Source organism: Eretmochelys imbricata, chromosome 7 (assembly GCF_965152235.1).
Source record: "Eretmochelys imbricata isolate rEreImb1 chromosome 7, rEreImb1.hap1, whole genome shotgun sequence".
NCBI classification, from domain to species: Eukaryota; Metazoa; Chordata; order Testudines; family Cheloniidae; genus Eretmochelys; species Eretmochelys imbricata.
In genome coordinates this window covers 72879594-73023772 of record NC_135578.1, presented here as the reverse complement: position 1 = coordinate 73023772, position 144179 = coordinate 72879594, and the positions used below count along the sequence as shown (strand labels likewise).

General features: G+C 41.3%; 1 protein-coding gene across 1 annotated transcript; it reads left to right on the top strand.

Moving 5' to 3' along the window:
• Positions 1-24331: 24331 nt before the first annotated feature.
• LOC144267456 (LIM domain-binding protein 3-like) lies at positions 24332-136931 on the top strand. Its single transcript, XM_077821437.1, has 8 exons — positions 24332-24424; positions 66942-67093; positions 98236-98311; positions 115074-115096; positions 119644-119847; positions 131048-131217; positions 132671-132707; positions 136835-136931. Exons 1-8 carry the CDS (start codon positions 24332-24334, stop codon positions 136929-136931), a joined length of 852 nt encoding a protein of 283 aa, XP_077677563.1.
• The last annotated feature ends 7248 nt before the right edge of the window (positions 136932-144179 follow it).

Sequence of the window (144179 nt, the reverse complement as noted above, 5' to 3'; positions counted from 1 at the left end):
GCCCAATTTGCTTGGGGTGGGTTTTTTGCTCATGGGGTTGTGTTATAAATCCTTTTGATGGTGTTTCCCCAACATAATGACACATTGTTTCTCTCTGTTATTAAAAGACTTTTGCTACACTCAGACTCTGTGCTTGCGAGAGGGGAGGTATTGCCTCTTAGAGGCGCCCAGCGGGGGTGGTATATAATTGTCCCAGGTCACTGGGTGGGGGCTCAAGCCAGTTTTGCATTGTGTTATTGGAATGGAACCCCTAGATACTGAACCCGGCCTTTGTTGCTGCCAACTCTGATGGGCAGAAGGGTTACATCATCTAAGCAGCAATATATTGCTGATCTTCTTTCCTCTCTGCTGCAGAGAAGGAAAAACAATGTTTCTGCGTACCTTTTGAATTGGAAAAGTTTACTACTTGGAAGAACAAAGCTAACTGAAGTGTTAAAGATGTCAATATTTTAGGCGTCAAGGGCTAGAGAAAATTGTATGGTTCCTGTATTTGATGGGCCAGAGGTTTTAGTCACTTAAGTTTGTCTCACCTGAGCTATAGGATTTTTTTTCTCCCTTTTATATAGTGATGGGGCTGAGCCACAAAACTTGGACCAGATTTTGAATATCCTAAAATTGAGATTGGGTTTTGAGCTGGGATTTTGCTTTTGTTCCATGGCATAGAAAGGATAAGTGATATGCCCAGTTACACAGTATGTTAGCATCTCATCCAGGATTAACATGCTGACTCAAAAGTCCACATCTTACCTAGGAGGCACATTGCCATAATGGATTAGTTACTCAACTCTGAGCCTCAATTTCCCCCAGAGTTGTCTGATTTAAATACAAAACAATTTAAATAACTGATTTTAATCTTGATTTAAAGCAGGAAGCATGAAATCTTGATTTAAATAATTGATTTTAATCTTGTTTTGCATTTGTACTTTTTAGTTATTTACCTAACGAAAAGTTTAGTCCTGTTGGTTGGTAACCATTAAAACATATTGATTTGCAACTTAAGTATAAAGAAAAGGAGTACTTGTGGCACCTTAGAGACTAACCAATTTATTTGAGCAGGAGCTTTCGTGCGCTACAGCTCACTTCATCAGATGCATACTGTGGAAACTGCAGAAGACATTATATACACAGAGACCATGAAACAATACCTCCCCCCACCCCACTCTCCTGCTGGTAATAGCTTATCTAAAGTGATCATCAAGTTGGGCCATTTCCAGCACAAATCCAGGTTTTCTCACCCTCCGCCCCACCCCACACAAACTCACTCTCCTGCTGGTAATAGCCCATCCAATTTTAAATCCTATTTTACATTTGGGGACAATGTATACCTTCAGATCAGCAGCACTGCTATGGGTACTCGCATGGCCCCACAGTATGCCAATATTTTTATGGCTGACTTAGAACAACGCTTCCTCAGCTCTCGTCCCCTAACGCCCCTACTCTATTTGCGCTATATTGATGACATTTTCATCATCTGGACCCATGGAAAAGAAGCCCTTGAGGAATTCCACCATGATTTCAACAATTTCTATCCCACCATCAACCTCAGCCTGGTCCAGTCCACACAAGAGATCCACTTCCTGGACACTACAGTGCTAATAAACAATGGTCACATAAACACCACCCTATACCGGAAACCTACTGACCGCTATTCCTACCTACATGCCTCCAGCTTTCACCCTGACCACACCATACGATCCATCGTCTACAGCCAAGCTCTGCGATACAACCGCATTTGCTCCAACCCCTCAGACAGAGACAAACACCTACAAGATCTCTATCAAGCAACTACAATACCCACCTGCGGAAGTGAAGAAACAGATTGATAGAGCCAGAAAAGTTCCCAGAAGTCACCTACTACAGGACAGGCCTAACAAAGAAAATAACAGAACGCCACTAGCCATCACCTTCAGCCCCCAACTAAAACCCCTCCAACGCATTGTTAAGGATCTACAACCTATCCTGAAGGATGACCCAACACTCTCACAAATCTTGGGAGACAGGCCAGTCCTTGCCTACAGACAGCCCCCCAACCTGAAGCAAATACTCACCAACAACCACATACCACATAACAGAACCACTAACCCAGGAACCTATCCTTGCAACAAAGCCCGTTGCCAACTGTGCCCACATATCTATTCAGGGGACACCATCACAGGGCCTAATAACATCAGCCACACTATCAGAGGCTCGTTCACCTGCACATCCACCAATGTGATATATGCCATCATGTGCCAGCAATGCCCCTCTGCCATGTACATTGGTCAAACTGGACAGTCTCTACGTAAAAGAATAAATGGACACAAATCAGATGTCAAGAATTATAACATTCATAAACCAGTCGGAGAACACTTCAATCTCTCTGGTCACGCAATCACAGACATGAAGGTCGCTATCTTACAACAAAAAAACTTCAAATCTAGACTCCAGCGAGAAACTGCTGAATTGGAATTCATTTGCAAATTGGATACTATTAATTTAGGCTTAAATAGAGCCTGGGAGTGGCTAAGTCATTATGCAAGGTAGCCTATTTCCCCTTGTTTTTTTCTACCCCCGACTTTCTGGTTAAACTTGGATTTATGCTGGAAATGGCCCACCTTGATTATCATGCACATTGTAAGGAGAGTGGTCAGTTTGGATGAGCTATTGCCAGCAGGAGAGTGAGTTTGTGGGGCGGGGGGGAGGGTGAGAAAACCTGGATTTGTGCTGGAAATAGCCCAACTTGATGATCACTTTAGATAAGCTATTACGAGCAGGAGAGTGGGGTGGGGGGAGGTATTGTTTCTGGTCTCTGTGTATATAATGTCTTCTGCAGTTTCCACAGTATGCATCCGATGAAATGAGCTGTAGCTCACGAAAGCTCCTGCTCAATTAAATCGGTTAGTCTCTAAGGTGCCACAAGTACTCCTTTTCTTTTTGCGAATAGACTAACATTGCTGTTACTCTGAAACTTAAGTATAGTTTTTACACTCTATTTGAAACATATTTTTGCTAACTAGGAAGATATAACATATTTATGTATTTATTTAAGCAGTTATGTAGCTTAAATATTCACGTTCTTAGTTTTTAGATTTTGTATTATGTTAGAAAATGGTTCATGATACATTTCTTATTTGCTAGATTAATTTTTTATTTATGATTTGGGTCATGCAATGTATGAATGGAAATTGGAATTCAATTAAAAAAGCACTAAAACATAAATTAATAATGTTTCATTTGTTAAATAAAACTACCTTAAAACATAAGGAAAAAAAAGATCAAACACAGTTTTGCATTTAAAACTAACTGCAAAGCAAAGGAACTATTTTGTGTAGTCACTGAATTGACGTGATTGTTTCTGATCACCACGCCCTTCAGGGTTTTAGAACTGGTAGATCTCATCCTCTGAGACCTACTTTTTATTCATAGAATTAAAAAGGAAAAGAAGCTTTCCTTCTTTTCCAACTCCCAATTAGTTTCTTAACTTTAAACGAACTAGACATTGAACTGAACTAGTTGAATAAACAGAAACGAAGAAATATTCTTTCTGCACTGGCAGAAGAGACTACTGCCATCAAAAGCTGCTTTAGCACTTAAACAATCTTTGGTTCCAGGTGCTAAGCGAGTGATTGACACCAGTCCAGTGGTTTAACTTTCTTTAAAAGTTTTGCAGCAAACATGTACTGCTTAATTATTTTATTTTATTTTGGTATTTAATTTAAATGATTTTAATAGATTATAAAAATTTAGGCCTTAACACAGGTTTTCATAATTTCAAATTTAATTGGTTTATTTTTAAAAAGAAAAATGTCTTTAATTTAAATTTAAAAAAATGATTTAAATAAATCTGATTTTTAATTTTTTTTTTTTACATCAATTTTTATCCACCATGGTCTCCCCATATGTAAAATGGAGCTAATAATAGCTATGTAGTAGACGGGAGTTACGTGAGACATAATTGGATAATGTTTGGAAAATACTGTACAAACTTGGGAGCAGATTTTAGGACGCTAGGCTTCTGGCCTGCACTCATTCTTTACCACATACTTGTATGTTTAGATCAGCTCAGTTGAATAGGCAGTTAAATACCATGTACGCGTGTTTCACAGTACACACTTTTGCTTGAAAGTTAATGCTGTTTCTTACTACATGTTGCCATGGCATGCTTTCAAAGTTCATAGATTTCATATTCAAAACCATTCCCCCCCCCCCGCCCCAACTTCTGTGAGCATATATAGGTCAGGGACTATGCATGTGTGACATTTAAAGTTTGAAGGTTCTGCTGTTTTTTGACTTGGGAAGAATTAATAATTTAGTTTTTATATTGGTGAAAATTGGTTGCTTGGCGTTTTCTTATTATTTTGCTCTTTCTCATAACTAAACACTCTAGTTGAAGCAGTTTATCATGAAATGTGACGGATTGTATGTCACTGAAGGTTTAAAATCAAGACTGGGTGCCTTTCTAATAGATATACTATAGTTTATGGACAAGTTATTGGGCTAAATGCAGGAATTACTGAGTGAAATCCAATGGCTTGTATTATGCAGGAGGTCAGACTAGCTGATCACAATGGTCCCTTCTAGTCTTTAAATGAATGAAAAATGGAAGATTTTTGCCAAATTATAATAGAAATCAGCAGCAGGCAGAGACATATCATGGAAAATTTCAGTACCAAAGATAAAGGTTTTAGAAAGTGATGAAGCCGTGAAAATGGTTAACAATGGAAACTGTTCTGCAACATTAACTGAAGTGGGCACAATCAGCAAGTCCTATCATACACTCACATTTCTACTAGCCCTTCTTTGACAAATCAGTGTCATGTCACCATTATTTCAAACCTCTGTGAATTATTTCAGTTTGATTTGTCATATTGTTCATAAAAATCAGTTTGCAGCATGTTCATTAGGGCTCATGCTAGATTGTGACAGTCTGCCTGTACACTGTACTGTGACCTTTAATCTAGCCGTAAGCATCCAGGAACCGTTCCAAAAGGATTTATTACAACACATCTCCTCTATCTATAAATTGTTCAGGCAGCTCTATCTCAAACTGTTGGATTGCCCTCGGGTTTAATTCAGTGCCACATTCTGAGGCTTAAATTCCCATAGCTAGAGCTGAGGAGCCTATATGAACTATAAAGATTTGAACCACAGCTAAAAATTGTTCCCAGTACTGTATAGTCATATGCCAAAGCTAAAGAATACAAAGAGGGTAGGGAAGATTGGCTCACAGTGCTTACAGATTCATCCCTGGTGTATAATATAACTCCACTGAAGTGATGGTGAGATTAGCCCTTTGTCTAGAACTGGGTGAAGTTTTTAGACTGAAATTTTTTCAACAAAAATGCAGATTCAGTGACTGAAATTAATGTGTGTCAATTTTTACTGAATTGTATGGGTCGAAAAAAAACTTTAAAAATCAAAAAATGTTTGGTTTAGACAATTTTTAAAAACTAGACCCATCTGATTTTTCAATTAAAAACAACTTTTTGTTTCAAAATTTCCTTACATTTATTAAAAAATGTAAGACATTAAGAAACCTCAGAATTTAAATGCAACATTTTGTTTGCCCTGAAACTTTTTCTTTTCTTTTTTTTTTTTTTTTTTTTACTTTTACTGAAAACTTTGAAAAATATCATTTTTGGTTTGACACAAAGTGATTTTTTCAGAATTACTAGCAAACTAAAAAAGCTGTGATCCATCCAGCTCTATTTCTGTCTATTGCACTGTAGCTAGTTGATGGTAGGTTAATTTCTGTCCTCTGCCACAGCACAGTAGGTATAATAAAAACAGAATGAAAGAATCCATCCAAGTGATGAGGAGAGTGAAAGAATTAGGCTGAATCATCATTAAGTGGCTCAGTCTTATCCTGAAAGCACCTTACTCACTGAACGTCTCTGCTAGAGTCTTCTAACTGATGCTGGGTGCCAGATGTTACCTTGTATATATTCTCTGCTCAATTCTGGTTGATGAGGCACATTAAGACCACAGCTGTATTAGATCTAAATTGTCAGGCATATATTTTGGTCTAATCATGAAAATCTGTCCCCTGCCCTGTTTAATAGTAAAATTAATCAAAATATAACAGACTTGCAGTTATTGGCCCATCTGGTGGCAATAAGAGGGAGAAGGACAGGATGCTATCCTACAAATATCCAATGAGAGGTAGCACATGGCAGCGGCCATTTTCCAGAGTTTGCCATTATTATTTTTAAATCATTATCTCCATCCCTGACTATCGCATACCAAAAGTGTTACTTTGCAGGCACTGTGAGAAAGGCAGTTTATGTGTCACATCTAAAATAAGAGATCCAAAATTCTTGGAAAAGTCTGGGTAATTCTTCCCATCCCTGGAAAATGTTTTCTGCAGATTATCGCACTGGTGAAAGAGCAAAATATTTCTCAGCTCTGGATTCTTAAAGTAAGGGCCTGTCTATACAGAGACTTAGTGTGTGGCAAGCGGGGGTATAAATCTACAGCACACTAACTTGCAGTGCACTAAGTGGTCTCATGGATCGTGCTGCCACACAGTTAAAGTTCCATTGTGTGCTTTGATATACAGCTGTTTAAGCTAGTGCACTGTAGATTCACACTTGACTTGCCACATGCCGCACTCTGTATAGATGAGCCTTCAATGTGCTGAGTGTTATGGTCCTTTAAGGTATTATATAGAGGTCACATCCAGTTTGTAATGCATGTTTTAAAAAGCCTTGGGTATTGTTTTTAATGATCACATGATTTTAGTGTTCATGAAAAGTGCTCATGTCTGAGGTCCTTTCTCCACAGAAGAGGTACGGCATGGGCAGCAGTAATGCAATACTGTCAACATTATATTATACTTGGTCCCTCCAGCTCAGGGCCAAAAGAACAGGAGTACCTGTGGCACCTTAGAGACTAACAAATTTATTAGAGAATAAGCTTTCGTGGACTATAGCCCACTTCATCGGCTGCATAGAATGGAACAAATAGTAGGAAGAGAGATATATAAAGTTGGAAGTTGCAATACTGATTCGTTAAGATGAGCTATTATCAGCAGGAGAAAAAAACTTTTGTAGTGATAATCAAGATGGCCCATTTAGACAGTTGATAAGAAGGTGTGAGGATACTTAACTTTAGGGAAATAGATTCAATATGTGTAATGACCCAGCCACTCCCAGTCCAATTCAAGCTCAGCAGTTTCTCGTTGGAGTCTGTTTTTGAAGCTTTTCTGTTGCAAAATTGCCACCCTTAAATCTTTTACTGAGTGGCCAGAGAGGTTGAAGTGTTCTCCTACCGGTTTTTGAATGTCGTGATTCCTGATGTCAGTTTTGTGTCCACGAAAGCTTATACTCTAATAAATTTGTTAGTCTCTAAGGTGCCACAAGTACTCCTGTTCTTTTTGCGGATACAGACTAACACGGCTGCTACTCTGAAACAGCTCAGGGCCGACCTCTTGGAACTAGAGGATAGTTTACACTTCAGGCCATTCAGTCATTCACCTCCCTGCTGTGTCTGTCAACAAGAGGGGGAGGGGCAATTAGTGCCAGTTGTGATGTGGTTTGCTTGGTAAGTGCTCCTGTCAACAGAGAGCCAGGCTGAGTTCAAGTCATTGCACGGAGGCCACCAAACTATCCCTTGTTAAAACTACAGATGTCTGTCTATTAATATTTGTGCATATATGTTTGGTTACTTTCCTGCACTGAGATAGCACTTGTGAGACAACAGGACACCAGAGAATTTTCTTATGGCTTTTGGGGTGTAATCTAGTGGGATGAGGGCAGTTGTTAAAGCCAGAAATTTCCAGATAGGAAACATGCTCTAGAAAGGAAGGATGATCCACAGGGTAGGGTGCTAATCTCAGACATGGGCGCTTCTGGTTCAGTTCCTTCCTCCACCACAGACTTCTTGGTGTCCTTAAAAAAGTCACTTAGTCTTTCTGTGCTCCAGTTCCCTATCTATAAAATGGGAATAATAGTATTTGCCTACCTCATCTGAGGATAGATACATTAAAGATTATGAGGCCCAAAATAGATAAAAAGTTCTAATCCCAGCTCTGACACTGACTCCCTCTGCGACCTTGGGCAGATCACTTCACCTCTCTGTCCAAGTTTCCTCATCTATAAACAGGCATACTATTGTTTATCTCACAGAGGTATTGTAAGGCTTAATTAGTTATGAAAATGCTAAATATAATTTATATTATTATGGGTACTGATTTCTGGAAAAGGTAAAAATTTAGATGTTTCTTTCCCCTATCCCGACACACATGAATCAGTCTTTGTCTTAATAAAGATAAATGTACAGATTAATCAGCCATGAACTATGATGTGAGAATTGAAAGGTCTCTAGAGAGAGATGAAATGGAAGGGATGGACAATGCCTGTCACTACATAGATGGCAGATGTATGCCACTGATTATTTACTGCCTCTATTTATTGGGGAAGCTGGATATCTAATTTAAACTTCAGTGAATTCCTGTTTTCTGTTTACATCTGCAATTGGAGCATCAGAATTTATTTTGTAGACAACACACTGACATTTAGAGACTGGCCTGAACCCAGGGGGAGTTTGGGTTGTAAACTGCACTTCTGTGCTTGGGTTCATTTCCACTGAGACTCCACCTTGACTTGCACTTAAATAATGGTGTTTTGTCATACCAGGTCTTAGGATGTTATGTGAATGGTGCAGCTCAGTGAATTGACAGAGATTTCCAATGGAGATTACAGTATTTGACTTCCTCGTTTTTCATTTGTGAGGAAAACTAAGGCAGAAGTCAGTAGGTAATAATGTTTTACTTGATTTCTGTATAACAGCTAAGTTGTCATATGGGTAATATTACAAATGCACCTTTTAAAAAAGTGTATGCTGAGCAAAGATTGTTGGTAAAACTGATGCAATCCTATTGTAAAAATGTATAAAGTAATTAATGTAGATGTCCTGGAGTTCTTCATCTCATTTACAGCAAATCTGAATATCCTCTGAGTTTCACTTTGACTTGTTTTGCAAAATAAAATCACTTGTAAAACTCTAAAATATTAGATTCCTTCTTTTATGGGTCAGTTTGGCATTATTCAATAACTATGCCATATCACCTTTGAGCCAGCCTTTGTATTGGACACTTCTGTGGTCCTGTTTTTAAAGAAATTCCTTGCATTCTTGAATCAATAGGGAAGTGAAGATTGCAGGTTGGTTTGAGTCAGTTTATTCATCATTCACAAAGGGAAGAGCAGATCATTGAACCTTATACTTCTGCACTTAGCACTGGGTAGAAGATACTAGGAATCAATGTTGTTATTAAAGTGCTAAGCACTGTACATGATCACATAGTAAAAGCCAAGCTTTTCTGTCCTTTCTAAAAACTGGTCACATTTCAGAATAAGCATTGCATTCAATTGATAGCATTGGAGACTGAAATGCTTCATTTATTAGAACTGGTATAGTATGTGCAAAGTATAGGCAGTGCAAGTTTCAATTGTGCTTCTCTGCCACTGTACCTGATACCTGATCACCGCTGAGAGTGAGTCTAGATCACTATCAGTGCTGCCCATTCAGTCCTTGTTCTTTTAGGCTGCCAGCTGATGCAATTTGTGATCCAAACACCTGACCACTAGGAAGTGGACCAAGTCATTTCACATATTTTAGAATTTTTCAACTTGTCTTTAGTTGAATCAGTGAGCAAGAACCGAAAGACTCCTATGCCATTAAACTAATCCCATGAGCCATCCAAAACATATACCCGTGAGCATTTTCTACAGTCTCAGAGATGAGTTATGGGTAAAGAATATTCAGATGGGTAAGACAGTCCAACCACTTCTCAAAAACGTCTACCTCAAGACTGGCTACCGGGGCAAATTTGCAGCCACCTGTCCTTGCAGAGTGACCAATGACCTCTGCCACAGAACTGCATGTTGCTAAAAGTCTGTTGTAGAATTTTACATTTGGGATCCTACATTTAATCTTTAATACACTCATTGCAAAGGGTCTGCCAGTGAGAATGTCTGGCTGCTGACAGTTTCATCCTCTGCTTCATCATCCATTACGTTCCTGTGGTTACAACTGCTTTGGTGGATCACACAGAGCAAGAGAGAGCTCCACCAACTGAGGACTTTAAAGATTTGGCACCAGTATACCACTGCAGTTGAAGCCAGTGCAGAGCACCAGGGTTATGTGCAACTCATACAGTTGTCAGGATCAGACCCAAATGAAGGGTCAGATTCTGCCCTCATTACTCCCACGCAATCCTACTGAAGGAAATGGAATTGGAATGCCATGGGTGCAAATGAGGATCTAATCTTGCCCAGACTATTTTCACTTCTTCTCTTGGCCAGTGTTGGGAAGCTTGGTGGCACACAAAAGAAATGGGTTAACGTTAACCGAACCTTCTTGAACTCCAAATATAGGTTCATTTGACAGATGTGCAAAAATTTGGATCTATTTTTATTTTATTTCTTGTCCCTCAAAAAAAGAGAAGCAAATCTAAACTAAAACAGTGGAATTTTCAAAAGCACTCAAAAATGGCCTCCTGCTGCTCCCATTAAAGTTAAAATTTTCTATTGACTTCAGTGGGAACAAAATCAGGCCAATGCTGAGCTCTTCTGAAAATCTCACTTAACATGTTCCTAATCATTCAAGTGGTGATGCCAAAATTGTTATAACTTTCCTCTGACAAAGATCTCTGAGAATGACACACTCAAAAATCTTAGTGGAAATTGAAGGATGCCGTCAATAAGATTAACAATGAAAATTAAAGTTAATTTAATAATTGGATTGTGTACATAGGATACATGTTTGCTTACAGCTGGCATGCATTTTCCTCTCACCAAAACTGTTGGAGTGTCAGTCCTGCTCCATTTCTGCATGTGGGAGAGAATGCCTTCTGCTTGTACCTCCCCTTTTCCCCTGAATCTCAAACTCACAGAAATTTCATAGAGTTGGTACATTTTATTTCATCAGCTGGAAGCAACCACTGTTGCAGGTATATGTCTATTCAGCGACCACACATGACAATTCTTACTCATGTGAGTCATTACATTTAAGCCAGTGTGGCTACTCACATGAATAACAGTTGCAATTTGGGTCTAAGGGTAACATGATCAGCACCTGCTGACTATTCAACTGTCCCTATTTATTTTAGGGTTGAATATTTGTTTTGTTCCCCAAAAAGTTCTCCCAATGAAATGGAGTGAAATATGTGTTCCAGTTCCCCCACCCCAAACTGTAGATTCTGAATGTTGGCCGGTATGTGGCCAAAAGGTAAAAACTAACCAAGTTTAAAGCAAACTCTAAAAATATTTTAAAAGAAATGTGGCACTGTGGCTTTAAGAGATCCACCTTAAGCAAGCTCTCCCCCACCCCTTTGGGCCTGAGTTGACTACGTCACTGGGGATGCAGGGATCAGATAAATCTGCAGCTGGAGCAACAGGAGAGCCACAAGAGTACCAGAGGACATCTGCAGAGCTACTCTCAGGTAGAAGTGACCAGCACGACTCTATCTAAGCATTGTCAACTGTCTAGCTACACTAATTCTTTTCCTAGTAACCAAGGCTTTTCCTTACTACTTTGCACTTACTGCATGTTGTTTCTATCTCTTGCTGATAGTTTTCTTCCCTTTCCTCTCAGAATGGAGCATGCTAATTTTATTTACTGAAGTGGCTGTCATGTTGTTTGCATTTCATGCTTGTGCCTGTTGGGGTATTTAATGAGTCTGATGTGCTAGCTGGGATTTACTTCAGACCATTTGTTCACTAATCACATAGGATCAGCTGTTCGTTTTTGTTTTTTTTTTCGCCCCTCTCCAAAGCACACAGGTCACCCAGTATTCAACAGAGGCTGTTAGCAGCCAGCATATCATTCCTCTCTCCCTCCCTCCCCCGCAACAAACCAAAAACTACTTTTAAGCCTCCTTCTACAATTATCATTTTATTTTTCTAATTAGTTGTATGCTAGGGGATGTGTTTGTGATACACTTGGAATAATCCATTTGTATTTGCCAAACTATCTTATTTTTAAAATTTTGAGCCAAAAATTGCTTCTGAGCTAGTCTCAAAAATGTTTTTAAACCTATATTCTACAGCTAACTAGCAAAATATATTCTATTATTTGTTAATATGACCCATCATCAGATTTTGTTCATGAAAGCAATAAGCTGATGAACTTTAATTTTAATTATATTAACAAAAATCTGTAGTCTTTTTTTGTCCCCTTTTTTGGGGTGCCAATCCTAGTTTAAAAGTCAATTTGTTTTAAAGCATCTCTCCAGCAGCAGCATAATTTCTATACATCCCTCTGTGAAGACCTACACTATTTAAATGGTGCAACTTCTATATTGCATGATATTCATAGGTTAAATGCTATACGTATGTGAATTAAAGCTGGATGTACATACTGAGAACCCATGATCCAAACTGATAATACTATTTCAAACCTTTTTCTAATGCTAAAGGATGCAATAATATAAACAGACATGCTGATTATGCATACGTAGTTTCTCTGTGATACACATCTGCTCTTTTCATGTTATTTGAGGCATTAGATCTAACAAAGCTTGTAGCTCCAATTAATAAAGGATTTATGCTGGCATCAAGTAGAAATGCATTACAATGTCATAACACTAACAAAGCTGAAGTTAACAATCCCAAACTGCTGACCATTTAAGCAACAGTGCTGGACATTATTATGAGGAAAGACTTACAGTTTCTAACTGCTTTCCTTCTTCTGCAAAAAACCCCCCTCAGAAATAACTCTGGAATTGGAACAGCATAGAAAAACATAAGGTGAAAACTCCACTTCTGCCCAGAGATTGGGTATGGTACACCCTAGCCAATGGAAGGACATTTCCATATGCACAAGTAGCATATATAATTTGTAAATGAGCTGTGTATAAAGTGGGTTGCTGTGTATTTTTATAAAATATCCTTAGACATTAACATTTTTCCTTATTGGTAGACATTACCAAAAAACAAAAAGCCTTTGGTGTTGGGCGTGTAAAAGCTGTTGAGCAAGTTGTTTGAATGTTGGTCTGACTTGATCATTTTGGGATCCGACCATCAAAATAAAATTCTTTCAGTTTATCCGCCTCTGAAGGTGAAATAGTTTACAGGCCTCATATCACCAAATCATAGAGGACTACATTATGAATGATATATTCATTTGCAATCAATGGATTATACTCGTCCTACATATAAGACCAATCTTGTTATGGCTCAGGTGCCCTTGACTCTTTGTTTTGAAAACCATGGGAGTAGACAGTGCTCTAACTCAGGATTTGGTCCCATATTCTCATTTTATTAGAGTGTTTAGAGTAAATCCTAGTAAAACATTTTATAAAAGACAATTTTTTCGTAGTACTGTAGCATTTGGTAGAGTGAAGATTTTACTGCTTCCTGGTTTTGGACGGAAGGCCAGGTAGTTAGCTCTTCATGTAGCATTTCCACTTCCAGAGTCTCCCAAAATAAGGAAGTATCCAGAGGCATAGAAATTAAAACTAAGAACCATCCAAGGTGTGTTTGAATAAGAAGTAAGCTTTGTGTCCTGGGTCTATTAGTGGATTGCAGTTCACATCACATCACAAATGGCCATCACAGCTGGCACAAATTGTCAAGCTTGATGGCAGTCTCAATACAGAAGTCGAGTGACTTAACTAACCACTCTCACCTATAATAGTGGGTCATCTGGGTAAGGAACAAGGCATATTGGTGGGGCCATGTGGGTAGAATCACATGGCTGCTGCCCACATGGTACACATTTGCTGGATAAGTAAGGGACCCCAGGACTGTCAGTCTGACACGTCTCATGAAATGTTTGTTTGTTTTTGTTTGTTAATTTTTAAAACTCCTCTGGATCTCCAAGGAGGTTCAGATTTTTATCATTGTTCTTCTGATGAAGTTTGAATCAGTTATTTTATCTGGACCAGTTTTCACTTCCCTTAATTTTGAGGCCCTGGTTACAAACACTTTAATCTTGCACATTTGATTATCTAGCATTATGTAGGCAAACATCAGCATTACAGAAGTTCAGGGGACTTTAAGGGTGTCTGAACTCCATAGGCCTAATGCTAAGCTCTATTGAGGTTCCTGAACCCCACATAGGAGCTTAGCCTGAAATACCATTCCTATAGGAGCTTAGCCTGAAATACCATTCCTACAGGATCTGATTTGAACTAACTGCAGCTGCGGGAAACATAACTAACCTTTGCTTAAACCAAAGATTTGGAATATCTGGGATTACCGTAACAGAACATCATACTTAAAATAGCCATATTAGTATATTGGATTGATTTCCCCCAAACAGATGTGTTGGTGAGTGCAACTAACCAAATCACTTGCTTTAATGATTGGATGTGTTAAATATTATTGGCACCTTATTGGCTGTAGCTCATGAAAGCTTATGCTCAAATAAATTTGTTAGTCTCTCTAAGGTGCCACGAGTATTCCTTTTCTTTTTGCGGATACAGACTAACATGGCTGCTACTCTGAAACCTGTTAAATATTATTGTCCTCATTTGACAGATTATACTGAGGCAAAGAGATATTGAAGATTTAATTTGAAGAAGGAAATTTCATTCAGTTTGCCAAGGGGATTGTTATCAAAATAGTCCTTCAGAGAAGCTACTGTTTCTATCTTCTGCATATGCATAGAGCTCATTGCAGGATCAGAGCCTAAGTCAAGTGTCAACCAACCTACCTCTGATGTAAATATCTTGGAGATTCTTAATCTTATAGATCAGTGGTTTTCAAACTTGTTTCTGGCGACCCAGTTGAAGAAAATTATTGATGCCCGCAACCCAACGGAACTGGGGAGGAGGGACTCGGGGTGTGGGAGTGGCTTTGGGGTGGAGCAGGGGGTTGGGATGTGGCAGGAGGTCAGGGCTTGGGGTGGGGGTGAAGGCTCTGGGGTGGGGCCAGGGATGAGGGGTTTGGGATGCAGGAGGGGGCTCTGGGTTGGGGGGGGCTCAGGACTGGGGCAGGGGATTGGGAGACGGAGCTGGGACGTGGGCTTACCTTGCATGGCTCCTGGTCAGCAGTGCAGTAGGGCTGCTAAGCCAGGCTTCCTGCCTGTCCTCGCACCGCGGACAAATGGTCAGCAGCAGGTCTGGCTCCTAGGCCGAGGTGTGCAAGTGGCTCCGTGTGGCTCTTGCCCATAGGCGCCACCCCCCAGCTCCCACTGGCCAGGAACCAGCCAATGGGAGTGTAGAGCCAGTGCTTGGGGAGGGGGCAGTGCATGGAGCCCTGTGGCTCCCCGCCTAGGAGCCGGACCTGCTGTTGGCCGCTTCTGGGGCGCAGCACGGTGTCGGAACAGGTAGGGACTAGCCTGCCTTAGCCAGGCAGCATTGCAGACGTGACTTTTAACGGCCTGGTCGGCGGTGCTGACCAGAGCTGCCACGACCCAGTTCCTTAGATTCCATGACCCAGTACTGGGTTGCGACCAACAGTTTGAAAACCACTGTTATAGGTGTTACAATTTTGTTATCAGTAATGTTCAGGGTACTAATTCACTGCTGCAAATAAAATATACAGGATAAGCAATGTGACAAAATTAATGTAGTCAAAGAAACCTTGTCACTTGGAATTTCTGTGACTTGATTAGTGCTTATTTCCTCAGTCTTAACTCTGCATTGATGCTAGGTTTTTGTCTTTCCATTCAGTTGATAGTAATGTACTTCCAAGCATTCAGTCGTAACTTTCCTCAAGCTCTTTCTTTATAGTACACCAATGTAGTATCCTAGCATTTACGAATTGTTTCCACTACTCTAATGAATCTGCCATTAGTTGTCAAACCATGACCTGGTTCTATTCTGAGACATTACTTTGAGGTAACCATTCTCCCCGTTGCGCACGAGATACATTAGTGTCCATGTTAGAGTATCATTGTTACCTTTACAGTTGCATCTCCTTTGTGACATGAATTCACGGCTGTTTCTATTAATCAACTGCTGGGCAACACTGGTGGGACTTGCTGAACTCTGGATAATCCTTCATTTTGATATTGGAAGAGAAAATTTCATCCTGTTCCCTGAATTTTTTTTTAAATGTTGTTAGTCAAGTCTGTGACCTTCTCGTCTGATTAAACATAATTACTATCTACGTACGTCTCTTGTTTTAAGGGGAAATCTAAGCTGAAGAATGTGGGGGAGGAGGTCACCATTAAAGATAGTAAATGCCACCTGCTTGGGCAAACTAAAAGACTTTGAGAAAGATGCTCTTTAAAGTGCTATAAAGGCATATTAAGAAACTAAAACAAGCTGTAATTAAAAGTCATCAGAAGTTTTTTTGACAAAAACAAGGGTGTTATGTAGAATAGTTTATTACATCATCAGGTTTCCTGAAGTGCTTTACTAAGCTCTGAGTTAATGTGATGGGGTATAAAAACCCCACACTAGGATGGAAGGGGTTCAAGAACAGTACTGGGCTCAGCTAGCCTCGCCCCTCCAACCCTGCAGAGCATGCTCCAATTCATAGGCAGGAGTTGTAGACCAACCTGGATGAGCAGGCATCTCAGAGAGGTGATTAAGAAAAAGCAGAAAGCCTACAAGGAGTGGAAGATGGGAGGGATTAACAAGGAAAACTGCCTTACTGAGGTCAGAACATCTAGGGTTAAAATGAGAAAGGCCAAAAGCCATGTAGAGTTGGACCTTGCAAAGGGAATTAAAAGCAATAGTAAAACGTTCTATAGCCATATAAATAAGAAGAAAACAAAGAAAGAAGAAGTGGGACAACTGAGGATGGAGTGGAGGTTAAGGATAATGTAGGCATGGCCCAATATCTTAACAAATACTTTGCCTCAGTCTTTAACAAGGTTAATGATGAGCTTAGGGATAATGGTAGGACCACAAATGGGAACAAGGATATGGAGGTAGATATTACCACATCAGAGGTAGAAGCCAAACTCGAACAGCTTAATGGGACTAAATCGGGGGGCCCAGATAATCTTCATCCAAGAATATTAAAGGAACTGACACATGAAATTGCAAGCCCGTTAGCAAGAATTTTTAATGAATCTGTAAACTCAGGGGTTGTACCGTATGACTGGAGAATTGCTAACATAGTTCCTATTTTTAAGAAAGATTAAAAAAAAGCGATCCGGGTAACTACAGGCCTGTTAGTTTGACATCTGTAGTATGCAAGGTCTTGGAAAAATTTTTGAAGGAGAAAGTAGTTAAGGACATTGAGGTCAATGGTAATTGGGACAAAATACAACATGGCTTTACAAAAGGTAGATCTTGTCAAACCAACCTGATCTCCTTCTTTGAGAAGGTAACAGATTTTTTTAGACAAAGGGAACACAGTAGATCTAATTTACCTCGATTTCAGAAAGGCATTTGATACGGTTCCACATGGAGAATTATTAGCTAAATTGGAAAAAATGGGGGTCAATATGAAAATTGAAAGGTGGATAAGGAACTGGTTAAAGGGGAGACTACAGCGGGTCACCCTGAAAGGTGAACTATCGGGCTGGAGGGAGGTTACTAGTGGAGTTCCTCAGGGATTGGTTTTTGGGACCAATCTTATTTAATCTTTTTATTACTGACCTTGGCACAAAAGTGGGAATGTACTAATAAAGTTTGTGGATGACACAAAGCTGGGAGGTATTGTCAATACAGAGAAGGCCTAGGATATCATTACAGGCAGATCTGGATGACCTTGTAAGCTGGAGTAATAGTAATAGGATGAAATTTAATAGTGAAAAGTGCAAGGTTATGTATTTAGGGATTAATAACAAGAATTTCTGTTATAAACTGGGGACGCATCATTTAGAAGTAACAGAGGAGGAGAAGGACCTTGGAGTATTGGTCAATCACAGGATGACTATGAGCTGCCAATGTGATGTGGCCATTAAAAAAGCTAATGCGGTCTTGGGGTGCATCAGGTGAGGTATTTCCAGTAGAGATAAGGAGGTGTTAATACCATTATACAAGGCACTGGTGAGACCTCATCTGGAATACTGCGTGCAGTTCTGGTGTCCCATGTTTAAGAAGGATGAATTAAAACTGCAACAGGTGCAGAAAAGGGCTACTAGGATGATCCGAGGAACGGAAAACCTGTCTTATGAAAGGAGACTCAAGGAGCTTGGCTTGTTTAGCCTAACTAAAAGAAGTCTGAGAGGAGATATGATTGCTCTCTATAAATATATCAGAGGGATAAATACCATGGAGGGAGAAGAATTATTTAAGCTCAGTACCAATGTGGACACCAGAACAAATGGATATAAACTGGCCACCAGGAAGTTTAGACTTGAAATTAGGCTAAGGTTTCTAACCATCAGAGGAGTGAAGTTCTGGCACAGCCTTCCAAGGGAAGCGGTGGGGTCAAACGACATATCTGGCTTCAAGACAAAGCTTGATAAGTTTATGGAGGAGATGGCCTAATTTTGGCAATTAATTGATCTTTGACTACTAGTGGTAGGTGTGCCCAATGGCTCATGATGGATGTTAGATGGGGTGGAATCTGAGTTATTACAGAGAATTCTTTCCTGGGTATCTGGCTGGGGAGTCTTGCCCACATGCTCAGGGTTTAGCTGATCGCCATATTTGGGGTAGGGAAGGAATTTTCCCCCAAGGCAGATTGGCAGAGGCCCTGGGGGTTTTTCGCCTTCCTCTGCAGTGTGGGGCACGGGTCACTTGCTGGAGGATTTTCTGCACCTTGAAGTCTTTAAATCACGATTTGAGGACTTCAATAGCTCAGACATAAGTTAGGGGTTTGTTACAGGAGTTGGTGGGTGAGATTCTGTGACCTGCGTTGTGCAGGAGGTCAGACTAGATGATCATAATGGTCTCTTCTGACCTTAAAGTCTATAAATTGGTGACAGGGTTGAAAAGGGAGCAACCAAGCTCTGGAGGCTGCAGAGGAGTACAGACCTATCCTAAAGGCTCTTCCCAAAAGGGGCTAGAGATGCCTCCCTGACATGCCAGGACTATGCAATAAGCCTGGTTGGGGTTGATGGTTTGGTTACCTTTTAATTTGTCTTTTGCCTTATCTGGGACCAGAAGTGGAGGGAAGTAGTGGTAGGAAGTGACCCAGGGAGGGTAACTCAGAGGGTGCCCCCACCCCCCCTCAAAGGTCAAATGCTGCTGACCTTTTTAGGACCTTGGGTAAGAGCCTGGTGAGTAGTGGGCCTGGGCTCCCTTATCATTTCCCCATTGAGTGGATGCTAACCACTAGGCCTCACAGCCCACTGAGGACCCTATTACAGTTACATACTAGTGGCAATGACTTGCTGCTCGATGGTACTACACACTGCAGTAACCTATTTGTCTCTCTTTGCCCCAGATTCCCCCTATGGTCTTAGGGCCTGATTCCCCCACCGATGTGTTGAGCACCTGCATTTCCCATTGACTCCGACGGTCGCTGGGTCTTTGAAAATCAGACACCATATGATCAGCACAGAGGGTGGTGGACTTTATTTCATTTGGAGTGACACTCATGACTGCATATAACTGACTGTCACACCACCAGTCCTCTGCTCCAGATGCATGAATATGCACAAAACTAGCACCGTCTGTGCTGCAGGACTTCACAGCAAACTTGGTGGTATGACAATAGCATGAAGAGCTCTGGGTGCCATAACAGCTCACTATGTGGCACAAGGCTTAAATGGAGGAGTGGCAAGGAGAAGGGAACAAGAAAGAGAGGTAGGTGAGGCAGAGTTAGTGGGGAGGAAAAGGGACACAGTAAAGGGAGAGCAGGGAAATGAGCATTCTAGAATCCCTTCTCTACAAGGGTTGGTAGAGACTGCTGCTGTTGATACAGTGACTGTGTGGGAAAACATGGAAACATAGTTCACACTGCCTTGGGCATTAGATCCTGTTGTACTGAAAGGGAATGTTGGCCAGGACAGAAGAATGTGTTCCCTACATTCTACCTGAAAATGCCAAGCTATCTTGAACTTTCACATGGATATGGAGAACCACCAAAAAAATAGGCACAAGTGACCTCAGTTTAACAGTGTCTGAATAAGTGGTGTCTTTTATTTCTCAAACAGTAAACTGAACAGAGGTAGCCATTCAGGGATTTTACTCAGGTATTTTCCTGTCCCCTACTGCTTTTTAAGCCATTTTTGTAAACATCTTTTGCTTTCCTTTATCTGGTTAAATCGTACAGACTTTACAGCTGTCCTCAGAGTTCTGTTTCATAAACTGTAACATTGATTTAATGATTTTAATTCCTTTTCCACAGCAGTATCTATTGTAGTGAGTCAGTGACTCTGTGGTCCATGAGAGGATCTCTCTCATATAGTGGTCCACAGAATGGAAAATGTTGAAGAACCATAGTAGTGAGACACTAAGTTACTGTGTACTTGGTCTAGTGCTACATTAACATTACTTAGATCTCGTTCACACAAGTAGAATTGTAATAGCTAGAGATGAAAGAGACCTAGTATGTTATCTGCTTCAGACATGGGTGCCAAGTTTGTATAATTTTTGCTGGTGCCCAGAATGGGTCCAAGAAGAGCCGGGACTGACCAGGGCAATTGCCCCGGGCCGCTCACTTTGGGGGGCCCTGCGCTTCAGGGGGACGCAGGGTTTAGGGTGGCCTGAGGGGCCAGTGGGGGGCCTGGCGCAGGCAGCAGCAAGCGACCCGGCCCCAGCCTGCCCCTCTCCACTGGCTCCTGGCATCGCTCAGTGGAGGGTGTGGAAGCTGGAAAGAGCTAAGGCGGGGGTAGAGGCTTGGTGGAATGGGGGCAGAGTGGGGTTGGGGCAGGGCAGGTCAGCACCAGGCCGCCCACTGCTGCCGATGCCAGGACCCCTGCTAACCCCCCAGGCTGCCCTGGACCCCATGTACCCTGAAGCATGGGGCCCCCCAAAGCTCGGAGCCTGGGGCGGTTGGCCCAGTCCATCTTATGGACGGAACGGCTCTGATTAAATATAACCTCAAACATTGGTGGAGCCATGCACCACGGGCCCATATAACTTGTCATCTATGGCTTCAGACCTCTCCACATTACATGAAACACACTGCAGCTGATCTTTCTTTGATGCTCTTCCGCTACATGTTCTGAAACTTGCCACAAATTCACAGGAGGGGAAGGAGGAGAAGACCATAAAGTCTCACTCTTCTTTGTCACTATTCTAATAAATTAGGGCTTTAAAGTATTTGATCATTTTTTCCATAATTTGACAATATTTGGTCAACTGACCAGCCCGGAGTGGAAAACAGGGTTGGATTATTCCATAATTGCCCTAATCTGTACACCTACATGAAACTTTGGTACAGACCACTGTTGGAGAAAGGATACTGGCGAAGATGGACCATAGTCTGACCCAGTATGCAGCTTTTATGATCATATATTACACACAGCAATATATTTTGGGCCCTTTGCAGCATGTTTTGGAGGTATCTATCTTGCATTTGGGTTGGAGTAAATTCTATTATTGGAGTATTATCTATTATCAGTGGTAACCCAGGGCAGCATTTGGACCTTTGGTAGGAAATACAGAGGTGTGATTTAAGCCAACTCCTTGCCAGTACACGATTGTTGTACAAGTTGCTCTTCTGACAAACTGCCAAAATAAGCCTAAACATGAATACTTTCCTTCTTTATTTCCTCCTGGCTTTAAATCTTTACCCAAGAAATACTAAATAGGGCAGTGGTGGTGTTTTGCTCTCTCTAACCTCTCTACTGCATTTAGGATTTCAGTTGTAGCAATAGTGCCACTTACAGACTGACCTCCCATCAACACTTTTAACTGATTCTGGGTCATTATGTACCTTTGATTGTCTCAGGTTTATCTGAGGAAATCTGCTTTTTTGTTTTTCACGAAAACACAAATAGGGATTACTTCATCCATTGATCTGGGATGACAAGAAGGAACTATGTAGCTTCTTAGGAGGTGCAGCAAATGAAGAACATATTGTGCTTATTTGAAATTAAAGGGGAATATAGATAAACAGAATGCAATTACTCAAGTTGGAATGCAGCCAGAATTTTGGAAATAACAACCTTATTCCTGTAGAAAGTGCTATGGGATCTCTCTTCTTCAATGAGGTGGACTAATTAGGTTCTCGATTTTTATGTTTCATTTGAAAGACAGTACCTGTGGCTGCATGGGTTCAGTAGTTTCTCCAAGGGAACACTGCCCCCTCTAACACCATAGTCCCCTATACAGTATTACACTGTATTGTCAACACTGAGTAATTAGCCCAAGTGAGAGAGTAGCTGTTTAAACTTTATGACCTTCTCATCCATAACTGATGGTGTTAACAAATGAATTGTTTTAGCATCAACAAGTGAGCCCTGCAGTGAGGTGGGGCTTAAATAAGCTGGTGTCGCATTTTACAGATACTTTGGGCATGTCTACACTGCACAGTAAGCCCGAGTCTGTGGGACCTGGGCTTGTAGACAGTGTCTCCAAGCCTGTGCTGGAGTGTCCACACAGCATTGTAAACCTGGGTTTACAGTTGGTGGACCCAGGTCTCACAGCCATGCTAATGTGTCCATACTGGACTATGCAAACCTTCTGACTCTGGTCTGCTGCTTGACCTGCATCCCCACTGCAAAATGACAGTGCTTGGACCCACGTCACAGTGGGATCTACTTCCCCCAGCAGGGTCCTAGGATCTGAGTTCTGGCTGACCCATGTTAGACTGATTTGTGTGTGGATGGAAGTGGGGCGTGGGCTCAAACCTGAGTCAGAACTTGGGTTTCATGTGCAGTGCAGACATACCCTTGGAGTCTAGCCATAGTAATGAATAGGCAGGTACAAACTGTGAGTCTCTCATAAATCTGATCTTCCCTTTGAAGCCATGTCCACTTTGGTGCTGTGTTGATTTTAATTACATGGGTATTGTGAGTTGGTTGTTTTGGGCAACCAACCCAAAAACAGTCCTTCAAAAACAGACTCCAACGATAAACAGCAGAACTGGAATTAATCTGCAAACTGGACAACATTAAATTAGGCTTGAATAAAGACTGGGAGTGGATGAGTCACTACACTAACTAAAAACTATTTCCGCATGCTAATTTTCCCCCAACTGTTACTCACACCTTCTTGTCAACTGTTTGAAATGGGCCATCCTGATTATCACTACAAAAGTTTTTTTTCTCCTGCTTATAAAAGCCCACCTTAATTGGCTGGTCTCATTTAGAGTTGGTATGGCAACCCGCATTTTTTCATGTTATCTATCTATCTATCTATCTATCTATCTACTGTATTTTCTACTGCATGCATCTGATGAAGTCGGCTTTAGCCCACAAAAGCTTATGCTTAAATAAATTTGTTAGTCTCTAAGGTGCCACAAGTACTCCTCATTCTTTCTGCTGATACAGACTAACACGGCTACCACTCTGAAACCTACACGACATGGTGGTTGAGAGATGTAGTTTAATAATGTTTGCACAGTGTCTTAATATCTTCTGACTTGCTAGAGAGCAAAATTTTTTTTCTTTAAAATGTTCAATTTACTAAGAAATGGAGACAAATTATCAAACCTTCCAAAAATAAACTAGAAAACACACTTGGACACAGCACTATTGTCTTTAGATACTCTTTTCTTAATTGACAATTCTTAAATGTCACCTGACAGTAACATGATCAAAATGCTTTAGCTGCAGAGATCTTTTCTAAATCAAAGGTGACTTTATGAAAAACAATAAAAAGCCACTTCTGTTGCATGATAACAGAATAAATTATATTTTTCCCTAGAAGTAAAGGCTGTAGAAACAAGGGGCAAACATCTTTTCATGAATTGGTGGGTGCATGGGGCAGATATTTTTCCAGTACTGCAGCAAATTTTCCAGTTTACCAGGTCAATGCAGAGAGAGGAGCAAATGATTCCCAATTCATATACTTGGGATATAAGGAAAGGGTCAGTATAAAAAGAACTTGATTTGTAGTGCATGAAATCTCAGAATGAAGTAAATATGAATGTATCTCTGTGGAGCAACAGTTATAAGTGGCTTTGGAAAGCAAAAGTCTTGCAGTTGTTACCAGTGTATTAATGTTCGGACTTCTAGTGAATCCTGAATTGGGTACTGGGTTTGCTGTTGGTAGTGGTTTTTTGTTTTTATTTAATATCCCCCCTAAAGTAGTTCTGAGCATGAAGACTGACTTGGGGAGCCTAGAAAGATCTGCTAACCTCCCAGGGGGCTATATTAGATCTGTGAGTCATGGAGTCCTTGCATAGTAAGTGTTTGGTTACAAGCCTTTTATGGGCCACAGCTCAGCTGGGATATCAGTATCTGTATTATAGCTCCTATCTATTCTTAGGTGGCACTTCAGCAGGACTGAGCAGGCAAGGCAAAAAAGAAGCAATTATTGTATTCTCAATATTTGTAAATGTTGTCTTTTTTTCTTTATTTTTAAAACCATTTTCTTTTATCCCTCCACCCCCACCCCTTTTCTGTAGAGCCTTTTTGGTGACCTGTGTAAAAGAGTTACAAAATGTCTTACAACGTGACTCTCAATGGACCTGGACCATGGGGTTTCCGACTGCAAGGGGGAAAGGACTTCAACATGCCCTTGACCATATCCAGAGTAAGTGCTAGTGAACAAAAAGCCTTCTTGCATTTGCTTAGGTTAGAAAGTAGCAGCAAAGGAGTTGCTAAATGCACGCTCTAACCTGGACAAAATTAAGAGATTGATCAGTCTGTTGAAATAGAGGCAGAAGGGACTGAAAACAGAGCATTTTAGAAGAACGAAAAATAATAGCATGTTTTCTTTTAGCACATTTAAACTTCCTGATTCAAGGCATAGCTGATAATGCCAAGAAGCGACATCTTAGATGGACTGTATAAGAAAGATGAAACTGCATCTTTACTCAACAAGAGCAAAAACCTACTTTTAAATTAATGTTTCTGTCATGCTATAAAACAATTTTATTTTCCGTAATGTTGCTTCTTTTCTGTGGCCAAGGGGCCTTATTTACTTTGTAATGGGGTTTGTTGATGGAGGGAAGGAAAAAGAAGTGATCATAATAAATCAAATGAAGTTTCCAAAAAACGAGCATGTAGCTCCCTATAAATGTGTATAGTTTGGGTTTTGTCAGACTTTTTTGTTTTGACATTTTTTCCCCCCCAAGGCTTTTCGTCTGTAGTCCATCAAGCTTTCGGACCTGTGACTATTTCTTTTTCTTACTTGGCACAGAATAGTGTAGCCACATCGGCTAATAAGACCAATGTCAAAGATGATTTCATCTGTTTTTGAGAAGAACATGGTGGTAGGTTTGGGGATTTTGTTGCCTTTTTTTTTTTAATCTTAGATTTAAATAAAACTTGCTGAGGTTTGTAATGGGCTTAAAAGTACACAGAATGAAGCAGAAGGCTCAATAGTGCTGAAAATATTGTCTTAAATTGTACAGGGACCTTCTATTTGCTGATGAAAAACAGTGAATGATGTAATAATTAATTACTCAGTGCAGTTATTAAGTATAAATCAGTCCATTGCTTGCAGTTCCACCTCTTTATTTTTTTCTAAGAGTAGTTTTTAAAGGCAATCCAGGGGCATGCTCTAGTTATTACCCGACCTATTTTACTAGTTTCCTAAAAGGAGAGAGGTGTTACAAAACCTCTCAACACTGAATGCTTTTGAATTTGTAGATGGGAAAGATTTTCTCTCTAATCAGCAACTAAGCAGTTATTTAACAGTTCTAATTTGGCAGCTGGAAATTTCGCTCCCTATATGCTTTTTGTTAAGTCAGTTTCAAGTATTATTTCAGACTATTTAGACATAGATACAGAAATGTACAGTCCAACATGTGTTCTGATTCCTTCACAAAATTAGCTGCAGCAGGAGTTCCAGTTTTTGTGGTGGATGCAAGAGAGGTTACTTATTTAACTAAGTGTTAAAAGAATAACAAACTGATCTGCTCAGATAAACAGGTAGATGGCAAATAAAAGAACTGTTTTGGATGCTACATACTATCGACACTCATTTGGAAAGCTAAACTTTATCTGATCCTCCAGCATTTGAAGCTTTTAATACATTTATTATGTTGACTTTTGGAAACAAAACTGATTATCTTTGCGCCAGTCATGAGTCAAAGACTTCAGCAAGCTTTTGAAATCCTGGGAAGCTATCCATTTTAACCTTTACGCTATAAAGCTCTGTCTTATTTGATCTCTCTTGTGTATAGGTATAGTGTGTGTCTCTCTCCGTTCAAGGCTGAGTCTGCATTAATTTCAGGTTGCTAAATTTATATGCTCCTACTCTGATAGGAGGAACCCTTTCTTTATCCTCTCTGCAAAGGTGTCATTGTTCTGTACTGTTATTATAGAAGGCTGCCCTGTTGTCAGCATTACACAAATATTGTCAGAAAAATAAAAATTACTTTTCCAGTTTTAAGCTAATTTTAGTACCGTAGATAGTGCAGGTCTCCCCTTATCCCGCACAAGGTAAGGAAGTAGACTGCTTATGGTAGATTGTCTAATATCATGTAGACATACTTGTGACATTTTAGTGCCCTTTATTGTGAGGTCCTAGTTATTTGTAGTGCCTAGAGGCTACCAATCAAGGATCAAGGGCCCCATTTTGCTGACTGTGTACACACACAAATGAAAAGACAGTTGTTGCCCTAAAGAACTTAAAATGTCAGGCCCGGATCACTGTGAGAGTCCCATTGACTTCAGTGGGACTGCTGAAAGCATATAATTTAAGCATGAGTGTAAATCTTTGCTGGATCAAGGCCCAAAAAACTGCTTCAGCTCCCTCTGAACACCCTCAACTGCCAGTGATCTCAACAACTTTGAGCCCTTCATGAGGCTGACTTTCGGTTGCAGTGATAATGTCAAATACGATGTGAGACTGTTTGAAATCTTGCCCAGTGAAACATTGTTCTTAGTTGGGAATATTACTCTGGAACTGTGTTTTGTATCTAATATAAAATAACAGCGGATCATGGTCTGTTTGTGTACATGAAAATGTACACAGACTTTTCCCTTCTCAGAGAGGGGGATTGGTGGGAATAGGAATGTTTGGAAACTGTGTTATTTTTTAATTGAAACATTGTGTCCTGTACCTTTTGGTGATAATAGTTTAATAAACCCTGTTTTTTATATAAATATCCCAAAACAGATCAAGAGACCCCCCCATTGTCAGCAATTAATTTGCAGTCATAAGCGAGGCAAGTGGTGAACTCAGTCATATAACACGCACAAAAATGTTTTCGCAGGAATAATATTGTACTTTAAAATTATGAGCCAAGTTCTGTTCTGAGGGAACACAATGCTCCATGAATCTCCAAGTGCTGTCAATGGAGATTACACATGCTTATCTGAAAACAGAATTTGACCCATAGAAGCATGTGATGGGACCGGAACCTCCAATTCTTCCCAAAGCAGCATATGCGAGTAGGTAGAGCGCTGGACTGAGACTCAGGAGTCCTGAGTTGTATTCCCAGCTCTGCTGCTGGATGACGTTGGGCGAGTTACTTCACTTGTTTTGTGCCTCCATCTCCCTTCTGTAAAATGGGAGAAACAAAAACCTTTGTTAAAGCCCTTGGAGATCTCACTGATAAAAAATACTATATAAGAGCTTTTATTATGATTTCTCTTCCTAAGACTATCATTTACATTTTAAATCATGGGCAATGAAGGAGAATTGCGCCTTGCCAAAAATAAATGGTCTGATGGCTGGTTTGTTTTTTAATGCGCTCTGAGGCACTATCATTTGTTCTCTTCTGGGAGGTCCAGGTGATCAAATCCCTGCCAAGTGTTCAACAGCTTGAGACACAGGAGTCCCAGTCAATCAGCTGAATGACAGGTGAAGACATATCTTGGTGTTCCTATGAAATGGAGCATTGTGCCTAATACCCTGTTCTTCATCTAAAAATAAGTGTCTCTGTGGTGTCAGCTTTGGGGTAGAGGGAGAAAGCAAGCATGGAAGATTTAAGGTAACCCTGCAGCGTCATACTCCTTGAACTATGGAATGGAGTATTCATTAGCAAATAAAAGAGCAACCTTTGTAGTTTCACGTTTTTTTTCCGTCCCCACCTCACAGCTCCTCACACCCTCTAGGGCTAACCTTGCCATGCAGCAGGATAGGCAAATGTCTAGGGTAGCATTTTGCTCTATTCTAGATTTCAGTAGATCTGAGTACCTGTCACTCCTGTTGAAATGAATGGGAGTTACAGGTGCTCAGCTCAGTTACAGGTGCTCAGCCAATGGCCTGATTGTGTGAGCGACTCTGGTCCTTTCTAAATTGACGAGGCCAGCAAAAATCCTAGTGCTGATGTAATCCATTTTCTTCTAAGCCTGCATGTGCTCTTCATTGACTGGTGGTGAGGAGGAGGAGGATGCTCTGAGACAACAATTGCATTGACACATCTAATTCTCTATTCTTCCCTGTGTAAGAAGGGGGCTGTGTAAATTTAAACCTTTTGCTGCTGGTCTGCCATGTTACCTAATAGGCTATCATCATTCCAGTGCTTAGATACCATGGTTGGTGAACGTTATATTAAAAATCTAAGATAGGTAGATTCTCTTCGTGTTCCAGTGAAATGTAGAATGCCATCAACAGTCCAGAGAGAAACAAGAGGCATGTGAATTGGCTTATATTGAAACCATAGTTTAAATTTGAGTGGAGAGATTTAATCATACTCTGAGATGACCCTAGTGATATACGTACAGTGTCATTACATATGGTTGATCAATCTACAATATGGTATTTCTAATTCATCCACCATTGTATTGGCTGGGCACTATTTATATAATATATAATTTTACTGTTGCCTTCAGTGCCAACTCAGAAGCCAAAACTCTGGGGCTAGAAAAATGGCAAAAGACATATGTGGTTTTTGGTTTTGTTTTTTTTAAATTAGTACAATAGAAGGTGTAACAGGATGGTGAGCATTATGGGTGAACAGTGGGAAGAAGGAAACTGAAGAAATGGAACCTCCTCACCAATTCATATACTTACGCTGGTAATAAACGAAACACTATGGGGCTGCTTATATAAACCATTTTATATGGCACTGGAAGAACACGAAAGTTTATTTTTATCATACTTGCTAGGCTGACTTTTTTTTTTTTTTTTTAACCAAAATCCTTCCCTCCTTACTACCTCTTCCACCCCTACCACCACACACACAGAGGTATACACCATCCTTCATGAGGAGATATTAATGTGACAGCACTTCCCCTTTGAGGGACTATAATGTATATGAGAGAATTCCCCTGTCACTTTTGTTTAACTTGCTGTACATGGAGACTCCTCACCTTGCGTGGTGTACTAGTGATGAATGATGGGAGCCCCCCTTAGTTTTCTTCACGACTGAAGGAGGTGAAGCCTGGAACATCGTTTGAAGCAACATTCCTTCCCCACCATCAAAGTGATTTATCATTTCATCATCTGGACAGCTGAGTGCTACTGCATGTGAACTGCCTTCAAAAGGGCAAAATGTACCTGAGTAAATTGATAACATAGAAGCTCTGTAGAGGAGCACAGAACTCACTGGAGGCATTAAATGGGGAAACGATAGCATAAATGATGAATTTGCCATGGTGCCTTAGCATAAAAACAAAGCATCTTTTGGACAGCAGATATCTGACTTCCTGTTTAGTACACTGACTTCATGCTCTGTCTCTGCCTGGTCTAGTGCAGAGATATAACCTTTGAAAGGGTAAGGGTACCATGGCCTTTTTTGGTATGGAATATGTTAATCCCATTCCAGCAATTCCTGTACTGATTCCATGACACATCAATCTGTTCTTTTCTCCCTCTTCAAAGATGAAGCAATCAAAAATTTCCTCTACTCCTGCTCTTACTTACTCTAGCTAGACCAAGAAACTTTGCTTAAATAGTAATAAATATTTATAAAGTTTAAGAGCATTAAGCTTTGTATGCTAGGCTCTTCCCATCTCCCGCACAGATCATTCTAGCTACCACTCACTGCATAGATATCAGGATGATTTTTTATTGGCAGGTGTACCAGATTTTCCTGTTGTTTAACTGTGGCAGTAGGCAAGCAGGTTTGCGGAAGTGTGTTTGAGTAGTAGCTGTGCATATAACTTTGTAACCTTGGGTTACACTGACTAATGTCCAAATTCATTAAAAATTGTATAATCCTATATGAAGCAGCACATCATATGTAAGTGTGCTGTGTATGCATCCCATATGTGGAGCTGATATTAGTATGACAAATGGATAGAGTGCATTTATTATACACCTTTGACCATCTCTGACCACCTCCCCGGATCTTTACTCATTGATCCATCTCTGCCAAGATTATTTCTAACCTTCTAAAGTCATATTTAAAAATCAGACTTTCAGAGAAAAGATTCCATGCTTCTCCCCCAAATGTGGAATCCTCTGCAATACCTAAACCTACAGCTCAGGAAAGATAATAGCTTGCGCTAGACCACAGAGAAGCTAAAGGTCTGATATCTAGCTATCTGCCAATATTGGAAATGGGACCTTTTTACCACTGGTAAGCAGAGATTTCTCTTTTTTTCCCCCAATTAGACACAAGCAGCCCTTGCTTTAAGCTCTGGAAGGTCCAAGCTATTGGACTTTAATGTCATGTTATTTTCATAGCTAGAAACGCTATTTTAGGTTCTTTTCTATAGAGTTTTAAATTGGTATCTCTCTCTCCTGGCCCTCCACTGTTGAACTCTCAGTTAACAGCTAGTGGAGGAATAAGGGGCATCAGACAGTCCCAGTGCAATTTTTAAGAACACTCAAAGCACGTCTAATTATATAACAACAATTGTATGTGTTTCTGGTTCATGCTATCGGTGGCATGTAATGTGGTGTATACAGGGTTTATCAGCGTTCCTTTGGGATGACCTGCTTAACTCACAGATGACTTAGTGAGTAACAAAGCCATCCCAAACCACTAAAAACCTTTATGCCACACAATCATGTATTTATATGCTGTTTATGTATCATTATTGTGGTCAGCTGGAAACAAAGGTACCATCTAGGATCTCTCAGTACATAAGGACTCATCTTTTTCCACCTTAGCCTTCTCCAATAATTATTCATGCAATGCTGTATGTTCCTCCTCTTAGATCATTAGTTTCCCTACACTGTTCCCTTCTTTGTCTTTTTAATTGTAAGTGATTTTCAACTGCATAATGAACCTAGTATTTGAATCACTGATTTCTTCTCCCCCACCCCCACCCCCCAACTGCATGCTGCAACACTATGGTGTACAAAGGAAATCTTCTGGTTTTCTCCCTTGGGGAAAGCATTCTAAAAAAGGACACGTGCATATTATTTGGTCTTAGACTAGGGCTTTTGGAATCCATGTTGTGCTTTGAATTTCAATCCTTCCAGCATCATTGTGTAATGTACTGGTTTTGTGTGTGGTTTGCATGTGAGCAATGTTACCCTCTGCTGACTGGCCCACAGAGAGGATATGGGACCAACTACAAAGGTTGGCTAAATGGACTCTCCTTGAGATCAGGTTGACTGTGTGTATTTGGAGCCAAAGTACAAGGTATATATTCATTGTAATTCACTTCTATGCTTGTTTGCCATAAGCTAGCAGTATGTAAAAGATGTAGCAACTGTGAATATACAATAGATATCTTGCATCCATCCTTTGTGTGGATCATAGTTTTTGTTTTGTTTTTTATTGAACACCCAATTTCTCGGGTCTGGACATGGTTTTTAATTTCAGGTGACATATTTAGTATTGTTAAAATATAGGCCAAAGCAAATGGCATTCTTTCCAGCACCTGTCACAATAGCTGAGGCCCTGGGCTAACTGATGGTTGTATGGCTGTATATAACAAAACCCTCCATAGCATAGCCCATTTTGGCACAATCATACCAGTTTATGTCCCAGCAGTCTTTCCTTTCTGTTTCAGCTGCAGAATGCAGCTATTCTATTTGTGTACTGAACGAGATGGGCTGTTTATTCATTAATACCTATTCTTGCCTTCTGTTGGATCATCAATCTGTGTGTGACATCATCTGATGCCACAATAAAAACATTGAAATCACAGATCCAACATTATGAAAATGGTTTTCCTGTCCAGTGAGAATTTTTCTAAAAACTTCCATTACTATATCAGATGAAAAGCCAAAATTGCAAAAAAAATTCACAAACCAGCAACACACAAAATAATTCAGTTCGGGTCAATCAAAATATTTTGGTTTGCAATTTTCAAAACTTTCATTTCAATTTGTCTTTTTTAAAAACTTGTTTAAATCTGAATTTATTAACTAATCCACAGTTATTTTTACTCAAACTGAAACTTTCTGGTTGTTTGGGTTTTTTTTCAAAAATTTTTTGTGTCTGGAGATTAATTGAAACTGACCCCATTTCACAAACTGTTTCAGTTTCTGATAGGCATTTTGGGGCAGACAAATGGTTCATTGAAAAATTTCCAGCCAGCTGTAGTTATGATCTCAATGTAGGAGATTGTAAGAAGATAAAATAGAAAGAAATAAACACTGGATTAAATCATTATACTCAAATGGAATTTTATACAGGGATGTTGTACAGTTACTCACCAAAAATACAAACTTATTCTCATGCATTTTCCTATACCAGGCTAGTAATGCATCCAAGGCTCAGTGTTCAGTTGCAGCCTTTGACTCCCATTAAAAGATGCGCAAAGATGATGAGGAAATTGTGTGGGGGAAACCTGGCCTAACATGCTGAAAATAGACTCCTGCAAGTCTTGAGGCACTGAAAAGCTTAATTTGTGACAAAATGTTTGAGATGCCACCTTTTATATCAATTAAAGGAATAATGCTAACTGAAAATGGATGATTTGTACATAAGGAGAGGACAGCGTGTGACAGGACAATTTCTCCTTATTGGATTATAATTAAAGTCTGTATATTAAAAAGGTTACCCTAGGAAATAAGAATTAGATATTGTACAATCTTTTAAATTCTTCAGTTAGAATTTAATGTGGAAAACCTTGGTAATCTTCAATAAAAAGCATTTAGTAAGAAACTGAATTAATGCCTATACACAGATTGTTCGTGGTATGCTATTCAATCACACTATTTGTATTTAAATACACTGAATGATGTAAAGCTCAAGTCAACACAAACACAGTGATATATTCTTCAAAATGTGTTAAAACATGGCTAGCAGATGATAAAACAAAAAAAAAATGTATTCTTCATTGTCACTGTCACAACTTAACAGTTCAAATCAAACGAGAACTTCTTGCAAAACAATAATAGCAAGGTCATATATCCGCTAAACATGGTCCCAAACTCAGTCCACTGCTAGAGACAGGTATTCTTTGGGAACAGCATTCAAACATTATCCAGTTTTAAGGCCCTAGAAGAGATCTTTTTAGCCTTGTCATAGATTCTGAGTCTTGTGGGAAAAGGAAAAACCACTTCTGTGTTCTGTTGGGAGGTTTTTTTTCAGCAGCATAAATAGTCAGCACTTCATCTGTGTTAGTTTCTATAACTGAAAAAAAATCTCCCCCCCCCCATCCCCAAATTCCTTCCATACATGCAACTCTAAAACAATTTCTATCTTTGTGTCTGGGATTGAGTACCATGGAAATAAGTACCCACCAGCATATTAACTAATAGCTCTAAATGGGATCTTGAATTGTTCCATATAAAATTATTCCAGTTTTTTAATGATGGGGTAGTTGGCAGTCATTTTTTCCAGGGCAGCAATGAGATCTTGCCCTTCTTCTCCCTTCAGGAAAACCTTACAGGCCAAACGTTGCTGCTGCCATAACTGTAAATCCATCAGCAAGGATGGAGTTACCTTCTGCACCTCCCACGCACATAGCCGAGACAGGTAGCATCTGCATTAGCGGATGCCTGTACTTGAATACTGTGAATAAATCGGTTTTGTTCTTTGTTCAGAATCATTCCAAACACACTGATTTGTAGCAATGGCAGCTGATGGATTAGGAAGAATTCTGCCTTTCATGATACTGGAACTACGTCATCCAGTCTGCCTTGCTAAGAGTCCAAATACCAGTTGCTGAGCTATTTTGGCTCCCTCGCTGCTGCTGTTGGTTGGCCATCCTTGCTGTTAATACTGACCTAAGCCTTTTCTCTTAAAAGATCATCAGCTCAAGGCTGTAAATTAATTATGAGCTACCTTTTGCTCATTGATGTACAGCCAGTGTTAGTCAGAATTACTATGCAGCGTGAAGAGAAATAATAACTGTAAGGCACTATATAACTGGTACCTGGACCAGGACACAAGTACATCCCTCTAAGTCCACTATGGGGACTGACATTCTATATTTAAAGCATCCTGTAACATAGGAAGCTATTTTGAACTGGAGCTAATGCTCCATTTACTTCACACCTCTGGAATGCTTGCTTGGGACAGGGCATCCAGAACTCCCAAAATACATCTTGTAACCCCAGATTCTTGCACATCATGCCAAATTCAGAATGCTATGGTGTTAGGGTGCATTTGGGCTGCCTTCCCTTCATCCTGGGGGGTGGGGGGGGAGCAGTTGAAGCTGTCCTCTAACTGAGAATGTCAGCATTCCCTTCTAGCCTAGTCACAGCTGGTTCCAGAATGATAGAGAGCAGGTGGTACTGAAGGGGATGATTTTAAAAAAAAGACAGCTAACCCAAGGGAGGATCTTTAATCAGAGCTGGCTGAACTTGGTTGGACTAAGAAACAAACTTAATGTGCTTCTTGCTGAACTTTAGTTAGAAGTTGCAAGAGACAAATACCTTTCTGCTCCCTTGTCCAGTTGCCTTTGTTACAAAAGCCTTTTTGTGACGTGATTGTTTTGTCAGTGTTTGAATGTAGTGGCCCTCTCTGGAAGTATTAATCGGATTTCTCCAGGTCCCTTCTAGTATAAAGAATTATTTGGGATAAAGTCTCTTACCTAACTAAATGTGCTGTTCACAGGGGAGATGGAGGTAGAATATGATCATGTTTATCCTTTTTGTATTCTGATGACAATGTAGGTCTGGTGTGGCTTCCATAAATTTCACTCTATGTATTCCTTTATCTTTTGTACTGGTGTGATTTAGAAAGTGAGGACTTTATATCAGACTGAAAATAGTGGCATCAAGAAGATATGTTTTCCTAAACATTAAAGAAACCATGTGAATGGTGATCTGTTTTCATTGATCGATTGTTCTAAAGTTAACATTTAATTTTTGCATACCACTTACAGAATTAAAATGTATGCCTTGTCAGTGTATTGTATTTATGGCCATAGTTAAAGCTGTGTGTTGATAGCTCAGGGTTAGAGTGAAGACATGTAGGTGGTGGGAAGGAAGTAGTTGACGTTGAGAAGGAGAACTGATGAATGGAGTGAAGAGGGGCATTCGAATGAGTCCGGTGTTTATTTCCTGATGTTTACTTTGTGTCTGGTGAAATACACAGTCTAGCCCCCTTAACTCAAATGTAACAACTTAAGTTTGTGCAGCTTGTTTTTCTGGGTGTATCTGGGAATATCTCATTTTTTAATTGTGTGTATCGATTATTGACAGCCAGCTACATGGATAGATATCAATGTTACTGTGTTTATGTTTTTTTTAGGGGAACTCTGATGTCTCCTATTGGCCTCCTTTCCCACCCCAGCACCCTCCTCCTGGCCCCATGCATAGCTTCACCCCTCTCTTTCGTACACTTTCAGACCTCCACCTATAGAAACCTATTTTTCCACCTGATCCTCACCCACATCCCTATACCCCAGCACATGCAGACAAGGACACACACACACACAGGCACTGTTCTGTTAATTTAGATGGAATGTATGAGCCCCAAGAGTTAAAGGGGTTAATATAACCCAGTCACTGTCCAATATTTAAACAGTGTTAAAGAAGGTTCAGGGTTGTGTATACAGCGACCTCACCCTGCTTACAAACACTATAAAATTCATGCCAAAAGTTAGAAAATTATTGATTGATTGACACACACACAAGGAAAAGAATCAAAACAACGTAAAGAGCATTGGAACTACAATTAATTATTCAAAATAAACTTTATCAAAACCCTATGAAAGTCCCTTTTTTGGAGTCAGTGAATATTGATTAAATTCTCTCTTCAGCCAAACAGTCTTTTTGGTGGGTAAGAAAGGATTTAGTTCTGTAGTTCAGTTCTATGTTGGAATGATAGTCACTTTCCTGCTTAAGATAAAACAGACAGACCCAGAAGGGAGGGGGAAAAAAAGAGGGCAGTAAAGATGAGGGAAATGCAGCTTTTTATTAATAGTCTGAGGATACGGGGAGGCTCATCAGTCAAGGACAGGTGCTTTGGTCTGGCATATAAGCTAGGATAGTTGTTGCTCTAGACCCCGTCTTACCTCTCAGGTCAGGGACATCATCTGGTTGGTCTGGTCAGGTTCCTCTCCTTCACTGCTCCTCAGGTCGGGCAGAGCTGTGTGGGCCATCTCATCTCATCTCACTGTATTGGTGCTGTGCAGTACTGTTGATTTCAGGATCAGGTGAAAAGTTTTGAGAGCGAGGACAAGAGGAAGATGGGGGAGGGGGCAGCCACTACACAAACAGTGGGTTAATGGTTGTGGGTGGGTAGTGTGTATATATAAATTTTATTAGAAATATATTAAAAGGGTGATTTTCATATTCACTTATGAATCAATACAGGCCTGATCCAACCCCCAATGAAGAGACTCCCACTGACTTAAATGAACATTGGATTGGGCCCTAGATGATCATGAATAAATCTAGTGTGTCAAATGTATTTTGCTTTATATAGCTTGCACAAAGAAGCGTTCTGTGTTATGGGAAGCACAGAAGCACAGTAACATGTAAAAATATCAAGGAAGCAAAAGTTAAGCATGCTTTTGAGAGCCTTTAAATTTGGAACTGTTCTTACTCTTTCTGGTCTGGTTCTCACCCCGTTTTTCATAGCTGAAACAGGAAGGCGTTGGGAATGAGTAGTACACTTTCTTGTTCAGTGCATGGGACTACTTTGTGATGACCCCATCAAATTGTGTGGAAGAACATTATGTTAGGATTTGTTATAATGTTTGTATAGTTTTGGGGAAGCAGTGGTTGTTTCTGCTTGAGAGTATTCATAGGGCAGAGCAAAAAGTGATCATTGTTCCCACGGTATTGAATACATATTTCCAATTTGATTGACAGACTGAGATGGTGGGATATCTTCCCTCCACATATCAAGGGGCTGCATTGAATGAAACCAAAACTAGAACTGAGATGCTTTATTTAGCCACTGAACAGGTGCAATGCAGGCAACTGCAGTGTGAGCTTTCATCCCCTCCACCCATAATTCCCTACAGTTAGTGTGTCCAAAAGACTTACTCCGGAAAGGGGCAGGACACTCCCTTGTACAGCATTACATTTTTACGTATAATAATACACACACAGACACACACACAGAGTCTGAGATTATAGTGAGGAAAACCAAAGTCATAACAGAGTCTCATGCTATTTTATGAGATTTGTGGGTATCTTCTCTCTCCACTGACCTGAACTTTTGGTTAAAATACTTAATTTTAGTTTTCTATATTTGTCTGCTTAATAAAACCCTTAAATGTTTGGGCAAATGAGGAATCTGAGGCAAAGAAACCATTTTAAAAATCATTCAGTAAAAAAACCACCTATATGTTGTGTCTGTCTCTTATTAAACAGACAGTCCAATTCGCTTTAATCTGAGGTTATTTAGGCAAGAGAAATTTCAAGAAAAGAATTACTTTTGCCAAAATGAGGCCTGATCCAGCTCTCATTGTCTTTGGCAGGAAGTTGTATTGGGCCCCCAAAATAGGCATTTTTGAACTTAAACATCTACATACATGTTTAGGCACTCAAATTTGGAGATTTTGGCCTTAGGTCTAAAACTTGTCACATGAGAAAGTTATATTAGTGGGCTATAAACCTTCACGCATTAGGATACAAACCAATTTATAAATTAAGGGATAGGAAGAAACTTTCTTTGTGGCCAGGCTATTCTAAATCATCTACTCTGTTTGTGAGACGCAGGGGCAATTCTTTGTTTTTTACCCTCCTCTGAAGCATCTGGTTCTGGCTATTATCAGAAACAGGAAACTGGAGTAGATAGACCATGGGTCTCACCAAGGTTGTCTTATCTTTAAATGAGCCAAGAATGATAAGGTTCCCTTCAGCACAATTTTTTCCATGTAAACTGCTTTTTTTTTTTTTTTTTTTAAACAAATCAGGGACTGGAATAGAAAGCGCTGAATTTGTAGGAATGTATCTGGGCACTTTTAGACAAAAGGCACAACAGCAGGATATGTGTTCTCTTGTGAAATTGTTACTGTACCCTTATCTTGACACACTTGCATACTAAAATGAAATTCAAAATAAGTTAATTTTTTCATGCTTTCATTACTTATTTGTATCTTTCTGACTGCCTGTGGCTTTAAGGGGTTAGGGTGACCACCTTGAAAATGTGAAAGTTGAAATGTATTTGTTTGATAAATTACAACACTGAACCCTCCAAAGCCCCCAGGTTTATTATTTTAGAGGAAAGTGAGGAAATAGGAGCTCAAATAAAAGCACATCTGTTTGGAAAGACCGCAAACCATGAGAATAAATGGATGATGCAGAGGGTGATGTTGACTTTTGGTGTCTTTGGTATATTTTTGTTTTGGTTTTAGTTTCACATTTTTGGTTGGCACCCAAGAAGTGCCCCCTCTCCCCACAAAAAATGAAATGTAAATCATACAGTAACTGCATTTTATCTTGTGATTTACGTGGGTCATAGAAACTTCTCCAGCTTTGCTCTTGTATATCTAGATGAGTCAAGAGAGCCCCTTGATTTAAAATATACATCCTTCTCTCTTATGTCGGGCCACATTGTACGTTACTCTTCATTGCTACTTTCTTTTCTTTCAGTACAAGAATAAGTAAAACATTTGGCCTGCTCCAGTGGGATAGTTTTAGTTAGATAACAGTTCATCTGTCCTGTCAACTGATGGGCTAGTGGATAGGGTGCTTGGCTGGGAGACTAGAGATCTGGGTGCTGATCTCAGCTCTACTACTGACCTACTCTGATCTTGAGCAAGTTGCTTCATCTCTGTGTCTCTTTCCTCATCTCCTGTTTCTTTCTTGTCTGTTTAGATTGTATGTTCTTCAGGGCAGCGATAGTCTCTCACTGCATGCGTACAATGCCTAGTACAATGGGGTCTCAATCTCAGCTGGGACTTTTAGACACTACTATAATGCAAATAATAAATAACTACTAATTTGACTCTCTTGACAGTTTCACGTGTTTTGTGAGAATTCTTCTAGTACGTTGCATGTATTCCAAATGGCTTACACCATGACTTTTCTCAATTTAATGAGACATTTAAAAAAAGTATGCCAGTGCCCCTCTGTTTATGGAGAGCTGTATGTTAACTGCACTTAAAATTTCCTGTATGAGTCTTAACCTCCATTTAGCCTTCTATAATCTCTGATTTATTGAAAATTATCCTCTCTTCCTTTCCCCCATGTCTTCAAACCCCTATGTTCACCCTTTTACAGCCAATTTAATTACAGACTGTGACAAAGTCAAAGCAGACGGCTGTAAGGGAGTAGTGGAGGGCAGGTATATCAGCCCTAGAATGGTAAATGTCCTTTTTCATATGAGCTGAAAAGAGTTTAACTCAGGTAAGCTAGGGACCCCTGAGTCCAATTAAAGGCTGCCCCGACCTTTAACTATCCCTATTCTCCTTCCAGTGAGCAACAGGGAGGAGAGAAGGGAGAAAAGCTGCAGCAGGGAGAAAAGACTTCTCCTGGGTGGAAGGCTGCTCTCCTCTCCATAGAGGAAGCAACCAACCTAACTGCCTGTTTAAGGAAGGACTGGCCCTCAGAAACCAGCATAACAAGACAACAGCCCAGAGAGGGGGCAGGGAAAGGTATTCCCTTTTTGTATTATGAATTTGTTTCTTTGGTTTGGCTGAAGAGAACTCCTTGGGCCTACCCTTACGCCCACCTTGTAAAATATTGAAAAATAAAACCTGAGTGAGGAATAAAAATTCTCCAAAGGGGGACTGGTTTGCTCCAGCTCCCCACCACCGGAGGGGGAAGTGAAGGAGGTGCCCTACCACAAGATTGAATAATCTCTTCCACAAGAAGAGATCTTCTTTCCTTGGGCTAAAGTACATGTTGCCAAATGTATCAAAGGAGTCCATGGTGGATCCATAGGACTGGAAGGGACCTTGAAAGGTCTTCTAGTCCGGTCCCCTGGACTAATACATAGTCTAGACCATCCCAAATATCTGACAGATATTTGTCAAAACTGCTCTTAAAAATCTCAATGATGGAGATTCTACAACTTCCCTAGTCAATTTATTCAAGTGCTTTATCACCCTGACAGTTAGGAAGTTTTTCCTAATGTTCAATCTAAACCATCCTTGTTGCAATTTAAACCCATTGCTTCTTGTCCTATCCTCAGAGGTTAAAGAGAACAAATTTTCTCCCCCCTCCTTGTAACAACCTTTTATGTACTTGAAAACTGTTATCCTGTCCTGTCTCAGTCTTCTCTTCTCCAGACTAAACAAATCATTTTTTTCAATCTTCCCTTGTAGGTCATGTTTTCTAAATCTTTAATAATTTTTGTTGCTCTTCTTTGGACTTTCTCCATAGTTAACTTTCTCATCATAGTTAAGATTACACTGGAACTTTCACTAAAACATTCTGCCAGCCTTCTTCCATTTTCACAAGCTTTTTGAAATTTCTGACTTCTGTCAAGTACTGACACACCTAGGGAGTGTGATCAAGACTAGGCAAATAACACTAACATTTGAAGTGGAATAGGCATTTAGGGAGGGGGTGGTTTTAGCAAGCAAGTTGTCTGCTGCTGGAGACTAGATTTCAGATCCTAGCTTAGATTGTAAATGGAAATGACCTTGATAATTCTTATCCTACATCCTGATGTTCATAAAACTATCAACATTTGGCACAGTCAAAGCATACATTTTCTATTCGGAATGGAATATTTTGTGGAGGCTTAGGTTGGGATTGAGGTATGTTAATAGACATGTGGGAACCCAGGTCTGAAATAGCAGAGAGTACTGCAAGTCAGGATATGTGGCAATAATAGAACCATATGGAGGCCGTTTAAATTCTGCTTCGTTCTAGCTACTAGTAAACATCCCTTTTTAACAGCAAATTCACCTGCTATTTTATTTTAAACAAAGAAGTAGAAAAAGTGAAGAAAAAATAGCCTTCTCTTCCTGTTTACTGCTCACTCACATCATCTGCATAATGACAGAGAGTGAAGTTGATTTTTAAGCACAGCACCAAATATCATTTTACATAGTTAAATAAAAATGAGTAACAGGGAAGGAACACTTTCACATTTTACTCAGGTAAATTGTATATCCATTGAGACTGAGACCAAATTAATCCCTTGTCTTAGGGGTTGCAAAACAATTGGCTTCAGTGAAATTGAATCTGCTTATGGTCCTCTAAGGGCCTGTCCAAAGTGCACCGAAGTCATATGAGTTAAGAACACAATACAAGTGGAACACTCCCATTGGCTTTATAGGGTTTTGGATTGGGCCCTAAATCTTCCTGACATGCCATGTCACAAATGTCACAGCCCTCGCACAGAACTTGATATACTCTCCTCTTTTTCTTTTATCAAGGTACAAAAATATTGACTCCAGTAAGTTAGAGGATGCTGCTATTGTTGGCAAGCCTTCGATGGGGCACTCCTGGAATTTCATTGCAGGAGCTGTGACTTCTGTTTTATTTAACATCTCACTGGCTCTTGATGACAGACAAGATCTGTTTTTAGCATTGCACTGAAGGTCAGGCAAATGTTTCCCAAATAGAGAGCGGTTGAAGATATAGGGCCAAATTCATTCCTGCCATAACTCTACTGGCTCTGTGAAGGTAGCCAAAGAATAAAATTGGTCCATGGAGTTTCATTAACGGGGAGACATCTTAACTGTTCACAGTCACTTCGGAAGAAAGGTAGGGGATGAAGAAAGTCGTATTTCATATAAAGTAAAAATTCCTTTTGTGAAAGGAGGATTACATTATCCAGGAGTAGAGGGCCATATCTTCAGCTGATTCACTCTGCGTAACACCACTGAAGAGGTTTGTACCATTGAACACAATGGAGCTATGCTGACTTAAACCATCTGAGTATCATACTTTCGAAGCAAGAGATGGGAAGGATAGGGCTAGAACTATTAAATGCTATTTTCAACTTTATGTATCCCTTATGGATTACCTTGGGGAATATACCCTGAACTTTGCTCTTTAGGTTGACCACCCCCCCCACAGATGTTCTGGGTTAACTTCACCTTTCACAAATCATTAATTTTCCCCTGACATAAGGTAAATGATAAGCTTTTAAATTGCCTATCAAGTTGGCTGGATGGATGTATCTCTTTACTTCCGCTAGTTACTGATGACCTTAAATTCATATGCATGGTAGTAAAGTGATCTGGCAAATGACTTACAAAAGGTCACGAGTAATTCTGTAGAAATGAAAAAATTATGTAGAATTGTATACGCATTTGGAGAGGAACTACAAAGACCACTGAAAAGGCAGGATATTATGAAGGTCTATGAGTTGAGAAGATTAATTGGCTCTTCAGAGGAGTTTGTTAGAGGCAGAAATAATCTTCCTCGTTATTTGCACAGGTCAAGACCTTGATAGCCAATGATCATGTTGGTTTGGGGTTTTGTGTGTATTTTCATGTGTGGCCAAGAAGGAGGGTCATCTCCTCTTACTCTTCATGATGCTGGCATCAAGTCATAGGAGATGCTCTGTTCACTCCAGGTTCATAGTAGTGAAGAGGCAGTGCTTTCTGGACAATGACAGCTAAGTTTCTGGCTGCAAGAAATATTTATGCGGGGAAGAATGTGAAGACCCTGGTCTCAGGCTCCTGACTCAAACCCAGGCTTGCTGGGCTTTTGGGATGCAGTCTTGGCTGTCATGCCACATGGACTTACTGAATTACCAGGGAATGCAGACTTGGGTGGGTCAGCCTCAAGGATTCCGTGATGTGCTTCCTGATTGGCCACATGATCTTGACCCTGATTGGCTGGTGACCATATTTAAACTTTCTGCTTCTTTTCTGGATATGTCTGATTAACAACTTGATAGTTGCTACTCAGACCCTTCGTGACTGTGCCTTGCCACCTTGCCTGATTCTGTCTTGCCACCTCACCCTGCCTTGCTGCCTCCCCCAACCCTGCCAGCTGCCTTGCTGTAACCTTCCCCTTGAGTTGGATCTCCAGGCTATCAGATCTCTTGCATAAACGCTGACCACTTATCTGGACTGCCCTTCAACTTGTCTGACCACTGGACATTACTAAGTACTAATGATATGTGAAGTCACATACTCTAATACTACAGTAATAGGCTCAGCAGAAGGCTCTAAATAGATAAAGTGGGTCCATATGCTACCCATCTTGGTATCCCAATTCTTTGGATATGAAATGCCAGATTCAGTTTTGATTACCAGCTTATGGGAAGGCTGGACTTGGCACAAAGATACAAGGTGGATTTCTTATAAAGAGGGTATTTATAAATCAATGTGGAATAAACACATAGCACACCTCGGGATGTTGAAAAAATAGGCTCAGTTATTCTTTATTTACAGCTCTGTATTTATTTTAGAGAATTTATTTTTACCACAATCTGTTATGTCAATGTTTTACTCTCATTCCCACCTGAAGCTCATACTGGGTGAGTTTTTAGCTAACAGGTGACCCAAATTTTCTTAGCATAAAAGTACTCATGGTGAACATAAGTAATAAACAGCTGTTGCTGTGGCTGATTCAGGATTTCTTCAAACTCCTTCAGATAGGATTCTGTCACACCCATGGCTCTACTCTTTCTGATCATTCAGGACATATGTCCTTTTTAAACCCGTGCAGAACACCACCAACAGTGTGCTTGCTCCATATCCTACATTACAATATCAAGGCAAATTTATGCCCTACCATATGGTGCCTCCCAGGACACATTGTTCAAATACCTTACAGTAGCACTAAGCACAGCCCTGTACTTAAGGGCCTTTCAGCGGATCTGTGACAAACCCCACTTTGGAAAAACGTATAGCTTTTCCCAGAATGAATCTAGCGGCAAAACTTGTCATAATTCATATGGGAAATTTGGCTGCCATTTGCTGCTTGGAGTGACTTGGACTGATGCCATTTGAGGGAGAGGGGTGTGTGTAAGTGTATTATTTTTAACCAGGCAAGTTGCAAATGATCCAGTATTTTTTAAAGTGCCTAAGAGAATTAGGCTCCCAAATCCCATGTCACTGTAGTGCCCTTGAGCCCCTTTGAAAATCCAAGACTATATTTTTAAATTTTGAGTACAAACCATTGTACCATCACAGTTTAGGTTATACTGTATGGTTATAGCAAGGAAGTAATCCCAAAATAATGGGAAGAGACATGAATACCATCTTGCTTTGTCAAATATTTTTGTGCTTCAGATTTCTCCTCAAAATATACCTTGCTAACATCAAGTCACTCCAGATTATGTATAGTATGACTTCTACCATCTAGTTATTGATACCTTCATACTGCAGACTCTCAAACGCTTTGCCCGTAATTCACACCAAACTACATAGGAACTGCATCATATGGTGTGCTGTATGGCATTATGCTTGGATCTGAGATCCTGCAATGCCTTAGTAAATAGGGACTGAAGCTTTTTTCCCGAATGGAGTTGCTTTTGTATATTACATAAAGCGGAAAAAGGAAACAAACTTCGGCGGGGGGGAGGGGGGAGTGATTGCTTCGAATACATTCTCATTTACCTTGGAAGCTTCTGTAATCTTCCTTGCTCTGTTGTAATCTGCTGTTGAATGCGCCCTCCTAATCTGCAATGCAAGTGAAACAGAATCTCTCTTGAATTTCATTGCACACATTTAGTATTTTTATGGATATCAATTACTCCATAGTTTCAAGCTGATAAAACCTGCTTGTTTAAGGGGTTTCTGAACAGAAGTTTAGGGAAGTCTCTTCCCCTGATTCTATGAACCATTCTCCTGACTTGCTGCTGGCAGCATACTTGCTAGCTAACTCATCTGTGTCTTTCTGAAAACATGCTTCTGAATATATTCCAAACTCTTTACTGCTCAGAGTTTGCCACTGCCCTTTTCTACACCCCATCCCTCCAAGTTCATCATTCTACATTGTTGGTCACTGTTTTGTTTTTGTTTTGTTTACAGCAATCCCTTGCTAGTATTCACCTTTCATACTGTACATCAACTGGTACTGGAGAGCAAGGACAGTAGAAACCCTCTCTGCAGTTCAGCTACTGTGGGGGATTTACATTTGACATTTGTAATGTTTGTGTAACTGGTTTAATAAAAAACATACTGGACTGCTTATGGCCAAACTGGTTGTCCATATGCTTGCTCCGCTGAATCAGTGCATGATCTGGGGCAGTCTAAATCTAGGAAATAAAATGTGAGAATAAAGTTAAATGTATATTAACTTGAAATTTTTAAATTGAGTTTTGCCCTTAATATTTCATTTCTTGACACTAGGTTTTGAAGGTGAGTAAATCAAAAGAGAAATAAGAAAGAGACTGGCCCAGCCTAGGTGCTCTAATGCCACAGGAATATACACAGTAGAAGTAACTAGATAGTGTGGCTGATGCAATGAGGGCCAGGTCTATATGTGGTGCCGTGTGTTTGTAGCATAGCATATAACCCAGCCAGTTCTTCCAAGAGAAATGAGTTTTCTGTGGCCTCAGCCTTAGTGTACATTTCTTCATGTTTCAAAACAATGGTGTCATAAATATAAAGGGAAGGGTAAACCCATTTGAAATCCCTCCTGGCCAGGGGAAAGCTCCTCTCACCTATAAAGGGTTAAGAAGCTAAAGGTAACCTCGCTGGCACCTGACCAAAATGACCAATGAGGAGACAAGATACTTTCAAAAGCTGGGAGGGGGGAGAGAAACAAAGGGTCTGTATCTGTCTGTATGCTGGTCTTTGCCAGGGATAGACCAGGAATGGAGTCTTAGAACTTTTAGTAAGTAATCTAGCTAGGTATGTGTTAGATTATGATTTCTTTAAATGGCTGAGAAAAGAATTGTGCTGAATAGAATAACTATTTCTGTCTGTGTATCTTTTTTGTAACTTAAGATTTTGCCTAGAGGGGTTCTCTATGTTTTTGAATCTAATTACCCTGTAAGATATCTACCATCCTGATTTTACAGGGGGGATTTCTTTATTTCTATTTACTTCTATTTTTATTAAAAGTCTTCTTGTAAGAAACTGAATGCTTTTTCATTGTTCTCAGAACCAAGGGTTTGGGTCTGTGGTCACCTATGCAAATTGGTGAGGCTTTTTATCCAACATTTCCCAGGAAACGGGGGGGGGTGCAAGTGTTGGGAGGATTGTTCATTGTTCTTAAGATCCAAGGGTCTGGGTCTGTAGTCACCTAGGCAAATTGGTGAGGCTTTTTACCAAACCTTGTCCAGGAAGTGGGGTGCAAGGTTTGGGAAGTATTTTGGGGGGAAGGACGCGTCCAAACAGCTCTTCCCCAGTAACCAGTATTAGTTTGGTGGTGGTAGCAGCCAGTCCAAGGACAACGGGGGGAATATTTTGTACCTTGGGGAAGTTTTTGACCTAAGCTGGTAAAGATAAGCTTAGGAGGTTTTTCATGCAGGTCCCCACGTCTGTACCCTAGAGTTCAGAGTGGGGGAGGAACCTTGACAAATGAGTTTTCTGTGGCCTCAGCCTTAGTGTACATTTCTTCATGTTTCAAAACAATGGCAAAATATGGTAGAGCTGCCAGTTGTTAATTTGGGATTAGAATACCTGGGGTGTTGCCATGCAGGACTCAGGTGTATGGGAACACTCTGCCATGGCTGTCCACCCTCCTTGACTTTAGTCAGAGATATGAGTCCCACATTTCCACATGCACTAACGTTCACCAGACAAGGTCCAACATTTCAAAAGGGGAAACTGGAGCCTTTACAATCCAGGATAACGCTAACATGTAAATCCAAGGCACACTTTCCAAATATTATTTGAGAAGGAACCGTTGATATATTGGTAGAGACTGGAGATATGGAAATTGATTCTCCACAGCCCTGCAGCTTGTGCAGTTATTTATATATGGAATTTTTGCTAAAGTAAAGTTTTAATTCTGAAGCTTACACTCAAAACAACTATACCCTTCCTACTGAGATGGGAAAAGTCAGATTTGGGGTACGGGGGAAGTCCCACAAGGAATTTATTTCCTGCACTGGGCGAATTTTTTGGCCTTCTCGAGTGTCTATATTCCTGGGAATCTTCACTCAAAACCTAGTTGATAATGTATTTTCAACCATGCTGTTTCAAAGTCCCCTAAATCCATAGCTCAGAATTACCCTATGTTTTGTCTTCTCTGGAAGGATTTAACCACTTTTGACATTTAACATTTAGTTCTCCATTTTGGTCTTTTGTGATGACTGATTATCAGATACCTGCTAGCATAAGCACAAGACCTAATTACATGCTGGATATAATACAAACAGCGCATTAACTTCTTATCGCCCTTTACATAATACAGGCATGGCTCTCTATCATTTCTGAATGGCAGCCAGGAAAAGCCCAGCTTGACAGCCCAGTGCCTTTTCTCTTTGGACTATCACATTGCACATTCTTACAGGGTCATGCCTGATAAAAAGGGATAAGGAGCCTCCCAAGGGACATGACCAATATCTCATTGTCTGCAAAGCTTTGACCTCTAATTTTCTCTGGTTCCCTCACTGCAAATTCACCTAAACCAACAAGTCTTTATAAAGTGGTGAGAGTGAGGAGACGCAATATGGTTGTAGCTTATACGACCAGCCAGGGGATCATAGTGGGTTCTGAAATTGATGCCTTAGTCTTTGAGGCTGTTGGCTTTGAGATTAACACTGTCAACTGAGGCATATTAGCATCTCAAAGTGGACATCAGAGCTAGTATCCTGATCTCCATCATATTTAGAATCTTGTCTTAAAACAACTTTTTTCTCTTTTGCTTAAGTCTCTTAATTTCTTCTTTCCCTTTACTGTTGGACTATAGTCATTTAACTTATTACCCATGTGGCTTCTTTATACCACTGTTTTCGATTTCTTATCTGGATATATTGTCTTGTATTTCACTCTCTAAAGCAGTGGGATTCCCTATTTATGTTTTTTAATTAATTATTTGTATTACAGAAATGCCTGGAGGCCCAACATGAGATCAGGTTGCCCGTGGGTTAGGCCCTGTACATAGACAATTTCTGCCTTAGAGAATTTACAGTACAAATATTCAAGACAAAAAATTATCCCCATTTTACATGTTAAAAACTTAAACACAGAGATTAAGTGACCTGCCCCAAGAAGTCTGTAGCAGAATAGGAAGATGAACTCAGGGCTCCTCTCAGGTCCCAAATTAATGACCTGATCACTGGCAAATCGTTCCTCTCTTTCCCTTTATTAGCTCCTTTCTAATGTACATTGGAAGTCTCTTTCTAGTTCTGATTTTGGATAGCTTTCAAATAACAGCATTGCTATGATATCTGACTTACTTGCTGCTTTCTGGTACAGAGTGATGAGATCGTACATTTGTGTGGGGCAGTGGGGATTTCTGTTGAAGTTATGTTGGGTAGGATTTGACCAGATGTGTTGAGACTACCTGGAATCATGAGGGAGCTCCTTCTTGTGGAATTTGTGTTTGGGAAGTGGAGAATCTGGCAGTGCTGTGTATGAATTCCACTTAATCATGGGCTACAGTGTCAAGATGGACAGAGGGAAAGGATTTTTTTTGGAGTGCCTGTAATCAGCTGAGAGGACCAGATGGGACACTTCTTTGTATTGTTACTTAACTAATATTTAGGAAAAGCTGTGGGAGTGTCCCTAGATTTCATTATGCAGTGACATGCAAAGTCCATATGCTGCTCAAATGCGGGACGCTATTGTAATTTTACTGTCCTTGGGAGAGCTGTATAACTCATAAATAGGAGTCCAATGATAGGGTTTAAGCAGGTTGTTGATATTACTCCATTTGTGGAGCACATGTGTCTCTTTCTCAGGAATCTCCCCAGCTGCATTCTTGATTTTGTTTCTTTCCTCCCTTTGGGACATGAAGTTGTTAAATGGGTTCATGTTGACTGGTGAGAAATACAGTTCTCATGCTGCCCCTGGGCTTGCCAAATTCTCAGAATGCTGCATATCAAGGCCCTTTTGCTGAAGATTATTGAACATTTTTTCTGCAAATACGATTCATCAGACTGAGCAATGTTCCCTCTGCTATGTGTGCCTGAAAAAGAGAGTAGAGAAGAGAGAGAGGAGTTGGGAGGATTCCAGCCAATCATTCATTGGGTAACCCCCTGAAATATGGGGACTTGAGAAAATGGGACCTTGACATGGCCAAACTTGACTGATGTTTTGCAGCACCAAAACCATCAGTTTTATCCACATGTAGACCTACCGCTGTAGAAAAATATTTCGTAAATATTCCTGTGCCAAAAGATGGATGCTGTGACGGGGCAAGGCCAGATGGCTATAGAAAAGTAGTGGGAGATAGATATATTAGCTCCAGGCTAAACAAATCCCTGGTACCAGGATAACTGAAATGGCACCTGGGGCCAATTAAGAACTTTCCAGAAGGCAGGGAGAATTCTAGGTTGATTGGGACACCTGAAGCCAATCAGGGGCTGGCTGAAACTAGTTAAAAGCCTCCCAGTTAATCAGAAACTAGTTAAAAGCCTCCCAGTTAATCAGGTGGGTGTACATATCCGGAGCTGTGGGAGGAAGTTGCGCTGTTGGAGAGACTGAGTAGTACACACCATATCAGGCACAAGGAAGGAGGCCTGAGGTAAGGGTGAAGTGGCACTTGAGGAAGCGAGGGCTGCTGTGGGGGAAGTAGCCCAGGGAATTGTACATGTCATGTTTCTAAAAGGTCAGCTACTATAGCTGATACTATTAGGGTCCCTGGGCTGGAGCCCAGAGTAGAGGGTGGGCCCGGGCTCCCCCCTCTTTGCCCCCTGATTAATCACTGAGACTGGGAGACAACAGAGACTGTGCAAGGAAGAATAGCTTCTCCTTACCTCCCTCGCTGGCTTATGATGAAAATGGCTCAGTAGACTGTGACCCTTGTCTCTAGAGAGAGAAGGGTTACGTGGAGGGTCACAGTGAGCCTCTGAGGCTAGCGAAATCCTCCGGGAAACACGGGATCCACGGAGGCAAGGACAGAGCTTTGTCACAATGAGTATAGGAAAATAACACTGCAGGTATTGTTGCTCAAATATAATGGACTGGCATGTCTGCTGTTGTTGCAGTATGATGAGTTAATCACATTAAGGCAAATAATTAAGAGTAATAATAAGCTGAACAGCACTTGTAAAGCTCTGTGCAACACTAAGTATGGGATAGTGGTTCTGCTGGTTTTGAGGCACATCTTTGATTCTTACTTTTTAAATGTAAGGTTTTTAAATTGAAAATTGTAAAACTTCCACGGTTGCTTGAGACTATCAGGTGTAGCTAAGTTAGATCTCTGTCCCTTTTTGGAGTACCATTGATTCAGTTTGTATGAGACCAAAGTACTTACATCTTGCTTTGCACTTACTGTATTTTATTCTCTCCCAAACAGCAGTATGAATTGATAAATCTGCACTCTGATGTGGAAAAGAAGACTTTGGGTGCATGTATTAATGTTGTTTCCGGAGCTGGCCAGAAAAAAATACTTCCATTCCGTGAAACATTTTGGTTTTGATTAAATGGCTTTTTTATTGAAAAAAGTTTAGGCTGACATTTGTTGACCAGCCCTAGATGTATGTGCTCAAAGCTCCAGGGTTTTCTGACTTTTTTTCCAGATAAAAGAAATCAATTAATTTTAATAAATGGTATCTTTTCCATGATGTGTTTTCACTGGTAGTAAAAGCCAATTGAGGTGATGTAAACAATCTAATGGATAAATGTAGGAGTGTAAGGTCATTTTCAAAAGTAATGTAAGCACTTAAGAAATCTAATGGAGTGCCTAGGTCACTTCTGAAAATAGGATCTGTTCACCTCTCTTATCCTCTCCCTTTGATTGCAAAAGCAGGCGTCTCAGTGTGTGACAGTTCAGTGAACACAGGGCAGACTTCTCTGCTTTCCTGAGTCTCTTTCTGATCCACCAGTTGTGCAGAGCCTTCGCTACCTGCGTATGGAGAAATTTCCCTTTTTCCTGATGGAATGTAAAACCTATTGTCAGAGGTGACTGTGTAGCATAGCAGGGAGAGAATTGTGCTCTGACTCCTTAGACAAGCAGAGGACAAATGCTGGCTAAGTAGCATTACAGTTGCTTGAAATTTGAGCAGAGCTACGAAAATAACCTAGCTCCTCCATCAACAGCATCAGTACAACTCTCCTGTTTTAACTCTTGCACATAGCAATATTTCTTTCCCACAATGAACTACAGTTATATGCAGCTAACTAAGCAAGCTGGTTAGCTGCACATGCTTTGTAGTTACAGGTGAATCTCCAAAGGTTTGGAGTTTGAATGTATCCTCTCCCATCAGAAAATGGCTCTTTATCCAAAGATTACTGGGCCTGCTTGAGCCCCTTGGTTCTGAGCTACGATGGATATCTTGTGCATTCAGGCTCCTCTCTTTGGGATGGAATGCCACCAGAACAGCTTCTCTTGTTATATTTTGGAATATGTGAATCTAGTCCCAGTCAAAAACCTGGATTTAGTGAGGTGCCTCAAAAGTAAGTGGCATGATGACAAAGGTAAACAATGCTTTTTGGAGCCTCACAAAGAGGTCTCTTCATGTGAAGATCCATTTGTGAGGTGGGAGGTTTATTTTATCTCTAGATTAGTTTAAATCTTAGTGCTAAAGTGCTTTCTAATGTCCTGTTTCAACACCAGGTTATGGCTTATCAGAAGTATGAAACATTCATATTAAAACCTAATTTCAATGGCTCCCTTTCCTTTTTCCTTGACCTTATCTTGAAGAGTTGTGCTTGCAGTGTGTTTGCTCTCTCTCTTTCTCTCACCCACACTCACCCCTGCCCTCATGAGTTATTAGAGGTAGTTTAGTGGATGCTTCGTGCATACTAAGCCATGGGGACAGTCAGCTGGGAATAGCTTTTTCTCCTCTCTAAAGTTCTAAGAGAGTTTGTATGTTGTGTCCTCCCTGGTGCTTACCTGACAGGAGCCACGGGTGGGGGATCTGGTTGAAGAATTTCTCAATCCTGTCAATCCAGGTTATCTTTCTTTGTACTGGCACAGAAAGAAAAAATGTTGATTGTGTAGCCTTGTCTCTTCTGGGGGAAATTCTGTCAGAGCTCATTTGGCTTTTTCCTTTGGCACATCAGAAAGTTGCTATAATGGGTATGAGAGGTTGCATGCAAACAGAATTGCTGCATCTTTTCTGTGTCCTTTTATAATTCAAGTGGTGTATGAATGAATTAGTGGTGTAACTTAGTGACATTCCTCCTTTACCCCCAGCTTACTCACTGGACTTTTATCCTTGAATCATCAAAACCCTTGGACAGAGAAATGCTAAAATTCTTTGTCTTTACAGATCTTTAAAATATCTGATTTCAGAGTATTTCGTTTTTTGTTTGGAAAGCCTCAAACTCTTCCTAAATCATATTAAGAATGGATACTGTACAGCATACACTAGTACAGTGAGGTCTGCTGGGTCCAAAACACATAGCATTTTGGGGAGACTTGGAGCTTAATACTGCAAGGTCCTAGAGCCCTCAACTCCCACTGAAATCATTGTGGAACAGGTGAGGGCACTCAGCATTTCACAGGAAGTGGTTAGCTACTTGCAGGATTAGGCTCATTATCTGTGTGATATGGAATTGAACTGGAATTGATAAATGATATGTAATAACCTCACACAGACAGCATTTTTACCCTCAGAAAACTGTGTATGTTGTTTGCTTGTACTTCGTCAAACAAACATTACATGTTGTGGTAAATCAGTCCATGAGACTCAGCAAATTTTAAATGAGAAAATTCAAAGTTATTGTCAAGGCAGATTTGTAATGGATGTATTTAAAACGAAGAAGAGCTCTGTGTGACCTCAAAGGTTTAAGTGAGCTGTAGCTCATGAAAGCTTATGCTCAAATAAATTGGTTAGTCTCTAAGGTGCCACAAGTACTCCTTTTCTTTTTGCGAATACAGACTAACACGGCTGTTACTCTGAAACCTTTCTCACAACAGAAGTTTTTCTTATCAACGATATTACCTCACCCACCTTGTCTCTGATACTTTCTGTGATAGTGTCTCTTTCTCTCTCTCTCTCTGTCTTTCATACTGTAGCCAAAAACAACAACAGCAACACTCTAAAAAGTGAATTGTAGCCTCAGCAATATCTACACTTCTCATTATTCAAGACTAAGGGAACAGATAAAGCAACATCATTTTTTGGCTAGACAGTTTTCTTTAAGTTTAAATTGTTTTGCTTTTCATTTTCTTTTGTCTGCCTTTTCTGTCCAGAATAAAGACAAATTCAAGTATCACTGAGGCCAGTTACCTCTCTTCTGTTTTTTGAGGTCCTGCATTCTTCTCTTTTACACAGATATACTTCTCAGTGGCTTCCCACTACATCACTGTTACAAGGGGAGGGGCACCTATACACCTGAGAGCAGAATTAAAATAGCGTTTTTAAACCACGAGATTTTTCATTTTAAATGACAGACATTTTCATTTACCACCATCTGTCTACTGAACCATCTGGTGGTATATATATCTGTTGTGACATTGGTGTTTATGTGATACATCTTTAAATTTCCAGGGACCCCGCCTGCATGCAGGGTTATCTGCCATTTTGTGAGGCAAAGATGATGCAGCATATTATAGAGATGACTCATACTGTGCTTTCTCATAGGAACTTCACTTTTATTCTTTCTTGTTTCTCTTAATTATAAAATAAATCATGCAGCCTCTAAGTATGGGAAAATAGCGAGGCGACAGCAAAATCTGCATCTTTCTTCTCAGAGAGGGCATGGAGGAGCTAGCCAGTATAATACAGAGGAAGTGCTTTGCACTATCCTAAGGGATATTGGGAATATTCATGCTCCCCTGGTGCACTGGTATCTCCAGGAGGTGCAATCCTACATGGGGCTCTCTCTGGGTTAATGTGGCTCATACACAGCCTTGAACATGAGAATAATGGCCAGTATGCTGAGGTTCTCTCTTGGGCTTCCCAAAAAGTGCTTTGGAACCTTTAGATTTCCACCTATACAGTGAAACAATGAAATCATAGTTGTGTGGCTCTTTTGGATAATGTTGATCACTAATGTGGCTCCTGAGCCACTGAGGTCTGAGTATCACTGGTTTAATGTCTCCAGCCACAGACGCCAGCTTTCTCCTTGCCTCCAGGGGGTGGGGATGGGGATGCTCAACCCGCACTTCTCCTAAGGCCCTGCCCCACTCCATTCCTTCCCCCGCTCCACCCCAGGCCCGCCCCCACTCTGCCTCTTCCCGCCACTCCCGCCCCGCCTCTTCCCACCACATTCTGTCCCCTCCCCAAAGTGTGCCCCATCCCTGCTCCTCCTTCTCCCCTAGCGCCACCTGCATGCCTTGGAACAGCTGATTGCAGCGGACAGGAGGTGCGGGGAGAGAGCGGGAGGAGCTGGCTAATTTTTTTCCATGGGTGCTCCAGACCTAGAGCACCCATGGAGTCAGCACCTATGTCTCCATCTGCAGGGCAGCACCTCTGAAAGTACTGCTCCTGTCATATATCTCTAACCTCCCTATTAGCAGTACACTACCACGTCAGCTGCGGGCAAGGTGTGGGAGTGAAAGCTACCCACTTACGGTTCAGAAATGAGACTGCAACCTGCTGCATCAGACTGACAGCCAGCATTATGCCGGTTATTGCAGGGGGTTCCTGGTAGATGGTGATGAAACAAGCCTGCTGAATTAAAAAAAATATAAAGAATAGCTTGAGATTAAAATGATCTTAAAAAATGTAACACCCTGCAACTCTGCATATGTATAATAAAAATTCTAGTTAATTGACGAATAGGACAAGACCAATCATTTATATGGGAGCAAAATTTGTGTCTAGAACTTTTGAACATATTCAAAGTCAAAGCTGTTTTGAGTTGCTGAATATCAAAAGTGGCTTCAGGCCACTGAATCAGTGAGTACCAAATTAAATCTCTTCCTATTATCTGGAGTGCCCTTTTAGGACATGAGTTCAGGCCTCATTTTTGTTGAATGGGTCACTATTCAGTTCTCCACTTTAACTTAAACTGGACTTCATCTCTGCAAGATATTCTATAGCACATACCAGTAAAGAAAACAGCTAACCTGTTTTATACCAGAGAAGATCATGTTGAACTAATTTGTCTGCCACTATTATTTATTTTTTGGGGAGGGTTTGGGAGAGGATAGGTTACCAGTAGTTATGCCATGCTAAATTCAAATGGCCAAAATCTCTTTTCCATTCCCCCACCGCATGAGGATCCCTCAACCATGCTGTGGCTATCAATTGCGTACTCCACACTGATTAACAGGAGTTCTGTGTGCTGAACATGCAGAAGAGAGATTCACAGAGCACCCTGGAGAGAAGAATTTGTACTCAAGTCCATACAATGACAACTGCCCGGGGACCACCTCTAAGAGATCACTTCAAAGCACCTCTGATACTTTTTAACTCAACTCTGTTTAAACTTTATTATAGGAAATAGCTATGTGAGGTCCAATAGAGTATTTTGCTGATCCCTTTAATGTTGGTTGAAGGAAAGTTTTGTTGTCTTCAAAAGCCAGACTTCTGTTTTTTTACAAACAAAACTGGCAACAAATTGAAAATATTGAGGCCATTTATCCAGCAAAGGCAGAGCAGTGACTGCACAAAGGAAATCCTTTGGGATTTGTTATTGGTGCATAGGGGAAAGTGATGAATTTCAGCCTGACAGTTTACTCCAGAGGTATTCCTCTTTCTCTCCTTCACTGACCCCTGCTGATCCAGCGGTCTCTCTTTTAAACTACTGATGCCACTTTGGGGATATTAAATCTACCAGTTTTGTGGGGGATGGGGGCAAGAGGAAATGTAACATGTTTGGGAGATAAAGCTGCTTCCTCTCCTTCATCTGTGGACCCTTGCCTAAACTGTAGAAGGAAGATGTGCTGTCTGCAATCTAGAGCAGAAAACTTGGAGTCACATGGGACTGCTTCTATTCCCGGCTCTTGCATTGACATGCTGTGTGACCTTGGTGCGTCACACTTTCAGCAGCTCAATTTCCCACCTATGAAATGGGGATAATGTTTACCTACCTCACCCAAGTGTTGTGAGGCTTAGTGTATGGAAAGAATGTCTCTGCTGACTATAAAGGCATAGTCGCACAATTTTCTTCTGTGTTGTCATGCAGAAATTAAATCAAAAGACACTAAAATGCTCAGTTCTTCATGGAGAAGATGTATTTTATTTTCTAGCTGTCCTCAGTATCTATCCTTCCATTCATTTTCTTTTAACAGAAACCATAATGGTTTCTGACATCAGATCACATAAATCATATTTCCAAGACCTTTGCTGCAATCCCAATTTCATAGCATTTCTGACTATAGATAGGATCTTTTTTCTTTTTTTTTTCTTTTTTTTTTTTTTAGTCCCAGATATTTTGGGAAGAATTGCTCCTTGAACAGGAACTGTATCTATTAGATTTCTTATTCACAGGTACCTCAGCTCATCTATAATGCTAATACTTCTTTGCTTCATAAAGCTTTATCCAACATAGTGCCAGTTAGTGCTTGGCCTCCGCCTCTGCACAAGTGGAGGAGTCTGAAAAAATCCTTTCATCTATGGAGTAATTGATATCCATAAAAATCCTTTCATCCCATTGGCCCAGCTATCATCCTGGAGTTAGAACAGCTCTTTGCTGGCTACCCCAATAACATCCTAAATCCTGTGTGTAATTTTCTGTCTTTTGGACTGGGAATTCCTTGAGGATTCCTTGTGGAAGGGTGTATATCTCTGACTAGCTGCTTATATGGGCATTCTCATTAATATTGTAACATTAATCTCCTGTGCAATATGACTGGTCCCACCTGCAGCCCCAAAGTCTAGCCTCTTGCCTCAGGGCAAGCCACAGTCTGTATCAGGTCATGCTCCTCCACGGCCAGGTACAGTGTAAGGGGCGGGAGGGTGGGAGAGACTCAGGTCTGCCCACTACTCTGGGTCCTCTCTGGCTGCAGCCATGTCATGCCCTCCTTCTCTGCTCTCTACTGCTCGCGCTCCCTGGGCCACTTCCCCTTTGGCCATTGCACCTTCTCGGCCCTTTCTTTCAGGGGCCTCAGCCTGGCAGGTATCAGGCTGGAGCTTTCCCTCCACTCCCCTGAGCCTGCCCCAGCACTGCTCTATCTAAGGTGCTCTCCCTGAGAGCCAGTCCTCCTCCCTTGCTTGTCAGGGGAGACTGATGTCTCTCTTCTGCGTTGCAGCCTTTATATAGGGCCGTGCCTGGCCCTGATTGGCTGCCTTTCTGCTCTTCTCTGATTGTCTGGGTTCTGCGCAGCTGCACCAAGGGCTGCTATTAACCCTTTGTCTGCCAAAGTGGGGCAACTGCCCCACTACACTGAGTCTTATTTACCTTTTATAGAAGCGTGGACCTAGATTTGAATCCAAACTTTCAAGTTTGTTTGGGGACCATCTCTCACTGGTGGCCTCCAAAATTAAATAGAAGTGATAAATTAATACACATCCACTGTACTGTCCTAAAAATATTGGAGGGCTTGTAGAGAAGATGAATATTATAATCTTGCAGCGGATTCTGCATGGGTGGATCCCCTGTGTCTGTGTGGAGCTCCAATCACTTCAGTGGGGCACTGCATGGCTGTAGGGGGTCTACCTGAGCAAAGTCCATTGCAGGACAAGGGCCTAAATGAGGACATTTATACAAGTGACTATACAGACAAAAATTAACTCCCTTCCTGAGGCACTCACAATTTAACACCGCCTGGACCAGAATACACTGAGAGAGCCATAGAATGGTGATAACTTAAAACATTTTGACTAATATAGATGGCTGTGGTGATGGTGTTATATTGACAAAGGTTGTCAAGAAAGTTTTAATTGGATGCAGTTGGACTGGCACACTGGGATATGGGACATTGTTCTAGGCCTAGTGAGAGAGGCAGGGAAGAGGACACAGATTAATGGGAGAAGGAAATTAAGGGAAAGGTGAGGTTGGCATTATTTGTGGCATGAAGAGACAAAATGAGATAAAATAAGAAACAGGAGCAGAGATTTAGGCAGTGTCAAATTTTGCAGAGTTTTAAGGGTCAGAACAAGATCCTTAAACTAGATTTGGTTGGTCAGCAGGAGCCAGTGGCTGAACTCAAAGCCTGGCATTTTAAGAACCAGAGTTATAATTAAGGCTACAATTCTTTCATGGAGGTTGTGGAAGTCACGGATTCCGTGACTTTCCATGATCTCCATGACTTCTGCAGCAGCTGGTGTGGCTGACTTCAGGGCTGCTGCTGGAGTGAACCGGGGCCAGCTGGTCCGGCGGTCCTCAGGGCCAGCAGCACTGGCCGCTGCTCAGGAGACCCCAGGCAGATGGCTTCAGGGACTGCCCAAGCAGCAGACTGTGCGGATGGTCCTATGGACCGCTTGAGCAGCATTCCTGGGGGTGGCCCCAGGGAGCGCCCAAGCAGCGATCCTGGGAGCCATCCCGGATCAAGCTGCACCAGCTGCTGTTCGGGCAGCTCATGTGACTGGTCCCAGGGACCACCCAAGCAGTAGTCCTGGGGGTGACCCAAGGGAGTGTCTGAGCAACAGTCTTGGGGGCTGCCCCGGGGCTAGCCGCACCGGCCGCTTCTCGGGCGGCCCTGGGCAGCTGGCTCCTGGGACTGCTGGAACAGTGGCCAGTGTGACTGGCTCCAGGAAGCACCCAAGCAGCAGTCCTGGGAGTGTCCTGGGGACTGCCCGAGCGCAGCAGTCCCGGGATGGCTGGAGCAGCAGCCTCGGGGCACCCGGAGAATGGTCCCTGGGAGCAGCAGCTTGGGGGCAGTCAACCTCCAGCACTGGAGCAGGAGGGCCCCAGAAGTAGAGATTTAGTTAGGGGTATTTTTGGTAAAAGTCATAGACAGGACACAGGCTTTTTATTGACCTGTTCATGACTTTTACCAAAAATACCTGTGACTAAATCTTAGCCTTAGTTATAATTAAGCCCCATTGTAAAGACAGGGTCCATTTGCAGCATTAGGATTTAAGTTCAGATCTGAAACACCTGTGGAGTCTAGAGGAGATGTGAGTTTTTATTCAGGTCTCTCTCTACTCTAGGTGAACTCTTTTTAAAAAATCAGCAAAATTTTAATATTTTTTTATCTGGAAAAATAGTACTTAGAACTTCTGGCTTTGTCTTCCTGATTTTTGTTTTGTTTTGTTTATTAATGTAATGAATTAACAGGAGACCGGAACTGAATTTTCAGAACAAGAGAAGGCATCAGTAGAGAAAGGGTCATGCTTTCCATTTCTTTTTGCTGGATTTTTAAAAGTAGGAACAGAATAGTCCCAAATGTACCTTGACACTTCAGTCCTGGCTCCACTTTGTATCCATCAGTATGCTGGAACTTTGCCCCACAGTGATTACTAAATGTTCTCCATGCTGGCCCTAGTTGCATATTGTTGGTTCACTTGGAAGTCTATCAGGGAAGCCAGTTAGCTTCTAATTATAGTGATTTTAAGTTTTTACTTCAAGATAAGTCTTTTATTTAAGTTATAGACCCTGACCTTTAGGATCTCATATAGTTCAGCTCCACTGAGCTATACAGTTTTCATAGCAAAGTTGCTAGTCCAGTTGTCTTTTGTTTGTAATCAGTGTTTCTTCTTTGAGTTCTTGCTCAAGTTGATTCCATTCTAGGTGTGTGCACGCCCACACGCGCGGCCGTCGGAAATTTTTGCCTTAGCGGTATCTATAGGGTTGGCTGTGGCACCCTCTTGAGTGCCGCACTCCTGCATCAGGGTATCAGGCGCTGCTGGCCCTACGCCCTCTCAGTTCTTTCTTACCGCCCGTGGTGGTTAGTCAGAGCGCCTTTTCCTTGCCTAGCAAGGGCTAGCAGTTTTCATCTCTTCTGATTTCGAGCCTTAGGGCTGGTAAATAGTTTGTTTACAGTAGTTAGTGTTTAAGTAGTTCTTAAATGAAGTTAGAGTCCCAACGGGGATCTCACCCCAGGCAGGGCATGCCACGGTTTCTGTGGTTTAAGCCCTGCTCAGACTGCAACAGGCCTATGCCTCTTAGTGACCCCATAGCACCTGCCTGAAGTGCTTGGGGGAGTCACATGTGAAGGACAAGTATTGCATTTGCAAAAACTTGCAACCCAGGTCTCAGAAAGAGTGTGACATCTGTCTGAGGTCCCTCCTTATGGAGGCTGCTCTTTGCCCAGCTTCCAAGCCTTCCCAGCTGGACTCTACCACTAGTACCTCTGCTTCGGTATGTAGCATGCCCCGGCACCGGGCTCCGCCTGGCACTGCTCTCTGTCGCCAGTGCCCAAAAAGAAGGCCAAGAAGCATGTCTCCTCAGCACCGGGCAAGAAAGGCCATGGAGTATTGGGTAAAGGACCCAATTTGGGCCGCCCACCCACACCAAAGCCACATAGGCGTGCCTCCCCAATTGGGACCACTAGGGATCTGCCTCTGACTCCCAGGAGTGGTAGGGGATCCAGACTTGTGGTGGGGCCGACTCCTTCCCAGGCACTCCTGGCGCCTAGAGAGCAGAAGCCTCTACCAGTGCTGACGGTACTGCGTGTGCCTCAGGAAGCAGCAAAGGCTGCCTATGAGGGCAAGCCAGCTGTCCAGACCCCCCTAAGGGCAGTTGAGTGCCGTCGATCCCCAGAGCCGAGGCAGCGCTCTCAGTCTGCGTGCCGCAGATCTCCAGCTTCACAGCCCAAGTCCTCTGTGGCTCGCCCAAGATCACTGGCACTGTGATCATGGTCTCTGCCCTCTTGATGTGGATTTCCTAGGGGGAGGCGCCAGTCACCGTATCGCTGGCACTGTTCACCCTCCCTCTGGTCATCTTCTCAGAGCAGATCCCCATCCCCCGCACTGTGGGAATGATCTCCCCCGGCGGTACAGTCGTCGTCATCCTCATCCCCGGACAAGGCGGTGGTGGGGTCCTTGAGTGCTAGCCCGCCGGACGATTTTAAAGAGTACCAGGCCCTGCTTCAATGGATGGCCGAGAACTTGGGCCTAGAGGTAGAGGAGATGGCCAAGCAGGAGGATACCCTGTTCAATGTGCTCTTGGTGTCTACCCCTGCCTGTATTGCACTACCAGAGCATGATGAGATCTTGAAAATTGCTGAGGCCCTCTGGCAAACCACATCGTCCATCCCTCCCACCTCCAGGAGGGCTGAGAAAAAGTACTTCATCCCAGCGAAAGGGGTTCAAGTACTTATATACCCACCTATCTCCAGACTTGCTGGACATCTCTGCAGCCAACAGAAAGGACAAGCAGGGGCACACCAGTTCAACCCCAAAAAATAAAGAGGCCAAGAGGCTGTACCTTTTGGGGAGGAAAATTTATTCAACAGCCAGCCTTCAGTTCTGGTTGGCGAACCACCAGGCTCTCTTGGGCAGATACAATTTTAACTTATTGGACTCCCTCCGTAAGTTCAAGGAACTACCCCAGGACTTGGCTCAGGAGTTTGGCACCCTGGTGGAGGAGGGTACTGTGGCAGCAAGGTGCTCCTTTCAAATGGTGTGGAACGCAGCTGACTCGGCAGTTAGTGTGGTCCCGTCGGCAGTGGTCATGAGGCACAGCTCCTGGCTTCAGACTTCTGGCCTGTCCCAAGAAATGCAGGCCTCAATTCAAGACCTCCCATTTGATGGGAATGGTCTCTTCGTGGAGCAGACGGATGCCCGGCTGCATAGTCTGAAGGACGCTTGGGCCACCCTTCGCTCCCTGGGTCTGCATATGCGGCAATCAGCGAGGGAGCAGTTCCGGCCGCTGCCGCCAAGGCCTTGGCAGTCTCAACAGGGGTCTGTGAGGAGAAGGGATAGGATCAGGGGTGCAAATAGGCCGGTATGGGCTGGTATGGCGCACCAGTAAGAAGTGGCCGCTGGTGCCAGTCCTTATGCAGCTGCAGTTAAAGCGCTGCCATGGCAGTGTTTTAACATCGCTGCTCCTTTGGCCTCCCGCCAGTCGGCGGCCCTGCCAGTAGGGACCCTACCAGCAGGACCGCTGACGGGGGATGGTAAAAGGGGCAGCTGCCCCGAGGCCTGGAGGTTTAAAAGGCACGGCAGCGGCCAGAGCCCTGGACCCTTTTAAATCGGTGCCAGAGCCAGGCAGCGCAGGCCAGGCAGTGTGGATGGGCTGGCTGGGGGAGGCTGACCCTAACTCCACCCCTTCCGCCCGAGGCCCCGTCACTGCCACCCGAGGCCCCGGACCGGTAAGTCTTCTATACTACTTTCACCCCTGGATAGGATGGCGACGACAAAAGCTCATGTTTCTTTCTCCTCCCACTCACCCACGTAGCCTGGACTGGCAAAACATCCCAGGGGCCAGAAGCCCTCATTTTGATGGTGCGCTCAAAAGCGATGCCCCATTCAGCTCCCCGAATCCACCGTGTTCTTTCCTCGACTGTCTTTGTCCCTACCATTCAGGTTGGTCACAGGTCATCTCGGACCGTTGAGTGCTAGAGATACCCTGCAGTTACATCTTTGGCAGGATGTGCTGTCCCAGAACCATGGCAACGTTCTACACACGAACCTGGCGGCATTGGACTTAACAGCATGGCTACTGCATGGCTGAATGGCCCAGGCAGGCCCGTGTCCAACAGGTGTTGTGGGTAGCACAAAGCCCTCCACCAGAGTGACCTACCTGGCCAAGTGGAAGAGGTTCACGTGCTGGACCTTAGACCAGAGTATCTGGGCCAAGCAGGCTTCTCTGCAGGTCATCTTGGACTATCTTCTGCACCTCAAGCTCCAAGGGTTGCCCTTGTCGTCGATCATAGTCCACTTGGCCGCTATTTTGGCCTTCCATCTCTGCTCCAAGGGAGGTTGGTCTTTGCTCACAACAATGGTCCAGATTTTGAAAGGTCTGGAATATCTCTATCCACATATCAGGGATCCCGTCCCTCCTTGGGACCTGAACCTCGTGCTGTTGTGGCTCATGTGTCTTCCCTTCGAGCCTCTAGCTTCCTGCTCCCTTATGCTCCTGTCCTGGAAAGTTTCTTTCCTGGTTGCAATAATGGCCGCCCACAGAGTCTCTGAGATCAGGGCACTTATTTCAGAGCCGCCTATACGGTGTTCTACAAGGGCAAGATCCAGCTGCAGCCATACCCAGCCTTCCTGCCCAAGGTAGTTTCACAGTTTTATACCAGTGACATATACTTACTGGTTTTCTTTCCGAAGCCTCATAAATCGGAAGAGGAGCACAGATTGCACACCCTGGACTTCAGGAAGGCGCTTTCCTTCTACATCAACAGGATTAAGCCATTTCGCAAGTCAACGCAGTTGTTTGTTGCAGTGGCGGACAGGATGAAAAGTAACCCAGTGTCTGCTCAGAGGATTGGATCATGGCCTGCATCCATTACTGCTATGACCTGGCAAAGGTGCCTCCACCAGCGACCATGACTGCCCACTCGACTAGGGCACAGGTGTCATCAGCAGCCTTCCTAGCACAGGTACCGATCCAAGAAATCTGTCGGGCCACTGCCTGGTCGTCCGTCTACAAGTTTACGTCTCATTATGCTCTTACCCAGCAAGCCCGAGACGATGCTGGCTTTGGCAGAGCAGTGTTGCAAGCCACTTGGCCCTGAACTTGGAGCCCACCTCCAGGGATACTGCTTGTGAGTCACCTAGAATGGAATCAACATGAGCAAGCACTTGAAGAAGAACAGTTACCTACCTTTTGTAACTGTTGCTCTTCGAGATGTGTTGCTCGTGTCCATTCCATTACCCACCCTCCTGCCCCTCTGTCGGAGTTGTCAGCAAGAAGGAACTGAGAGGGCATAGGGCTGGTGGCGCCTGATACACCGATGCATGAGCGCAGCACTCAAGAGGGCGCCACGTGCATGTGGGCTCATGAACACTAAAATAGAATGGACATGTGCAACACGTTTCGAAGAACAACTGTTACGAAAGGTAGGTAACCATTTTTGGGGTGGGGGGGAGCTATGCTGGTTCTGAGTTACAGATCTAATACATTCGTTTGAATTACATTTTTATATTTATAGGTTTAGTGGGTGTTTGATTCAGTAAGTGCTGGAAGTGCTGTGCAATCCCTTAAATGGACTTTAGTCCATTTAAAGAACAGTGATTATATATGGATGGGACAAACTGATTAGAAAAAGTAAAAGTCTCTCTGAACATCATGCAGTTTTACCTCTGCTGCCTCATGACTTGGGAGAATGCAACATGATTGGCAGACTCTGCTCAGAAGAGTCAAAGGGCTAGAATAACTGGGATATTGAAGGCCAAGTGAAGAGTGCATTAGCGAAGCTGTGCAGGGCCTCAAGACTGGAACACAAAAGTCTACTGCAGAGTTGTATGGAGAAATCTTGCACAGAGCCTGCCCTCGCTATCCTTGGCTCAGGACATGGCTACTAATCCCTTCACTTTTGTAAACATGCGGTAAACTTTCAAATGAAATGGAGGCTGTCAAGACTGACAGGCCACAACTTTGACCCCTTCCCCAAAGCGCAATCTTACCTTTAAAATATGGTCCTACTATAGCTTGTGGCCTCACAGATGACTGTGATGGTCATAATTAGAGGTTTGTACAGAGCAGGAATCTTTAGTATTACGAATGCCTATCATGTGGATGGGGTTGAGTGAGTTAGTGAGTCAGACATTCTCTGCTTGTGTAAATGAGTGCAGGTCCATTGAAATAAACAGTGTTTAATCCATTTACACTAACAGAGAATTTGGTCCTTTAATTTTAAGACAGTTATAGCCCTCATCTATATCAGGGCTTATTTAAAAAGGTAAGCCTTTATTTGGGGCTGGGTGAAAGGAAGATGTAGCTCGTCAGTCCTGTTTCAGTCCTCTTTATTGAGGTGTTTAGCTCTTTTTGTCCATACTATTTAAGTTCTTGTTCCCTAGGTTTATTTAGTTCATAGGATGGGTGGGAGGGCAGGGTGGAGAGGTTTATGTGTTGAGTAGGAATTCCACAGTTAGCCTAGCTTTTTCAGTGAGAGGCTTAATGTTCAGCAGTGAATCTTTTTTCTTGATAAGCACAAACAGGTGTGCAGATCATTAGGAGTCACCTGGTTGAAGTGTGGAGGTGTCAGCAGCACAGCACAGTTAACAGTTTTTATGACAAGGGCATGCACGTTTTCTGTGGCAAGGGAGAGTGGTGTCTTACAGATGGCTAGAGGTTTTTTTAATAGCCTTTATCAGCCAAGCTCATATCTTGGTGTCTGACTGCTTGGAAAGTACTTTCCTTTCAGTGAAGAAAGAAGTTAAAGGGATCACTCAAGACACGGTGTTCAATCTGGTATTTAAAAGGAGTCCTGCTAGATTATTTGACTCTGATTGAACTGGCTGTTTATTTGATCTCCTTTCCATTCTAAATTATTCTCCCCACCTTCTATTTTATGTCTTATTATATTTGATGACATATTTTGGGAATGTGAGAGGGGAAAGGGTCCCCTATTCAGTGAAAACAGAAAAGTACAAGAGGGAATGGATCTATATTATTAATGAAACCTTTAAATCACATGCAGGGAGCTTTAATACATCTTTGGCTATTATTTTTTCATTCAGAGTACACAGAGCTATTCTTGTAATGCCATCAAGGCTAGCTCTGATAAGGAGCTAAAAATTGTTCCCTATTCTGGTGTAAGGTTGTCAACCACAGTCTTCATGCTGGAGTTCGAGGTGATTTTTTTTTAAAGATATGCTGTGCCCAGATCATTGATTACCTAGAACACAGGGAGTAAGGAACAGATTTTTAAAGTCATTTAGGTTCCTAAAAATGAAGAAATCTGCCTATTGAGATTTTCAAAAGCACCTGGTGGCCTGACATTGAAATCAATGGGAGTCAGGTGCCTAGGTGCTTTTGAAATTCCTACTGGGTACACTGGTCTGCATCTTTAGGCACTTAATTACCTTTAAACAGCTGGTTCTAAGACCTTGAACTTGATTCAGTAGTCTATGGGAAGCCAGAGTAGAGAGCAGAGGACAGGTTTGATGTGCAGTTGGTAGCCTGTGTTGCTGAGGAATTGTGTTGCAGCATTCTGTAGTAGTTGGAGTTTCCTAAGGGCTGATGGCCTCATGCCTAGCAATATTACATTGCTGTAGTCCAGATGGAAGGTACAAAGGTGTGTCTAACTGAGGCCAGGATATTTTCTGCCTTGATGAGATGGCATCTCCTAGCCAACTGAAGATGGTAGAAATCTTTATTTGTGGATGCTGCTATAGGAGAGCTAAGTGTCTGTGAGGAACCCAAAAGTGTTCCTAAACTATGGATGGAATTGACCACTTGTGGGTGTGTACCTTCATCCAAAGGGCACTGCTCCACCGCTCCCATTTCAAACCAATAAAATTTATTTTGGGAAAATTCAGTGGTAAGGGAAAGAGTGACAACAAATTTATTAATATGTTCTGCACCAGGCAGAGTGGAGCTTGATCCTGATTGGGGCCTGTAGGCACTCAATAATAAATAACCATAAAATTTAAAGCAACTTCGGATGTGAAAATAAATGCACTTTCGAGCAACATGTAGAAACAAATCCAATTCTGATGTTTATTACACAATAGGTGAACTTCCTGCACTCTCTCCATGCAAGGGAGATGGTAGAACATGTCTTTCAGTGGTGAGAAATACTTTTGAATCTAACTGTGTATTTATAATGGACTAGATCTGCAGCTGGTGTAAACCAGTGTAGTTCGCTTGGGCAAAATCCAGGCTGATGTTAAAAAATATTTTAATTGCTTTAGACAACTTTTTATAAATAAACTGACAGTTATCTGAACCTGATGAGTAACATCCATCTTGGGTTAAATGAGAATTTTCAATATATACAGAAAATGCAGGGGGATCTACTCTCCCTTAATTGAGGGTGAAGTTTGTCCCTGTTTAGAGGGGCCAACACAAGTTATATGAACCACTTAAGCCCAAAATAGGGCTTAAGTGAAATAAAGACCTTGTGTTGGACCTCTGAAGAAGATGAATTTCACCCTGTTTGTCTAGCTTCCATTAGTGTCATTTTTTGCAGGGATCGAGGAGGGTGAGGAATAAACCCTTCCCATAATAACTCTGGACTGGACTTGTTCTCTGAAACCAATTCACACAAAGAATAAAGTCTGTTTTTCTTTTCTCCCTCACAGATCACCCCTGGCAGCAAAGCAGCCCAGTCACACATGAACCAGGGGGACCTTGTGGTAACCATTGATGGAGTCAACACAGATGGCATGACCCACTTAGAGGCCCAGAACAAGATCAAATCAGCCAGCTACAACCTGAGCCTTACCCTTCAAAAGTATGTTGAGATAAGTTAATACCTGCATGAGCCGCAGAATTGTTCTGGGAAAGTGACAGACCGAGGGAGTGATAAACATCAGAGTTTTGTCTGTTAGGTTTTCTTCAAGAATCTGTGAAGATTTGGACATAAGATTGAGATGAAGGGTCAAATTCTGCTCTGATTTACACCATGTACAACCTTACTGAAATCAGTAGGGTTTCACAGTGTGCTAGCCTGGGTGGAATTTATCCCATTCAATATAAAGGTATGCTAATGCTTCCTTAGCCCCCTGGGAAATTTTTAAAAGCATCCTGTTCCAAAGCAATTCTGCTTATAATTGATTTTGTTCTTTCTTATTACCTGGCTGGTGTTAAACTATTTTGTTTGTTACATCATGAATGTCTGCTGTGGAAATGATCCCCTCAAATGGAGGATTATGACTTCAGATGAAGAACAAGGTGAAAAATCCCACCAGACATTTGCATCAGGTCCCTTGACTGATGGCTACTAGTGGCCTGATCCTTCTTTCTTCTGGTAGCAGCAGGATTGTGGGTGAGGGTGGAGCCTAGCTTCATCTGAGAAAGGTGTGGTCTGAGCACAGGACTGGGAGCCAGTACAATTGTGGGGAGGAGAATCTCCCTCACAGAGATGGGGAAGAAGCTTCCTTACCCTGGAGAGCACAGAATCACTCCACATGATAGATCTCCTGATTCCTCCTGGCTGGCATTGCTTCCTTTCACAGCATAAGAGATATTTCATTTTTGAGAGCCTTGTTCTAAAATTCAGTAACCTTCTTTGACAGTGTGATTAGATTTAATTAGAAAACTTTCATAATACCTGTGTTAATATTTAAAGCTGTGTAATGATAGGAGGCAAAGTAACTGCTACTTACATTGTATTGCATGTTGGAGGGAATACTTTGTATAAAGCAGAGAAAGCAATCCTTGGGCAGGTTACAATGTGTAAATCGTAAATGTGTACAATGTGTTATGTGCTGAGAACATAACAAAGGCTCTGTTGTGCCATTGCATAGTTGAGCCAGTTATCACCAGGAGCAGACTAACTGCTAAGGGTCACAGATCCTGGGTTGAAGTTTTCAAAGCAGTGCAGGGGATTCTAATAGATGACGAGTGGCTAAATTCCCTGAAACTTCCACTTTTTTAAGCAGATGTTCCTGTTAATGCATAAAATAAGCAAATGAAAAGAAAAGACACTAGGAGAGAGTTCCTAATGTATAGAATATGTCTTAGGTTTTCATGTGGTGTCAGTTGCTCTTTACAAGGTACATTGTATCAAATGTGGACTGGAAAAGAGAGAGTTACATTTAATTGTAATATTAAATGTAATAAATTACATTTAATAATGAAAATAGCCTAAGGAAGTCTGAAAAAGGTTACAGTCCATTTGTCTTATTAATTTCTCTTCACTCCAAATCTCAATCAGGTACAGGGGCATACAGAGTTATTTCCATCACTACATGTAATGTGGATGTGTGTCTCTAAGGTCTGTAGGAAGCAGACTCAGTCAAAGTTAATAAAGGGCCAGACCAAAGGCCTGATACAAAGCCCACTGAAATTCATGGATTTCCATTGACGTCAGTGGGCTTTGGGTCAAGCCCCAAGCCAATAAATTGATAAGACTAATTTTATTTCATCCACATCCCCCTGGGCTCCCAAACTAATGCTACCCCCTTGTAGACTAGATCCTGGAGGGTCTAGGTATTTGTACAAGTGAATTCCCACCTGGTCTTCTCCAATGCTATACATGTGCAAGCGTACAACTTCTAGCCCTTGCCCGCTAAGGGTTTCATTGTGCTGCTGTAGTGGATGTGAATGGATTTCACACAGATTTGTTTTGTGCTTTTTAGAATAGGATTTTGCAGTATTTTTTGCCTTTTGAGGGAAATCCTTCCTTCCAATAAAAAAGTCTCTCTTCTACTGGATTCTCATGTTTCTTGCTGAGAGTTTAAATCTCTTGAATAGTAGTCACCTTTTTAGGCCTCAAGTTCATTCAGGAAAAGCAATGTTTCCTTTTCTTTTTCTTGGCATTATTGTGTACATGTATTTTTTTTCCAACCATCTGCAGTTTTACCCTACTTTTTAATAGCCGTGAAAAGTACAATAAATATTAACCTTCTTTTAAAATTTATTTCACTAGTGTGGAAATGTAACAATATTTTGATTTCTGCGAAAGGAGTAGATGGTCTCAGATTGCTTCAAAGAGTATCCATATCACAAACCCACCAACACAGCTGGCACCTTTGTTGGAAGTCTTAGCAGAAAAAGGATAGAATAGACATCGAAACAACGCTAACTTCTTACAAAAACTGGCCGATTTAATGAATTTGTTATGAAGGACATAAATGCATCTTATTTTCATGAGTAATAAAACAATAATTTTATAGAAAAACCTCAGAAAATGGTTGTTAAACATGAATGTTAGCAGTATGTGATGTCCCCACTTAGTGTTCTCCATGTATCTTGGATGTGTTTAATGCAAAACAAAGTCTTGTGTTCATATATGTGAGTTTGCTCTGCTGTTATTCATGTGGCCATCTTGTTCCTTGTTTGACAGGTCAAGCAGCTGCCAGTGTTTGTTAAAATATTTGTAAAATCCTGAAAACTTCAAATGTTTTAGTATAAAATAGATTTGTCTGAAAACTCTTAATAGAACTGTGATGTTCTCAAATCAATAGTACTTTATTGCTATTTGTTCTATTATTTTAAAAAAAAATTTATGTATCCATTCACAGCTAAAAAATCCCCATATCATGTGACTCAGATGAGCCGTCTCTCACTGTGAGTAGTCAGAGCAAACAGTTTCAGAGTACATATAGGCTGAAATGTATTTGCATAGATTAATGTATTCATGTTAATCAAGATCAGTTTGTGAACAGGAAAGAGCTAACATTACAGTGAGCATTTATTAATCACAAAAAATTCTAGCACCTTCTGTATTCACAAAATTTTACCTGTTACAGATGCTCTTGCTCTGAATGATTTTTTCACTAAATTTCCTTTTGTTCTGTTGCCTCTTGATGTTGGCCATAAGTGAGAAGTGGTGGCTCCTTCTGCCTTGTTAGACCCTTCAGAGAAAAAGAAATGATGAACAAAGTGTGTGAAACCAATGCAGACCTTTTATAGTAGAGTCTGGTACCTAAGCAGATTTACGGACACACATGAATTTAGTGTCAACTGTCTAACATAGTGAATGCCAGTGAAAATGAGGTATGGTCTGAGGCTAAAATAGGGAAAGAATAAGTTAAACATTACACCTCTCTCTATATATATAGATATAACGCAGTCCCCTACCCAACCCCTCTGCTCCTTGTCCCCTACTGCTCCCCACTCCTATCCACACACCCCTCCCCCGACAGGCACTCACCAGCAGCGGCAGGAAGTGGAGCAACACGGCCCCAGCCGCGGTGCTCCACTTCTCGCTGTCGGTGAGTGCGGGGAGGTTGGGGGATGGATGCCCCCTGTACTCACCGGCGGTGGGAAACGGAGTGCCGCGGCTGGGAGCTGGTAGAGTGGCGCAGACTGGGCTGAGGCCGGGCTGCTCCGCTTCCCGCCACCGGTGAATGCGGGGAGGTTGGGGAAAGGACACCCTCTGCACTCACTTGTGGTGGGAAGCAGAGCGACGCGGCCCCAGCCTGCTCTGCTTTCCTTGCCCTGGCCCCAGCTGTGTCGCTGGGGGAGGGGGTGGGGTGGTTGGGGCAAGGTCCCACACTCACCTGCAGCGGGAAGAGGAGTACTGTGGCTGGGAGCTGGCAGAGTGGAGTGGGCTGGAGCCAGATTGCTCTGCTTCTGCTGCTGCTAGTGAGTGGGGGGATCCCTTCCCCCAAGCCCCCTCCTCCAAGTGACACAGCTGGGGCCGGGGCTAGGGAAGCGGAGCGGGCTGCTCATGGCCCCTCGCTAATCCTCTGGTACACTCTGGGACTGTGGGGCCCCCAAAAGTGCCCCCCCACAGCTCCTGCCTCCCACACCCAAGGGGGAGCCCCTGACCGACCCCAAGACCCTCTTCCCCTTATCCAACCCCTCAGCCCGGGCCCAGCCCCCTTAACATGTTGCTCAGAGCAGCGTGTCAGAGCTTTGTACTGCATTATATGCGAACCCGCGTTATATCGGGTCGCATTATATCGGGGTAGAGGTGTATTTAGACAAATTAGATTGTCTTCAAGTTGCCAGGGCCTGATGAAATACATCCTAGAATACTCAAGGAGCTGACTGAGGAAATATCAGAGGCATTAGCAATTATCTTTGAAAACTCATGGGAGAAATTCCAGAAGACTGGAAAAGAGCAAATATAGTGCCAATCTATAAAAAGGGAAATATAAGGACAACCCGGGGAAGTACAGACAAATCAGCTTAACTTCAGTACCGGAATGATAATGGAGAAAATAATTAAGCAATTAATTTGCAAACACCTCAAAGATAATGAGGTGATAAGTAACAATCAGCATGGATTTGTCAAGAACAAATCGTGTCAAATCAACCTAATAGCTTTCTTTGATAGGGTAACAAAACTTGTGGATGGAGGAAAATGGTAGATGTGGTATATCTTGCCTTTAGTAAGGCTTTTGATATTGTCTCACATGACCTTCTCATAAACAAACTAGGGAAATACAGCCTAGATGGAGCTACTATAAGGTGCGTGCATAACTGGTTGGAAAACCATTCCTAAAGAGTAGTTATCAATGGTTCACAGTCAAACTGGAAGGGCATATCGATTGGGGGTCCCCCAAGGATCGTTTTGGGTCCAGTTCTGTTCAGTATCTTCATCAGTTTTTTTAGATAATGGTATAGAGAGTACACTTATAAAGTTTGTGGATGATACCAAGTGGGAAGGGGTTGCAAGTGCTTTGGAGCATAGGATTAAAATTCAAAATGATCTGGACAAACTGGAGAAATGGTCTGAAGTAAATAGAATGACATTCAATAAGAACTAGGGCAAAGTCCTCCACTTAGGAAGGAACAATCAGTTGCACACATACAAAATGGGAAATGACTGTCCAGGAAGTAATACTGTGGAAAGGCATCTGGGGGTCATAGTGGATCACAAGCTAAGTATGAGTCAACAGCGTAACACTTATTTTTAAAAAAAAGCGAACTTTATTCTGGGATGTATTAGCAGGAGTGTTGTAAGCAAGACACAAGAGGTAATTCTTCCACTCTCCTCCACGCTGATTAGGCCTCAACTGGAGCATTGTATCCTCGTTCTGGGTGCTACATTTCAGGAAAGAAGCGCACAAATTGGAGAAAGTCCAGAGAAGAGCAACAAAAATAATTAAACATGACCTCTGAGGGAAGATTGAAAAAATTGGGTTTATTTAGTTTGGAGAAGAGAAGACTGAGGGGGAACATGATAACAGTTTTCAAGTACATAAAAGGTTGTTGCAAGGAGGAGGGAGAAAAAATGTTCTCCTAAACCACTGAGGATAGGACAAGAAGCAATGGACTTAAATTGCAGCAAAGGAGATTTAGGTTGGACATTAGGAAAAAATTCCTAACTGTCAGGCTAAGTAAGCACTGGACTAAATTGCCTAGGGAGATAGTGGAATCTTTGTAATTGGAGAATTTTAAGAGCAAATTAGACAAACATCTGTCAGGTAATACTTAGTCCTGCCTTGAGTATAGGGGACCGGATTAGAAGACCTCTTGAGATCCCTTCCTGTCCTATGATTCTGTGAAGTTGGAGTCAGATACACTAACCAAGATTTCACTCGGCACAATCCAGGATTTAAGCGACCCTCATCCCATTGACTATGGAGTCTTTCAAGACTTACATATGTATTCCTGCTCCCTTAATCTGCCTGGTCATTTTCTGAAAGTTCCTGCATTTCTTACAAGGTTGAAGGTTGAGCACATGGATAACCGAGGTTAATAAGGTTAATTCAGTCTTCAGAAATCACCGTGGAAAACTTATTTGCTCAAGTACGAATCTACTCTACCTCTCTCTAATATGATTAATGGTGATGAAAAACTTGTGATATTTAGTCACCTTCCAAAAAATTACTCCTTTTGAACAAATCTTACAAGTTTGGATTAATTGCACAGGTGAGTGGAAGAATAATTTGATTGTATTTCACTTCCCTCCCTACAAGCTACCCTTTCACTACAGGTTTCAGAGTAACAGCTGTGTAAGTCTGTATTTGCAAAAAGAAAAGGAGTACTTGTGGCACCTTAGAGACTAACCAATTTATTTGAGCATAAGCTTTCGTGAGCTACAGCTATAGCTTTCGTGTAGCTGTAGCTCACGAAAGCTTATGCTCAAATAAATTGGTTAGTCTCTAAGGTGCCACAAGTACTCCTTTTCCTTTCACTACAGAAACGGATGGTTGCTTTGTCCTATCTTCTCGAAGAAGAGAAGGAACTAATCTGCCAGGTGGTGGATTCTGGTATTGGTAAATGCTGAAATAGCAGGGGTCAAGTGACTGTTCCAGCATTATCCTTTCCTATTGGCAATCACTGAAGATAACTGCACTCCATTAGCACACTCCTTTAGGGCTCAAGAAAAGTCTTACAGTTTTAAACCAACTGAATGATCATAAGAATTTCATTAAATTCTTTCCCCCTCCGATCTTAATCAGGATTTTAAAGTTTGGATAAACAAAGCAGATTAAGAGTTAGCTACTAAACTCTCCCATCAGATTTCCACAGCTGTTGGACAGTGTAATGTTTGGTTTCTACCATCCATCATTCCACTGATCCTGCAAACAGTATTATCCAAATTCACAGAAAGTACTTGTCATAAATATAAAGGGAAGGGTAAACCCCTTTAAAATCCCTCCTGGCCAGAGGAAAAATCCTCTCACCTGTAAAGGGTTAAGAAGCTAAAGGTAACCTCGCTGGCACCTGACCAAAATGACCAGTGTGGAGACAAGATACTTTCAAAAGCTGGGAGGAGGGAGAGAAACAAAGGGTCTGTATCTGTTGGTATGCTGCTTTTGCCGGGGATAGAACAGGAATGGAGTCTTAGAACTTTTAGTAAGTAATCTAGCTAGGTGTGTGTTAGATTATGATTTCTTTAAATGGCTGAGAAAAGAATTGTGCTGAATAGAATAACTATTTCTGTCTGTGTGTCTTTTTGTAACTTAAGGTTTTGCCTAGAGGGATTCTCTATGTTTTGAATCTAATTATCCTGTAAGGTATCTACCATCCTGATTTTACAGGGGTGATTCCTTTACTTCTATTTACTTCTATTTCTATTAAAAGTCTTCTTGTAAGAAAACTGAATGCTTTTTCATTGTTCTCAGATTCAAGGGTTTGGGTCTGTGGTCACCTATGCAAATTGGTGAGGATTTTTACCAAACCTTTCCCAGGAAGTGGGGTGCAAGGGTTGGGAGGATTTTGGGGGGAAAGACATGACCAAACTACGTTTCCCAGTAAACCCAGTTAGAGTTTGGTGGTGGCAGTGGATATTCCAAGGACAAAAGATAAAATTAATTTGTACCTTGGGGAAGTTTTAACCTAAGCTGGTAAAAGTAAGCATAGGAGGTTTTCATGCAGGTCCCCACATCTGTACCCTAGAGTTCAGAGTGGGGGAGGAGCCTTGACAGTACTGTTTGGATTCTGAGAGTTGCTTTCACAAGATGTACTCCCACCACCCTCATCAAGCTGTGGCTTTTAATAAGTGGGCTAGAGAGAGAGTGGGGTATGGAAAGAGGGTGGTCACAATGGCTTTCAGTGAAGTGTGGTGCTGATGCTCAATCACTTTTACTTGAAGGCTATTATATGACTCTACTTTCAATGCAGATGGACTGAACTTGCTTTGCTTTTCTTCAAATCTGTTTAAAGGCCCAAATGCCTTCAATCCACATTCTTTCCTGGAAGTGACTGTGGTCTCTTTGTGACTATACATTTTTGCGATGGGCACTTACACTGCCAGGTTCATAAAGGAATCCACACCTTTTCAGCTACGCCGCATCACTGGCCAGCTACATGGCAGAGGATCTCTGTATTCCTCTGATGCATCAACAATGCCTAGGATACATGACTTGATGTGATATGCGGTGGCAAATCCTATATCCCCAAAAGTGATTCTCACAGCCAAAGTAATTGCCCAGTGCCCTTATTTAAGGGAGAAGGAAAAGAGATACTGACCTAGGGGAGAAAGGGGGGAAGTCTCTCTGAGCAGGAGAGAAGGCAAAGAGAGTTTCCAACCAAACCAAGAACCAAAAGGGAGAGAGCAGAAACCCCCTCGGACCTAGTAGCCAGCAAAGTAACCTGTGTTAATTGAAACGTCTGGGGACTATACCTCCACATAACCCTCTTCTAGCCATGGCTTGTTTGGAGTGAGGCTAGCATGGAAAATCTTAGTACTGTGGATTTGAAATGGAAATCCGGTTTTCTCCCAAGACTTTAAAGAAAGGTGGAAATGGGGATGCATAAAAAAATCTGATAGGTACATTAAAGGTGAGAAATCTTGGGAAATTTCTTTTTAAAATTTATTACTTAAATAGTTTATTTTTCTGTTGCCCTGTATTACAGTAAATGTAGGGGAAGGGAGTATCTGCATATGGAATGAGAATATGGTGGGGCTAGTGCCTTTTAGGGCTTTGGATGGAAAAGCCCTGTCCCTAGATTGAGATTATTTGGGACAGTAGTGAATGGTAGCAACACTGCTCTATAGAGAATGATCCTTGGTAGTGAAATTCCCAAACTATGTCAGGAAATTAATAGTTTTGTTTTGCTCTTCAAGCATTGTTGATCAAATGGAGCTAGCTTGCTCACTTCCTCTATCTACAATGCCAGAGAAGAGAGGAATCTCATTTTTAAGCAACGAGATATGAAATCTAGACATTTTCACTCCCAGACAATTTTTTTTAAATGGCTCTTGGCTCCAAGAGCAGTGACATTTTCTTTTATAGATCTTGGCCCTGAAGGTTTCATGAGCATTGTTTATAACATGGCACCTCAGATGGAGTATGCCGCCGCTTACTTTTATTACCACACTTACAGGCCTGGTGGTTTTTTAGTGTGGGCAAGTGGTTGTTTTTTATTTGATTATCTACGAAAATTGTGCATTCTGGAAACAGTTGTGTGGGACATCAAATCAAACTGCAAACATCAAGCCTCACACAGCGCACTCCTCTTCTCCTTTTAGATTGCCTGCCTATACCAAGGTGAATCTGAGTTCCTTTGGTCTAAATAGACATAAATGAAAGATTTTCTTCAGGTTAGATTAATCCAAGTTGTTGAGTGTTCAGTTATCATAAATACTGTAATAAGGTACTTGTTGTGCCGACCCTGATCAAAGCCCCATTTGCATCATTCAAGTGGATATTCATGTGCTTCCACAGATATCCCAATAATCTCTAAAGAATATTGGTATTTCCAGTCTTTCTGTTCTGCATTTCTCATGACCAGATACTTACTGTAAGAGGCAAGGTCAATGTATCTGGAGCAATGAGATAACAAAACAAAGCAGGAACACAAAACTCCAATAAAACTATGGCATACCTAATTATCATCATATTTCATAGGGATTTGTGATGTTATTGGGAAAAAGTTGGACCATTGTTTTCTTGGGGAGGCCTCTGATGATTTTCATCCATAGTCTCCTTGCCCTGTATTTCTGCATCCTAGCAGGGCTCGATGAGGTTTACTTCATGGACCTTCAACACTGCTTATAGAGACACCATTGTCCTACATACGCACTTTCCCCCCGGCACTCCTATCCAGTGAGATCAGTGGGCACAAATGATATTAACAGTGTTGCAGAATTTCCATGGGGGGAAAAAAATCGATTCACTCAACTTTTCTCTTCATAAGGGGAAAAATGCTGTTTGCCTCCTCTTGGCTGTTTCCCACCCCTGACCACTGAGGGATAGAACTCTGCAAGCTGTAATGTGACCTCTTCCAGGGCCTCACACTACATGCAGCGTGCCCGTCCTGCCAGCCAGAGTGCCACCTGTCCATGGCCTTTCTGATTGGTACAGGAACATTGAGTTCCCTAATTTTCCTTCCCCCATTGCCTGCACGGAAAGTTAGGCCTCAGCTTCATTTTCTGGCTCCCCATTCTCTTTAGTCTGCCATGGAGCTCACAAACATAAATGCAAATTATGTTACCAAAGTCTAAGAGGGCTGCATGGAGGCAGGGCATGTAGAGGTGGAAGGACTTGGTCATAGGGGGGACGAGATATGTGTGGGGACCTTCCAAAATAGAGTCCAGCCATGCCCCAACTTTCCTCTAATTCAGAAGGCAAAAGATTTTGCCTAGCAACTGAACTCTACTTTCTCTTGTGATACAGAGGAGTATGTGTGTGGGGGGGAGAGGAGAAATAGCTTTTTACATAGTGTATAATTAACCAGTGGAACTCAGTGCTGCAGGTTATTATTGAGGCAAATGGCTTAGTACTTAATTTTTATAAAATAAATATGATTAGATGAATGCATTTCTCACACACCTGCACGGGGCTGAACACACAGAACTGAAGTTCAGTGCTAATTCGAATAGGCAGTGGCATGGAATGTTGTAATGGGACTGTAAAGTCCCGAGAGCACTAGTAAAAGGAAAATGTTACTGCTTCAATTTTGGTATCCTTGTGGTTTACTTGTGTTTAATTGTCATTAGTATAGTATTGAAAGTAATTATCAGATTCTAACAAATTATTTAAAAAAAAAGCCCCACAATTTTACAATCAGGCATTTAAAGTACATGATGGTGCCTGACATCTTCACTGACATAGAGCCACAAGCTTATTGCACTGCTGTGTGCAAAATATAGATGAAAAACATAAACATGGGAAAAATCTATTTACATTCAATACAAATTGGTTTCTTTTCCAACTCCCAATAAATGCATTGCATGAAAGTGCAGTATTATCTATCTAAACACTAAACAAGGACTTGGGTCTTCTCACAAGGAATCAGGTCACTGTCTTTGGGAAGGATTCACCAAATGCTCAGGTTTAGTTCTGGAAAGTGCAGTAACATGAGAGCACCTTATTCTGCTCACACAAGTTCTCAGAACACTTCGTAAAATGTCCACCTTCTGATCTCCAACAAGTGTTGCTGGAGTTGAGCAAAGGTGATAAAACAGTTTCATTGCAGTGTACATACTGACGCATGCTCCATTTTTCAGTGCTGTGACCAGCTGTTAAATTGAATCTAGACAGATTCAGACTGGAAATAACGTACACATTTTTGACAGTGAGGGTCTTGACTAATATATGCTGGCACACCACATATATTAGTATGCATTAAGCACAAATATTATAGCACTGATATAGTCTAAACTGGCCTCTGATTTTTATATAACCCTGCGCACTTCAGCTAAGTATCCGATAACCTCTGGCATTCACTGAAGTTTTTGCTTGAGCAAATAGGGAAGCTGTCAAGATCCAGACAGATGACTATTTTACTGTAGCAATAGAAAGGGAGTTACTCTCACAGGCCTGTGCTGGAATGTCCCAAAGGAAGAGGACAAGACATATGATTGTTCTATGTCTTAGTATAAGCTGGGAAATACCGCCATGGACCAGTCCCTGGAATGTTAGTATCTAAAAAAGAGTTAAGGAAGGAACAGAACAACAAGCTAGGGAACTGGGACAAACTGATGAGTTGGATTTTAGTGATGTGTAAAGAGACGTGTAACCTGTAAAATCATTATATAAATAACACCAGCTTAAATGTGTGAGTATATAAACACTGCACGAGACTGCTTCTATCATATAGAACCTTTCTTCTGTACTAATATCATTATTAGCTTATCACAATAACCCTGACTGACATTGGTTATTTGGTCTCTTGAATATATTTCATAATGAACCAAAGTGTGGCCAAGCAACTGAATATACAGTTTATCTACAGAATCTGGTAAATTGCTTTTCCCTACTTGAAGAATGAATTGTTTACAACCACAGAGCTAATACTTCTCGCAGTTTTTTTCTTGTGTAAGCCATGAAAGTCTCCTCTGCTATCCCATAGTTTATCGTCCCACACTGGCATCTGTGTATTGTAATGGAATATTAAGAGATCTGGAAAAAAAATTCATTCGTTCTGTCTTTAAGAGTCTGTGGAAAGTACATGAAAGGCCTATAAGCCCTTCAGATCAGTGAGCTGATTCTGCTGTATACCTGATTATGAGGTTTTAATAGAAAAAAAATTATGTTAGAGATCCATACATAATTCCAGCAGGTTCACCTTTAGCTAGTCATATGGCAAGGTGCACTCAGGAACCAAGCTTTGGTCCATGCCAGGATTCCATTTTTGTGCCTACCCTGAAGTTGAAGAGCCTTTTTGGGACATGAATTTGAATATATTCAATATATATTCAATATAATAAAAATATATTCAAAAATAATAAAAGTAATGATAAAAGTTAGCACTTCTCATTGTCCTAGTGCATCATAAACTTTAATCCTCATAGTTCTGTCATAGAGGTGTTAAGTAAGTAGTATTCTCCCCATTTAAGGAGGGGAGAGCAGAGGCAGATTAGTTCAAGGGCATATTTCTCATGGAGAAGTATTGGAAGGCAGGCCACAGCTCTGCTGTGAGAGATGTCAGTTTGCTCAAGGCCACAGAGGGAGTTACTATCAAAAATGATGTTCGTACTTGAGAGCTTCTGCCCTCCACTCTTGTATTCTTCAAGTAGGCTGTGCTTCTTCTTCAACAAAACAGATTAATGATAGGGCTGTATCAACAGAAATATGAATCCACTCTAATCTGACATATTAAATCTATTGAACTGAACCTGAACATCAAGAAATTTGTTCAGCAATCAGAACCCATCTCTTGGGAGCCCATCCATGGATTAAAAATAGAAGCTCAGAGTTCTACATGTTCATCAGTGACAGAACTCTGTCCTCATCTTTTCCTGGTTCTCACTGCCCTCTGACTGCCCACCACAATCTTCACACTAAGGAAGCTGGATCCCTGGAATCATTGCACTGTTCTGGAATGTGGATGTGATTCCCAAAACCAAGACCTTGTTACCCATACTGAGAATGCTGCAGTAAATTCAGACATGGCAAGTGGGGAAGTACCTCATGTCACACCACAGCGCATCCTTTGCCACTGGTAGGGGAGCCTCTTCCAGTAATCCATGCCCAGCAAGATGATAGTTCCTAAATGAAAGGGGAAATAGGAGGATCTTTAGGTTTCTGGCAAGGATGTAGAGGGTCTCTGAATCTTTGGATGAAAGAATCTGTAACTTTAATGTCAGACTGGAATGGGCATGTATCCTATCAGAACATATTACTTACCAGTTCATAAGATATTCATAGACATTCATAAAGTGATGATGCCCATATTTCATCCTAAATTTGATAGAATATCGCTTGTAATGATACATTGATCATTGTAGTCTTTACAGTCTATTGTAGTTCTTAAGAGTTTTATTTAAATCCTCCTAGGTATTAATATAATTTTGTTTTTATATAGAAATATGCCATAGAAGATATAATTTATATGATACATAGGAAAAATTAAATACAAATATTTTAAAAAAAGAAAAAGTTGCCTTCTCTAGAGCTGTCCACCTCAGAGTTCCGTAGAAACTTGTATTTATACACAAAAATTATGGCCATCAACAAGTTAATAAAATTAAGGAAACTTTGGCTGAATATTGAGGGGAAAATGAGTGAACTGTTATAGGTATTAGATCTCCCATGTGATGGTCTCTCAGTGGAATTACTTCACTGAAATAATTAAGAACTGGACTGATCAAACACTGAGGAAAATATAGACTGTGTATGAAAGAATTTTCCATTGATCTGTTATGGAGCCTCTTTTGCAGGTGAAGGGAGAATATTGTCTTCATTTCAGTTTATTCAACTAGTTCAATTCACTGACTAGTTTATTCAACTTAAGAAACCAATCCAGAGTTGAAAAAGCAAGAAAGCTTGTTTTCCTCTTTCAATCTATGAATAAACACTACATCTGAGAGGATGAGATCTACTAGTTCTAAAATCTTGAAAGACATGATGACCAAAAAAAATCTGTTAAAGTCACTAACTACAGATAATACTTCCTTAGTTTAATAAATCTGCTGTTGGCAGCTGGAGGACACTTACATGTGCAGGAGTAATGTCTTACAGACAAAGTTGCTGGCTTGTGAGTTCACTCTGGGGGAACATTCTCCAAATTGCACAGTATGGTTAAAATGCTGGAATTCTGGTAAAATAAAAACTTCCTATGCTAGTAATAACAAGAGTTGTGTGGTGGCTGAAGAGAACCACTTCTAGTATGGATCTAGGGAATGTTATTTTAATTCGCCTATGTTCCGTTTCACACCTACATTTCCTGTGGTAATAAATAGAAAAAAATTCATATTTTGTACCATATTTATAATGTCACTAAAATAAAAGCAAAGTTAAAATTACTAAAGAATGTTTTATAGGCAGAACAAGCTTATAATGTAAATTACACGTTGGTAGGCTATACTAAATAAAGTAAGCTTGCACCACCTGGTTCATACTTTTAGCCTAATATTAATAGCTGTTCAAATAATTACAACTACTGTGGTCTTGGGAATATGTTCCAAAGTAGTTAACTCAAAAACCAAAGCATAAAAAACAAAAATATGATGCAAATAAATCAAATGCTAATATTAAAAGAAAAAGAAAAGCAGTGGAATGCGGGCTTGGCTTGACATGAGAAATTGGACATGGCTGAGGCCTCATTTCTTGGGAGAAAGATTAGAGAGATAAATATATCAGCAGGCTGAAAACAGAATGTCTGTACAGCTAAGATAAGGGGGAACACCCAGAGAACCTTTGACAATGGGCAAGGTAACAATGGATAAGATAAGTAATGAATGTAAAGATGAGGTTAAGAATAAATTGTACATGGACTGTGAATGGACAGAGCAAAATGTATCATGCAATGTATACTAAATGTAAATGTCTATAAAGAAAGAGGTTTGCTGTATAATTTTGGATACGTGGTATGCTAACCCCTTAGGCTTGGGTCTGATCAATTCAGCACTTTGCTGTATGCCAGATAAAGGAAACTGAGTGACAAGACTGGGGTTGTACTGAATTCTTGGGTAACCAAGTATAAGAGGTCTCAGGGGAACCCCAACAAGTTGCAGTCAACATGTATTAATAGTTACCAACTTTGCTTTAGGAAAAAATAAAAAGTACAAAAGCAAATTACAGTTAAAATCAATGATTTAAATCATGATTAAATTTTATTAAAATCACTTTAATATACATCAGTCCACTCTGTATACTTTATTCTTCTTAGCTAGATAACAGACTGACAATTGACTCTAGAGCTTTGGAGAGCTGTTTGCCTGTGGTGCTACCAAGTTTCTTCTGAGTGTCTGCTGTTGCGCTGTTTTGAAAGCTCAAAGAGCACATCTAGCCCCCAGACTATGCTAACAGATAAAGAATTTTCATGAACCTTGCCAGTTTCTCACAAGCAGCAAAGACGCCCTTTCCCCACTTGGATTCCCCCCCACCCCCCCAATATTCAATCCAATTATACATCCAACTGTCTCGGAATTAGACCACATTGAGAGGATAACATATTTCATTGTTACGTGGCAGATTATAGCCAAAGCAGTGTTTTGTGTTATCCTTTTGGGATAGCGAAGTTCATCAGTTAAAATTAATGGACACCTTTTCCATGGAAAAATAAATAAAATGTCAACGCTGATCACAGCAATGAATATTTATTTTCCTTAGATGCGCAATTTAATTCAGTTACTATCTGAATGGACTGGTATTTACTTATACTGCATAGACCATGTGCTTATTAGTTTCAGAGAAGAGCCAGGAAATCATGGATAACTGTGATGGCTTTAAAGGGCAATGAAATCTTCATTGCACAGAAGATCCCACTTAGGTATTAGAACAGTTCTCAGCGTGCACATCACTTTTTGATTGTTTTGGGTTTTTTTTTTCAAAATGTCATTTTAGAAGTAAAATTAAATTGTGAAGAATATTCCCTGGATGGGTTAAAGTTAATCTGCAGGTGAGTTGTTCAATAGCATTGCATTGCATTCAGCATGAAAAGGTCATGATGGGATTACTGGTACATCTCATTTGAGTTGATGGGCTGACACAACATACTCAATTAACATGACAGTTTTATAATCTTTCAGACACATAGTTATTGATTACATTCTGAAGCAAGGAAGCTAATGTTACCTATAATGCTATTATAGATGAGATGGCCACAATGTTTTGAAGATTGAGCCTTTTCTCATTGATTGGTACTCATTAGCTCACAAAATTGACTGTTAAGTGCAAATTGCACGTCTGGTGCTAACTAACAGGAGGAGCCTATTGCAGTCCACCCCAATGATGATAACGTAGCCACAACAGGAGTGGATATTTAATAATGGTGAGAAAATACTTGTCTGCTTTTTTTCAGTTATTCAGCAAAACCTGTGCAGTGTCATTTGAATCAGATGAGGTTTCTCTTAAAATTCCAGAATGGTGTAAAGTAATTACAGAATGATATATTTGACTTCTGATCCAGTAAAAAAAAAAGTAACGTAATCAGTATGCGGGATGAAATGGTGCATTATTTAAATGAAAATAGGAGCCTAGGTACTTGCCAGCATAATAAGCCGGAATAAATGGAGTTAAATGCTACTGGTTTAAAAAAGGTTTCAGAGTAACAGCCGTGTTAGTCTGTATTCGCAAAAAGAAAAGGAGTACTTGTGGCACCTTAGAGACTAACGAATTTATTTGAGCATGAGCTTTCGTGAGCTACAGCTCACTTCATCAGATGCATACCGTGGAAACTGCAGCAGACTTTATATATACACAGAGAATATGAAACAATACCTCCTCCCACCCCACTGTCCTGCTGGTATTAGCTTATCTAAAAGCCATTTCCAGCACAAATCCAGGTTTTCTCACCCTCCACCCCCCCACACAAATTCACTCTCCTGCTGGTGATAGCCCATCCAAAGTGACAACTCTTTACACAATGTGCATGATAATGAAGTTAGGCCATTTCCTGCACAAATCCAGGTTCTCTCACTCCCTCACCCCCCTCCAAAAACCCACCCCCATACACACAAAAACTCACTCTCCTGCTGGTAATAGCTCATCCAAACTGGCCACTCTCCAAGTTTAAATCCAAGTTAAACCAGAACATCGGGGGGGGGGTAGGAAAAAACAAGAGGAAATAGACTACCTTGCATAATGACTTAGCCACTCCCAGTCTCTATTTAAGCCTAAATTAATAGTATCCAATTTGCAAATGAATTCCAATTCAGCAGTTTCTCGCTGGAGTCTGGATTTGAAGTTTTTTTGTTTTAAGATAGCGACCTTCATGTCTGTGATTGCGTGACCAGAGAGATTGAAGTGTTCTCCGACTGGTTTATGAATGTTATAATTCTTGACATCTGATTTGTGTCCATTTATTCTTTTACGTAGAGACTGTCCAGTTTGACCAATGTACATGGCAGAGGGGCATTGCTGGCACATGATGGCATAAATCACATTGGTGGATGTGCAGGTGAACGAGCCTCTGATAGTGTGGCTGATGTTATTAGGCCCTATGATGGTGTCCCCTGAATAGATATGTGGGCACAATTGGCAACGGGCTTTGTTGCAAGGATAAGTTCCTGGGTTAGTGGTTCTGTTGCGTGGTATGTGGTTGTTGGTGAGTATTTGCTTCAGGTTGCAGGGCTGTCTGTAGGCAAGGACTGGCCTGTCTCCCAAGATTTGTGAGAGTGTTGGGTCATCCTTTAGGATAGGTTGTAGATCCTTAATAATGCGTTGGAGGGGTTTTAGTTGGGGGCTGAAGGTGACGGCTAGTGGCGTTCTGTTATTTTCTTTGTTAGGCCTGTCCTGTAGTAGGTAACTTCTGGGAACTCTTCTGGCTCTATCAATCTGTTTCTTTACTTCCGCAGGTGGGTATTGTAGTTGTAAGAAAGCTTGACAGAGATCTTGTAGGTGTTTGTCTCTGTCTGAGGGGTTGGAGCAAATGCGGTTGTATCGCAGAGCTTGGCTGTAGACGATGGATCGTGTGGTGTGGTCAGGGTGAAAGCTGGAGGCATGCAGGTAGGAATAGCGGTCGGTAGGTTTCCGGTATAGGGTGGTGTTTATGTGACCATTGTTTATTAGCACTGTAGTGTCCAGGAAGTGGATCTCTTGTGTGGACTGGACCAGGCTGAGGTTGGTGGTGGGATGGAAATTGTTGAAATCATGGTGGAATTCCTCAAGGGCTTCTTTTCCATGGGTCCAGATGATGAAGATGTCATCAATATAGCGCAAGTAGAGTAGGGGCTTTAGGGGACGAGAGCTGAGGAAGCGTTGTTCTAAATCAGCCATAAAAATGTTGGCATACTGTGGGGCCATGCGGGTACCCATAGCAGTGCCGCTGATCTGAAGGTATACATTGTCCCCAAATGTGAAATAGTTATGGGTAAGGACAAAGTCACAAAGTTCAGCCACCAGGTTAGCCGTGACATTATCGGGGATAGTGTTCCTGACGGCTTGTAGTCCATCTTTGTGTGGAATGTTGGTGTAGAGGGCTTCTACATCCATAGTGGCCAGGATGGTGTTATCAGGAAGATCACCGATGGATTGAAGTTTCCTCAGGAAGTCAGTGGTGTCTCGAAGGTAGCTGGGAGTGCTGGTAGCGTAGGGCCTGAGGAGGGAGTCTACATAGCCAGACAATCCTGCTGTCAGGGTGCCAATGCCTGAGATGATGGGGCGCCCAGGAGTTCCAGGTTTATGGATCTTGGGTAGTAGATAGAATATCCCAGGTCGGGGTTCCAGGGGTGTGTCTGTGCGGATTTGATCTTGTGCTTTTTCAGGAAGTTTCTTGAGCAAATGCTGTAGTTGCTTTTGGTAACTCTCAGTGGGATCATAGGGTAATGGCTTGTAGAAACTCGTGTTGGAGAGCTGCCGAGCAGCCTCTTGTTCATATTCCGACCTATTCATGATGACAACAGCACCTCCTTTGTCAGCCTTTTTGATTATGATGTCAGAGTTGTTTCTGAGGCTGTGGATGGCATTGCGTTCCGCATGGCTGAGGTTATGGGGCAAGTGATGCTGCTTTTCCACAATTTCAGCCCGTGCACGTCGGCGGAAGCACTCTATGTAGAAGTCCAGTCTGCTGTTTCGACCTTCAGGAGGAGTCCACCTAGAATCCTTCTTTCTGTAGTGTTGGTAGGGAGACCTCTGTGGATTAGTATGTTGTTCAGAGGTATTTTGGAAATATTCCTTGAGTCGGAGACGTCGAAAATAGGATTCTAGGTCACCACAGAACTGTATCATGTTCGTGGGGGTGGAGGGGCAGAAGGAGAGGCCCCGGGATAGAACAGCTGCTTCTGCTGGGCTGAGAGTATAGTTGGATAGGTTAACAATATTGCTAGGTGGGTTGAGGGAACCATTGATGTGGCCCCTTGTAGCATGTAGTAGTTTAGAAAGTTTAGTGTCCTTTTTCTTTTGTAGAGAAGCAAAGTGTGCGTTGTAAATGGCTTGTCTAGTTTTAGTAAAATCCAGCCACGAGGAAGTTTGTGTGGAAGGTTGGTTTTTTATGAGAGTATCCATTTTTGAGAGCTCATTCTTAATCTTTCCCTGTTTGCTGTAGAGGATGTTGATCAGGTGATTCCGCAGTTTCTTTGAGAGCGTGTGGCACAAGCTGTCAGCATAGTCTGTGTGGTATGTAGATTGTAATGGATTTTTTACCTTCAGTCCTTTTGGTACGATGTCCATCTGTTTGCATTTGGAAAGGAAGATGATGTCTGTCTGTATCTGTGCAAGTTTTTTCATGCAGTTGATAGATTTCCACTCCATACGGCTAAATGCAGTGCCTTGCATAATGACAGGTTTCAGAGTAACAGCCGTGTTAGTCTGTATTCGCAAAAAGAAAAGGAGTACTTGTGGCACCTTAGAGACTAACGAATTTATTTGAGCATGAGCTTTCGTGAGCTACAGCTCACTTCATCAGATGCATACCGTGGAAACTGCAGCAGACTTTATATATACACAGAGAATATGAAACAATACCTCCTCCCACCCCACTGTCCTGCTGGTATTAGCTTATCTAAAAGCCATTTCCAGCACAAATCCAGGTTTTCTCACCCTCCACCCCCCCACACAAATTCACTCTCCTGCTGGTGATAGCCCATCCAAAGTGACAACTCTTTACACAATGTGCATGATAATGAAGTTAGGCCATTTCCTGCACAAATCCAGGTTCTCTCACTCCCTCACCCCCCTCCAAAAACCCACCCCCATACACACAAAAACTCACTCTCCTGCTGGTAATAGCTCAAACTTCAAATCCAGACTCCAGCGAGAAACTGCTGAATTGGAATTCATTTGCAAATTGGATACTATTAATTTAGGCTTAAATAGAGACTGGGAGTGGCTAAGTCATTATGCAAGGTAGTCTATTTCCTCTTGTTTTTTCCTACCCCCCCCCCCCCGATGTTCTGGTTTAACTTGGATTTAAACTTGGAGAGTGGCCAGTTTGGATGAGCTATTACCAGCAGGAGAGTGAGTTTTTGTGTGTATGGGGGTGGGTTTTTGGAGGGGGGTGAGGGAGTGAGAGAACCTGGATTTGTGCAGGAAATGGCCTAACTTCATTATCATGCACATTGTGTAAAGAGTTGTCACTTTGGATGGGCTATCACCAGCAGGAGAGTGAATTTGTGTGGGGGGGTGGAGGGTGAGAAAACCTGGATTTGTGCTGGAAATGGCTTTTAGATAAGCTAATACCAGCAGGACAGTGGGGTGGGAGGAGGTATTGTTTCATATTCTCTGTGTATATATAAAGTCTGCTGCAGTTTCCACGGTATGCATCTGATGAAGTGAGCTGTAGCTCACGAAAGCTCATGCTCAAATAAATTCGTTAGTCTCTAAGGTGCCACAAGTACTCCTTTTCTTTTTGGTTTAAAAAAGAAGAAGAATGGCAGAGAGTATTGATCCAGACACAGTATTTTAACTGGTATTTCAGTAAAACTCTCTGTAAGATTCCTCCCACCCAGCTAGGTGAATAATATGTAAAAATAAGGTATCAGACATCTATAGTAGTTTAGATCAAGAGCTGGTTGACTTGTAGGATACAGCAAGCGTTATAGACAATGAGCCAAATCTCATTGTCAGTTACACTCTTGCACCCACATTGAAATCCATGACAGCTGAGTGTTTGGGAGAATCAGCACAGATAATTATTAGTATTGCACCTGTGGGGATAGAAGTTGAAATAGCGCATGAGTGAAAAGTGGGCTGCTGGTTTCAAGTTAGTGCAGTCTCTGCAAAGAGCAGCTAAGGGTTGGAACAGGAGGGAGTGTTGCAAAGTAAGATGGAGGTGCATCGTTTACACAATGACTGTGTTCATGATGACGACTTTAGCTGCCACTCTTTATCTCTGTCTTTCAAGAGTACTAAAAATTCACCATGAAAATAGTTAATTATTCTTTTGGTAGAATAATACCAGTCTGTGTTTGGCTTTGTCAGAGGAATACACAATAGTTACCCTTGTTTGAACATTTAGAAGAATTGATGAAGAAAGGAATGAATGAAGATCTCATTCTGACATGTTTTCTATTTTGGAAGCAGAGAAAGAATTCAAAGGCCCTGGATTAACTGAAGTGCAGCTATAACATAATTATCCACATTAGTGAACCTTTTTTGCCCCACATACACCAAGGATAAATGCTCTAAAAGCCTCCAGAGTACATTGAAATGTCCACATTCCAAGTAGAAATTAGAATGAAACCAGCTAAATAAATATTATGTGTTAAAAGCCACAGGATATTGAAGAATGCAATTTGTTGTTGAGATGCTGGGAGCACCCTAACCACTGCTCCTGCAGTTAATGAGATACAAACAGAGGTACAGGGACAAATGGATTCCATCTTTGTTAGCCAGTGATTAGAAATTCCTTTGGAACCGCAGCATTATAGCTTCTGTGTGTGCATAGAAAGCTGTCCGTTGGATCTTACATTTTCTTGTGCCTTAGGTTACCTTTTTGAAATAGGCTAGATGCTTTTAAGGTTTGGTTGTAACACCATGATTCTGGAGGCCAGGCCCAGCTTACTTTAGATCAGAATGGGGGTTGCTATAATCTATCTCCGATGGCTTTGGCCCCAAGAGGCTATTTGCCAGTCAGGAATTGCTCGCTTGTGCCAGGACTTTCAGGAGAAACTGTGTAGGAGCCAGCTGTACTGGTTCTGTGCCTGCTGGGGATTTTTCTATACTAGGAAACTGGGGAGATCTTTCTGCTTCTCATCCCTATGATTTCTCTGAAATACTTATAAATCCTCACTCCTACTTATTACATCCGTTTCTTCACACATTATGATTATTTGTTTGTATTACAATAGTGCCCGGTATAGACTAGGACCCTGTACAAACCCTGTTCTAGGCTCTGTACAAACACTGAGCAAAAAGATGACCCTGACAAAAAGGGCTTATGATTTAACTTACTCCTTCTATTAGCTGTTATCACTGTGGTGGGGGTGGGGGTGCACGGCTGAGATTAATATTTTCCCCCTACTTTAAACTGTGACCCTTCCATAGCTCACAATTTTTGTTCCATTGTTGTTGCATATGGCACTACCCCAACTGAACATCTTTCCATACCCTGTATACTTTAATTGGATTCCTTCTTAATATCCATTTATAATCCTAAATAATGAATGTAGAAGTAATTTCTCTAATCTTTTTTAATAATTTGGGGCCCAGTTCTGCAAGCCCCCTGTACGCTGAGCTACCAAAGATTTCAGTGGAGACTGTGTGTTTGGAGGGCATGCAGGATCAGGCTCTGAGATCCTAGACTGCTTATATTATTGTGGTTGCCCTTTGCTGTCCCACCTTAATTTCTACGATAACCTCTTCTATAGCAGTGTGACCAGAGTTCTGCACAGCATTCAAATACATCCTAGCTAGTTCATTACCCATTGCGAGAGTAATAGTCTCCATTTTATGTTTATGTCTCCCTAAATTCTTGAAGCATTGTGCTGAAGGCAGCAGAGTTTTATTCATCTTAATGTTTCTGCCAGTATTTTAAAGGAAGGGTTGAGGTAAATGTCATTGTCCTCTGATCAGTAATGGTGTAAGGAAATGTCTATTTGTGGGAGGGTGCAAAGGGAAGAAAGATTCCCTATTCCCACTCCCAAAGACAGACATTTTTAATATAGTTAAAATGTAATTCATTTCTAAATACCACTCTCTTCAAATTAAATTAGCATAGGTAATCAGAAAAGCCATGTAAAACTTCTGTAATAAAACCAGAAGCCTAATGAAACTCTCCTAATTTGGATTTAAGTTAAAAGTTGAACTTCAGATCAGATTCATGATGATGTCCAATCATAGGCCAATGTTTCAAGTAAACCTGGACTGATTGACGTATCCTTTTGGCTTAGGAACTGGATAAAACATGGTGGTTAGATGCAAAGCAAAGCAATGAGAACCAAAGCAGAAGGGGTTTGTATGATAATATAGTGAAGCCACCAGGTTTTGTAACACTGTAGTAAATAAATACATGTATCAAGTGACAGTCTAGTTGGTGATTGAATGTTAAAGGTAGCTCATCCCAGATCTAATGTGATCTACGTAATTCTTTTGGGAAAATTAGATGTAGAACTGGTGTAAGTTCACATAGCTTTAGTGAAGTCAGTTCACATATGCCAATTTACACCAGTTGAGGATCTGTCCCTAAAGTTATAAAATGAAAAAAATGAACATGATTTTTTAACTGTTGGAAATGTTACTGGGATGAGGCTGTCTTTTCAGGGGTTACTTTCATTTCCAATGGAGGCAAGGAGAGGAAGTGTTTGGAAATAGTTTGGGAATAAAATAGGGCACAGAAAGGAATAAGAAGAGAGCAGGAAAGGAAACCGTGGAGCTGGAAGATAGGCCTTTCAGGAGCTTCTTGACTAGGGATACCAAGTGTAGTGTATCTTGTATGATACCCTTTGGCATTTGTCAGCTTTTGCATGTCTCCCCCCAGCCCTTCTGGGCTGTCATGCAGAGATTCCCCTCCAGTTTCTTCTTGTGGCCACTGGGTGTTGCTGTGGTGGAGGGATTTCATGTAGTTAAGCTGTCTCTCATCCTCAGCTCCTGTTGCTAGGCCTGCTGATCCAAGCCAGCACACAGGAGCTAGGAGGAGGAAGAGGCAGCAGCTACAGTTGGTTGTGCCAGGATCTGGCTGCCAAGAAAGATGAGGCCATATAGGAGGAATAGAGATGGCAAACAAAAGAAGGGGGCAGTAAGATAGAGACAAAAGAGAGGATGAGGGATGCATAAGTAGCAGAAGAGAGGGAAATAGTTAAAGAGGGACACACAAGGCAATGGGCTGTTTGGGAAAAGGAATAGAAAGCCTAATGGGAACAAGAGCAGAGTAGTGGGGAGGCTGCTTCAGTATTTCCTGATCCATATCATCACTCAAAAATCTCCCACATTTACCCCAGCAGTTCCTCTCCTCTCAGGCTTTCCCAAGCTCCCTACAGCTTCCCATTTACCTTTTTCCCATAACATCTCCTCCCATCATGCGGGATGTTCTTGGATCCCCCAGCATTCCCTCTTGTTTCTGAAATAAGACAGAGAAAAGACATTCCAAAATGAGTCCATTTTTATACAGTTGTATTTGGCTGGCCTCTCTTTTGCAGACACAGTTTATGCATGAAAAATTTGTGCCCATATATCATGTGGGTGCAAACATTAAAACTTAGAAGGATAACTGCCTGATTTGTAATCCAGCCAAATATAGCATAATACAGACAAATAATTTACAAATCAAATAGTTATCTACCCAAATGCCAATGTTTGCATTCGCAATGAGCTGCAGATGCAAATTGTTAGTGCAAGTCTTGAGTTTTGTATTTTTATTGCAGGCATAGGTGATACCCACAAACTGGTACTCTTGGCCCAGCTCAAAATTTACCTCACTTATGTATGAAATAATATATAATCTATTGTGAAATATTCAAAGAGATATGGAAGGATTTGCCTTTATGATCCCTCTTAAAGTCAGTGGAGCTTTTTTAACTAAAACTCCATACAGTACTTGAGAACTTGGACAATAGTGTCACTAGCATAATACTTAAACTTTATAGTAAATCTTTAAAAAAAGACAAAGTTTCTATTTTTGGCACAGTAAGCATATAACTCTTAGTTCGCTTTAAGGCTCTACTGACCGATTATTGGTTTTAACATTTATAAAATGGACAGTAGGGATCAACAGGCCTAAAATTTGACCTGTCCCTCTTCTTTCTCTTGTTTTTTCACAAATAAAGCCATTGATATGTTTGTTTCAAAGCAAAGAATGTCAGAAGTCCAGTTCTGCTCCCTCCACTATTTTGCAACCTGCCAGTGGTTGCATTTCAGTGGTGCGGTATCAATGATTTGTAAAATGCTTTCTAAGCTGAAGTATTTCTATAGTGCCTATCCTCTTAATATCTCAAGCACTAAGGAAATGTAAGTTATAATAAATACCTCCTACTTATGCTGAAAGATTCCCCAACACTTTATAAGATAGTGCTCACACACAGTGGAGTCAAGGAAAAAACCTTCCGTAAGAAAACCCGTTTCAATTTCAGCCTTCCAAAAGGTTAACAAAGAAAAAGCAATGCAAACATTGTCAAAATTATGAAATGTACAAGGACCATTTCCTTTTAAAGGTCAGCAGGGATCATGGTACATGGTAATGGAAAAGAGCTACTCGCTGTTAGATTGTCATCACTCTGCATATACAGTATCTTCCTCCCCTTACAAAGGACACACATTAAACGGACATATTATAGCCCTATCTTGCAACCCGTTCTTATGTGGGTAGTTTTTGTTAATACATTTGGTTCCCATGGAGTCCTTTATTCATAAAAGTATGGATTTCAGCATTGTCTTGATGGTGAATATTTAATACTGTTTAGTAGCTGAGCTGCAGCAGCTGACATCCAGTGCACTAAACTTTACCCCAGCGGTTGGTGGTTCTCAGTTAAAAGAGTGTGACTTTACATTTACACACACAGTTACAGACTTTAGACAAAAGATAAACAAAAAACTGCAAATATTTTTTAAATTTCCCTCCTTCCTTTGCAACATATTAAGCAATAAAGCTGGTCAGGGAAACTTTGGTGGAAACGTATTCTGGAATATGCCATTCCAGCCAAATCAAAACATTTTGTGAAGTTGAGTTGATTTTGCCTGAATTTGGTTTGGTAAGACAACTGGGGGGGGGGGCGGGAAATTCCAACAATGTCATGTTTTGATTTTTCATTTTGAAATAATTTTTAATTTAGATTTTTTTTTAAATTTGTATTATAATTAGAGCTGGACAAAAAATGTTTGGACAAGAAGTTAATTTGCCAAAAAGGCAGTTTCAGTCAATGGAAAACTATTTGTGAATTTGACACAAATTTTCAGAGTAGTTTAAGCCCAAAAGCCCCATCCTTGTTTGGGTTAGATTTACAAGGGGATAAGACACCATTCACAAAATGGCAGCAAGAGCAGGTGGTGGTGCCTCACTTATAACCTTGGCCCACTTGGGATGTGGTGGCAGAACTTGAATTTAGGTCTCCCAGCTTACAGGTGACTGCCCAAACCATTGGGCTAAAGATTATAAGGAAGTCAACCACCTCTTCCTTCTCCTTCTCTGGCTGTTTTGTGAATCTAGTCTTTAAAAATGCTCAGAAGCAAAATCTCTCATGTTGAATGAAACATTTTGTGTGACCCAAAATTGATGTTTTGTTGACTTTTTCAATTCACTGAAAATTTTAAAAAAAAATCATTCAGATTCAGTTCAGCCTAAACCAATAGTTTTTTCACAACTGCCAGCAAATTAAAAAAATAACTTATTCAACTAGCTTTAATTATAATACAAAACAAACAAATAAAGTCTAAAATGAAACAAAATGATTTTGTCAACATGAATCTTTTCAGTTGACCTGAAAGAGTTTGTTTGGGGGATTTTCCTTCATGGAGAATTTCAGAATTTTTGGTTTTCACTCCAATTTTGGAACAAAGCCAGATTTCAAAATCTCACAGTCATTTGCAAAACTGGACTTCTGTCCCATGCACAGCTGTAATGAACAAATAATATACCCCTGGGATCCCAAATATTTAATGGAATGTAAGTATAGACTTCAAAATTACAAATGCATTTATATTTGAAAGCATTGAGTGGCACTATGGTTATTGTTCTGTATCACTGCATGAGAGACTTATGTTTGATTATTGAGGCCAGCATTTTATTCTGTGAGCCAGCAAGGACTAAAAGCGCTGTTCACTTATGGTTACTGGAGAGAACACCTCATGTCACTCTAGTTACTCCTTAGTCCAGTGTAAGGCTGGCACCAGTGGGCTATTCGGGAAATTCCCATTCACCTCCCTTCATAAAGAAAGAATTGTTTCTGCAATGCAGGGCCTGGAGGAAGCAAAGGTGGAAAAGTGCAAACAAAGCATAATATGGGGGTGGCGAGAGTGACTCTTAGTGTCACTCCCGTGGGAGCCATAAGACATATAGAAATTGTTTTAAATATTCTCAGTTCAGTTCCTCCCTCACTTTCCAGATAAGCCTTAAGTGCAAGATGTTCACCTTGCATTAGTTGAAGCAGACTCCAAACTTACCTAAAGCAAAGGAGGAGTCATTTGACAGTAGAGATGGACAAGACCTGTTAGGTGATGGGAATAAGATTGTTCTTTCACATCAAGTATTTCTTAATGCATTCATTTTTCCAGCAATACCTACGCTTTTCTGTTAGTTGTTTGCAATGTCATCAATGGCAGTTGCAATGGAAACCTCGGATCCTTATCTCAGGATTTATAAATGAAAGGGAGGAGGAATTTTGTTTTAAGATGAATTATACATAGGAGATGTGGAGGCCACCTTGTCCAACTGTTCTGCCCAGATCCCTTTTGAGGGCCTTGTGCATAGGGTTGCCAACCCTCCATGATTGTCCTGGAGTCTCCAATAATTAAAGATTAATGTCATGTGATGAAACCTCCAGGAACACATCCAACCAAAACTGGCATCCCTCCTTGTGCAGATGACATCACCCTGACTGATCTGGGAATCCAAAAAGACTTTTTTCAAAAATATAACTTAGTCTTTCACCTTCTACACTGATCTCTCAATGATCTGTCTGTGGCCCCCCACTTGAACCTGATGGCAGAAGTGAAAGCAAAGGATAAATGATCCAGAGCTACTGAACTCATGTTTTTAGTGCATCTCATGGAGAGAAAAACTGTAAACATGTGACCCGTTCTTTCTGTGTGATTCTGTGATAGAACAAGTAAGAAGAAATACTATGAATAAAATAATGTTGCCATTGATGGAGTAGACTTTAGACTTTATTGTGGAAAATGAGTCACACCATCTGTTTTTTTCAAACAGCCTGAAGTCTTTTATTGAATACAAGCATGCCGGGAGAAGGAGATAGAGATGGTCACACACAGGTGCCACCCTAGTCTCTCTCTGTCCTGCCCCTATAATACCAGTCTTATATAGGTTTTCAAATCCAAGCCAAATGATACATTTCCTTATTTTTTTATCACTCAAGCATTGTTAATAAAGCCTTATAAGGAGATAAAATAAAACAGTTTCATGATTAGCACTGTGCTGATGCACTTCGTTATTATCAAGATCTGTGGTTTGCTCATGGCAGCGTTTTGTCAAGGGACTTTTGCAGGGTTGTGGGGGGTGCATATTATGGACAGCTAGGGACTTTAGGCCCTTTGGCTCTTTTCTAGCTAGAGGTTGGCCTAGTCCGTTATCTGGGTCAAATGCCACAGCCCAGCATACGCAAATGCTCTTAGCTTAAGCTAAGTCTTACAGGATGCAGGCCTGTAGGCCTCTTGCGTTACCGCTCTTGCCTATGTTGCATATAGTGCATAGATCTTGATGCAGAATGGGATAGGGTCAGGTCAACAATAATTTCCCCCACATCTTCAACACACAAGTGTACAATGGCAATTTATTCACTTTAAAAAATAGAACAAGTCATGAACGTAATTACTAGGACTTGACTATCCAATGAGGGGTTTGAGGAAGAAAGTGCCTCTGAATTTAGACATTCTCTGAAGGACAATGGCCCTCTGTGAATGCATGAGTTTTCGTTTACATTGAGGGACTTCACCTCTTCTATCCCACCTGTCCAGCTCCAACTATGCTAAATCCAGCAAGTCTTTGTGTTCTTTGATAAACGTCAGAGCTGTAGTTGTTGAGTGCAGAGTTATCTAGATGCCTTTTTTATTTTAATGTGGTGCTGGTGCCTTTGAAAGCTTGTGCAAAGTTAATGTGAAAGAAAAGCCTCAGCTGGGCAGCATTTTGAATGACAAATGAAGCATTTCAGTAATGTGTGGAACAGCTGATAGAGCATGTTAATGACATCCATTATGGTAAGGTGGCAACTAAAAGAGAATAAATGGTGAAAGTGATGGCGCAGTTTAACCAGTGAATCCCTTTGCTACAGTACAAATGTTTTCCAGAGGAGCCTCAAAGGGATGTGTGTGTGGTTTATGACTGCTTGCTGTATCTCTGCAATTGACATAAAATGTTTGCACTGCTCACTAAGTCTGAAACAAACATTCATAGTTCACACATGTGCACCAGATAAGATACTCAGTGGATAAGGGAGCACATAGTACTCCACGTGAGGACATAATGCTGATCTATATAATGGCAGTACAGTATTATTTTTTATTCCATCTTTGGCACACTCCAGAATTTTCTGTTATATTTTTTGACCACCAACTGTTCACTGAGCAGAAGATTTCACTGAGCTGTTCTATTCTATCCTATCTAGGTTCTTATACCATCCCTTTCTACATAGCTTCTGAACACCTTCCAGCAATTAATTAAGTGGCATAATTAATATCTGTTGAATGTGGTTCATTTTCTCTCCTATGCTCTCTTTAGGGGGAGAATGTGTGTGTGTGTGCAGTGCGGAGTTTTATTTTGGTAGGGCTTTGTTTTTAAATGTACGGTGCTCTGTGTTTATGTTAGAGAAGGCAGGTCAAAAAAATGTGTCTTGCAGATGGAGCAGAAGGTGGTGTGGTTGTGATGGTCCTTAATTCTTGTGTGAACTGTGCACTGTCCAAAATGAAGCCCACAGTCTCTCTCTGAGGAAGAGAGGAGGATTTGTAATATGGCATAAGAACAGCCATACTGGGTCAGACAAATGGTCCATCTAGCCCAGTGTCCTGTCCTCTGAAGTGGCCAATGCCATGTGCTTTAGAGGGAATGAACAGAACAGGTAATCATCAAGTGATCCATCCCCTGTCGCCCATTCCCAGCTTCTGGCAAACAGAGGCTAGGGACATCATCCTTGCCTATCTTGGCTAATAGTCATTGATGGACCTATCCTCCAAGAATTTATCTAGTTCTTTTTTTAACCTTGTTATAGTCTTGGCCTTCACAGCAAGTTCAGGCAAAGAGTTGACTGTGCATTGTATGAAGAAGCACTACATTAATTTAAACTGTCAGTAACAAAAATCTGTTCACGTACATAATGCTGAAGGTCAAAATTTACAAAAGTGTCCTATGATTTTGAGATGCCTCAAGTTTAGAATGTGCATCTTAAGACACAGTGGACCTGATTATCAGAAGTGCTGAGCAGTTCCAGCTTAGGCTGACTTCAACTAGAATTGTGGGTGCTTAGCACCAAGACAATCAGGCTCCATATATCTAGGTCTAGGCACCCAAAAATTGAAGCTTCCCAAAATCATCTCTCATGACACTTTTGAATATTTTGGCCTGTCAGCATTGCTAAAAATTATAAGTTTAATTCAGATTTCCAAGATCTCTCTACAGTAGGGTTGCCAACCCTCCAGCATTGTCCTGGAGTCTCCAGGAATTAAACTTTCATTAAAGATCAATTTTTATGTCCAGGGATAGCTCAGTGGTGTGAGCATTGGCCTCCTAAACCCAGGGTTGTGAGTTCAATCCTTGAGGGGGCCATTTAGGGATCTGGGGCAAAAATTGGGGATTGGTCCTGCTTTGAGCAGGGGGTTGGACTAGATGACCTCCTGACGTCCCTTCCAACCCTGATATTCTATGATTCTAATCAAAATTGGCAATCCTACCCTAAAAGCAGAAGGGAAGATCTTGCCTATTGATGGAGACAGAAGGTTGGTGTTTGACAAGAGGCTAGATATGGCTTTCTACATATGGCTTTCACTCTGGATAAAGGATAATTTTTCAGTGCGATATAAAAGGTGTTTGAAAGGATCTAAAAAAATAGGAGGTGAGGTTGTTCTGACTATTAATCTTTTTTTGGAATGTTTTGATCCCCAGATCTAAACGCCCAGCTCCAGTTCCAACAGCTACACCTAAAGTTGACTCTCCCAGGCCTGTAATTCCCCATCAGAAGGTATGTAACACATTATCTCTTTAATGCTTCTTGTTATTTGACTCTAACATAAATCACATAAACATAAATCGTTATCCGGTCTAATCCTCTCCGAGCACCTGGAGCATTTCTGATTTTTTTTATTCTGTTCTCTTCTAGGCATAGGTAGCTGAGCCTATCAAAGCTTCCCAAAATATAGAGTCATTTCCCAAAGCACTTGAGGAAAAACCCCATTATCATATGGCTCAGCTCAGCTAAAAATTGACTAAAACTGACAATGTGTTGACTTGGCTAGACTAGATGACATTAGGGCATTTTACAAGCTTTATTGGTAGCTGTGCCTTCTTGTCAGGTCAGTTAATAAACGTCACACCAAAAAATAGAGGATAACTTAATGTAAAGACGAACAGTGAATGATGAGGAAAGTGGATAGCACAGGTTTCATGGACTAAGTCCATCTCCTAGGATATAGATGTCCAAAAACCATCACCACCGCTAGCATATGCTGTCTAGTTAGCAACTGTGTCTGCAGTCTCTGTGGGGTGGCCAGAGACTATGAATGGCTGCAATTGTGTATCTTCCTATCCCTAGATATGAGGTTATTTCTCCAGGTCTGATATGCAGAGGGGACATGATAACAGTTTTCAAGTACATAAAAGTACAAAAGGTTGTTACAAGGAGGAGAGTGAAAAATTGTTCTAGTTAATCTCTGAGGACAGGACAAGAAACAATGGGATTAAATTGTGGCAAGTGAGGTTTAAATTGGACATTAGGAAAGCTTTCTAACTGTCAGTGTGGTTAAGCACTGGAACAAATTGCCTAGCAAAGTTGTGGAATCTCCATCACTGGAGGTTTTTAAGAATGGGTTAGACAAACACCTGTCAGGAATGGTCTAGTTATTATTTAGTCCTGCCTTGAGTGCAGGGCACTGAACTAGATGACCTACTGAGGTCCCTTCCAAGTCCTACACTTCTATGATTCTATGTAGTGCATTGGCAGAGCAGTGTGGAGGAAATCTGGACTACCATTGCCCAGGCTGTATTCCTATTGATTGGATAAACAGGGAAGTGCAGTCCCTATTGTCAATCCTACCTACACTGTGAGGACTAATTTCACACGTAAACACCCAATGACATAAAATAAGAAACAAGACAAACCATTTCAGATCCCAAATCAATAACAGAGTGTACATGTCAACTTCAAACATTTCTTATAAATACTGTGCATTCCAAATTCTGAGCTCAGGAGATTTGTGTCTTCCCTGCAGCAGCTGCTGACATGTTGAAACTAACATAGAAGATATCCACTTGGGGCGAAATGTTTGGCTTTTATTTATTTATTAATTTTCTGAAAATTTGAAAGGAACCTGCTTGGCCATTTTTGAGTCAAGTCAGTGCCTTATGGGTATTTGGGCAGGGAAAGAAGAAATATTAAAATGTATCCTGCAGGGAGCTGTTCCCCTTTATATATTTTTTTCTGAAGAGTACAGAGGGCACTGAGGGAAAGGAAGAGGCGTCAAAGTGTATGTCCATTTGCTTCATCCAGACAGATGATGGAAATGTCTGCCTCTTCTCATACTAGAATATTATGGGGCTCACCAGGTGAGAATGTAATTCTGTGGGACAGAAGGTTATTGGAGGGGAAATACGGAATATCACTATGAATTTTCATGGAAAAGAAGAATGTTCCATTCTTTTGTTTAGAACTGTCTCCCACTTTGCCAGCCCAGTAGGGAGTGTTTTGTTCTGTATTTCCCTGAAAGGAAATTGTCAGAGAATTTTTAGCCTCCAAAGCAGCCTGAGTGACCTTGTAAACTGTTCATCTCTTCATGTACTGGATCTTCTCCAAGGCTTCTACGTGACACACTGACTCCCAGGAGCATCTGCATGGATGTGACAGACCTGCACAGCTCCAGAGCTTGCTCATTAACGGGCAAGCTGTAGTTTCAAGAGATCACATTTTGATAACTCAGTAATTAACTATACTCCATGTCTGGCAAATGTCAATTTAAAAACCTCCTAAGTAGTCACTTATCTTACCAAAGGTGTTTCTATCTGGTAAATATGTAAGAAGGGGGAGGGGGAAGGTTAAATACATATTATCAATTCTTTAAAATATTGTTGGTTTAAAAAAAGTCATAAAGATATCTTTAATATAGTTGCTGGAGTGTCAGTTCAACTTGTATTTTCTGTTTTAGCCCTTCAGGGTGTTATGGGAATTAATGGTCTGAGATTGCCAAAGCACAGACATTTAGTTTCTAGGTACATGTCACCTTAAAACTGAACATTCTATAGGTAAGGGAGTAGGTTGGATGTAGAATTATTTCTGGTGTTTGCTAGGGGTTTTTCAAAGAGCTGGGATGTGGGTCCTATCCCATTTCCAAGTGTGCTGGAGATTTCTCAGAGCTGTGGATCAAGTTGGCTAGATCTCTTGTCTGGGAGTATGGTGTATGGTTAGTGGCAGCTAGGAATGGAAATGTTGTTGGGGTAGTATTTCTGGCAGGACTGAGAGAGTTTTACACCTCAGAGGTGGGTCATGGTATTTGTCCAAGGTGATACTGGAAAGAAAGTGGCAGTTGGAGGTCAGCTTAGGGTGCTTGTTCAGGGATTCTGGGAGACTTGGACAGTTGGGATGGGAATGATGATGCATGTCTTAGAGCAAGGTGACTGGGGGTCAGATGTATATCCAGAGGTTGTGAGGGAGTTCAGTCTCTCTCATGTTGGGCTAGGAGGACTGCAGTAGATGCATGCCAGATCACGTGTGGTTCATGCAGAGGGAAATTGTCAATGAGTTCAGTAGCTGAAATGAGTCCTCTTTAAGCATGTATTGGGAGGGAATTATGGTGGGAGCATGAATGTCTTGAATCACTAAAGCAGAGATCTCAAATATGGTATAAAAAATCTTACTGATGTAAACTAGGATTCCATGTATGTTGAGGTCAGGTATGTTACAGTAAATATATTGTTAAAATAAAGTTAGTTTGTTACTTTTTAAAAACCATCTTAGAATAGCCTTAGCACTGGGGGACTGGCTGGTTTGGGAGACTGTCAATGGGACACAGAGCTAGGTCTCTAGCTCCAGTTAAGGTGGGTAGTGTTAGAATCTGATGGCTACTGCAGTGGCCCATATGAAATTAGTTTGATTTCATTTCAGCTCCCAGAGAGCAAGTGGCTACATTATAAAACCGTCATTGCCAAGCTGTTCTCTCATCTGTAAGGGTAGTCTTTCTGGGTCAGGGATAATGCATGCAGCTAAGAACTCTTGCATGCGCAGACAAGTTCAGTGGCTGATATAAACCATACATATTATTTCTGCTGACCCAGTTGTAATTTCTGCTCATTTGCAAGCATGTATTTCTTTTCAACTTCTGTCAGCAGCTGATTATATTTTAGTATAAGAACTCATATTAGGTGCAACTTCAGCCTATTGAAAGACACACTCAACATGCTTTTTTCAGTTTGATAGGAATGCTCCCGCATCCCCAGTGAAGCCCACTGTCTCCTCATTTTCTTCAGCTAATCTGTGTTTTGAGCTGATGCTTTTTGTGTGAATGTTGTGTGATACGTGAGATCAACTGGGCTCCGTGGCTGCTGAAGGGAACAAAGGTTTGATTGGATCACAGTTTACACTTTTTGCTTACCAAACAATTCAAAACAAGATTAATCATTTGAGAGTTCAATGAAGCTGTTTGCGCAGCTCTAGGCATGAAATATTGAAAGAATAGAATGATATATCCAAGACTGAGAACATCTGTGATTAGAAGTCATTCAAAATGGAGGAAAGAGAGATGGGGAATCTTCCAGAGAATTGAACTAAAGGTTCATAAATGCTCTTTGTTCATGCAACATTAGGGTTCATAGTTAAGCATCTACAAGTAAAGAAATATGAAATGTAAGGGTCAACACATAGCCTTAACTCTGTCCTTTTGCATATAGGCATTATGATATAGTGTTTATCTATATGATCACATTCTGTACTATTTATGAAATAAGACACTATAAAATTATTAATTAATATGTCTATTACTGTAGCTCTCAAAGTCCCAGTCAGAATCTGAGCCTCCTTGTGTTTATGAATAGTGTATTCTACAACACTATAAACATGTATCTAAAATAACCAGCAATCATAGTTGGAGGAATGATGGTCTTGTTGAATAAGGCACAGAACAGGAGATCTGTCTTCTATTCCTGACTGTGCCACAGACTGCTTGTGTGACTTTGGACAAGTCACTTAATTTCTCTGTGCCTCAGTTCACCTGTCTGTGAAGTGGTGATAGTAACAACTAGTTTCTTAATATGGGTGTTGTAAGGCTAAATTAATTAATTAATGTTTCTAAAAACTGAAATCATTCCTGTAGACGTGCAAAGAATTGGTATAATATTCTAATTAAAGACTGTATCCCAGAGCATAGTAAGGTCAGAGTTAACATTACCTATCATACTTCCTAACTTGAGTGCTTAACAGTGCAGTCTCAATAGTGCATTAACACAGTGCCCTGTTGTGGGTCACCCTACCCAGATGCCCCTTGAGTCCCACCTTTGTACTAGAGCAAAGTTCACACCATGGAATGAATCCATGCAAGTTAATGTTCATTCAGTCAGCTCTTGTTCATCCTGGTCCATCCCTCCCCACTCCCACATACCTAACCCCACACAGTGCCCATAAAGAGACTTCTTTGGGGTGAGAATGAAGGTGGAGCAAGTTGACAAATTGGCATACTGTTTTGGTATCTCCCACTCTAGAAGCCAGCGGTGCCCATGTTGAGGTTCCCTTCCTGTCCCATAGGTGAAGGGAAGTGTTCTGTCCTTAGAGAAGTTAGACGAATATTAGAAAGTAAAAAAAAAAATGTTTTACTAAGAACAAAGAATGGGCTCAGCTAATGCTTCATAATAAACTCCTTTTACCCCCAAATGTTCCGTGTTCTCCTCTACATAATCATTTTTAAGCTCATCCACTGATGTGGTATCTCACCGTTACACGGGGAAATTAGAATCCAGCTGCCTGACTTCTCCACGTAGCAAGAGATCTCAGCAAGGTGACAGGATCTTTCTCTAGAGAGGAAGCCAATGCCCAGTGTTAGAGCCTCCTCTTCTGGTCAACAGAAAGGTAGCATCAGACTTTTATAGATGAAAATGTTAGTTCATTTTTCCAGCCAGAGGGATAATTTGATGAGGTGGAATGGGGGGAAGATAGGGAACAAGGAAATGTTAGTCACTGCTGACTACTTATAATTTCATTAGATATAATGCTAAAAGATGTTCATTATTAAAAGTCTGACATTCAGATTTCAGAAGTGCAATACATTTTTCCTTCACTGGTATGTTCTTGCCACGAGATTGAAACAAACAGAACAATAATTTAATCTAAAATATACTCTTATGAATGAACCAAGTAACAGGTACTTTATCAATCATGAGAGGAAACAGCCAAATAAGCTGATCAGTGGAAAATGGTTCTTTTAGGAAATTTATACTGATGCTGAAAGTCCATATCCCCATCTCTCCGCTTTATCCCACGAATTGCCCCTTGTCTCCAAAAATTCCCACAGTCTTAACTTAAAAACATCAAATGCTAACATGGCCCCCAGATTTCCAGTGTAAATTGTAAGACATAGTTCTGTTTTCCTATGCCAAAAATGAGCTATTACAATAAATCAATACCAATATGCAGTTAAGAAACCTAGCTAGAAAATATTTGAGGAATGTAACCAAAATTCCCCCCAAAGCTAAAGGATGGCAACCCCACTAGCCTTCATTTTCTGTCCCCTTACCCACAAATATTTCCTTTCCGATAACCTTCCCTTTATTTAATCTACAGTTTTGCCAAATATTATTAGGTTACTTTTTATTGATTAAAAATGTTGCTTTCTTCTAGAGCTCATGCTACCAGCACCTAATATTTTTCCCCCACAGTACCCTTCCCTATATCAGAGGTGAGGGGAAGGAGTCCTACATTAAATTTTCATTGATTCTAAAATGTTTTTTTCTAGTTAGCCTACAGATCTAGCTCCATCAGATGCTGTCTGTTCCTTCTGTTGTTATTGTTGTTGTACTTGTTTTACCTTGATTTTTCCATCCTGCCAGGATGTACAGCTTTCAGAAGGAGAGCATCTATGTAATTGGTAACTCATTATTTGAGAAAGGATTGTGCATTTGTCCATCTTTAAAAATATATATATATTTAGGTGAAAATCCTGTTTTTTATTTGTTTAATGATACTTGGAAACCTGTAAAAGGCAATTACCAATGGTTATTTGCAGACTTTTTTTGAGGTCAGAACATAATGACCGAAGTGTGTGATTAATTACAAATACATTCAGAAAAAATGGACAAAATATGTAAAAAGCAGTAGTTTGAAATATGCTATTAAGATAATAATTTTCCATAGCTTCAATGGCGTCACACCAGAAAGCCAGCATAACAGTGGATAATTAGACCCTGTGCGAGTAACTAATATTCATTGACAGTGACATTGTTACCCACTCTATAAATTTCACTTTGAAGGCCAAACTCTGCTCAGGCTTACACCTCTGCAACCCCATAGAAGTCAGTGGGGTTGCACATTTGGGATGTCTAAATATGATCCTGCAAGCCATTATAGGTATGGGGCACAGTGCCCCCAGGGGTCACTGAGGGGCTTACGCTGAGTAGCAGCTCCTTCAAGACCTTTGAAAGGTTTAGCCTTGAACTCCAGTCTGGAGCAGTGTTCTTGCCTTTGCTGCTGCATGAGGTACATCCCTTTTTAGATACGCTCCCCTGGGATGTGAGTCCTGACAGGAACACAGACAGGCATTCCAATCTTATGCTTCCAAGAATGTGGTTATTAATTATGGCTTCTATGTGTCCACATGCATAGGGGTGGGGAAAATGTGCCCCCTCTACAGCACTGAATCAGGGTCAGTGTAAACTAGCTGTAAGTCAGGACTCTAAGCTTCTGGGATAAATTGCAAGTTGATATCACATATACCCTAAGAAATCCACAAATTCCCAATTCATCCAAAACCACACACAAAAACTCACTCTCCTGCTGGTAATAGCTTATCCAAAGTGACCACTCTCCCTACAATGTGCATGATAATCAAGGTGGGCCATTTCCAGCACAAATCCAGGTCTTCTCACCCCCCCCCACACACACAAACTCACTCTCCTGCTGGCAATAGCTCATCCAAACTGACCACTCTCCTTACAGTCTAAGTATAGTAGAAGCATTTTACAAGAGGTACATGCACTTAAGATTGTAATCACTTTTTGTTCTGTGTGCCGAGCACAGTTGGGTTCTGGTCCACGCCTAGGGCTCCCAAGTGTTATGGTAGTATATATAATAATTATGCTGATTGCTCCTGGATACTCCATTATCAAGTGAGCTGCCAAAACATAACATAGAAAAAAGTCTCACAAAGACACCTTCCAAGAGGAGAGTTTGAACTATTGAGCTGCGGTATTGACCAGGCTAAAAGATGAAAGGGAATGGATTTATTGGAACTAGCTTTGGTTTAATAGCAAAACCGGGTCACAAAAAGTTGGGCATTATGAAGACAAAGACATGCTGAACACTGGTGTGGTGGATTTACGAATTAGGTTTTCCAAACACAAATTGGAAAACCATGTTCTTAAGATCTAGATGGTCTTTTATTTCAAATTAAGGAGAAAACGAAGAGACTACATAAATTTAAAATGCTCATGAGAGTTAAAACAGAGCATCTTTCTCTTGCTCTGTAAGATCCTTCATCTTTAATCTTCTTGCAGCCATTCCCTCTAGCAGAAAGAAAGACTTCTTAAAGAATATACAAAAATCAGTATCCTAGTTATGATGCACCACAGTGAGCCAATGATTTACTTTGATGGAAATATAGGCAATTTAGTTGGATCTAAAGATTCCATCCTGCCAGGTACTCTGTATGTCCTGAGAAATGCTGGCTGCCCTCAACTCCCACTGACTTATGTGGAGTTACACCTGGGGTTAATTTGCACTGAGGGGCACAAGGCAGTGATCTAGAGTTCTCAAACTTCCTTGCACCACGATCCCCTTCTGACAACAAAAATTACTACACGACCCCAGGAGGGAGGACCGAAGCCTGAGCCAAAGCCCAATCCTCGCCACACCGGGTGGGGTGGTCAAAGCCAAAGCCCAAGTCCCACCGCCCTGGGAGGGGAGGCCAAAGCCGAAGCCCAAGGGCTTCAGCCCCAGCGGGGAGCCTGTAAGCTGAGCCCTGCCACCCAGGTGGCGGGGCTCAGGCTTCAGGGAGCCTGTAACCTGAGCTTCAGCCCCAGGTGGTGGGGCTCAGGCTTTAGCTTCGGGCCCAGGTGGTGGATCTCGGGCTTTGGCTCTGGCCCCAAACCCCAGCACATCTAAGCCAGCCCTGGCAACCCCAAGGTCATGACCCACTTTGTGGTCCTGACCCACAGTTTGAGAACTGCTGATCTAGGTCATAGCAAGCACCAGCTTAAAACTTTTGAGTGGGAGGGAATAGGGAGAGGAGGTAGATTGTCCTTTTCATAGTTTATGTTCTAATTCTCTTATGATCTGCTGATTATTTTTTGTGTGGAATGTGTTACTGAAACTGTCATTATTTCCTGTTTTCAGTATTAACCTTATTTAATCTGTACTTTGCAGCATTAGTAGGAAACCATTTATTGACATTATATTTAAAAAAACACATAATTTCCTATTATTTTCTAGAGTGGGTTTTAGAAAGTTAAGATGTGCTTCTAATGTGAGGCACCAGCAGGAGTTCTTGCATATGTCTGATATTGGAAGGGCATCTTGAGACCCTCACAAAGACAATATTCCATAGTGTCCTAGCTAGAAAAAAACATCCAAATCACAGATGTGGAATTATACTCCTAGGGTGCAATTTCATGCTCTATGCCTGTTTAACTTCCATTCATTTAAATGGAAATTATGCACACGCATAAAAGAGAAACTATACCTGTTGGTTAATACACCTTCTTGAGTTCTTTCAGCCTACTTGCTAACCATGTTGCATGGCCTTATTAGCATGACCTGGAGCCTATGAGAACAATGCAGTATACGAACTTCATTAATTTTAGGACTGTTTGTGAGAAATTGAATGCTGTGATTTCAGAAACATTAGGTCTTACATTTCTAGCTAATAGCATAGATTTTTGTACTTGTATATTATTGCCTCAAATGGGGCTGACCTCAAACCATTCAGATTTCCTTAATTATCATAGGAATGAATGGAAGATATAGTCTATCAAATGAGAACTAATTATATCTTCAGCTAATAACATTAAATTTTAACTTGTATGTTTCAACTAAAAAAAAAATGCTTGAATGTGTTGTCCCACCCTATTGAAAGAAGATCAACTGAATGTTCTGTTTTATCGAAAGGCTGGCTACCTTGGCCACTAATCTATTTGTCTCAAGTGTATGAATATATGCAGAAAGCGATAGATATAGACATATTCTTTTTGCATGTGTTCTATGATTGCTCTTTTTTTCTTTTCTTGGCCTGCATGTTTGCTACTACAGGACCCTGCTTTGGAAGTCAGTGGCAACAGAACAATCTTCAGTCCTCTAACTAGCACAGCGACTGGGCCTTTGGGTAGTATATTAGCCACCAATGGAACGTTTTCAGGCTACCTCAGCAAGCAGGAGATCAGCTGTTCAAATAGCTCTTCCTTCTTAAAGACTACTGCAGTTAGAACTTCCATGGCCTCTCTGTCTGTGACACCTGACATTTCACCTGCAAAGAGTGACCTAGGTTCAAAACTAAGCCCTGTGTTCACTGATGGCAGTAGTCCTAAACACGAGTTGAGCCCTGCAAGGCAGTATAACAACCCCATTGGCCTTTACTCAGCAGAGACTCTAAAGGAAATGGTTGAGATGCATAAATTAAGTCTCAAACGAAGGGCTTCAGAAGGTGGACTTCCTAGAGGGTAGGTAACATGGTGATTAATTCAGTGTTTCAGTAAGTAAGTAATTAGCTGAAGAATGAAGTATAAAACCAGTTACTATATTGTGAATTTGTCTTGTAATTATGATTAATGATGTCCTGAAAAATAGTTATTAAAAATGTGCCCACCTCAAAAAGGACACATAATACTATTTCATAACAACTCTTGGTCTTTGGTATCCTGAATTGTATTACAGATTGGCTACTGGGTATCCTGGCATGAGGAGGAACACTGTGGTTAAAGTACCTATGACTAAACTAGCGTGTTGGTATTCTCCAATTTAATTTGCTGTACTTAATCTGGTTGACCTGAATATCAGCTACAGGCCTGTATGGAAGTTGCTGTAAAAGGGATCTGAAACTACACTTTCCTAAAAAGAAATTGCCTGGAGCAGCTAAGATAACAGTCTTAATCTATTGCAGTGAACTTCTATAACTTCTTCCTCAATGTAGTCACTTTCCAGTGCAAGTCGAAATTGAATTGTTATTAGTTCGACCCCTTGGTTTGAATGTCCTCCAGCTCAAATCTAAGCACTATTCCACTTGTGTGTGGAAATAAATAATCAATAGTTATTATCTACCTGGTAAGATATAGAGATGATCCCACCAAGTTTGACTTCAGAATATGAAGTTGTTCAATGCTGTACTGTATTTGCAGGGCAGGTATTTTTGCCACAAGCTTGGACTACATTACAGAAATATTGAAATAAATGAAGGCCATGGGAAAGAGTTACTTTCTAACCTTTCTACTTTTATTTATGATTTACTAATTGACAAATAAACCTCTATAAGTCAGTTACCCCAAAGCTGTCTTTATCTGAAATGAAGTCACGTTTCCCAATTTTAGGAAAAATAAGGAATTTTCAGCACCCTTATCTGAATAAATCCCATGTCTGCCTTTCTGTTTGGATAATTAAGGTCTGATTAAGGAAAAGAATATTTCAAATAACAATGCAGAAGTATAGTAACAGGTAGGTAAAGGGAAAACTTCCCTGAGGCACAATTTAGTCACCAAAGCTTTCCTTTAGCTCAATATATTATACAAAATGAGGGGCTGATAGCAAGAGGAGAAAAATACAATAGGGGCCTGATTCTCCTTTGCCCAGTACCTTGCATAGTCACTTACATGAGAGCACAGTGGATGTAAAATGCTATTATTCTGAGTTGATATTGTTTTACACCAGTTTGACTAAGTTTCCATTAGTGTAAATGACTACACAAGATGCAAGACAGTGAGCCTAGCGCTGTAAACTCGGAAGTGCTATCTACATTTGGTTATAAGAGACTTAAATTCAAAGACATTTTTCAACAGAAACAGACCAAAAAAAGCTTTTGTTTTCATTTATATTTTTCATGAGGAAAAATGTCATTTTCTACCTGTTTTAGCACTTACAGCTCCTCAGTAGCACATCTTACCTCCCTTGTCTTGGCCTCCTCACATCCCTTGGTAACCTCCAATTCATAGACTTTAAGGTCAGAAGGGACCTCATGATCATCTAGTCTGACCTCCTGCTTTCTTCTTGTATTTTCCTTTAGGTAAATTTTGGACAGATGAACTGCCTAAGTATTCCTACTATGTTCTATTACAAAAAAGTACACACTATAGGGCTGCATCTGCCACTCATTGACATTTGTGGCAGATGCAGCCCTTCTTGCCTCCTCAAGACATAGGAGCCTTTCCATTGATTTCAATAGGCGTTGGATCAGGCCACATAATAGAACCATTTGTGCTTAAGGAGGCAAACAAAATATGGACACTGAACCAGCTCCACAGTAATCCCCCTACCTCATAGCACTGCCTTTCTATATGTGCCACTTCTTCCCACGTATATACACAAGCACTGTCACAAAATAGTTTAAGCTCCTCTTGGTGCACATCTGTGGCCTGCTGGTAATATACTGAGACATACCATAAGTAGGCTTGGCAGAATTTGATTTTTATTTTTTTATAATTTGGATGGATAATATTGATATTTTTAAGCATTTTAATTTTTTTTTTCAATTTTATATTGCAGTAAATTGGGGCAGGGGTGTCAGACAATAGTTATTTAATGACTGTAGGCATTGAGATTCAAAAATTTAAAGCCTTATAACCGTTAAAACACAAATTGTCAACATCACGTGTCAAAATATACAAAGGAAATATCCTTAAATCAAACTCTAATAAGTTCTCAAGCAGCACTTTTCTTTCTAACATTGCCGAGCTGTAAACTTGGATTATTACTAATGGAAATATTTTTTTCATCAGGATGTGTGTGTACATCAAAATTTACTGACATTTACTAATAAAAATTGAATCTTTCCAAGTTTAAGTGTAAGACTCCCAATAACAAAGCTAAAGCTTTTATCATGGTACCCTCACCTGAGATTTCATTCTGAATTTGAATATGGTTTTGGGGTGCTTTTGTATGAGTAGCTGTAACATATTCATAAAGTATAGCCAATTCTGCCTCCTTGTTTTACATATAAACAAATGAGGCAATATGAAAAATCATGTACAGTTAATGGACCCTGCCCTGGGAAAGAAAGAGCTGTTTTGATAGCTGTTAAGCACTCAGCAAAGTACAAACAGCCTGAAATTACTCAGCTCAAGTGTCTTTGTAACGGTAGCATGCTGTGAAAATTCAGTGTTCCCGGGCCCCCATTCCCACTTGTATGTTATCCATGAAGTGAGAAGCCCTGTGTATCTGCAATCTAAAAAGGAATACTAGCTTTCTTGGGATCTGCTAGAGCAGAGGTGGGGAAATTACGGCCCGTGGGCCACATCTGGCTTGCGGGACCCTCCTGCCTGGCCCCTGAGCTCCTGGCCCAGGAGGCTAGTCCCCAGCCCCTCACCTGCAGTTCCCCCTCCCCCACAGCCTCAGCTCACTGCGCCGCCAGTGCAATGCTCTGGGTAGCAGCGCAGGTGCAGAGCCGCGGCCTGACCCAGTGCTCTGTGCTGCACGATAGCGTGGCTGGCTCCAGCCGGGCAGCACGGCTGCCTGTCCTGGTGCTCTGGGCGGTGCGGCTGTAGCGCCGCCAGCCACCAGGGCTCCAGGCAGCTCGGTGTGGGGGTTGGATAGAGGGCAGGGGAGTTTGGGGTGGTGGTCAGGGGGCGGGGGTGTGGATAAGGGTTGGGATGGTCAGAGGGCGGGGAACAGGGGATCTGGGGGGTAGTCAGGAAGGAGGGCAGGGGATTGGATGGAGCAGCGGGGGGCAGTCAGGGGCTGGGGTTCCAGGGACGTTCAGGGAGAAGGGGTGGTTGGATGGGGCAGGGGTCCCGGGGGGGCAGTCAGGAATGAGAGGAGGGGTTGTCGGGGAGCCTGGGGGTGGTCAGGGGAAAGAGAGGGGTAGATGGGGCAGGAGTGCTGGCGGGGCCATCAGGGGACAGGGAACAGCGGGGGTTAGATGGGGCAGGAGTCCCGGGGGGGCCGTCAGGGGGTGAGAAGCGGAAGGGTTGGATTGGGGGCAGGGGCCGGGCCACACCTGGCTGTTTGGGGAGGCACAGCCTCCCCTAACCAGTCCTCCATACAATTTCAGAAACCTGATGTGGCCCTCAGGCCAAAAAGTTTGCCTGCCCCTGTGCTAGAGGTTTAGTGCTTATGTTGTCCATGATTTTCTGCTTTTTTGGGTTTGAACATTCATAAAAAGCAATACATGTGCATAAGCAAAACAGGCTTTGCAAGGTCATCTCTGACTCTGATTGGTACCAGTCTATAAGTGATACTGTATAAGAACCTACATAGGCAGGTAGATCCCAGGTGTATTTTATATTTAAATGTTTGGGATTTTTTTTAACTTGTACCCTGTGAAACATCTAAACAGATCCAGTGATGTGCTGGAATGAGTATCCATACATGAGAATGGACTCTTGGGAGCCCCTTGTTAAAATTCTGCGCAAAGGAAGATTGGAATGATTTCTGTGTCTCTTACTGAGTTCCCAGTCCCTTACTCCTCTTATGCACTTCTGGAATTAAGGGCTTATCACAGGGCAAGGGTGAACATTTTTTGCAGGAGTGCGTATTACATTATCAGCAGCAGATCTTAATGGAGTAAAGGTTCTGCAATGGGGAACATTAACACAGATTGAGAATGAGTCATAGTTTCTCATGTATGGATACTCATTCCAGCCTGTGTTATTCTGCACGTCTTTGGCTAGGGCAGTAAATACCTGTCCCGCATGTTTCTGTGTGTCGGGGGGTAGGATTACCAGTTGGTTACTCTGTGGCATCTTTGAGTGAGCGGGTTGCATATTTTGGTACCTGCCCATATTTAGAAATAAACTAAAATGATGTGTGGGACTGAGCTGGAAAAAATTGTATCATCTCAACCCAGCATATCAAGAGAGGCTAAGCTTTGCTGTAGCTGGAGGGAGCTGTGATAATCTGTTTAGGTCTGAAAAATCTTTGCGGAGATTTGAGGCTATTGACCACTTCTCAGAAGACTCATGTGTGCACAGTATTTTTTCTGTCTATGAAACATATAATTTACATGTGCATGTTCTTCATACTCCACCATCAAAGAATTGGTTGCTCTCTCTTTTAAGAAGCATTTTCCAAACTTCAGTTCTACCTTAAAAATATTGTTTTCTATGCACAAACATGGTTGAGAGGATTAGAATAGCCATCAGAGTTCACTTCAGAAAATGATACTATTGCACCATGTTTCACGGTAAGCGGTTGCTCAGCTGTCTTGCACATACCTAAAATGGATATAGAATCCCTGATCTGCTTACAGGCTACAACTTGTTCCTAATATATCTCTACTGATTCCTGTAAAAGCTAGATATATTTGGCTCATTGCATGGTTTACAGAGCTGGCAGAATATTCTCGAACCTGAGAATCTGAGGGGCAGACACTGAAAAAAAGGCATTTTGTGACTGTATGTCCAGACAAATGCAACAGCACAGAGTCCCATGCCACAGCTTTGGCTCGCTGCACTGGTTTTTGTTAATTAAAAATAAACTTGGGTGACAGAGCTGCAGAAAAGCCTTATGTAAAGAAGCAGCTACTCCAAAGAGTCACTGAGATGACAGCAGGGGGAACCAAACCAAACTTGTGGGCCAGTCTAGTCGTAATGCTGCTCAGCACTGCTATGTGGGAGACCCAGATTCACTCCAAGGCTGGAAATGTTGCAGAAGCAACTGGGAAGATGGTGATGCGCAGATCTATCAAAAGTGTCTTAAATAGCCAATTAAAAAATAATGCTGTTGACTATCTCTGCATGGAATCTGGTCCACTTTTTCCTTAGTCACAGACACGATCTCCTATTCATGATCCAGAGGGATGGGGCAAGAAGGAGGGCAAAGGTGCGTGTTCTCAACTCTTGGAGAAAGACGATGTGAAAATGAGCATCAGATCCCATCAGTACCGCTCTCTGCATCCATTAGCATAGGTCATTGGGGAATGATATTAGGAGCTTCCCCTTACCAGGAGTCTGAGCTCCTTGCCTCTGTCATGCTCCCAGCTTCTGCCTGCCTGAGACCTGAATTCTGATCCCTTGGGTTGTGCTGCTTTTCAATTGATGGGCAGGCTACAACCAGTTATTGTTAATGCAGTGGAGAAAGATGCTACATGAATATTGTTTTCTCCTGCATTATGTCCTGTTACTGACCTCAAAAAGTTAATGCTACAAAGTTAATGCGCTCAGGCCTTGTAACAGAGTGGCTTGCTGCTCCTAAAGGACTGGAGGGCTTTGGGCTAGCCAACCGTGATTACCAAAAGGGCACGCTTCGTTTGGTTCATGTAATTTCTTATGAAGGGCAGCAGATGGCTGCAGGGAAGTGCGAGGCTCAGGAAATAAAAAAGGCTTCTGCAAGGATGACCCTGATGCCAGGGGGGTTGGAGCCAAAGCAGAAATCTTTGGCTCTAGACGAGCCCAAGGCTACAGCTAAGCGGGGCCTGGGAGTGGCTTGCAAGGACAGGAAAGGCCTCAGTCAAGAAGGTCTGGGAGTCTGGTAAATTGGAGACTGTTAGGGACTGAGCAGGCTCTAGCACAGTGGTGGGCAAACTACAGCCCGCAGGCCAGATCCAACCCCTCAGGGCTTTGGATCGGCCCACAGGATTGCCAACCCCGTGGCGCCACGGGCTCCGCTCCGGGAGGCAGCCAGCACCACATCCCACACTCCCTCCCACATCGCAACCCCCTGCCCCAGCCCTACATTAATGACCCTGGATGCAATTTTCCCATCCCAGATGTGGCCTTCGGTCCAAAAAGTTTGCCCACTCCTGCTCTAGCAAAAAGACCTAGGACGTGGGGTTTCACTACTTAAAGTAGGAAAAGCCTGGGAGTGACCTGACAAGAGGGTAAAAATGATGAACTGTTTGTTTGGGACACCACTGTAAAACCAATATAAGTGAGATCAGATTCAGGTCAGTAATGTGTTAAGTAGAGGGGCTTTTCCCTTCAAATATCTGTTGATAGTTTCTTTGGATATTCTTCAGCAGATCCTGCTCACTGGATTGGCTATATGGGGCCAGGCTGAAGGGACTGGCATTACATACATGAATATTTGGTATCTGGGGAGGAGGATATAATCTCTCCCACTCGTGTTATTTCAAAAGGAGTATACAGCCTGCAAAAAGTTTTGCTTCCTTGCTTCCGTAACCCTCAATAATAATACTTCCAGTGATGCATAGTAATAAAAATGTTGTCAAGGATCAGCCAGAACGCCTTGGTACCTTAGTAAGTATCTGTGGATAAACTGTAATCCCTACATTTTTCCTCTCTCTTAATCCATTGTGGTTTTTTAGGCATACAGTTTCTTTCTGTTCCTATTTGTAGATGGTTTGATAAAGCTTTATAAACCCTTGTTAATACATATTGCCCTTGACACTCTAAAACTATTGTTCCTTTTGTTTATTTGTTCTTTCTCTCTTCCCTAGGTCATAGCCAACACTGCTGCCAAGTTAGTATCAAATAGTGTGTATGTGTTATGCTGTATGTTTGGGGATTTGTTTTCTGGGGTCGCATGAGCCCATATGTTCTTGCTGTGTCTATCTGCAAGGTGAAAGCATTGAAAAAGACCAGACTGGTGCGGCCGGCATCATACATGGCTACTATATCCAGAGGTGGTTCTAATCTAACAATATTTCTGAAACTCTCCTGCTTGTTTAGACTTTCATTTTGATACCCTAACTTTGCAAATATAACTTGGCTTGGAACTTGCTCAACTCTTGAAGAGCTTTTCAGATCTTTTTAATTCCCTGGAGTCATACATGCATTTCTTCTTAATTCTTCCAATAGTCTTCATGCCCCTGAGATTTTGTGGGCTTTGGGAACAGGCTTTTTATTATATAATTACCAATGTGTTTTTAGCTTCAGGAGATAGATCCAAATCTTGAAGTCCAATTCCAGCCAAATTCCCATTGACTTCAACATTTAGCTCTTAGGTTTTAAGTATCTAAGAAGTGCTTTTCTTCAGCGGGAATGCTGTCTGAATAAGGAGTTAGTATGGTCTTGAGGATCACACCCATCAGTTTTTGGGCAGGGAAATTCCACCAACTCCCCTTCAACTTTGACCTTCAATTCTGAGGAGAGAGTAGAAAGATCCCTGCTTGACCTCTCTGGATTGGAACTTGCTCTTGCCCATGCAACATTCTGGAAGTCCAGAAACTGATGGGAACTCAAGATTGAGCTAAATTCAGCGGCGAAGTAAATGACGAAGAAAGTTAAATGTCAAGTTTAACTGATACGAGGATGGTGGAAATGACAGAGTAGTTCAACTTGAATTGGCGTTTAGAGGATGAGCAACATAAGTGTAATTTACACTGATTTGGCAGCGTGTGATGACCACGTTAAGCCATTGATGTAGCTTGAAACAAATGGATACAACTTCCATTGAAGTCAGAGGAGCCTTTGCCCGCTTACACTAGGACTGAATATTTCCCTGGAGTTGTAGGGCCAATGTATCAGAAATCAAAGTATGGGTCTCTATTTTATCTAACACTCTTCTGTTACATTTCCTGCATACTTACAGAGGTCTGCTACCAAGCTGTATTAATTTTGCACACCTGCTGAATGCCTGTCAGTATTATCTTTTGCAGAGACCCCAGATGTGTAGCTCTTAGTCTCTTGCTCCTGCTAGAATTGGCTCCTCATCTCTGCCAAAGGGTCCTGCAGTGAGCATCCTGTATTGACATTAACATTTCCTCCCCTCCCAACAAGACACTGCAGTAGAAACTCTGCAGTGGAAAGAGACCTTTTCTGGTTCTTTCTGTGGAAATGCCTATTGATTTCAATTGAAGTTTTGCCTTGCTAAGAACTGTAGTTTTGACCCCATCCTGTTAAGAGAGCAGTGAAATTGCTTCAATTCCACATTCCAACATGGAAATCAGTAATTTTTGTGCGAGCCTAAGCTCCCTGAGCCTCTAGCTCTTTTTTGGATTGATTTGTTGAAGCCAATTGCCTAGGACTATATTTTCATACACATAGCAGCTTCAGTTTAGGTAAACTGATGCCTTCACTGAGTCTTCCCTTCTCCTATTAATGGAAAAAAGGGAGAGCACTGAATTAATGATCTCCAGGGTCTACGAATTCCATACTGCTCCCCGTGGCTTGATACGCTGTGGGGATAAGAGAAGCCACCTCTATAACAAAGCATGGGGTTTTCGAGGAGCCAATAGTAGGCATAATGTGCAGTCTCTCTTTCTTGGTGAGTCACTCTACAACAGGGGCGGGCAAACTTTTTGGCCTGAGGGCCACATTGGGTTTCCAGAATTGTATGGAGGGCTGGTTAGGGGAGGCTGTGCCTCCCCAAACAGCCAGGCATGGCCCAGCCCCCGCCCCCATCCAACCCCCCCGCTTCTCACCCCCTTATGGCCCCTCCAAGACTCCTGCCCCATTCATTCCCTCCAACCGCTCCTGGACCACCCACCCCTGACTGCCCCCCGCCGCCCCATCCGACCCCTCCTCTCATTCCTGACGGCCCCCCTGGGACCCCTGCCCCATCCAACCACCCCTTCTCCCTGTCCCCTGACCGCCCCCAGAACCCCTGCCCCTGACTGCCCCCCGCCACCCCATCCAACCCCTCCTCTCCTTCCTGACTGCCCCCCTGAGACCCCTGCCCCATCCAACCACCCCTTCTCCCTGTCCCCTGACCGCCCCCAGAACCCCTGCCCCTGATTACCCCCCACCACCCCATCCAACCCCTCCTCTCCTTCCTGACTGCCCCCCTGGGACCCCTGCCCCCATTCAACCCCCCTGTTCACTGACCTCTCACTGCCCCGACCCCATCCATATCCCCACCCTCTGACCTCCACCCCTCCCTGCCCGCTTACCGCACTGCCTGGAGCCCTGGTGGCTGGCGGTGCTGCAGCTGTGCCGCCCAGAGCACCAGGCCAGGCAGCCGCACCGCCCGGCTGGAGCCAGCCACGCCACCGCGCAGCACAGAGCACCGGGTCAGGCCGCGGCTCTGCACCTGCGCTGCCACCCAGAGCATTGCGCCAACGGTGTGGTGAACTGAGGCTGCAGGGGAGGAGGAACCGCAGGGGAGGGGCCGGGGCTCAGGGGCTGGGTAGGAGGCTCCCATGGGCTGTAGTTTGCCCACCTCTGCTCTACAAGATGGTATCAATAGAATAATGTTATCGTGGTTATTAAACATGTTAATTAAGAGACATTTTAAATAGTGAAAATGTTCAAATAAATGCATGTTTTTTATTTTTACCGAATGCATAATGAAGCTTCTTAATTCCTTCAAAATGTCAATGCATGTATTTCAGGACTGTGTTTGCAATAAGGTATGTGTGCATCTATACGCGCCTGTCCCTTCTGCATGTTACTATCAGTGCTCTTCTCAAATATTCCTGCAACAATGCACAACTATATCTCTCCTGTTGGCCTCAGTAAAGGCATCTCACCAAACAAAAGGCTATTACAGGAGTTGGAATCCATTGCCTGGGAGAGCAGATCACCTATGATAATCGGTGCAAGTCTCAAGTCAGTTGTCTGCTGGGAGTCTTCACAACTTGTGGGAAGAGTTTTTCACCCCCTTGATTTTCTTCTCTCTCCTTTAATGACTGAGGGGCATCTTCTATTAACAAACACTCTAAAAGCCCCCATACTGTTGCCCCATCCTTCTGACCTGCCATGAAAATTGGAGATTCCTTTTCTTCATTGTTGCTCAGTAAACTGGAAGAATTACTGCTGAGCACTGTGAAGCAATCCCTACCATTCAGGGATGAGCATATAGTGTCTGAAGCACCCAAAATACTTTCTTTTCTTGGTGGGCTGAGGGACGAGGTGACGGTGACAGATGAGAATTTAACACTGGTGTCCCATATGGTAGCCAAGAGCAGTTAATTAAATGACTGAAGAGCCAATTTAAAATGTTACTTGGAAAAACTTAAGCTAAACTCTAGGAGTATAACAATGTCTACCAAGTATCAGGGCGTAGCCGTGTTAGTCTGTATCCACAAAAACAACAAGGAGTCTGGTGGCACCTTAAAGAATAACAGATTTATTTGAACATAAGCTTTCATGGGTAAAATACCACTTCTTCAGATGCAACTGAAGAAGTGGTTTTTTTACCCATGAAAGCTTATGCCCAAATAAATCTTTTAGTCTTTAAGGTGCCACTGGACTCCTTGTTGTTACTCTGTACCAAGATGCTGAGAGACATGGCCTAATGATCTAAGTTTAGGATTGACAGTGAGGAACCCTGGCGTTCAAATCCTAGCTCTGACACTGATTTCCTCCATGATTTTGGGTGTGTCACTTAAACTGCCTGTGCCCCATTTTCCCTAATAAAAATCCTTACCCACATGGAGGTTACAATAGGCAACTATCTCAGGATAATGAGTCCAATTGTCATATGGTCTGTGATGTAGACAGATTTAGGACTGACCTTGCAAGAAATTTATCCTGGAGTGGTTACATATTTTGGTAACCTCCACATTTCCTCTAAGGATTAAATTATTAATATCTGCGAAGGGCTGTGAAGATGAAAAGCATGAGTACTAAATATCACCGAGATGAATTGTCCATATAGAAAAAAAGTGTAATTCTGCATAAGAGAGAAGCAGATGTTTATTTCAACTCATTAAACTTTCTCGTACCTTTTGAAGATCTTTCTAAAAAAATTGAAGGAATACATGGGGACTTCTTTGGGTGTGTAGACATATATGTACCTACATATGTATATATAACAGCTATATTTGTCATAATTTTTATTTTGTGGCTGCAACTGTCTCAAGTTTAGAAAATGATCAGCCAACACAAATACCTCATTCTATAGTCTAGCCCCTGACCACTTTCCTTGTTATGTTATCTATTACGTTGTGTGTTCTTTCTCTCCAGCAGTCTGAACAGATGCTTTTTGTGGTGAGATGTTTTAGGCACATGCATGCATTCCTCTGCTGCTGCTTTTTTCTTTTTATAATTATCACCTGTTTGTCCTTATTATCTTTTCTTTCTCCCCTTGTTTCTTCTCCAAACCTCACTCTCACATAACCCCAGCACTGAGTATGTGGAACGCTTCAACCCTAATGTCCTGAAGGACTCTGCCCTGTCTACACACAAGCCCATTGAGGTGAAAGGCCCAGGTGGCAAGGCCACTATAATTCATGCCCAGTATAACACCCCGATCAGCATGTATTCCCAGGATGCTATCATGGATGCCATCGCTGGCCAGGCACAGGCCCAAGGTGGTGAACTTGCTGGGTAAGGTTTTTTCTTGTGTAAAATGGCACCTCTCTGCATGATAGATGAATCCTTCCTCTCATCCTTTTTTCTCCCTTGCTTATTTGTTTGGATTTGGGGGGGAAGGAGGAAGTAGCTTTATGCACTGCCCTGAAAAATACAGATTGGTGTTTTCTTTAAATATATGAGGTGGAATTAACATCCTTTGAAAGATAAAAGGAGGAGGGGTGTTTAAAGTAGAAAAATTCCTTTTTCAGTATTCTTCCTAGATTTGGAAGCTCTAATGACTTGGAGAAATACAACATGGTTATATAGAGAGGTTTCTGTCTGTAAAACTAAATGATTCTTCCTTGGTAGCAGAAGACATTCTGAGGTGAGGGATGAGCTGTAGTCATAAAAAAACAAACTCAAAAAATCCTGCCACTAGCTATTTCCAAATACCCCCATTAATTGGGTGGCTTTTTCACGTCAGGCCAGATTATGCTACTGTTACTCACACTAGGTAAATGAGACTACTCACAGACTAAGGCACTGTTCACTGAGAGTAATGGTGGTGGAATCAGGCCAGTTTATGTATGGTACTTGAAGCAAAAAAGGAAAGGCATTTTGACTCTCTCAATCTGTTCCATGGTTACCCTTGGTGAGAGATGCTTTGTCAGGTAAGTTAAGTCCCAGTTTTGACCTATGAAAAAATTGTTAGAAATTACTGGGGGCATATCTTGCCCTTAGCCTGTCCATTCATTTCCCTCTGATATGGTTGTGGGTTCCACACATGGAATGGAAACTAAATATACTTTACTTTTCAGTATTGAGAAACTGGAAAGTATGCAAACTTGATACGGAAAGAAATTTTTTAAGCTTCTAAAATGGTATTACAAAAATGGAGACTAAAAATATTATTAGTAAGAAAATTGGTAGCACTTTTTAAAAGGTGATGTGCAAACTGTTAAGTTAATCTCCGTGGTTTGAATATTGCTCCCAGCTACTTGGGTGTAAATCCAGAGTAATTCCACTGACTTCAGTAAAGTTCTCCTGGTTTTACATTGGTATAAGTGACAGCAGATCATGGGTTTTGTTTAATTTTTTTATTATATCCGTCATCAAGCTCAGAGAAACAGATTGCTGCTAAAACATAAGGGCTGAGGTTACTCAAGTAGAATATTGCTATCAGCATGTTAATAAAGAGCAACTTGGTACGTTTCACCTGGAGAAAAGGCTTGTGGAATTGGAAATATGGATAGTTATTGTCTTAGTTATGCCTATTATAACAACCATACTTTCAGTCTAATAACTGCATTGATTACATAGCACAACAGGCATGGAAAATGGAGGAGCATTTGTCATTGGTATAAAAAGAATGTAAGATGCATATTTATTATTGGTTATTGTTTGATGTTTTTCAAAATGAAGCCCTAGGTTATGTTATCCCTCTTGGGGATTTATATTTAACAACTGCTGTTTAACTGAAACCTCTAACTTAGGATAAACAGGAGCTTGTATATTTCACAGATGAGAAGATATTTAAGCTAAAAATGATGTTTCTGCAATACTGTATGCATCACTAAAAAGTAATAATTTCTCCCAACTGCTGATTTAAACCAGAGTGGGGTGATTATGACTCCTCTCTTTTGTTGTCTTTAGCAGACAGATAGCGGTTTGTGTATAAAGAAAGTCGGGAAGACAGACAAGATACTCTGTTGATCCAAATACACATTTTTCACTTTTGCAGTGCTGCACAGTATAACCAGTGATGAGCTGCCAAAATCTTAACAACGGGTTCCCTCCTCACCCCATGAGGGGGTTGTTGCTCACCCCCACCCCCCGGGACTCGTGCCCCATCTAACCCCCCCGCGTTCCTTGATGCCCCCCCTCCCCAGGACCCCTGCCCCATCTACCCCCTCCCATGTCCCCTGACTGCCCCCAGAACTGGGCAGGAGGGTCTTGTGGGCCACCGTAGTGGGTGCCCACCCCACCCCTAAGAGCCAGAGGCACCTGCCGTGGGGCGAGGTGGGGAGTCCCAGAGGTGCTTACCTGGGGCAGCTCCCAGGAAGCATCCAGCAGGTCCCTCTGGCTCCTAGGGGTCGGGGAGCGTAGCTGGGGGGGATCAGCGGGAGCGGCCGCTCCCCCACTGATCACATCAAAAGTGGTGCCTTAGGCACCAACTCCCTGGGTGCTCCAGGGCTGGAGTACCCAAGGGGAAAATTTGTTGGGTGCAGAGCACCCACTGGCAGCTCCCCTCCCTGCGCCCGGTCCCAGCTCACCTCACCTCGGCTCTGCCTCCGCCCCTGAATACATCGCCCCACTTTGCTTCTCTGCCCCTTCCCCCGGCTTCCCACCAATCAACTGTTCAGCGGGAAGCCGGGGAGGGCTGAGAAGCAGGCGACAGCTTCCTGCTCAGGCCGAGGGTGATGGAAGTGAGCTGAGGAGCACAGTGGTTAGCCTGTGGGCCCTCCCTGGGTTACCTGCTGCAGCGTGGGCGGTCCTCTTTGGCCCCCCCCTTCCCAGCTCACCTCCGCCTCCCTGGGCCTGAGTGGGAAGCTGCGGCCTCCTTCTCAGCCTGCCCCAGCTTCCCACACGAACAGCTGATTCTCAGGAAGCCTGGGGGGGCGGAGAAGCAGAGCAGGGCGACGCGTTCAGGGGAGGCGGAGCGGAGGTGAGTTGGGGCCGGGGGTGGGACAGGGGGTGGGGGGCTGGGACGGGGAGCTCTGCACCCACCAAATTTTCCCCTTCGGTGCTCCAGCCCTGGAGCACCCATGGAATCAGCGCCTAAGGCACCACTTTTGGCCTGTTAAATTTAGAAGCCCTTTTAGAATCGGTTGTCCCTCGCAGAACAACTGGTTCTAAAAGGGCTTCTAAATTTAACAACCAGTTCTAGCGAACCGATGCGAATCGGCTCCAGCTCACCACTGAGTATAACTGCTTTTCAGCAATGAGAAGGTTCATGATGGTGTGTGACAACCAGTAAAGCAAATATATAAACAGTCTCTCTAAAAACACTGAAATTTAATCCAATATGAAGGGTCTAAAATGCATGTATGTTATTCAAAAATGTTATACAACTAGATTAAATATGGTGTAATCAAGGACCCTGGGTGCTGTTTCAGAATCCTTAGCTCTGTTAATAGCACTTAATAATTCTGTTTTCATCTAATTTATGTTTCTATCAACCTCAGAATTCTAAATTATCCTACGAGGGAAATGCAATTTTTTCCTGAAAATTGTTCTTATTTCAGACTGAACTCAAAATAATGTAAAAGAAAATAACTTCTTAGATTTGTCCTGTAAAAAAATTGAATTCCAGATTGAGCTAGATTTTTTTAATAAATCTCTTTTGCCATTTTTAGGGAAAATGTAATATAACAACATTGTCTAGTTTAAGAAATGTTGTTTCTAGCGATGACTCAAAACCAGCTGTAAATTGCCAATAGTCAGTTGACAAGCTCTTGGTCTTTAATATAATGTACATGTAGTTCACCCTGATACTGTGAAAAAAACTCCTAAAACATATTCTCCATGGGCCTGATCCTGCAGTCCTCATTCATGCAGTTTCAAGTCTTGACTCAGCAAGGACTACAAGGTACAGCCTAATATATGCTGTAATTACCGTATATACTCATTCATAAACCGAATCTTTTTGGTAAAAAAGTGACACATCAAAGAGCAGGGGTCGGCTTATAATCATAAAATTTGATGATTTTAAACTCTATGAAATCATTTAATTGAATATCTAATACACTGTCGTTTTGTTTACCTGGAGCGTCTGCGGGCATGGAGCCCCTCCGTTCCCTGTGGCTGCGGTTCACCGTTCCCAGCCAATGGGAGCTGCGGGAAGTGGCGCGCAGTGACTATAATTTTGAAAGTGATTGTAATTTGAAAGTGGATACATATTTGTTCAGTTATTGTTCAGTCAGGGTAAGCTGCTGGCGGGTTGGGACGTTTTGTTTACTTGGGGCGTCTGTAGGCACAGAGCCCCGCAGCTCCCAGTGGCCGTGGTTTGCTGTTTCCAACCAGTGAGCTTATTCAAAGTGCTAACATTTTTATGTATCTCTTTGTGCTCCCTTTTATTGATCATTTCTTTTCTTCTCTCTTTATTCAATTCTTTTCTTCACTAATTTCTGATACTAACATTACTCTGTTGTGCACATCCCAATGCTCCATAATGATGGATCCCACACAATGCCTTTTGTTGGGTTTTGACCACATGACTCACAGTGAATCTCCATTGGCGTAAGTAGATCCATATTTCCAACTAGTAAAACACAATGAAAGTACAGTGTATGTGTGTTCTTTTAAAAAGGTTCACTTCTTTCATACATCTGGATTTTAGAGGCATTTTATTGTATATGCAAAGTCATACAATACAAATCATATAACTTAAACTGCCATTTAAACGGTCTCATAATTATAAAGTTTCACTGCTGAGCATGTGAAGTCCTGGTAATTTCACAGAAGACACTTAAATGAGATCTGTCAAATGCAGTTCAGAACAAAGAATTTGCCATATTGGATCAGACCACTGGTCCAGCATGCTCCTCCTATATGAGGCCAGTCCCTGATGCTTCTCAGAAAGGAGAGACTGCCCCTTCCAGAAAATCCCAGATAAAATGAGGGAATTCCACTAAGTGCAGAGGGAGATGGGAATTCAATGTATTTTCTAATGGGAGGGGAAAAGGGTGTCGTTTATTTAAATATTCCTTAGTGTTAGAGAATTCTGACATGGTCAGTCTGAATAATGATAGAGGGCCCAAATGATGAACACTAGAATAAAAGTAAATATAACTGTTTAACTGGAAACAAAAGGAAATAAACATCTAGATAAAAACCAGGAGTCAGCCCTTCTGTTGTTTTACATAAGACATAGCACCAGTGAAGTCAGTGGAGCCATGCCAGTTGACATCAAAAGAAACTTTGTTCCAATTTTTTTTATTTTATATATGAAATTTTAAATTTTAGAAATTAAATAGTTACTGACATTTATTTTTATGTATCAGGCAGTTTTAGTGAGCTGTTACTTTTTGGAAATATGCCCATGAAATAATCTTCCTCTGTAACCTCAAGTAGAAAGCTAATCTGGAAGCTACACAATATGAACTAGCACTGAAGCCTTTCCTTCATCTTTGGAGAGTGATTTCTGAGGGCTTGTCTACACAGCACGGCAAAGTGCTCTATGGGGGTGTGATTTATAAAGCATTCTAACATGCTGTGCTCTAACTGCCCTGTAGAGACCTTTCTGGCATGCTCTAAAGGTACCTAGTTTGTGTTAACATGGTCCTCTTTCAACCCTATGTTAACACGAACTAGGTACCTTTTAAGTTACATCGACACTACAAGCTAGACATGATTATTCCCCGACTTTTGTGCACATACGTGCACTAGCTCACATCCATTAGTGTAGCCGGGGTAGTAGGGGCGGCAGCAGCAGCCGAGGCACAGTTTAGCTATAAGACTATAACAGGGTTTAAAAGAGAACTGGATACGTTCATGGAGGTTAAGTCCATTAATGGCTATTAGCCAGGATGGGTAAGGAATGGTGTCCCTAACCTCTGTTTGTCAGAGGGTGGAGATGGATGGCAGGACTGAGATCACTAGATCATTACCTGTTAGGTTCACTCCCTCTGGGGCACCTGGCATTGGCCGCTGTCGGTAGACAGGATACTGGGCTGGATGGACCTTTGGTCTGACCCAGTGTGGCCATTCTTATGTCGAGTACAAATCTACCTGAAACCAGTGGGTACATACTCTGTGTGGCTAAGCTGTGCCTTCACTGCCATTACCTGCGCTCCCACAGCTACACTGCTGTTTATACTTGTGCTAGCTCTATGATACAGAGTGCGAGTATGTGGACACAATGTATTGCATTGAATTGTAGACATATCATATTGTAGATGTAGCCTTAGGGTATGTCTGCGCTGCAATTAGACACCTATGGCTGGCCCGTACCAGCTGACTCGGGCTAAGGGTCTGTTTAATTGTGGTGTAGATGTTCAGCTGCAGCCTGAGCTCTGGGACCCTCCCACCTTGATGGTCCTAGATCTCTGGCTCCAACCTGAGCCCAAACATCTACACAGCAATTAAACAGTCCTGCAAGCCCAAGTCAGCTGGCACAGGCCAGCTGTGGGTTTTTAATTGTGGTGTAGACATATTGTTAGAGCACTCCAGCAAAGTCTACTCGGGACAGTTGGGTGCTTTACAAATTACACCCCTGTAGACTGCTTTGCCATGCTGTGTAGACAAGCCTTCAGTCTAATATTAATCTGGATCAGAGTAGTGCTTCTATCCTGTGCGTTCTCAGACTCGACTCTTTAAATATGCTTTGCTCAGTGCTACAGCCTGTTGGCACACCTTTCTTTTTATGACCTTCCGAACTTCTTACGTAGTGAATGATAGATTCTCCCCAGTAGATTATATGCTATGCTTTTAAATTTAGGCATTAAAGCAAACCTTCTACTCTTCTCTCTGATCAGATCATCTCAAAAGTAAAAGCCTGGCCAGTGATTGGATTATATTCATTTGATCATATCATTGGCTTGATCCTTCAGGGTGCTGCGTGTGCCTTCTGTGATATGTAGACTATTCTGAACTCCAGCTTACTATAGTGGAGTTGAGGCTCCTTGGTTGTTCAAGCCTGAACTAAGCATTTTGCAGCTAAATATGAAAATAACTATATAAGTAGTAGTCTTACTGGTAGCCAAATTCTCCTTTAGTCCTCCTTTAGATTCAGTTCTCTGCAGAGAATTTGGCCCCATATATGTAAAAGAGTAAGAAGATGCAGACTTCAGATCTCAAGAGTGTAGGTTCAGCTTGAGAAATAATACAATAGCCAATTTCTGCTATGTGAAGTCCTTGAAGCACTGTGTACACGTGTGTAGCAATGAATAATAATAAAAATATAAACTCAGTGCCTGGGGCCAATTTCTGATATAATCATTTCTGTCAATGGTGTTAAAGCTGGGGTAAGTAAGGTCATCAGGTCCATGTTGTTTGAAGTAAGAAAATCATTCAAACATACCAAATCAATTTATTTATATTGGAATTATTCAAACCCGCATGCCAGGACATCAAGGTAGCAGAGTGAGAATGCCCTGTCTGTGTGTCCTTTTTTATCATTCCTGTCATTGTATTATAACTCATAACATACCAAGAACCAAGAGTTGGTGCCCATAAGATCATGTACTCATGTGTTTCATGTACATTTCAGTCAAACCTCTTTTACGAGTCATTAAGGATTTTTGGCCAAATTTGCTGCAGATGTAAGCAGACATAATTTCAGTGACTTCAGCAGAGTTGCACCCAGCTAAGACTGGCACTTGAAATTAACCCTTTGAGTGTATAAACTGAATTAAGCAACAATAACAGACTCTAGATTTTCTTTATAACAAACAAAAATGGATGGCTATTTTACAATTCCTTATAAGTCTTTGATAATTTCTGTAATTGCTTTTGTTATTAATTGGAATCAAAATGCCATCCATTCAGTACTTATATGGATCCAATACACTCCTTCATAGAAATTCAACTGTATTTTTACATCAAGGGTCAAATCCTGAAGCCCTTACTTAGCTTTTACTCAACCTTTTGTTACCTGAGTAAGAACTGAGTTAAAATTAAGTAGATTTTAGTATATGGCCCACTTGTTGAGCCATAGTTTATAATAAATAGAAAGTCACAGACTCTTTACTCCTTATTCAAAGAGGTTTGATTGTCTATAGAGCTTATATTGGTGCAAATTAATTTTGCTGTGAATGCATGACCCACCTAATGATGGGAACAAAGGTATAATTTTCTATTCAATCATAGCAAAATGCCCTGAATTATTTGGGCAGATTTTTTTGTGTGCACACACACGCTAGGAAAACAAACTTTAAAATGAAGAAAGGGCATAGTAGTAACCCCCCACCCCCCATTATCAAGTTTTCTGAAAGAGTCAGGTGCCCCATCTAAGCTTTTGGAAAGACCATAACCAGCCACAGTGTTGCTCTGGATTATACACTGCCATTCCTACTGGTTCATATATCCCAATACTTATTTGTGGTATAATTATGATTCAAACAAAGATAAAGGCCTATTGCATTAAAGGCATAATTGGAAATGTTCCAATATGTTTTGCTCAACTAGATAACCTAGTTTGACTTAGAGTGAGGCACTTCATTCAGTGAGGGAAGGTTAATTTACCAGAATCCATTTCCTGTCTTTATTGTCTGCCATAAAGATATTAATATACCCTGATACATATTTCTATTCTGAAATCTCAGACTCAATCTCTACAGCTGCACAGCCACATGTGAGCTATTGGGCATTTTTATATTTATAGTTTTAATCAAATTTTTTTCTGTAAGTCCATCATAATACAAGAACAAAGCAGTGTAAGTAGAGGATTTAACAAAATGAACTTGACTATCTGTCCATGACCCAAATGCTAGTACTGTCACAGTAACACATAGCTGATCGTTGAAGTCAGCAGTACCATCCATCCACTGGGTTTTATTATCCAGTGTCCATCATTCTGCAGCAGTGAAATTTGCCATCAAACACAGCAGTGTTTTAATCTCCTGCAGGATCAAAATGTAAGTCTGGGGATATAAAGTTAATCAGTTGTTAGCCAGTAATAGGCAGCCAGTCATCCATTACAGTAAAAAAAGCAAAAGATGCTGCTTACTCAATAGAAAAATGAACATATGAAGTGTAGTTGGAAACATGAAAATTTTACCACCGAATTGGAAACCTTTACTAAATCATTTGCTGTGAGGGACAAAATGTTATTTATATTTTTGATTTTCATGCTTCTCATGGAGAGTAGTTTGAGGGGTGAGACATGAAAATTGAATGACTGTAATGTAGGCTTCATTTCTTTCCTTTCTATTCACGTTACAAAATTTCTTCATTAGCCCTCATACTAAGGATGTTTCTGATACAAGGCTTAATTCACTAGTGCCTCAGTGGAAGGGGAAATTTATACCTCCTTGCATCAGCAAGGCCTGCTGTTCCACATGGAAGATTCAGTTAAGGGAGGCTAATGCTGTCCCTCCCCATCTTCCCTCAGGGTCTCCAGGGGGATGGGATGAGAGAGGGATGCAGCTTTAGTTTACAACTGGAGCCACACAGGAACTTTGCTGGTGAAGACTTCAGAGGGATGTTCAGAATCAGTGCTACCTTTGCGAGACAAGCTAGTCCCCCAATGTTCCCACACCTGTCAGCACTTAGATACCATGGTGATGGGTACTATAGAAAGACATAAGGTAGACACCAAAAGTGAGGCGTTAGCTTCGTTCTGTTCCTGCACTCTTCCAACGGGGCAGACGTTCCATCTCACTTCTGTGCACTGTGGCAGGGTTTACCCTGGTAGAAGCCATTTTATGGGCATAATCTAATTTATGGTCCAACAGTGAAAAATTAGTCCATTATGTTAAGAATGTTCCCCTTTTGTGTAAGAAGTGCAAAAGAATGGGAAATTAAGCTTAGTGTACTGCTTCCTAGCATTCTGTCGGATTCTCAGGAAAGCTGGAAGGTAGCATATCCTGGGGAGGGCGGGAGGAAGGAACAGCTGCAAATACCCCCTTTAGAGATGAGTCCATAGGGGATGATATACACTATAGTGCTCTTTCAGACTGGCTTATGTAGGGAATAGGGATACATGGCATATTTAAATACAGTGTTTCCAAGCCCCTTGTCAGGGTGGTTGAGCACTGGAATAAATTGCCTCGGGAGGTTGTGGAATCTCCATCACTAGAGATTTTTAAGAGCAGGTTAGACAAACACCTATCAGGGATGGTCAAGATAATACTTAGTCCTGCCACGAGTGCAGGGGACTGGACTAGATGACCTCTCAAGGTCCCTTCCAGTCCTACGATTCTGTGATTTCTATTCTGACATGAAACACACACATCCCCATGCTTTTTCCTGTGGCAAATTATATTATTGTCTGCACAGTGTCGTATCAGTTACTTTGGCTTTTCCCTGACTCCTCTCACATTGTCAAACCACACCCCCATTTTTGCTTTTTGTGGGTCTTCTCTAGAGAATTGTATCTTGCCAAGTAGGAAGTTTGGGCAACTGCCTGGGCTTTAGAGGAAGGTTTTATAGCTGGTGGCTGCTCTGATTCCTTGCCCTTTATGGCAGGGATCTCATTGGACAATATGGCCCTTAATTTTTAAAATAGCTATTTCTCAATTTTCATGACATCGAGCATGCCACTTCCAAAGCTCTGTAAGGCATGGATCATACAGTTACAATGTAAATCACTCACTTCAGAAATAATCTTGTATTTAGAGGAGTCCTGGACCCTAGGTATGATATGACTGCACACATCACCATCAATGTATGTATCTGCAGCTCTATTAATATTTAATTTAACTGCACACTATGCAAAAGTTATTTTGATGGGAAAAAACTATTAAATGACCATGTCTACTTCCAGCTTGCGTCATAAATCAAATTAGAGGTTAACTCAATTGGTGTTGTAGGGTGTCTCATGAACTTTTGTAGTTTGGGCTCTAGGTATGCAAAACTGAATGGTTCTTCCTATACAGTCTGTGCAAGGTCATCAGAGGGATCATAAACATTAGGTATAGTTTAATAGTGAAGGTTTGAAATATGAAATAACTAGAGAAGTGTCTGAGCTTTGAGTTCGAATCCAGATTTTCTAATGTTCTGAAGTGTTTGGATTCAACGTTTTGGTACCAGCCTAACTCTGGAAAGAATTAAAAAAACTGTACTAAATTAACTTTTTAATATCAAAATATATTTTCTCCTTTTCGGTGTAACCTTAAAATAGTCCAGTTCCACAACTGCAATAATATACTCTAGGGTCAGTTAATTAGCTCCACAACATGAGGCATTCACTATGCACAATTATAGGGGTAACAATACTCAATTGGTCCAGTAATCTTGACTTGCTGACCATCCTTTATTGCTTTATATTGATATATTACTGCCATAATTTTGTGGCTGTGTTGGCTTAGGGGTCATGGACAGACCAGTAAACATATTGGTTTGAATAATAATAATATGCAATGTTAAAGACAAAGTGAACTGAAATGTTCTTGATTCACATGTTTTTGATCTACTGTAATTTGTTTATTTCTTAGGCAAATGGTTTTTTTCAAAAACAATGTTTTTGGTTTTTGGTTTTGGTTGTTTTGGAATAGAAACTGCAACATGAGGTAGGGTAGGGGGGCAAACCCAGTATGTGCTGTTTTATAATGCGCCCTTTTCTGCATTGCAGTAGCCTTCCTGTTAAAGATCCTCACATTGACAGTGCCTCTCCAGTGTATCAGGCTGTGCTTAAAACTCAGAACAAGTCTGAGGATGAGCTTGATGACTGGACTCGCCGTTCTGCCAATCTGCAGTCCAAGTCTTTCCGCATCCTCGCCCAGATGACGGGAACGGAGTACAGTAAGTCAAACAATGAAGCCCCAAATTTGTTTTAAGATTAATTTTATTTTTCTTTCCTCTTTTATACACTAGCTGTTGAGTCTCAAAGATGACTCCCTTCCTTCAGTAAAGCTCCCCAATGTGGGTTAAACTCACAAAGCTCTAAATCTAGTTCAAAGGGGATTAGCAAACCTAAATGCTAACTGTCACATTGTTTCCTATAAAGCAAATATTTGATCAGCCCTGAGTACTATTCTTATTTTATTGTGGTGAGTGCTAATAATAGTCATTAACTAAACAAGATCCTAGAATGGCTTGGGCTAGTGTAGGTTCCCCACCCCCCAACAATCTAATGCAGGGGTTCTCAAATTTCATTGCACCACGACCACCTTCTGACAACAAAAATTACTACATGACCCCAGGAGGGGGACCAAAGCCTCAGCCACACCCCCCCCGCCGAGTGCAGCTGCCCCAGGTGGGGGACGGGGAGGGCAAAGTCCAAGCCCCCTGGCAGGGGGATCCAAAGTCAAAGTCCAAGGGCTTCAGCTCCAGGCAGGGGGCCTGTAGTCTCTGCCCTGCAACCCCGGGCTGAAGCCCTCGGGCTTCCACTTCGGCCCCAGGCGGGGGGCTTGGGCTTCAGCCCTGGATCTCAGCAAGTATAACGCCAGCCCCAGCAATCCCATTAAAATGGGGTCCTGACCCACAGTCTGAGAACTGCTGATCTAATGTAATTAGTATAATCAAGTAGGAATTCTCACTTCTCAGGGGGCTAGGTTTACAAAACTGCTAATTCATTTGAAAGGCAATGATCATCTTAGCATCTGTTGTAATATACTTTTACATAGTGGGCACACTGAAATCAGAAAATGGAAACTCATTTGCACCGTACCTATGATTTTCTAGCAGCCATGTTACCTAGACACTAGACCCTGACCCAAGTCCACAGATGACACAGGAGGTTGAGGTTCTGTGTTTATTGCCCATGCAATTCTTTTTTCTGACCATCGGACACCAACTTCACATCTTATTCCTAATTTAGATAGCAGGGAGTTTGGGGGATTTCATGACTACTCTCATTCCATCATTGGGAGACAGGCACCATTTACCCAGTGTTTCCCCCGCATGACCTCTACGTGTGAAGCTGCCACTTTTCCAGGCTCTTCCCAAGGAGCGGAAAGCCCGCTCTGGGTCCTTGTGCACAACCAAGACAAACTATGAATCAGCTGCTGGTAGGTGGCTGAGAAAGTAGTACAACTGCAACCTCTTACCACTGCCCCACTTTCTAACCCTATAAATTCCACGGAAGCCAGAGTTGCTCCTGCTCACTTTATATCTCTGTGTGACCTAATGGTGGAAAGCTGCCATGCTTATCCCCTTAGATGTTATTTTCTTTTATGCTTTTCTGGTAACTTGGGGTTGGATTGTGGGCCTCATCTAGTAGGTTTTTTTAACGGAATCATTTTCTCTTCTGCAGTGCAAGACCCGGATGAAGAAGCCCTGAGGAGATCAAGGTAGGCAACTAGCAGCAGGCATTATGGCCTTCTTCTTACTGATAACCTCTACCTAATGCTCTAAAATGGCATTAATATGAAAATACAAAACTAGATTTTTTTTCTTAAATATTCTAACACATTTACTCAACAATCACTAAAATGAAAATGCTGTTGGCTTAGAAATCTGCAAGAAGTGCTCGATTGAAAGGGTAACAATGTGACAGTTAGGTGTAATACAGTACAAAATCCTGGAACGAGTACTCAGTCTTGCAAGCTCTTTGCACATGGAATTCCCATTGACTTCAGTGGGAGTGCTGTTTGTGCTGGGCTCATAGGATCAGGCCCTATGTGACTGCATTCAATTCTGTAACTAGATGAAAATATATGATATTGTGGTAGTGTTGAAATTTAATGTGCAATTTATTTGGATGATCCTGTGATTGGCACTTGATTCAGCTGACATGATATAGTAATGTAGTTGTTTCCAATTACAGACATGGAATAATCATCACCTGAATATATTTTATGTGAAACAGAAAAAAATTATATTTTTTTTAGATAATACACAGTATGAGGATACAGGACTGCTTTTGCTACTGGAGAAAAGTACATATCCATTTTCAAATGTTTTGCCAGTAAGGATTTTACACATTCCTAGGCTCATAAAGGCCTAAACTGTAAGGCTATTACAAACAGTTATGATCATCTGGTCTGACTTCTGCATAACACAAGCCATAGATTTTACCCAGAGATTTCTGCATCTAGTTCAGCAACTTGTGAATGAACTAGAGTGTATGGGGTTCTAGCCTGATGTATTCTATTTACATATTCCACATCCGTATCTTGCCAAAAATGTTTTAAACAGATTGTTTGGTTTGTGATCTGTCTGGTATTTTGCCCACCCAGTGTTTAACTTGTGTTATTACGAAATGGTTTATATGCAAGGTTTTGGACTTTTGATTCTTCTGCACCTAATGTAGGGTTACAAATGATGAGTCGATGAGCAAAACAGGAACGTTTTTACTTACAATATGAAAATACAAATCCAAGGGATATATTTTCAACTGGATGTATTTCCTATCCAGGTTCCACAACAGTTCATTGAAAGTTGCATAGCTAGATACCTCCATATCAGTCTGAGACTGTGCCACCCTTGCACTAAATTCTGTCTTCAAATGTGCAAACACAATTCCTGTTGATTTCATTGTAAGTCTCGATTCAGCAAGTATGTACTGAAGTTCTGTTAACTTCAGTGGAACTTAAAACAAATCCTGCAGTATCCAAACAAACACTATGTACAGGAAGGACCTTCACTAGAACTAAATTCTGTCTGCTGATTCAGGGGCCTGGCTCCCATACATCTGTTTGTGGGCAGAATTTAGCCAGCCCTTCATGAGCTTTAGCTGTGGTCCATAAATAGAAGATGCATATTGAAAGGCCTGGGTGTTGAAAAAAACACTTGGAATTGGATAGATTTTAAAAGAATAATTGGTTAATAACACATAAGTGTTTGTACTGTAAATTGCACTTCTTATTTGATGTAATTTAAAGTACATGATATTATCCTTTGTGTATTTTATGTTGTCAGCATTGTGCACTTCTGATGTATCATTTTCCATTATCTTTTTTTAATAAGGAAATGTTAATGACACTGAATATAAGTCACTGGGGAATGTTATACAAAGACTTTTAAAGGTGCGCTTGTCCTTCTAACCAATGCTGAAGGGAATGTAATTTGGACAGTTACGCACACATTCTTCCTATCCCCATCCCCCACCTCCACCCCCATGCTTCTCTCTGCTTTTATATGCAGAGAACAACCTGTGTCCAAAGATCTAGTTTTGGAAGGCATGGAAGGAGGGAGTGACATATCTATAGCATGCTGCCCTCTTCTTCCGCCCTCTTACCCAATACAGCAGAAACCCCTCCACAGAGTCCTAGTTTCAAAAGGTCAGAAGGTATAAACAGGTGTGCATTATGCTAAGCTCCACCCCCAGGCTCCCAGCAGCATAAATTACTGTAGACAGAGCCTGCAAAATTATACATTGTTACTCTTTCATGGTTTGAAATCCACAGTGGGGGTTTCTGGGGCAGCCAAAGGAGGGGATCTCCTGGAGGTACAAATTCTGCAGGAGTTCTTGCTGTTCTTTAGAGATCCATTGGTTTGAGCTCTATATCAGACTGTCAGATGCCATCCCTTATGGAAAAGTTTCATGTACACACAAGTTAAACTGTCAGAATTCTCATGTAATGGAGAATTTTGGTCCAAAGTCATGCCTGCCAAGAGTGCTCTCTTCTCTCTTGTGCTTTTCCTCTGTTCTCTGTGTATCAACTTTGTTCAGTGTGAACAATAATAAGGATTGACTCAAACTTAGTGGCAGCTCCATGTCTACTTTTTTCTTTTAGACATTTTCAAAGAAGGAAAACACAAGTAACTTTCCTATATAGGGGACCTCTTTTTAATACAAGTGTTCATCCCTAAACTTGGTGCCTATTGTCATACATACTGGCATGTACTTTGAACAGAGCCCATAATATGCAGGAATTTTCTGATGGCAAAATGCCTGTTTCACTTCATATTAATAAGTATGTTTTATGGCTCTTTTGTTTAAGTTATACTGGCAGCCACACAGGCACATGTGGTAGTGGATGAAAGGCACTTTTTGAGGTACTTTTGATGTAAGATTACCATTTGTTATGAAACCTTTCCTTTACATTAGGATTGTAATGAATGTTTTGTTGAAAATTTGATAAGTAATTTGTCTATCGCCAGTAAAACAGACATCTCTTGAACTAATACCTTTCCGTACATGGAGATGGAGGGATATATCTTCAAAACACTGAGAGATTTCTTAAACTTCATGATTCCTATTAAATCCAGTTGAACTTACATAGCTACCACCCTGTACATTGCTTTGAAAAAATACCTCTCAAAGTTGCAGCATCACAGCTAGAGGTATTCTGAATCATTTTATTTTTATAAGCATAAAGTGGCATTTGAGAAATCATACATCAACAGTCCCTTAGAAGTGTTATTTGTATCATATTATGCTGTTAGAAACTGAAAAATTAAAAAAGTTAAAGTACTTGTCACCATTTACAGTACTCTGTTGTTGTTTTTTTTGTTTGTTTGTTTTTTGTGCTTTGTAAAGCTTGGAAAGTGAAACTACCCTGGTCTGTTTATTTTCTGTTTCTCTAATCAGTTTCACTCTCTGGCTCTCCTGCATTAATACAGTGGTTTTGTGTTTGGATATCAGCCATTCAGGAGAAATGAACTTGTCTGCTTTGAAACAAACACATGCACAAATCAAGCGAACACTTTAATTTCCATTAGGGTTTGTAAAGTTCTCTTCTCTGCTCCTCCACCCCCCCTTGTTTATATTTTTAACTTAAAAAACCTGGGGCCTAAACCAGAGTACAGTATCCAGAAAAGGTCCAATCCTGAAAGAAGTAGAACACCACCTGTGAGGTGCTGAGTGCCCTTCTGTCCTATTGAAGTTGATGGAAGTTGAGAATGCTTAGATATTGGAAGGAGGTGATCAGCACTGTACAGATTCTGCCTCTGTGTTGTTCTGTTTTTAACTCAAATGACTGGAGATACTTATTTAAATACCACATTTGAAGGATTTCAGGTTCTCGTTGCCTAATCTCTAACAAAAGCAAAAAAGCTATGAGGAAACATCGCTCAAATTTGCAGCTTTTGGTCCTTATGAGAAAAGATATAGGCTGACCTAGATATTACAGGATAGGAAATGTTTGCAATGATTTTGTCTTGTACAATGTTGACTTTCACTTCCTGCTCAGCTGGAAAAAAAGCTGAGAGTCTGCTGGCAGGAAAACAGTAGAATTATGCTGAGAATTTCTAGCAAAAGCAGCCCTGTCAAACAAAACCAAAACCAAGGAATACAAATTTGTGTTACATTACAGCTCAAAATTACAAATCTAAAAAGCTTTCCAAATTTCTCTGGAAAAGGATCACCCAGCCTAGTTTGCCTTTATTTTGGGAGGTAACATAAATCCAAATAAATTGCCATTGCCCTAGTTATAAAGCAGGGGAGTGGTGGCTACATTCCCTAACCCCTTTCTTTCTTCCTTCTTCTCTCTCTCTGTCTTTTTCTTTCTCTCTCTCTTTCTCCATGCCACAGGGAAAGGTTTGAAACGGAACGTAACAGCCCACGCTTTGCCAAATTGCGCAACTGGCATCACGGCCTATCGGCGCAAATCCTTAATGTTAAAAGTTAAAAACCCATGTGTAACAAATAAATGTGGAAGATATAAAATTACACTAAAGAATTAACTGCTTTACTGAGTTAGAACCTAGGGGTATCATATATATACACAGTACAGACATAAGATAGGGGGTTTTCTCTGAGTGCCTGTCTTTATTGTTTTCTGTTGCTAGCCCAATATTTCGCCACTATCACACACCCCAAAAAAAAAAAACCCAACAAAAGAAATCAGACCTACAAATGATCATCATTGTAAAGGGGATTTTTTTTTTGCCTTCTGATAAATTATAACTTTAAAGTATTGATGGGGGAAAGATGTAGCCATTATACTTTATTTAAATACAGAGAGAAACAAGACAGAAATGATTGTCAGATTTTCTAGGGGGTTGAGGGGAGATATACTTTTCCAGGAAGTGTTACTGCTGTAAGAAAGTCAAACTGGAGCTAGATAGTTGGGAAGGAAAACATACTAAGCCGAGCCGAAAGGTTCTAAATACGTAGTCCTTTTAATTTATTTCAATATTTAAAAAATGTTTCAGATAAGACCCTAGATGTGATAAGTTTATTTTTCTTGGATGTGCTATATTGTTAAGAGTCACTGCTGGCAACATTGCTTATAGTTTTCCCTTTGAAACCAGAATTTGTCTTGGGGAGAAAGATAGAGGTAGAATGTGGCAGCTGTTAGACTGTGAAGAAAAGGGGACTATGTGACACTTTGTTAGAGATGGTTTAGAAGTAAAAAGAATATATGAGACAATTCATGTACTGAGTTTTTAAAAGCATGTTGTAAGTTTCAGGCAAAGTGCTGCTCATTCTGTATTGCTCTTGTTTTGATCCCTCACTTTTTTCTGTATATAGCAGCATGCTTTATCTGAAATAAAAGGATTTTAAAAACTAAAGTAATGCTGTGCCTGTTTTACACAAGTACTTTACTCTGGAAAATAAAATAAACCTTGGAAGTATATGAGAAGGAGAGGAAATTTTCTTTCCACAATAGAGAACGTTGTCAATAAGATTTTCTCAATTAAACATAATTCTTACAGGTCTCAAAATGATCTGAATTAGAAGGCTCGGTGTAGCCTATAAAAGGACAAGAATAGAACTGAACACATAAATTCTAAGTAACAAAAGAAAACAGGATATTTTTGTGGATTTTGGAGAGGGAATTATAATAATTGCACAAATTCCTTTTGTAGTCTGCATTCTCTGAGGTGTTGCTAATATTGACTTAGTACATACCTGCTGTGTTGACATGTGGGTCATTGCTGGGGGTTAGAATGAGGTAGCTTTGTTTCAACAAGTATATTGCAAACATTGCAACAATAATTTTATTTTAAAATATATAATCTGAAATCAGGCAGGTCTAACAGAGAGGTCCAAAAATAAATACCCTTATTCTCTGCTAATAGGATATCAAGAAAGCTCCCATTGCTCTTTCATATATAGTTAATGCTCTCATGGTCATATAAAAAGAATGTAGTCTAAATTAAAGTGTGTTCATGGTTTCCGTGGAGATAACTGGTGTTACTGTAACAATTCACACCATGAGTCATCAGCAGGGATTGAAGTAAGGACCATCAGCACTAAGCACAGGTCTCTACCACTTGAACTAAAGATTTTCTCTGTTGGGGCATTATCCAAAGCCTACTGGAGTTTGTCCATTGACATCTGTGAGCTTTGGAGCAGGCCTTTTAGCTGGTAGCAATAGTTGTGGATCAAACACTAAGTCAGTGAGTTACATTAAAATTCTTCTTGTACTTTTTGCTAGTTCCCAGCCTTCTAGTTCTAATATCTGACTCTTCATAACAGGGCTGAATTCACTAAAACTTCTATCTGTCTTCTGTGCTGTAGAAGCACATGTAATGCTGCCTCAGTTGGAGAGGTTTGCATGGGCTTCCACAACATGGAATACTGTTTCAAAAATTGAGCTGTATTAAAATTCCTTAGGAAGAGTGTTTAGAGAGTGTGGGCAGTGGTTGCTTTTGAAAATGCCATAACTATTTTTTTTTAATAATCACCATGGCAATCCAATTACAAATTAAGCCATATTATAAATATTTATTAATAATTTTAATTTATGGAAATGCCAAGGGCCAGATTCTGATCTCATTCACATCTGTGTAAATCCAGAGTAACTCCACTAAAGTTAATGCATTATTCTGGATTTTCCCAGGGTGTCACTGAGAGCAGAATCTGGTTCAAATAAGTGAAAGTCTATTTCACATAGAAGATTTATAGAGAGTTTAAAATATCAATATATAATTTAGTGTATTCATTTTTTTAAAAATGATAAATATTTCAAAGCTAAAATATTTTGTGTCTAGTTTAAGATTGAAGTAAATCACTTCTGAATTATTAAAACCAGAGTGTAAATGTTAATAGGAATTGTATGCACTTACTATCAAAACACTGTAATGTATGTAGTTTTATTAGTAGTGGCGGGTGCCACTAATAATGACAGAAATAATCCCCAGAATTTAAGTGCTTTCTATCTAAACATAATTCTCAGTCTTTGTAGGTTTTTGAATAATCAGAAAAATGAGACGTATAATGTATTGTAACAGTAACTGAAAGAAGGGATTGGTCTCCCCTAGTTCTTCCTAAATGCACATCCGAACTGCTTAATTACCAGAGCCAGATTCAGGGGCGGCAACACATGCAACCAGCTAGTGAGTCGGGTAGAGGAGGGGCACTAGAAATAGTTGTCCTCCTCTTCCCTGGAAAACATGCAGAAAACATAAACTAAATAATCTCTAAATTTATCAGCATTTAATTCTTTAATTGTTTGTGTAGGGCTCATGTAAAATTTTGTAGAAAAATGTAACTCTTCTAAGGTTTGAAATGCAATCCTAGAAATCAGAGACAATAAAGACCTATTACTGAAGATAATCCATCCCCCATTACTAATGCAAAATTATTTCATATAGCACATATTCTAATGTTTTGTTCAGTCCCATTTTAACAGACTCAAATGATGGATCATATTCATGAAACCATTTGAAAACCAAATACAATTATTTCTGTTTTTTTTTCTTTTAACAATTCATTTTAAAAGGAAAATTCCTTAAAAAAAATCTGCACTTCAATTAATGTTTAGATTGTGTCACAAACCATCAAAAGCCAGAAAAGTCAAGCTAAAGCAGTTTTATGTCATTAACAGATCTTCCACTTTTTCCTTGTGATTGGGAATTAGGTTTCCACTGTGAAGTGGAGAAGTTAGGCCAGGAGTTGTCTTCTTACTCAGTCCCACTGCTCAAGAAAGTAATGGACAGAGAACTGATGAGAATTTGCAGGGGGCATCAGAAAGTGACTAGCCTTGTGATTAAGGCCAGCTCTAGCCTGGATGGGCTCCATCACTAATTTATACAGATTTTCTTAGTTCATAGTACCTTGCAACTGCTTTGCCAGAGCTGTCCTCTAATCTTTTTCAACCATAATACCATATTCAAGAGCCTTTTGTTTTGTCCGAAAATAGCAAGTTAAGGAGAGAGAGTATGGAGACGTATAACATTAGAATTCATTTTTCAGCACCCTGTGAGAAGGTCTAACTCTTGGGAGTGACATTTGTGGTTGGCAGGTGTATCTGTCTGTCTTTAGGGTATAATCTGAAACATGATTGTTTTGTTCAGTGGAGGAATGTTGGTGACAGTGCAGCAGGCTAGCTTCAAAGGGTTGTTTTGTAAAGAGCCCACAACCCAAATAAGAAGACAAAGTGTAGCATGTGGGCAACGATACCATCCCAGCAATCTTGCCCAAAAAAGCCCAATGTTTATAACATTTAATGAAGATAAAGCCAAGGTGGTGCTACTAAGAAATCAAAACGAAAGGCCTTCCAGGTAAATCTGCTTGTCTGGTTATGACACAGGGAAATGCTCATTTTCTGCTGTGTTCTAAGCCTGTTTGATCCCAACTAATCTGTTTCCTAAATACCCTGGTTTTGCCCTTCAGTACCCTTCAAATGCTCTCTCTCTCTCTTACCCTCTTCCAGTGACTATACTTGCAGCAGGATAACTGACTGCATGCAGTGCATGCTGGTACGTGGCAAGTGTGTGTTTGTGAGAAACCAGGCTTAAGAACCTGACCTCTCATGCTTCCTGCATGAATGTATGGTGAGAGAGGAGATGCTCTGGGGCTACTTTCCTTACTTGCCCCTTCTCATACCCTGCCTATGTGGGAAGGATTTTAAGCTTTTGCTATACAGCGAATCAGTGAAGAGGTCACTTTCTCCAAAATATGGTTTCTCATGCATTGTGTGTGAGACAAGTTGAGATTGTATTTGTTCAGTAAGAAGGGATGGGTATGTAGGGACCATTTTAGCACTGCTGGAAATTCAAATACTTCTATATTAGAACTGCTTCTGAATTCTTCATGCAAAGATAGCAGACGTGAGACATTATAGCGTACTCAAACTTTGGTTCCTGCAAGAGAGTGCTTTGATTTTGAAGCTTCTTTGATACAGTTTCTTCTGCCAGACTCATTGACTGGGACCTGTCAGTGTGGTTTCAGCAACTTCCTGGGTGTCTTGCACACAATTTTGCTTGTAAATGTGAAAAGCTAGAATTTGATGTGTTAACAACCACTACTAACTCTATGAATGTATTGAATATCTGGCTGTGGTGCCCTCATTGGTCAGGCACTCAGGACCTCCCCTTCTCAATGTTCTATCACGATCTCCAGCCCCATATTTGAAAATGAATATACCCAAACCCTACTCTCAGTTGTAAGAACCTGTGTCCCGTTTAAGCTGGTAAGAGCCTTCTGACACACCCAAATCAAGACAAACACCTTGGTCCTCTTTCCTCATTTGCTAAAATCTCCAGTTGTTAGCACCCTCTGACCCTGCCCAATTGCCATATCTTCCCATCCATGAATATGCTATGTAGACTACTGAAATCCTTAGGTGGACCCATGTCTTATTTCACAGGGGGTCTCACAAAAAGAAAGCCAGGTGTGTAACTAACTCCATCATGCAGGGCACCTAAGTAGAATCGGGAAATAATGAGAATTTTATCAGTTTTATCTTGTTCCACCCCCTCCCTGCCCCCCTTGACACACATAAGAGTTTCAATGACTTAAGGATAGTGAATAACCTTGATAGTTTCTGGTTAATGTGGAAACCTGGTTGATGTCAGAGAAGGCAACTTGACGAAAGCTGGTGGCAAAGTGGCGCCACAAACTGTTAGTCTGGTAGTTTTGTGGGAACAATGAATTTATGGCCACTTGTTTCCATGCCACCCCTTCTGGAGAGATGGCCTGATCCAGGACGGTGATGATGATTATTTGTAATCTGTCTAATTAATATTCATTTAAAATGAGGAGTCCATACAAGGTTAACAAAAAGAGTGAACCCATCCTCAAATCAGTCTGTAGAGGGGAGCACATGTAAGCCAACAAACCTCGTCGTAGCTCTAGGTCCACCATTAGCGTCTGTGGACTGAACTGCATTGGGAAAGAAAAGACTGTTCTTCGCCTGTCTTTGTCTTCTACATTCTCCTGTTTATCACTGACCCTTCCTGCATGGACTGTAGTTTTACTTTAATTTTCATTTGTCTCTTAAGTGCAAGTTGCATGTATATGTCCTTCCACTGATGTTGATCTCACTGTAGCAATACTGCATTTCTCTATGGATTGTCTGAATCCTTGTGTTGCCCTCAGTATGGTAAGGGAGAATTAGCTCTTGAATGTACTAAGTGTTACATCAAGCATGTCTAATCCAGAGGTTTTCAAATTGTGCTCTGTGGAGGTTCAGTGGTTCACAGAGCATTGGTTAGTAGTGCATGGCTGATCATATAGTACTGGCTCCTCTTCATTACTCCCAGCTGCTGAATTGCATTAAAGACCGCTAAAAATTTACTAAATATTTTCCAGGTAATTGCTGTAGTTGCTACAGGAATATCATGCAATTATAAATGGAAGGGAGGAAAAGTAAGAGAATTCACGAGACAATCTCTATATTAACTGTGATCTGTGTTATGAAAAACCCCTGTTCTAATCCATACCATTCAGTTTTTGGCTTAGAAATTGGGGGAATTGAAAATTATCTGAGGCAGAGCATGAAATTTAGGGCAATAGTGAGCAGACAGGGTAGAAAGTACTTTAGAACTTTTTTATTCATGCCCATTTATTTTTAAAGAATTATCACTCATCACTAAGACTTATTGGAACTGATTCTTTTCCCTCTTACACTGGTATAAATCAGGAGTCAATGGAGTCATGGTGGTGAGAGGGGAATTAGATCCAATTATGCGGTCTCTAGATTTGAACATTGGCCCTCATTTATCTGCAGCTGTCACAGATGTAAAACTAAGGCCCTGATCCTGCAATTGGATCAACAGTAGCAGATCTCTGTGGCTTACCCAAGGCTGGAAGTAACCATGCAAGCAGATCCAATTGTAGGATTGGGACCTTATACTTCTTCTATATCAGATGGGTGGATAAAGAGGAGAGCTATCTGAAGTGAATTTATTTGCTTCTCTGAAATGCATTCTGCGCATGTTTCAAACTCCTCCTCTTATTCATAATTTTGTAAGCATAACTGCTTACTAAAGTAACCTGATAAAATATACTGAATTAGTGCTCAAAACCTGCCTGATAGCAAATGCATTCAAATATAAGTTAGGACACATATACTTGCATGCAGAATATGTATACATAAATCTTGGAAAGGAATTTAAGGCTGTATCTTACACTTATTATGCAATCACATACAACAATTCTAGACCTGTTACATGGCTGTTTCCTAACACTACAGCATATTTATGAATGGCACCAAAAACACACACAACAGTTGCTTTTATTTATTTCAGTACTGACTGTTGAGCAAATACAGAATTGATTGCTATGTTCTTCACCTAATGTATAGTAATTTTTTCCTCTTCTGTGTTGGCTCAGTCTGTGCTAACCAGGATGCCTTCTAAGAGAGCAATATTTCCCTAAGGTAGACTTGCAAGCAGACTTACTGGCAGGATAAACTGCAGTCAGTTTTAGAGTAGGTTGCTCCACTTTCTTAACTGCAGTGGCTGAGAAAGAGACGCTGACTTTCCTCCTCTCCCCCTTTTTCTGATCACTAAAGTCATAAACTAAACTAGCATGTTAATCACTGTAACTTTCAGCCTTTTGTCCTCTTCTGTTAACTGTTTCTTCCTTCATGTTTTGTGCCGTCTTTGTTGTCAAGTTAATGAATAATTACAGTTACAATAATACAACTTCAAGAAATATAGGGATAAACATTCACACTTCTTTGTGGTTTTGTGCTCATGGT

What these genes read in the sequence shown, in the direction of transcription:
- LOC144267456 (XM_077821437.1), top strand. Translation starts at nt 24,332, where the DNA reads ATGTCTTACAACGTGACTCTCAATGGACCTGGACCATGGGGTTTCCGA. An exon ending in TGCCCTTGACCATATCCAGA is followed by an intron (nt 24,425 to 66,941) that starts GTAAGTGCTAGT and finishes TCTCCCTCACAG; the next exon opens with ATCACCCCTGGCAGCAAAGC. An exon ending in CAAGGTGGTGAACTTGCTGG is followed by an intron (nt 119,848 to 131,047) that starts GTAAGGTTTTTT and finishes TCTGCATTGCAG; the next exon opens with TAGCCTTCCTGTTAAAGATC.